The sequence below is a fragment of the Lutra lutra genome, chromosome 16 (genome assembly GCF_902655055.1).
Source record: "Lutra lutra chromosome 16, mLutLut1.2, whole genome shotgun sequence".
Classification (NCBI taxonomy): domain Eukaryota; kingdom Metazoa; phylum Chordata; class Mammalia; order Carnivora; family Mustelidae; genus Lutra; species Lutra lutra.
In genome coordinates this window covers 48,955,996-49,100,174 of record NC_062293.1, presented here as the reverse complement: position 1 = coordinate 49,100,174, position 144,179 = coordinate 48,955,996, and the positions used below count along the sequence as shown (strand labels likewise).

At 46.0% G+C, this 144,179-nt stretch overlaps 2 protein-coding genes across 4 annotated transcripts; one reads left to right on the top strand and one right to left on the bottom strand.

Moving 5' to 3' along the window:
* Positions 1–56,935: 56,935 nt before the first annotated feature.
* Positions 56,936–96,192, bottom strand: NT5M (5',3'-nucleotidase, mitochondrial). 2 transcript variants are annotated; one of them, XM_047708837.1, is made up of 5 exons: positions 95,697–96,192; positions 92,380–92,480; positions 80,111–80,171; positions 59,329–59,461; positions 56,936–57,762 (listed from the first exon to the last, which is right to left on the bottom strand). In XM_047708837.1, exons 1-5 carry the CDS (start codon positions 95,964–95,966, stop codon positions 57,620–57,622), a joined length of 708 nt encoding a protein of 235 aa, XP_047564793.1. In that variant the 5' UTR covers positions 95,967–96,192; the 3' UTR covers positions 56,936–57,619. The 2 variants fall into 2 exon arrangements, with proteins under 2 accessions (XP_047564793.1, XP_047564794.1); XM_047708838.1 differs by having other exon boundaries at positions 59,347–59,461; positions 95,697–96,184.
* Positions 96,193–120,059: 23,867 nt separating this feature from the next.
* On the top strand, positions 120,060–143,878 carry COPS3 (COP9 signalosome subunit 3). 2 transcript variants are annotated; one of them, XM_047706979.1, is made up of 12 exons: positions 120,060–120,217; positions 123,557–123,686; positions 125,755–125,867; positions 125,958–126,007; positions 127,767–127,859; positions 129,166–129,345; positions 131,715–131,855; positions 133,820–133,993; positions 135,915–136,001; positions 142,050–142,163; positions 143,143–143,223; positions 143,556–143,878. In XM_047706979.1, the coding sequence occupies exons 1-12, from the start codon at positions 120,163–120,165 to the stop codon at positions 143,607–143,609; spliced, it is 1,272 nt and encodes a 423-aa protein (XP_047562935.1). In that variant the 5' UTR covers positions 120,060–120,162; the 3' UTR covers positions 143,610–143,878. The 2 variants fall into 2 exon arrangements, with proteins under 2 accessions (XP_047562935.1, XP_047562936.1); XM_047706980.1 differs by lacking the exon at positions 123,557–123,686 and having other exon boundaries at positions 120,080–120,217.
* Positions 143,879–144,179: the final 301 nt, after the last annotated feature.

The following is a 144,179-nucleotide window of genomic DNA, read 5'->3' as shown; positions in this document are numbered from 1 at the left end:
CTTTGGTCCTCACAAAAGCCTTACCGAAGGAGGAGTTGCTCCTGCCCCATTTTACGGAAGAAGAAACTGAAAGCCAGAGAGTTCCAGAGGTCACAAGTTACAGAGCCAAGACCCAACCCCAGTGGCCTGACCCCAGGCCTTGGACTCTTAACCATGATGCTCCCTTGCCTCACCAAAGAAAAATGAGAGGTGATCCCACTTTGGTTGTTAGGACCAGAACCCCTTTCTCCAAATAAATCCCTGATTGGAAGCTCGGTTTGTCAAACAGATGAGAGGGAACTGCTCTGGTAAAGAAGCGAGGCTGAGAAGCCATTCTGTTCTCTCTGGCCCCTTCCTTCACCACACATCCCCTCCCCAGGACTTGGGGGGTTCCTAGGACCCCAGTTTGAAAATCGTTAAGCTAGGTGACTGGGAAGCCCCTTCTCTTTTTTCGACATGACGCGGGAATTCTAATAATACTGTTTCCACTGAAAGGGATTGAAAGGGAAGATAGAAATGTGTTACCAGGTCATTTGAAATCAGGTGAAGAGCCATCGTGCTTTAAATAAAGAATTGTCAAGTTGCCTGTGATTTAGCTACAACACAAATACAACACAAATAGATGAAAACGTTGCCCTCCGCAGAAAGCTTTTATGTGGGCGACACTCTTAGCTTGGCGAATGCTGTTTTGATTAAAAATCAAAACAAAACAAAACAAACCAGACCCTCACCATTACCAGCCTGAAATAGCACCTCCCACCACCCACCCCTCCCCCCACGCCACACACACTTAATTTTTTGTCTTTTCTCAGAACAGGCGGTAATTTTTGTCTTGTTATGTTCACAGTTAGGTGCCGGCACAGAGCAGATGTACAGTAAATGCATCTTGAATGAATGAATGAACAAACAAATGAACACAGGTTTGATTTTCATACAAGCGGGCACCGACCGACAGTACTTAGCCACACCAGCTCTGAGACTTGAGCAACAAATCAATAGTAGCATTGGGCTTTAACTCATTGAATAGAATAAATATCCATGAGTCCATACCAATATACATGGATGATGGCATAAGGAAACCGGGGAGAAGGGACAATTTTTCCTTTCAGAAGAGTTCCACTTAGTAAATGTAGAAGGAATGAAGGAAATAGCGGGTCACCGTGGGAACATCGCAGTATTAATGGCCAAGGAGGAGATCCACTCATGGATCTAAAAATTGGTGGGAGAATGTTTAAGGAGAAACAAGATTTGCACGGTTGTAAAGGATGTCCCCTTCAAATATTTACTAATTACAAAGGAAAAGGATAATAACTCTACAGTGGGAGAGACCTGGCAGGAACCGCTTTAACCGAGTGGTCAAGGTTAACGGCCTTAGCGATGAGACACCCCCATAAGGCATCAAGAAGGATACATCATCACGTCTGTGACACTTTTCCCAATAATGCATATCCTCAATCTAATCATGAGAAAACATTAGACAACATGAGTGCCATTTTACAAAATACCTGACCAGTACTCTTCAAGAATGTCAAGGGCATGAAAGACAAGGAAAGACTGAGGAAATTTTACAGATTGGAGGAGATCGAGAAGCCTCGACATCTAAAGGCAGTGTGAGATCTGGAAGAGAAAAAGAACATGGTATATAGGGCTCAGGAAACACAGTCTATGCGCCAAATGTAGCCCTCTGCCTGCTCATGTAAATAAAGTTTTATTAGCACACATCCAATCCCATCCATCTCCGTAGGGTCTATGACCATGTCTATGCTACAACAGTAGTGTTGAGTGATCGCAGCAAAGACCACAGGGCTCACAAAGCTGAAAAAATTATCTGGTCCTTACAGAAAGTGTTTGCTGACTCTTGCATTAGAGGAAAAGCTGATGACATCCAAGTAACATCTATGGTTAATAGTATTTTAACAATGTTGATTTCTCAGTTTTGAGAATTGTGTGTTAGGCAAAACTGGGTCAAGGATATAGGGAAACTCTATCTCTGAAACTCTTCTATAAATCTAAAATTATTTCAAGGGATGCCTGGGCAGCTTAGTCGCTTAAGTGTTGGCTTTTGGCTCAGCTCCTGATTTCAGAGTCCTGGGATCAAGCCCCACATGGGGCTCCCTGCTCAGCAGGAAGCCTGCTTCTCCATCTCCACCCCGCTTGTGCTCTCTCTTGCTATCTCTTTCTCTCTCTCAAATAAATAAACGAGAATATTTTTTAAAATAAAATAAAATAATCTCAAAAATTTAAAAATTGTTATGAAAAATAAATAGCCCAGATGCTTGGGCAGGATAGATGATATGTGGGCAAAGGAGGCCAGGCTCAAAGCAGGCCCTGGGGAGCCACTGTGGGTGTTGGAAGAGGGACTTACCTCATTGGCTTGGGTTGCAAGACACAGAAACCCTTCCCAGATTACTTGGGGCATAGAAGTTCCAAGCCTGGAACCAGGACCTTGAAACCAGGACAGCCACTGTGTAAGTGTGTGTAAGTGTGTGTGTGTGTGTGTGTGTGTGTGTGTGTGTGCGTGCGCGCGCGCGTGGGCATGGGTGCATGCACATACCTCTGAGTATCTTTCTCTGTATCTCTGTATCCCGAGGTCTCTCTTGTTCTCTGTATGTCTCTTTCACTCTTACCTCTGCTGGTTGTCTGGGTCTCTCCTTGTCTCTTCCTGCTCCTTCCCACTTCTCTGGTCTCTTTGTGTCTCTCAATGTCTTTCTCCTGGCCTTCCTTTGTGTCCCAGTTTCTCTGTGTCTCTCAGTTTTTGCTTTCCAGTGTATCTCCCTATGCCCCTCTCTCTCCCTGTCCTCTGTCTGCCTGAACGTCTTCTTGTTTGTCCGTGTTTTTTCCTATTGTTGTTCCATTCCTCCCCAGTCTGTTTTCCAGTGTCTGGTATGTCACTCTTTTCTCATGAGGCTCCTCATTTCTCTGCCTCCATCTGGACACTCCCAGCATCCCTCTCTCCACAGATTGTGCATGGCACCCAGTGGGGCGGAGCCACAGATATGAGACCCCAGTGGGACTCTTTCCCAGAGACGCGATCTGGCTGCCTATCCCAGACCGGAGTTCATCCCTGGCCCAGTCGTGGGGCACAGCCTGACCACTGGGGCTGCACCTGGAATGGGGATTATTAAAGCAGAGAGTACCCCAGGGCTGGCCCAGCCAACACTGTGGTGTGGAAATGATCAAGCCAGCAACAGGTAATGGATCCATCAGAGGGAGGGGAGAAGAAAACAGATGTTTAATGATCACATAGTCTCTGCAACAAATGACGCGCTTAGTGGCTTATGACAACAAACATTTATTCTCTTACATTCTGGAGGTCAGAGCCCCAACACAAATAGGCAAGTTTATGTTCCTTCCAGAAGCTCTAAGGGGAATCCACCTCCCGACATCTTCCAGCTCATAGATGCTGCCTGCATCTTGGCTTGGGGACCCTCTCTCCATCTCCAGAGCCAGCAGTGACGCACCTTCGAATCTCTCTCAGAGCTCTGCATCCATCCTCACCCCTCCTCTCTCTCTCTCTGACCCTCTGTCTTATAAGGACCTTTGTGATGATGTTGGGCCCACCTGGATAATCCAAGGTACTCTTCTCATCCCCAGCCCTTAATCGCACCTGCAAAATCCCCATGTAAGGCAACATATTCCCAGGTCCCAGGGATTAGAACGTGGACATGTTTCAGGAAGAGAGTCCGTGGTTCGGCCCCCCACACTGATCATCCACTAAGGTCAGACATTTTGCCTACAGGATGCCTACCCTGCCTCTGGCCTCATGTGACCATTCCAGGAAGGAAGAGGAAGAAGAAGGAGGGAGAGGCAGCTTTGTTAGATAAGGAAACCTTTCCCACGAATCATTAGAAGGTTTCCACTTGGGTCTGACTGGCCAGAATCTGCCCATGGGCATTAAATTTGGTCAATACTTTTTCTGTATCAATTGAGATGAACATTTGATTCCCCTACCCCCCACTTCATTCTACTAATGTATATTTCACTGATTAATTTTTCACATCTTGAACTGTCTTTGCATTCTGTGAATAAATCCCACTTGGTTATGGTGTATAATCTTTGTTTTTTAAAGATTTATTTATTTATTTGAGAGATGGGGAGGACAGAGGGAGAGAGAGAGAATCCTAAGCAGACTCCCCACTGAGCACAGGGCCCAACCTGGGGCTCCTCATGACTCTGAGATCATGACCTGAGCCAAAATCAAGAGCCAGATGCTTAACCAACTGAGCCACCCAGGCGCCCTTATAATCCTTTTAATATAGCCGCAAGCTCGTTTGCTAGAGGATTTTGTTGAGGGGTTTTGCACCCAAGTTCATGGGAGAGGTTGATCTGGAAGTTTCTTTACTTGTGGTGTCTTTGCTTGGCTTTGGTGTCAGAATAAGACTGGCCTCTTAGAATAAGTAAGGAAATTTTCTCTCCTCTTCAATTTTTTGGAAGAGTTTGAGAAGGATTGGTGTTCTTTGAGTGTTGGGTGGAATTCACCAGTAAAGCCATCGGACCCAGGCTTCTTCTTGTTGTCAGAAGAGTTTTGATTACTCATTAGATCTTCTTGCTAAAGATGTATTGTACCAGAATTTGAACCCAGATTTATGTACTTCCACAGTCTTTGGCTTTATGACTCTGCTTACTCTGTGTGTGTGTGTGTGTGTGTGTGTGTGCACGCAACTCACATGTGCAGCCCCACATAACAAGATGTGAGGAGCTATTTTCTGCTTTAGAAAAAAGCCCCACTAGGAATGTGTGTGACTTAAGGGTACAGGCTATCTTATTCACAGATTTACCCCCAGTAATTAGCGTTCAGGAACTATTTGCCTGGAAAGGAAGCCATTTTCCCCAACACCTTGTACGAAATGACATGTAGTCCTCCAACATTTATGGGACTTCCTTTACCACATTTTAGGTTAGGTTTCACTGAAAGCAGAGCGGGGAACAGGGCCCTGGATACAAGGAGTTTATCCGAAAGAAAGGGATCCCAAGAAGGAAGCGGGGAAGTGGGAGAAGCCCACTGTGTTCATGAGTGCACAGTAGCATGAACAGATGGGGAGCATTTCTGCTAAGAACACTCAGGGACTGTGTCTCTGCACAGTGAGGAGTCTGGGACACTCGTTCACCAACTCCTGATTCCTGATGGTGGCCCCCGGAGGCATTATCTGTCCTGATTTTCAGAATTGTGCCTGTTGGGGCGTGGGGTGAAGGAGAGGTGACTAAGATAAAGAAAAGAGACTCAAGCACTTGCCTTAAGGTTCTAGCTTTCTACTGCTGCCAACAAAGCACTCCCCAAATAGTGCCTACAATGGCAAAGGTTGTTTTGCTATAATCTCTTGTAACTCTAAAGATTGTCTGGGCTCAGCGGGGTGGTTCTCACTCAAGGAGTTTCCGGGGGTGACAGTCAGGTGGAGGCTGGGGCTGGAAGTGTCTTGAAGGCTTCCTTACTAACACATCTGGTGGCAGGTGCTGGCTCTTAGCTGAGGTGTCCGAGGAGGCTGTCGGCCAGAACACTTTGTGTGGCCTCTCCAGGTGGCTTGGGTTCCAGCAGTGGGCATCCCAGGAGAGCCAGCAGAGCTGCCTCGTGACCTGGCCCCGGAAGTCACATTGCATCCCTTCTGCTCAGCTCCCAGAGCCTGCAGATTCAAGGGAGGAAACAGAGCCCACCTCTTTGTGGCGTAAGGGGTGAGGATGTCTTGTGAGGAGAGCATGTCAAGTGGGAAATCGTGCGCAGCCATTTTGGAGTCGCCATCTTGGAAGGCTCCATTACCACAGGCAGAGAGCTGACCACCTCATCTACTGCCCCTCATGTGGGGTCTCGCGTATTTTCGTCCCTGAGCAGCTCTGCCGTCCATGGATGCAGTGTATCTTTGTGTCACTAATAGTTGCCGAACATGTGGATGAACACGGGTGTGGCTAGGTCATCCCTTTAATTGGCATGGTGAAGCAGCAGCGGCACCTGGAGGGGAAGGGGTGGTTGTTATGTTCCGGACATTTCTCCAGAACATGACAGGTGCGTGCAAACGAGGAGCTGGGAGATCTGGATTCAAGGTGACATGAGGGAAGGACCCAGCGAGCAGGAGACCTAGTTCTCACTCCAGTTCTGACCGTGGATTTGGCCTTGGCCATTCTGCACTTCCTGGCCAGACTTGAGGCCTGAAGCCCCTTCTAACCTCTTATACACTCGATACTGCATTAGCGACTGAGAGCTACTTGGCCCCAGAAATTCTGATGAGCTCACAGTGGGGTTGGGTTATTTTGGGGGGCTTGGTGGCCACAGAGCCTGAAGCTCTAATTAAGGATGAGGAAACTGAGGCTCACTGAGACCCTTGCTTGTGATAACCCCTACAGGAGGGAGAAAGGAGATGTTCGGGCATTCGTTCATGTGTCAGACCCCAAGCTTGGAGAGTCCGTATACCAACTGTTCAGTCCTCACTGAACTCTGTGAGTCAGATCATGTGTCCATTTTACAGATGGAGAAATTGAGTCTCAGCCCATTGAAGTGCTATTGCCCAAAGTCAGGCAGGAAGTAAGGGATGGAGCTGATGTTCGCTGACCTTCAGGCTAATTTCATGACTGTGTGTCCGGGTTGGCTAACTCCCTCGAGCTTTCCTCCGTACGCAAGTCCCTCCCAATTCCCAGAGGAGCAGGCCATCCCCTGCCAAGTTGGTTCTTTCCCCATGTGCCCACAGAGAGCTGGGGTGGGCGTGGAGGCAGGGAGGGCATTTCCTTCCCGGAAGACCGGTAAGCGGGTCCCCCTCACACCTTGGGGATTTTCCACCGGAACCTGGGACCCGGCTATTTCGGGAAAGCGCTCTACATCAGAGCAGTGGGGAGTGAGCGCAGCTCTGTTTGTTTTGCTTTTTGTCTCCTTTTTCCCAAGATGTGTTTGGCAACAGCATATGAGCCCCGTAATCCTCAGCACAGCATGTCCCTAAGGACACCAAAGGTCGCCAGACAGACGTGGGGTGGGGTTAGCTCTGGGCTGGCGGGGCATAGGGCCTCCGATGACGCTGTCTGGAGTTACATCACGGGGACAGGCAGGTGCCTACAGACAGCACCGGGCCCGGGAGGAACTCAGGAAATCCACCTCTGCCAGGGTCGGCGACACCCCCGGGAGCCCCGGATGCCCCAGAGGGGAGGCCATGGCTCTGCGTACCCCAGCTCTGCCTCCAGAAGGCTTCTCTGCCTTCTCAGCTCTTACGAGCATCTGTGTATGTTGTGTTCGAAGACAGAGTTCAGGGGTGTGTGTGGTGGGGTGGGGGGGTGAAACCCATCCAGTCATCATTCATCAAATCGCTCCCCTGGACAGGATAGGAAGGGGCCCAGAGAGGGGACAGTCTTGCCCAAGGTCACGGGGAAGTAGGCTCTGCCTGCCACACCCATTCGCCCACCCACCGGGAGCAGACCCACGTCAGGGAAGACTCACCAAGCTCATCCTATTCCTGACTTGTCAGAACTGACTCTGGTTTATAGCAATTTGTACTTTGTGGACCGTCTCTCATTGAGAAGCAAAGCTAGGTCACAGGGAGGGTCGACGGAAATGTTTCGAGTCTACAGGAGCCCACTAGTGCTTCTTGGGGCAACCCTGCAGGAGACCCATCTTCCTCTTCCACCGCATCGCGCGGTCTCCTGGTTCCCTATTCACCCCTCCCTGCGTGTTCTGGAGAAATATCCAGAACAGAGGAAGCACTCTCACTTCTGCTGCCTCAGCTCTCCTTGCCATGAGGGTAAGAGGGGTCACGCAGCCGCACCTATAGGCCTTCCAGTGCTGGGCCTTAATCTCCCATCTTGGAGTCGGGGACTTGGACACGAGTCATTAAAATGCTTCCCATTTCCTGGATGCTGCCAGCTGAGTCCAGGACTCCTTTCCCCATCCACAGTGTCGTGGATCCTCAAAACAAGCAGGGCGTGGGAGGGAGGTGAGGGAGGGGGATGGGAACAGTCCCTCACCGAATGCTCACTTGTTCCCTGACCCTCAACTCTGCACCAGCCACCTCCTTTTTACCCTCATAACAATCCCTGAGGGGGGCTACATGCCCTATTTTCTGGCTGGGGATCCAAGGCCCACAGTCACCATGCTGCCATGGACTCGCAGGACAGAGTTTGGACGATGCCCAACCAACCTCTCTGCCTCATTGTCCTGACTCTGGATTTCCTCAGGGGCAGCTGGAAGGACAACCAGAGGGGTTTGGGATTAGGAGATGGAGATGTGGCTCCAAACCCAACTCTGACACTGCCTACCTTTCAGATCTTGGGCCAGTTCTACAGCCTCTCAGACCCTCAGTCTCTTCATCTAGAAAATGGGAATGACAGTGCCCTTTTCTCGGGGGGTCAGGCAGATTAAGCCCAAATATATAACATGTTATGTGGACAGACTTCAGCCCTGGCCCGTGGTGTTGGATGAGTTAGTGTCACTGGTCACTGGTGACTGTCTGGTGAGGGGCTGGCTAGGCACAGCCCCGTAGACCCTGGCGACAAGACCCAGAGGCAGCCACTCTCCTTCAGGAGCCACTCCTTACCCACCATGGCACTCACGGGGCTAGCAGGCAGGGTCCTGGCGGGAAAGAGGGAGCTCACACTTGCAACGGGTGATCGTGGAGAGTCCGATAGGACTGTACCAGTAAGCACCACCAGAGGAAACCAGTGTGCCCGAGGGCCAGCAAAAGTGGGGGCTGCCACCGGCACCCCTGAAGAGCAGCAGTCTTCAACCGAGGACGCAGCCCCCAGTGGCCCTCGGCCTGGCAGGGAGAGGGTGGATAAGCACCCCAAACTCTGCGCATCCCACACTCATCCTTCCCCTGCACAGACCCCACGGGCTGCCAGCGTGCAGGGGCGTCTGGGGAGGCCAGCCTCCTGGGGCACATGGACGGGCGCAGGAGGGGTGAGGTGGGGACAGGGCCAATGTGCCCCCACCCACCCCTGACCCTGGGGTCCTTTCATTTCGCTGCCCCGGGAAGCAGGTGGCTTCGCCTGGCTGCCAATGTGCGGCTTGTTTTTCCTCTCTCTCTGCCCGCCTCTTTCCCCTAAACCCCTATTTCGAATCTGCAGTGTTAATTGAAAAGCAGCAGCTGCCAAATTGCCCTCAGAGTGCAGAGAGAGGGAGGAAATTTGCCTGCTGCTGTGGTGGGGGCTGGGGCGAGGGAGCGGAGCGTGCAGAGAGGCGAGGCGCCCCGCAGCCACTTAGCACAGAGTGGGCGGGAGACTGGGGCTCTGGGGCGGCCACCAGCGGGGCCAGCTGCAAACATCCTCCAGGCCCCCCAGCCCAGGCTTTTGAGGTTTCCCCGTGAACACACCTGAGGTTGAATGTGGACACAAGGAAGTTGATTTTTCCCGGGCATATTTAAAACCTCTATTTGGATGGCCCGTTGCTATTCTGGGCATAGGAGCCCCTTTTCCAGCTGCTTCTGATAAACAATCAGAGGCCCGCAGACCAGCTGGACACCTGCCATCTGAGGCCTGCCTCTCAAGACCCAGGTTCTTCACGGTTTTCTCATTTCACCCTGTGCTGGGTGGGAAGCCTTGGCTCTCTTTGGCCACTGGGGAAGCGGAGGTTCGGGAACCTTGGGAGACTGGTCCACACGGCCAGAAGGTAAAACAGCTGAGCCTGAATCCCCAGCCTGGCTGGAAACCATGACTTGTCATGAATCCAGTCCCCCTCACTTGCTGGTTCAATCTGCAGCATCCTGAGGCTCCTCAGTCCTTCCTCCTGCCCAGAGCCCCTGCCCAGGAGCCTGCCTGCAGGGAGTAAACACCGGAATATGTTCTTACTTAGGATTTCATAGCCCAAACCTGAAACCAGAGCCCCAGGGTTTCCTGCTTCCCTTCAGGGGCAGCGCTCCTGGGGTACTAGCTGGTAAATCATTCGAACACCGCCCCTGCCCCGGTCAGTGACTAGCTCTGCAGAGTGCAGGGGTCCCTGGTCATTTGCTTTCTTGATCGGTTTTTAAAAATGAGATAAAATTCACACAACATGAAATCAGCCATTGGAAGGTGCACAACTCAGCGACATTTCAGGCATTCACCCCCGTGATGGGCGACCAGTAACCCCGTCTAGGTTGTTGGGCGTTCCCTGTTAGGAACATCTCACAGCCACAGAATCACACGATATTTGGTCTTTTATGACTTTGTTCTTGTCTCTCACTTAGCAGAACGTCTTCAAGGTTCGTCCTCATGATCCGTCTTCCCGGATCAGGGTGCAGACCCTAGGCTCCTGAGCTGTGTTGTCCCCACAGGAGTGTGTGGCCCTCAGCCCCAGGTGCGGGGGTGGGGGTCAGTCTGTAGCCTTGCCAGGCATGTGTGACCACTGGGACGAACCGGGCTACATGTCTCCAGGCCGCTCCAAGATGCACCCGGGTCCCTCCAACTCCCACATCCACACCAGAGCTGATCTTGGTCCACGTGTCTCCATGAGCCCGGCACCCACAGGGAGGTCATGTCCATCTGTGTGGGTTGTGTCCTGCCCAATGGCATCCTTCCAAGGCGGTGATGGCGGTGGAAATCTAGCTCACACTCCCTTCCAAGCCCCGCCTCCTGGGGACAGCATCCCATCTTCAGGGGATGAATTTTCTACTTCAACTCGTGGCACGAGTTGAAGGGCAACTCGTGGGCTAACGGCAACTTTTAGCACTGGCGGGCTGTGGCCCTCTCTCACCCCCCTGGTCCCTAGGCACGCTCTGCCATTCTTCCACATTCACTTGTGACCTTCCTTTTCCCCTGTGGACCTTTACCAGGCCCCAAAAGTTATGAACGCCGCCCATGGCCATGAGGTCAACCCCCTGCCTGCTGGTGCACCTGTCAGTCCTCCACCACCCACCACGCAGCTTCTGGCCTTGTTCACCCTGCCCCCACCCTCAGGAGTTCTAGCCTCAAGCTTTCCTGGAGGATGAGTACCTTCCAGCGGCTTCTGAGAACCCCCTTCTGCCCTCCAGACCCAGGATTTGGAGCTCAGACGCACGATCGGGCTCCTTCCCACTTCCTCCCCTGCTCCACCCAGGACACTGTTTACCTGGGACGGACCCCTGCGGCCTCTTGATCACGCTCAGTACACACACGTGTGCCCTGTCATGGAGCGGAGGTTCCTGTGTAAACCCTCTCCATCTGGACCTCACATACACACACACACACACAGTCTCACATGCTCACAGTGCATAGATTACGCATGCACACATGGGCCTGGTCTCTCCTTCCCTTCACACTCGCTTGGGGTGTTAAATCTGTTAAATCTGATGGCGAGACAGAGCCCACGAGCATAAGCACACCTCTCGGCCGAGCTGGGAGGCCCCGCGATCCAGGTGCGTTGGCCTTGTGGACATAGCGATCTGGAAATTGTGAGCCTCTTAAAGCCCACTCGAGGATGACAGTTTGGGCCTGGGAACTTAGCAACTCTGGGTCCTGGGGAAGGAGGGGAAGCCCGAGGATGGGTCAGGAGTCTGGGGAAGCAAGAAAAACCTGGGCATGAGAGGTCTTAGAAGCTCCTCTGGCCGGATTTCCTCAGAAAGGCATGCCCACCTCTGCGTGCTATGGTGTTCAGGGTCTCCCATGAGGAGCTGATTCTGGCTGGTCTTCCGGGGGCTGCAGACCCTTGGAGAGATGCCCTCACTGTGCACAGGGGATGAGAACAGGGCAGGCCTGTTGATGGCAGTCCCCATGCTGGCTGCCTCTCTTCCTATGGGAGGTGAGAGACAAGCTCTGTGGATGTCTCATGGAAAAGCATGGCAGAGTAGGGAACAGCCGATGCAAAAGCCCTGAGGCAGGACCATGAGCTCTTGGGCTGGAGCAATGTGCTGGCAGAACAGGTGTGCAAGCAGCCTGTCTGGCCGGATTGAGGACTCCGGCAATCCCGAGGGAGGTAGGACTCTGGGAGGGGTTTGTGCAGGGGAGGAAGGACTCTGCTTTTAACTGGACCCTTCCCTCTTCTGGCATGGGGGCAGGCTACAAGGATAGGGCAGGGGTGTGAGCAGAGAGACCACATAGGGGTGTGAGGAGAGGGACATCAGCAGCTTTAAGATCCAGAGCCCACAGGTTCAGGACCCAGAGTCAGGCTCCTGGGAGAGTGTGTGCAGCACCGAGGGGTTGCTGGGAGGGCGGGGTAGAACAGTGATGAGGGACACGAGTCCAGCCTCAGGCCACCTGGGTTCAAGTGCCCCAGAGTCCGCTAGCCAGCTGTGGGACCTGTCGGCCAGCTTGTGTGTCTTTCTGCATCTCCGTCTTCCCATTCCCCCCAAAAGTAAGCAGTGGTAGATAAGACATGGTATCAACCCCCCAGAAGCTGGTGGGTGGACATCTGGGGGTCTGAGTCTGGTATTGTCCCCAGCTTTATAGAGCTATAACTGACAAATAAAATTGTAAGATATTGAAAATGTACATCAAGATGATTTCATATGCATAGGTTTGATTCTGATTTCAGGTGAACATGTTACGGGTGAGGGGGGTCAGGGACAGACCTGGGGGGACAAGGAGATGCTCACTCTCGAGGTTGTGCAGATCCAGGGTGGGTAGAGGCTCTGGTTTTCTCTGCTCCTCCTCACAAGCCTTTGAGCTCTTAATTCCTCTAGATTGTCCTTCAAGCGCTCAGGCATTTTCATTGTTCTTCATGATGAGCCCCCCTCTCCTGCAGCTGTGGGGAATATAGTAAGAATAGCTTTGTTTGTCCCCAAACATTATGTTTCCAGCTGGAGACCTGCCTACTTGTTTTTCTTAAAGGCAGCATTATCTGGCTGACTTGAATTTATCTTGTGGTCCGCTGTGACACTCAGATTTTTTTCTGCTTCTAATTGCAGCCTGGGTTTACAACTTCTAATGTGCTTTTTGGAAAATGAGTCTTACGTTCCCATTTCTATGGGCTGCTCACTCCTGCAGCAGGTGAGCTGTGCCTGGCAGCCTCCCCAGAACCATGCAGAGGGACAGGGGAGACAGAGCCTGGAAGGGAAGTTGATACGTGGTGCTTATGCCAGAACCTGGGCAGAGAGGAATGACACCGGCTCACGCAATGGTTGAGCAGAACTTGCCCCCTACCAGAAGCCCACCTCACGTTCTGTTGATGGATGATGAGAGTGGGGGGTAAGGGAGGCCTCCCTCTCTGAAGTGTACTGGATGCCCTCCCCGCACCCCACCCCCAGAAGTCCAGGGTGACCTTGGGGCAGGATGGGGAATTCAATTATCCTCTTCGAACCTTCGATCCTTCTAGAAAACTGGAACTAGTAAGTGGAATGCCAAACCCCAGCTTCTCTGAACAGCTTCATTCCAACACGGCCTGTCAAGTGTCCAAGCAGTTCGGAGAATAGCGGAACACTAAATGCCAACCTGTGGCCCACAATCATTATTATTATTGTTATTTCCCCTAAAAGGGGATAATCACTGTGACCTACTTAGGGGGCTATTGTAACTAATGGCTTTGGAGGGCTGCAGAAATAGCAAATGTTGAGTGGGAGGCAGTAGACTCTGGGCAGAGTGATGGCCTATGTATGTGGAAACCTCTCGTCTCCCTTCCTGTGTCTTGGTCAGAGGCCTGGGGAGCGTTTCTGGGCACCGTGGCCCCAGTGCGTCAGGCCCCTTCTGGGCACTGCTCTGCACTGGGCCGGGGGGTGAGCCACTCACTGTGGCTGGAGCCCAGCGGGACATTTTCAGATAGGAGAGGTCTTGTGGTTCTGAACACGAGGGCACAGATGAGGTCAGGCCTCCCTCTGGAAGGCCCCGGAACCAGGGCCTCAAATGGCAGCAGAAAGCCCCAGTCCCCTCTGTAGGTTACAACAATCATTTATTTTTATCGTTACATACAACAAACACACAGCTCAGAGTGGGAAAAAACACAACGAATACCCACCCACTCACTGACGAGTTTTATCTTCCTATTTTCTTCAGGTTTTCTTTTTTAAAGATTTTATTTATTTAATTGAAAGAGAGAGAGAGAGACAGAGGTAGAGAGAGCGCACATAGACGGGTAGGAGAGGGAAAAGCAGGCTCCCCGCTCAATCCCAGGACCCAGGGACCATGACCTGAGCCGAAGGCAGATGCTTAACCAACTGAGATGCCCAGGTGCCCCTTTGCTTCAGTTTTTTGTAAAGAAATTAAATCCAGCGGCGGCCCTTCTGTGCCCCTCCCAGTCCCAGCCCTCATCCCTCTGAACCTGGATGTGACCACTGCTGGGTTTTTAGCATTTGTTATTCTCCTGAGTGCCTTCGTGCTTCTACGTTGAGCACATACATGTCCGCAAATGTTCCCTCATGTTCCTCTGTGTGTTCCATACACCTTATAAAGAGCTTTGCACTTGATTTATCCTGCTGTAGCTTCTTTTCTTTCCACATCTGGTGTGGGGGATCTCTCCAAGCTGGTCGAGGTGGTCGTAATTCTTCATGTTCATGACTGTATTGGACTCGGTGGAGTGACCGTGCCGCTATGTTGCCAGGCCTCTGTTGAGGGACATCAGGTCATCCCCACGTTCTCATTGACCAACCTGTCTGGGCTGGAGCTTCCTCTGAAGGTGGAGGGGAGGGGTTGGGAGGGCTTGGGTGCAGGCGGCTAACTTGGGAGGTGCCCTTGGGAAGCCCACGTGAGGGTGTGAGGACCTGGGAAGAGTGAAATACTCAGTTTCACGATGATCCCCTGCTGTGTCACAAATTACCTCAACGTTGGTGGCTTAGAACAATTACCAGCAGCTTAGAGAGCCCAGATAATAGACCCTCAAAAATACAGAGTCATTCCAGATTGACCGGTTCAAGGTTACGTTCATGGTTTAGGCAGAAACTACATTTAAGTTAGATTTTAAGTCACGTTTCTCTGACATGGGGCTGAGCATGATGGCTCTGTTTTGAGTCTGTTGCTTCTTTGTTAATAATATGTGTATAGTTAATATGTGTATAAACCACGGGCTTACATGGAAGCCTTCATTTCCAAGTGTAGGGGAGGAAAAATTTAATTCTTTTCCCCCCTCTACCTTTCCAGGTTTCCCAGCTGGGGCCCTGTAAATTAGACTGGCAAAAGACAGATTAACAAGAGAAAAACAAAAAGACCAAAAAAACCCCAGGAGTTTGTTTATTTATTTAAAAATTTTTTTAAAGATTTTATTTATTTGACAGAGAAAGAGACAGCCAGAGAGGGAACAAAAGCAGGGGAAGTGGGAAAGTGGGAGAGCAGGCTTCCCTGAGCAGAGAGCCTGATGGGGGCCTTGATCCCAGGACTCTGGGATCATGAGCTGAGCTGAAGGCAGATGCTTGATAACTGAGACCCCCAGGTGCTCCCAAAACTGGAGTTTATCAGCAGGTGCATCCAGCCATCAGGCAGAGCATCTAGAGATGAATAACAAAGAGGGTGGACCGGGGCTAGGGAGGCATGTTAACAAAAGGACAATAAATTTTCAAAGAAGTGACAAGACAAAGGAAAAGGACTTTGAACTTCAAGGGCAGGGAATTGTGGGAGGGTAAATATATGGGGGAACAGGTAGAAGATAAGGCCTAGTTAGTGAGGTTTATTACGTGATTCCTCTGGTGGCTTCTCTGGACTGAGAAGGGTCTGGAGTTGTCTCTGGTGATGAACTTCTCATAGAGAGGGGAGACGGGCACCTTAACAAATTTGTGTGCTACTTTCAAGCAAGGAGGGGGATGGCAGAGTGCTTTTTGGTTTCTGCCTCTTCTCCGTTGTCTTCAGGTCTAAATAATCCTTCTCCCCAAGTGGCATATTTGGGGTGTCTTGTTGTGCGACCCCTCACAAGCCAGCATCTCAGGGTTTGTGGGGGTATCTCCCATTGCATATTTCTAACTCTGTCCTCCAACAACGAGGCACCCGACTCCCAAAACCCTCCCACGCTTACGTATCATCACGTCCCCAAGTGGAACCAGGTCCCAGCTCAGCCTCTGCCCCCCTGACTCTGCTGTCACTTAGACACCTGTGCGGGCCTCCCCTCCACCTGCCGCCACATCCTTGGGCTAGAAACTGGTCCCGTGTCCAGGACGCCACGAGGCCCTTGGCCAAGATCCCCGAGGAGCCGGCAATGTTCCTTTCCTCCGGCTGCCATGAGCTCTGGGAACAAAGATCCCTTGGGGAAGCTAGCTTGGGGGCACTGAGTGTTTGAGGCAGACAGAGGGTTGGAATACATTCTCCCCACCTTCCTGAGCAAACAAGAGTGTTCACTAGGGAGAAGTATGTTTAGGCAACTGGTTCTGTGCTTCCCCCACACAGAATGTGCTAGACACCCTGCTAGTCGGATTCTAAACTCTACCCTCAGAGAACCCTTTGGGTTCCCTATTAAAATGCAAATGGGCCTAAAGAGAGGCGGTTTTTGAACCCAGTGGAGGCAGTGGAGGAGAGTGGCAGTGCAACTCAGCCCCCCACTATGAGCTCTTCAGAAAAGGGTTGATAGTTAACTCCTGAATTGAGTCCTGCTCAGAGCTGGGGCGGAGATGCAGGGGTGTGGAGGGAGGTGGGAGGCGGTCTGGAACCCCCTGAGGCTTCTGCTTCTGGGGTCAAGAGGTGCCCCCTTGCCAGCTCAGCCACCACCACTGTGGGCCCCACACCACGTGGCCTTATCCAGCTGTAAAATGGGGACGGTAGACCCCTTTGAGCCCCTGTGTGGTTCTGCTTCTATTGCCTGGGACCCAAACCTCAGGGCGAAAGCCCTTTCTCTGAATCAGTCGGGCCACTGGGCAGGGCTCTTGGGACACTGTCCCGCCAGGCCTGTGGGAGGTCACGGTGTGCCATGCGTGGTGGGTGGCGTGTGGCCCGGGCACCGCACCCTTGCGAGGGAATTCCCTTCAGCGGAGAATCTCTCAACCATGATCCGGCATCTATGGTCTGTGTGGAGCAAATAAGCAAAGGGAGGGAGGGGATTGAGGGAGAAAGAAGGATGGCTGTAAACCACCCCACTGTCAGGGATAAGGTGGGTGGGGAGGCAGAGTCATTAGCAAGCCTTTGATTTATTTTCTCAACAGTAGCATCAGGATATCATTCGCATACCATACAATTCACCCACCTAACGTGTACGATTTGATAATTTGTAGGGTATCTACAGAGTTGTGCAACCCTCACCAGTTTTATAACATTTTCATCACCCCAAAAAGAAATCCCACTCACAGTAGCTCCTCCCATCCCCCTCCCCCAGGAACGGCTAATGGACTTTCTGTCTCTGTGGATTTGCCTGTTCTGCATGTTTCGTATGAATGGAGTCATGCACTACGTGGGTTTCTATGGCTGACTTCTTTCACTGGGTGAACTCGAGTTTCATCCTGGGTAGCACGTGGCAGGAGTTCCTTCCTTTCTGAGGGTATCCCACTGGATAGACCCCCTTTTGTTTATCCATTCACACGTTGATGGACATTCTGGTTCTTTCCACCAACATTTGGCTCTTTTATTGCAAATAATGCTGCTATGAGCATTCGTGTATGGATTTCTGTGTGGTCTTTCTTTTAAAATAGTTAACTGTTAAATAGATCCTACATGAGCTTGGACAGAATCTAAGTGTCTGCGTATGGGAGGTCCCGGCCCAGGGTGACAGAGCCCTGTCCTTACCCCATTCCCTCCCTCCTCTCCAGGAACCAGATCCTGAGTCTCTCGGGCTCACATCCTCAGACAGGACTTCACTGCACAGCGGACGGTGTACCTTGACCACACCTTGCTGGGGGTGTTCCACATGGGCTCCTCATCCCTGAGGGACTAATGGCTTCATCTGTCTATTCCGTGTGGACAGGGCCTTGAGCTGAGCCAGAATGGAGACCCTTGTATTGTGTGATGATGAGACACCCATCAGGACAGGACGTCCCTCGGCCCACATCCTCACGTCTCACAGAGCCTTGGGTCCCACAAGGACCTGAGCAGCACCAGGGGGAGGATTCTTGGCCCCATTTTGTAGCCAAAGAAGTTGGCAATGGCTTTGCATGTTCATCCCACGCTCTTACCTGCCTTGAGTTCTGAAGAGTGGGACGGCGTCCTGGAGGGTGGACTTCAGAGGGGGCAGACCTGGCTCTCTGTGACGAGTCTCCGACGCCCTTCCCTCTCCCTTTGTGACATGCGCCCGTCATGGCGGCCATCGTGAGGATGAAACGAGACAGTGTGGGTGGACATTCTCAGTGCACGTTGGCAGTACAATTCCTCAACACATGGAAGCCGGGGTCACTGGAAACCCAGCCAGATATGGAAGGAACCCATGCGTACAAAGTATCTGAAACAGGCAGCTCCATGGGGACAGGGGCTGGGGGATGGGGATGGGGAGGCTGCTAATGGGGACAGGGTTTGCTTTTGGGGTTGTGAGGACGTTGGAGAGCTAGGCACAGGGTGCTGAGTACCTAAGAGTGGTTCACCGTGCAATAGTCTAAGTGGTACCTTTCATGTCATGTGCATTTTACCTCCATTTTTAAAAAAGAAATCCAAACCAGAGACAGAACTGCGTGCTCCCAAGGAATCCATCTTTGTGCGCTTGGAAGCCACGGACAGGTCTGACTGTCAGTTCCAGAAGCTGTTTTGAAGCATGTGAAGCAAATCGTGGGGCCGCTGTTGGAGCCCCGAGGACCCGTGTCATCTGTTTCTCATGTTACTGGCAGGACTGACCAGTCTTGCTGGTTTCTTCACAGTATAGTTCCATTCAGGGGCAGAGGATCGCACTGGGCCCCGCTCACACCCCTACCACGAGCCTCCTACAAGAAGTCATGGCCCCGCACAGCCCCCCAGGGCAGGTTTAAGGCCCCCCTCTGTCCACCACCGTCTCTCCATCTCTCGAGTGGGAATGGGACCTATTCTTCCAAGTCTCTTGTTGCCTCACATTCTTGCTGCCATTTCCACAGGCAGACCTCACGCCCCTGCTCCCCGAGCACCAGGTATCACTGGGGCTCTAGAAAGGCACGCACTGGGGGGGTAGGGACCAGCGCCCACCTTCAGGGCCCGTGAACTGCATCCGGTCAGAAAGGTCTCTGCTGTCCCCATCTTGAGCAAGGGGCCCCAAGGGCTCATTTCTCACTGGACCCCAAAGATGACGCAGGGACTGAGCCTGTTTTGCCCAACATTGTCTCCCTGACATGCGGGACACTTGCATGCGGTAAACATGGCCGGTTGCTTGAGTGAATGACTGAACTTCCCCCGCCTGAGGCATCCCTGGCCTTCTTCCCCTAGTTCCGCTCAGTGCGGTCTGGTCGACGGGCCTTCGGCTGCATTCCCAGGGGAAGGGAGGTTGGGTGGGCATGGACCATGCGGGGAGGTTCAGCAGTACCCCTTGTCTGCTTCCAGTCAGCCCGACCCGGCTGTATGTGGGGTAGGGGTACCTCGTCCTCACCACATCTCTGGCGGGGACCCCCGATGGGCCAGAGGATGGCCCTGCTGGGAGGAAGTTGTGCCCTGGGGTTCAGAGGTGGAAGGGGAAGGAGGCTTGGTTTCCCAAGTTGGCTCTGCCAAGATGCCCGGCGTGTGAAGGGACTTGGCAAGGCACAGAGATGATTGTTGAAAGTTCAGCGACACTGTTTCACTGTGTCCCATTCAATAAGGTGCCCCAGGCATTGCAAAACCATTCTCCGTTCCATCATCTGTGTCCTCAGCTACAACCCAAGAGTGCCCAATGACAGCTCCTTCCTCAAGAAGTTAGACACCGAATTACGACATGACCAGCCGTTCCACTCCTAGGGAGACATCCAGAAGAATTCAGACCAGGTGTTCAGAGAGAAGCGTGTCCACAGATCTTCCTAGCGGCGCTGATTGCCAGAGCCAGAAGGCGGGAACAAGCCAGATGTGCTTGGTAGATGCACGGACGGACAGAATGAGGTCCATCCATCCACGTGATGGATGGTTATCCACCCACGAGAAGGGAAGAAGCACACACCCAGTCACTGCAGTTTATACGGACTTTCTGGAAAGGCTTCAAGGAGAAGATGCCGGATCTTGAAAGACAAATGGAATTAAACAGGTGAGGAGAATGGGCCCGCTGGGTGGCTCAGTGGGTTAAGTGTCCCACTCTTGGTTTAGGCTCAGGTCATGATCTCAGGGATGTGATACTGAGCCCCTCATCTGGCTCCGCGCTCAGTTTAGAGCCTGCTTAGGATTCTCTCTTTCCCTCTGCCCCTCCCCAACCCGGGCGGTCCCCCTTCCCCCCGTAGGCATGTGCTCTCTCTCTCTCTCTCAAGAAAGGAAAAAAGAAGCTGAGCATTTTACATCTCTTCTCTTGGGGACATAGGGCTCCCCGACATTCCTCTAGCTGCTGCTATCCTGTACTAGTTTACAGAGGAAACCAAGGGCAGCTTCTTTGACAGGCGGATGGTGATCAAGGGAAGTTTCTGCAATCCGGTTATCCACACTCTTTTTTTTTTTTTTTAATTTGATTGCATGAAAGACAGAAGATCAGTAATTCTACTCGTATTTCCTCGAGAGAAATGCAAACATATGTCCACACGAAGGCTCGTGCACAAATGTTCACGGCAGTTTCATTCAGACTCGCCCCAAACTGAGAACATCTCAGAGGAACGACAGATGAGTGGGTAAGCAAAGGGAGGCTATGGCGCTGTGGCCTACTATTTAGCGATAAAAAGAATGCCCCCTGAATCCACGCGGTGACACGCCTGGATCTCAAAATAAACCCGCTCAGCAGAAGCAGTCAGCTCCCTCCGCCACCGCAGCAACAAAACACACACACGCAGCACAACTCCACGCACATGAGGTCCTGGAACAGGAAACAGCAAGCAGCGGTGGGAGAGATCAGAGCAGGGGCTGTTTTCTAAGCGGGGAGCAAAAGGGGAGGAAGGAGGGCAAACCTTTCTGGCAATGCTAATGCCCTATGTCTTGAAGGAGCTCGAGCTACACGGGTGTGTGCATTTGTCAAGACTCACTGATTGTTATCTTTTCAGGGTAGATTTTTAGCTTTGTCCATTTCACTGCTTGTAAACACTTTTACAAGAGGACTGTTGCGGGTGGCTGGGTGGGCTGAGCCGTTGCTGGTCTGCCTTCAGCTCAGGCCTAGATCCCGGGGTCCTGGGATTGGGGTCCTGGGATCGAGCCCTGCGTCTTCTCAACAAAGTCTTCTTTGCCCCCTGCTCATGCTCTCTCTCGCACTCTCTATAATAAATAAATAAAATCTTTTAAAAAATACAAAAGAATCATTAGCAAATACGGACCTCCAGTTAATGACTGGTATATAAAGTGTCAGGGGGTAGAGTGTCCTGACATCTGCAACTTCCTTTGAAATATATCAAAAAATAAGATGGGTGGCTGGAGGGATGGAAAGACGCACGGGTGTGTAATAAAATGAGGGCAGTAGAGCATCGACGATGACAGCTAGTGAGGGTATGGCTGTTCTCTGAAATTCTTCCAGCTTTTTATATGTTTGAAATATAATACAGTGTTGGGAGAAGGAAGGGTGGGTGACCTGTGTCTGCGTTCCTCCCTGGGGTCCCCAACCCTTTCCTCAAAACCACATGTAGGACCCCCTCCGTGTTCCGGGGACTCATGGGGCCGACGGCCCCAGGTGGGACTGACTTTACCTCTCTGATCGGCACAGAGGCCCTGAGGAAGGGACCCCGCAGGCTTTTCTGGGGGGAAGAAAACACTGCTGGCCTTTCCGTTTCTGTCCCCGTCTCCAACGGTCTCTTCCCTGTCTTTCCAAATGTGACCCTTTTGGGTCTGGCCTCGGCTTTGCTGGAATCACCATGCCTACACACAGGGCTGACACCCGCTCTGAGCAGCATACGGCTGGCGTCACCTGTGACAGTGAGTGGCAGCCCCCAGTGAGCATGGTCCCCCACCTCCACATTCCGACCCCCGGGCTCCCAGTGTGGGGAAGAGGTTCCCACTCCAGCCTGGCTTCCCTGCCTGTCATGGGCCTTCCCTCCCCTTCTCCTCCCCATCAGCCAGGGCGGTGTTGTAGCTGGGAGCCCAGACACTGGTCTTCCTCCATCCCTGGGTGTCACGCAGGATGGGACCCAAGTGTGTCAGCTGACTTTGGAAAAAGCCTTCCTTCAACCTCCCACTGTCCTGCCCGAAGCCCAGGATTTCTGCCCCCATCTTCAGGACAATCAAAGATTGTGGGGCCTGACAGCGCCGGCTGAGGTCTCCTCTTCTAGCCAAACATCCACATTCTGCAGATGGGAAACTGAGGCCCACGATGGGACCTCATCTCTCTGTCCTCTTCTGATACATGGAGATAATAGAAGTCTCCCTCATAGTGTTGCTGGAGGATAAAATAGGGCCTGGCCTTGGGAAATGCTCACAAACACTTGTTTGAGCCTGTGTTGCTGTTACACCCATTTTGCAGATGCAACTCTGAGAGGTTGAGACACACACTTGCCCAAGGGCACATACGAAGCAATAGAACCAGGGTGAACCCTGTGCTGATGGGACCTGAAGAGCAGAGGGGGTGGTGGGTGAGGTGGTGGGTAAGGTATGGGGCGTGCAGTAGCCCAAGCAGCTGCTGGGGCCTGGCCCGGCCTGGCCCCAAAATGCAGAGAAGGGGTGGGACAGGCGGGCAGCTAGGAGCCTGTGCCCTCCAGCTTGGGCCTTTGTCAGCGGCTGACATTTATAACTGTGCCTAATGTTCCTGCTCAACCCGAGGGAGCCTTTCCCTCCCTAATCTGCCTAGCATTACCCAGCCTTGAAATGATGGCAATTACCCCTGGGGCTGGGTAAATGGCTGTGGGAGGAGGTGAAAAGCTTCATTGTTCTGAATCAGGCAGCCCGCCTCACCCCGCCCCACCAGGCACCCCTGCTGCCTGCCTCTCTGTCTCTTTCTTTCTCTGTCTCTCTCTCCCTGGATCCGACATTACAGGCTTCAGTAAGGGGCATTAGAGGCCCTTCTGGCCCCCGATCTAAAAACTCCAGCCCGGTCAACACTGCAGAGGGCCTCATCCACACCAAGAACACTTTTCCCATCCTCATCCCCTCCTCTGTCCATGCTTCGTAGCAGACTCATTATTTGTCTTCTGGGGAGACTGAGGCTCAGACTTAAACAAGTTGCCCAAGGTTCCCTGGGAAGGACTCAAACCAAGACACAGATCCAGGAGCCCTGGCTCTGAGCCCCCCACTCCTTCTCCAGAAACAAACACCACCCCCCCACCCTCCACTTGAACGGTGGTATCACCTGGGCCTCTGAGACAGCTGGCAAGGAGGCAGAGAGTGCCCTCCCCGCCAAATGTCAGTGACAATGCCCAGGTTGCGTGGCTATCAACCTCAGTGTCTTCATCTGTAAAATGGAACTGCTTGTGTATCAGTGTCCACAGTGACACCAACCGTGATCCCCACACCCCACAATGCAAACAACCCAAGTGTTCACCAACAGTCCAATAGATCTGCAAAATGGGGTCTATCCAACAATGGAAAGGCATTCTCACCCAGAGAACGGCATGAAGGGCTGACATACGATGTCACGTGGACCAACCTTGAAAACACGATGCTGACTGAAAGGAGCTGGTCACTAAAGGTTACATGTTGGATGGATCCTTTTAAGCGAAATGTCCGAGATGTTGGCGAGGATGTGGAGAAAGGGGAACCCTCTTACCCTGTTGGTGGGAATGCAAATTCTGAGTGCAGCCACTCTGGAAAACAGCATGGAGTTTCCTCAAAAAGTTGAAAATAGAGCCAACCAATGACCCAGCAATTGCACTACTGGGTATTTACCCCAAAGATACAAATGTAGTGATCTGAAGGGGCACGTGCACTCCAATGTTTATAGCAGCAAATGTCCACAATAGCCAAACGATGGAAAGAACCTAGATGTCCATTAACACATGTATGGATGAAGAAGACGTGGGGAATAGATAGATCAGTATATAGATAGATATAATCTATATCTTTATCTCTATCTATATCTGAATCTATCTATCTATACCTATCTATCATGAAATAATACTCAGCCATCAAAAAAAAAAAATAAATCTTACCATTTACCATGACATGGAAGGAAATAGAGGAAACTAGAAGGAACTAGTGAAATAAGTCAATTGGAGAAAGACAATTATCATATGATCTCACTGATGACATGGAATTTAAGAAACAAAACAGGATCATAGGGGAAGGAAGGAAAAATACAACAAAATGAATTCAGAAAGGGAGACAACCCATAAGAGACTCTTAATCACAGGAAACAAACTAAGGGCTGCTGGAGGGGAGGGGGGTGGGAGGGATGGTGTGGCCGGGTGACGGGCATTTAGGAGGGCATGTGATGTAATGAGCACTGGGTGTTATATAAGACTGGCGAATCACCTGCCTCTACCTCTTAAACTAATAATACACCCTATGTTAAGTAATTTAATTTAAATAAAAGGATTTCAAAAAAATGAAATGTCCAGAAGGGGCACATCTAGAGAGAAGGTCGGTTGCCTACAGAAGGACCAGTGATGGCTAAGAGGAGCCGCGTCTCCTTCGAGAAGGACAAGAATGTTCTAAAACTGACTGTGGTGATGGGGGTGCGACTCTGAATATATGAAAAGCCTTTGTATATTTCCAGGGCACGAATTCTATGGAATGTGAATTATGTCTCAATAAAGCTGTTCAGAAATAACAACGTCTACATCTTGGTGCTTCTGGGAAGACGAAATAAGACACAAACACGGGGCATAGCAAGCGCCTGGCCCACCGCGAGCTCTCAGTCAACGTATTTACAACCTTGCTGCTTGGCGTGGTCTGCGGACCAGTGGCAGCCCCGGGGACCGTGTCCAAAACACAGATCCTTGGCCCTCCCCCGGCTGCATCAGAATTCACCTTTTAATTTGAGTCCGGTGCACGGTGAAGTTTGAAGAGCACTGAACTACAAGGATAATTCTATCATTATTCTAGGGCAGGGATTCTCGGATATGAGAGCACATCAGAATCCCCTGGAGGGCTTGTTAAAGCATATATTGCTGGGCCCTGCCCAGGAATTTGATTCCGGAGCTCCAGGGTTGGGCCTGAGAATGTGAATTTCTAACGCATTGCCAAGGGATGCTGAGGCTGCTGGTCCAGAAAATCCACCTGCAAAACACAGCTCCGGGGGTTAGGGAGCTGTACCTATATGTCTCCCAGCTGCATACAGGAGGCTAACCGTGCGAGAGAGCAGGTCTAGGACAGGCCTTAGGGACTAGTGGATCTCAAGCCTGCATATGGAGGCACCACACTAAGTGCCCACACTAAGGCACCGCTGCAGACAGACAGCAGATTTTCCAGGTGCAGCCTGGACATAAGCATTCGGAAAACTTGCCTCCTGATTCCTGAGAGGTGCCTTGCTCAGGTTCTGCCTGGAGGGGAGGCCTCATTAACAGTTCTCTCTCCTCACGGGGGAGGGGGAGCAAGGGGAAAGGGACGCAACACAGGGGTGTGACCGGGGTCTCACACTCATGCTCCATCCAGGACCTGGACCCTGGGCCTCCTGCAATGAGGGATGAGCAGGCCTGACTCCCTGTGCACAGGCAGAGATGCTGCTCAGCGCATAGTTCAGCCTTTCTCGTTCCGAATATGAAAGAGACGGGGGCCAGGCAGAGGCCCTGGCACAGAGGGAAACAGAACAGGCTGAACTGAAAGCTGATGGCCTCCCCTGGCCTACCTGCAGAGCTTTTCAATGGCCCTGCTTCTCCAACCCACTTATTAGAAACTCCCACTAAGACTGTTCTCTTGCCTGGATCGGTGGGATTTTTTTCCCCCCTCTTTATGGAACAATTTATATTAAGTTGCCTCTAAATAGAGCTCTTTAAGGCAGGATTTGGTTGAAGTCACCCTGTGTTTAATGGGCTGCGGGTTGGATGGGGACCCTCTGGCGCTAATTGCCTATTAGTCCAGTTGGAGGCCAAGGCCATTATTTCCGCAGCCGCCCACAACTGGTTTCTCCTGGGCCTGACCACTCACTTGCTGTTGTCTGCCCCATCTATCAGGAAGATCAGTGGCTCTGGTGCTCAGGCTTACCAGAAACTTTCCTGGAAGCCCTGTCCTGGCTAGTTTCTGCAGGTCTCTCTTAAGCTCGGGGACTTACCTGTGGAGCTACTGGCTTCCTGGAAGGCAGAGAGGAACTAATGAAAAGGGAGGTAGGTACTCAGGGAGCTGGGAGGCAGGACATAGGCAGGAGCATGGAGTCTCCTGTGTGAATGAATAAAACCTAGGTTTAGAGGTAGAAACCCAAGGAACCACTAATTTAGGTAGCCCCTTTGAGCAAATTAGGAAAAACACCTCTCTCTGTTAGACCAAGCATGATGGGAGAGCACAGGCTGATCGGAGCCTTGTTTCCTGAGCCAGGCAACTTTTGCAGTCCACACCCTGAACAACTGCAGAAGGGAACCCATGGGTACTCCTACCTCTTCTCTTCCTGGCAGCAGGACAGTACTGCCCACTGGCAAATGGGACCATTAACTCATCAAATCCTCACCAAATGTGTTGAGCTCTGTGCTAAGCTCTGGGGATACAGCTAAGAAAGGTTTTTGCATATCAGATCCAGTCTATTGACAGAAACAGACTAAAAAATCATCCCTTGTGAAATAAGGTGATGGTGCATGCTTGGGAAAAGTAATGAGTTAAAATGAGGCCAGTCAGGCGCTGTGCTAAGGGTATTATCATGAGTATGCTCATTTAATCCTCTCAACAGCTCTGGGCTGTAGAAACAGAATTCACCCATGGCTCCAAGGAGACATATTAACAAGGTGACTATGGTGCTTTAGAGTTAAGGCAAAATCAAGAGGCCCCCAAAGGACAGCCAGTGAGAGGCTGTTACTACCCCTAGAACTGCTCCTCTGTAAGATACATGGCTCAAGCCAAAAAAGAGGAAGGAGCCAAAAAGCAAGTCCCTGACTGCTCTCTGCCTCTGATCTCTGATGGCACCTGCCACTGAAGCCAGAGGACACAGCAATGCAGCCTGAAGCATGAATGTCCGGGACCGCAGTCAGAACAGAGAAGAATAGAAGCTGAACCTGGAGCAGTATACATCATTAACCTTATTTTGCAGATGAAGAAACAGAAACTAAGGCCCAGATAGATTCAGTAACTTGCCTGGGGTCACACAGCTCATAAGTGGCAAGGACTGAATAGGTAAGCACAATGCTGAGCTTCCAGAAGAACAGGGAGCTGTAAAGGTCCAAGAAAGAGAGGGTCTCCCTAAGAGGAAAGATCAAAAATGATTTCTCCAGGATCTGAGAACTAAAGGCAAATTAGGGGTGGGGGGAAGAAAAGGGTGTAATAAAACTACAGGCAGAAGTGCATGAGCAAGAACCCTAGGGCAGGACAAATGATCATTGTTCAGATAAGAAGAGGGGTGGGGCCAGCAGGGGCTTGGGAGAGCACGGGGATGCCACACAGGAAAGGCTTCCCCAGCAAAATTCATCAACTAGGGGACAGGCAGTGGAGAGCCTCAGTGAGGGGCTACCTGAACTAGTCTGCATTCTAGGAAGATCACTCCAGAGTGAGGGTGGGAGCTTAAGGAATAGTCTACAGGTGAGGTGGTGGTGGCATGGGCTTGAAGGCTGGCCACAGAAATGGTGAACTGGACAGACTCAAGCTATGCAGGAAGTGGAATTATCAGTAAGACCCAGGCCCTGGGATGGAGAGGGAGGGAGGAGACCAGGGTGGCTGTTGAATTCAAGGCATGGGCAAGTGGAGAGAACCTGTTGCCTTCTACTGAAAAGGGGGGATGGTGGGGAGCAAGCTTGGGGAGGGGTGCATATCAGGCAAGGCTCTTAGTTGCAAACAATAAAATCCATGCCGAGCAATTTATTCAAGATTATACAGGGATAGATTTATTTAAGTGTAAAACCAGTTCGCAGGCTCTTCAGGAGAACCAGAAGCTCTGTCCAGATTGTGGACCCTGAAGAACACAGCGCCAGTGCCCAGGGCCAGATACTGAGCTGCATTGGACATTACAGCTGGTACAACTAGACCCTAGGCATCCTGGTGGCCACCATCACTAAAGTGGCTCCTGGATCCACTGCAGCACCTCACACAGGGTTGTGTGACTGGCCAAACCCAGATCACATGTAGATGCTTGTTTGCAAGGAACTCTGAGAAACGCATTTCTCTCTTACCACATGGGATATTCTCCCAACCTAAGAAGGATGTCAAAAGTGCTGGTCAGCCAAAAAGTATGACCAGTGTTGACCAGACACAGGCAGATGTGAGTTCTGTTTGGGTCATGTGAGACACATAGTGGAGGTATCAGTAATTCTGGCTACAAACTCTGGCTGGAGCTCATGGGGAGGTCTGGGCCATGTCATTTAAACCACTTTCCCCTCAGAGATGTTAAGCAAACTTGAAGTGTTATTTACAAATTGCATGATGAGTTTTAACCCTTGCTCAAGTTATGGTTAAAAAATGTTGCTGATACTCAGGATCTATGGATTTAAGAAATCGTGTTTTCAGTTGTAGCCTAATTGATATATTGATATGTTTACTTTAAAAAATGTCAAGATTCACTAATATCTGCATTTAGGTTGGGCTGGACAAATTTGAATCTTGAATTTGAATTTGGGAGTCACAGAATTTTTCATCTGGAAAGATCTTCGTAGGGTTACACCCATAGGCACAGGTTTGCCCCCATCAGGTCTGGATCAATGCAGAAGGGAGCACAGCTCAGTCCTTAGTCAGCCCCTACCTCAGACCTGGCTCCACCTTTGAGGTTCAGTGTAAAATGGGGAAAAGAGTCATGTGTCCAAGGGCTGCTGAGGAATAAATGGGAAAATATGGACAGTACTTGGCTTGGGGCCTACCTGCACATACCAGGGAAAAATCAGTGACCAGCTCTCTGCTGCACATAAAAACTCTTCAGGTATTTGCAGGGAAGTATCCAATGGAAAAAAAAACTATATCATTTATAACAGCATCAAAAACAACAACAAAAAAATCCTGTATGACTAAATCTAAGACCTCTACACTAAAATTTATGAAACATTATTGAGAGAAATGTTTTTTTTATAAAGATTTTTATTTATTTATTTGACAGAGAGAAATCACAAGTAGGCAGAGAGGCAGGCAGAGAGAGAGGAGGAAGCAGGCTCCCTGCTGAGCAGAAAGCCCGATGTGGGGCTCGAACCCAGGACCTGGGATCATGACCTGAGCTGAAGGCAGTGGCTTAACCCACTGAGCCACCCAGGCGCCCCGAGAGAAATGTTTTTAAATAAATAGGGAAATATACTATATTGTTGGAATGGAAGAGTCACTGTTGTAAAGATGTCAGATCTACTCAAATTGATCTGTAAACTCAACACAAACCCAATCAAAACCTAAACAGGTCTTTTTTTTTTTTTCTTTTAGAAACTGAAAAGCAATTATAAATTTTTATAAAAATACAAGGAGCCAAGAACAATCAAAGCAATATTTAAAAAGAAGAACAGAACAGGAGCACTTAGATAAACTGATATCAATCAAGACTTGCTGTAGAGACTGAGTCCAAGATGGTGGAGGAATAGGAGACCTTAGTTTCATCTGGTCCCAGGAATTCAGCTAGATCGCTATCAAATTATTCTGAACACCAGCGAACTCAACCAGAGAACTAAGAAAAGAATAGATACAACTCAACAAAGAGAAAAATGACTACTTTCTGCAAGAATGACAAGACAGAAAAACTCACCTCAAGAAAGAGAACAAGAGGCAATACAGACTGCCAGGGACCTAATCAGTATGGATATAAGTAAGATGTCATAACTAGAGTTCAGAATAACAATTATGAAGATACTAGCTGGGCTTAAAAAAAAAAAACGTAGAAGACACTAAAGAATCCCTTTCTGGAGAAATAGAAGAACTAAAATCCAATCAAATCAAAATAAAAAAGGCTATTAGTGAGATGCAATTAAAAATGGAGTCTCTGACTGCTAGGATAAATGAGTCAGAAGAGAGAATTAGTGATATAGAAGACACAATGTGGTGAATAAAGAAGCTGAGAAAAAGAGAGATAAACAACTAATGGCTCATGAGGGGAGAATTCTAAAGAGAGGTGATACTATAAAGTGAAACAATATTAGAATAATTGGGATCCCAGAAGAAGAGGAAAGAGAGAGGGGGCAGAAGGTATATTGGAGCAAATTATAGTAGACAACTTCCCTAATCTGGGGAAGGAAACAGACATTCAAGTCCAGGAGGCACAGAGACTAACCCCCTCAAAATCAATAAAAATAGGTCAACACCCTGACATATAATGTGAAACTTGCAAACCTCAGAGACAAAGAGAAAATCCTGAAAGCAGCTTGGGACAAGAGGTCTGTAACCTAGTAGAAACATTAGACTGGCAGCAGATCTATGCACAGAGACCTAGCAGGCCAGAAAGGACTGGCATGATATATTCAGGGCTATATTATAAAAATACGCAGTCAAGAATACTTTATCCAGCTAAGCTATCATTCAAAATAGAAGGAGCAATAAAAATCTTCTAGGATAAATCGAAACTAAAATAATCTGTGTCCACTAAACCAGGTCTGCAAGAAATATTAAAACGGATCCATTAAGTGAAGAGAGAGCCCAAAAGTAACATAAGCCAGAAAGGAACAGAGACAATATATACAAACAGTGACTTTATAGATAATACAATGACACTAACTTCATATCTTTCAACAGTTACTCTGAATGTAAATGGGCTACATGTCCCAATCAAAAGACACAGGGTATCAGATCAGATAATAAAGCAAGACCCATCAATATGTTGTCTGCAAGAGACTCATTTTAGACCCAAAAACACCTCCAGATTGAAAGTGAAGGGGTGGAAAACCATTTATCATGCTAATGGACATCAAAAGAAAGCTGGGTCATGATCCTTATATTAAACAAATTAGATTTAACCCAAAATCTGCACTAAGAGATGAGAAAGGACACTATATCATAATTAAAAGTTCTATCCAACAAGAAGATCTTACAAGGGGTGCCTGGGTGGCTCAGTGGGTTAAAGCCTCTGCCTTCGGCTCAGGTCATGATCTCAGGGTCCTGGGATCGAGCCCCGCATTGGGCTCTCTGCTCAGTGGGGAGCTTGCTTCCTCCTCTCTCTGCCTGCCTGCCTCTCTGCCTACTTGTGATCTCTCTGTGTCAAATAAATAAATAAAATCTTTAAAAGAAAAAAAAGGAAGATCTTACAATTGTAAATATTTATGTCCTTAACATGGGAGCAACCAATTATATAAACCAATTAATAACAAAATTAAAGAAACACATTGATAATACTACAATAATTGTAGGGGATCTTAACACCCCACTCACCACAATGGACAGATTGTCTAAGCAGAAGATCAACAAGCAAACAAGGGCTTTGAATGACACACTGGACCAGATGCACTTCACAGATATATTCAGAACATTCCATCCTAAAACAATAGAATACACATTCTTCTCTAGTGTACATGGCATATTCTCCAGAATAGATTGGATACTTGGTTGCAAATCAGGTCTTAACTGATACCAAAAAACTGGGATCATTCCCTGCATATTTTCAGGCCACAATGCTTTGAAACTAGAACTCAACCACAAGAAGAAAGTTGGAAAGAACTCAAATACATGGAGGCTAAAAGCATCCTACTAAAGAATGAATGGGTCAACCAGGAAATTAAAGAAGAATTTTTAAAAAATTATGAACACAAATGAAAATGAAAGCACAATTGTTCAAAACTTTTGGGATGCAGCAAAGGCAGTCCTAAGAGGGAAGTGTATAGCAACACAAGTCTTTCTCAAGAAACAAGAAAGGTCTCAAATACACAACCTAACATTATACCTAAAGGAGCTGGAGAAAGAACAGCAAATAAAGCCTAAACCTAGCAGGAGAAGAGAATTAATAAAGATTAGAGCAGAAATCAATGAACTAGAAACCAAAAGAACAGAACACATCAACAAAACTAGGAGCTGGTTCTTTGAAAGAATTAATAAGATTGATAAACCCCCTGGCCAGACTTATCAAAAAGAAAGGAGAAAGGACCCAAATAAATAAAATCATGAATGAAAGAGGAGAGATCACAACCAACACTGAAGAAATACAAACAATTATAAGAACATATTATGAGCAACAATATGCCAACAAATTAGACAATCTGAAAGAAATGGATGTATTCCTAGAGACAGATAAACTACCAAAATTGAACCAGGAAGAAATAGAAAACCTGAACAGATCCATAACCAGCAAGGAAAGTGAAGCAGTCATCAAAAATCTCCAACAAACAAGAACCAGGGCCAGATGGCTTCCCAGGGGCATTTTACCAAACTTTTTTAAAAAAGATTTTATTTATTTATTTGACAGAGAGAGACAGCGAGAGAGGGAATACAAGCAGGAGGAGTGTGAGAGGGAGAAGCAGGCTTCCCTTGGAGCAGGGAGCCTGATGCGGGGCTCGATCCCAGGACCCCAGGATCATGACCTGAGTCGAAGGCAGATGCTTAATGACTGAGCCGCCCAGGCACCCCTCTACCAAACATTTAAAGAAAAATTAATAACTATTCTTCTGAAACTGTTTCAAAAAATAAAAATGGAAGGAAAACTTCCAAACTCTTTCTATGAGGCCAGCATTACCTTGATCCCAAAACCAGACAAAGACCCTACCAAAAAGGAGAATTACAGACCAATATCCCTGATGAACATGGATGCAAAAATTCTCACCAAGATACTAGCCAATAGGATCCAACAGTACATTAAAAAGATTATTCTCCACAACCAAATGGGATTTATTCCTAGGCTGCAAGTGTGGTTCAACATTCAAAAAATCAATCAATGTGATATACTACATAAATAAAAGAAAGAACAAGAACCCTATGATCCTTATATAGGGATAAAGGGTACATACCTCAACATCATAAAATCCATATATGAAAAGCCCACAGCAAATATCATTCACAATGTTGAAAAACTGAGACCTTATTCCCTAAGGTCAGGAATACAGCAGGAATGTCCACTATCACCACTGTTGTTCAATATAATACTAGAAGTCCTAACGTCAGTAATCAGACAACAAAAAGAGATAAAATGCGTCTGAATTGGCAAAGAAGTAAAGATGAAGTTGCAAGAAGTCACAGATGATGTGATACTCTGTGGAAAACCCAAAAGACTCCACCCCAAAATTGCTAGAACTCATATAGGAATTCAGGAAAGTGGCAGGATATAAAAGCAATGCACAGAAATCAGTTGCATTTCTATATATGAACAATGAGACAGGAAAAAGAGAAATTAAGGAGTTGATCCCATTTACAATTGCACCAAAACCCATAAGAAACCTATGAATAAACCTTACCAAAGAGGCAATAGATCTATACCTAGAAAACTATAAAACACTCATGAAAGAAATTGAAAAAGACACAAAGAAATGGAAAAACATCCCATGCTCTTGGTTTAAAATAACAAATATTGTGAAAATGTCTATGCTACCTAGAACAATCTACATAGTCAATGCAATCCCTATCAAAATACCATCAACTTTTTTCACAGAGCTGGAACAAACAATCCTAAAATTTGTATGGAACCAGAAAAGACCTCAAATAGCCAAAGGAATGTTGAAAAAGAAAACCAAAGCTTGTGGCATCATAATTCTGGACTTTAAGCTCTATCACAAAGCTGTAATCATCAAGACAGTATAGTACTGGCATAAAAACAGATGCATATAATGGAAGAGAATAGAGAACACAGAAATGGACCCTCAACTCTACGGTCAACTAATCTTTGACAAAACAGGAAAACACCTGGAAGGCTCAGTCAACTAAACGTCCAATTCTTGATCTCAAGGTCATGAGTTCAAGGCCTGCATTGAGCTCCACACTGGGCATGGAGCCTACTTTAAAAAAAAAAAAAAAGCAAGAAAGACTATCCAATGGAAAAAAGACAGTCCCTTCAACAAATGGCACTGGGAAAATTGGACAGTCACATGAAGAAGAATGAAACCAGACTATTTCCCTACACCATACCTACACACAAAAATAGACAAAAATAGACTCAAAATGAATGAAAGACCTAAATGGGGGACACGAATTCTTCTAAATCCTGGAGGAGAATACAGGCAACAATCTCTGTGAGCTTGGCCGCAGCAACTTCTTGCCAGACATGTCCCCAACGGCAAGGAAAACAAAGGCAAAAATGAACACTAGGACTTCATAAAGATAAAAAGATTTTGCACAGCAAAGGAAACAGTCGACAAAACCAAAAGACATGAGATGCTTGGGTGGCTCAGTCAGTTAAGCATCTGCCTTTGGCTTAAGTCATGGTCCCAGGGTTCTGGGATTGAGTCCTTCATTGAGCTCCTTACTCAGCAGGAAGCCTGCTTCTCCCTCTGCCTCTGCCTGCCACTCTCCTGCTTGTTCTCTCTCTCTCTCTCTGACAAATAAATAAATAAAACTTTATTTTAAAAAAAGACAATGGACAGAATGGGAAAAGATATATTCAAATGACAAATCAGATAAAATGATGGTATCCAAAATCTATTAAGAACTTATCAAACTCAAAACCCAAAGAACAAATAATCCAATCAAGAAATGGGCAGAAGACATGAACAGACATTTCTCAAAAGAAGACATACAAATGACACATGAAAAAACGTTCAACATCACTTGGTATCAGGGAAATGCAGATCAAAACCACAATGAGATAGCATCTCACACAGGTCAGAATGGCTAAAATTAACAAGTCAGAAAATGACAGATATTGGCAAAGATGCAGAGAAAGGGGAATCCTCTTACACTGTTGGTGGGAATGCAAGCTGGTGCAGTCACTCTGGAAAACAGTATGGCGGTTCCTCAAGAAGTTGGAAATAGAGATACCCTATGACCCAGCAATTGCACTACTAGGTATCTACCCCAAAGGTACAAATGTAGTGATCTGAAGGGGCACCTGCACCCCAATGTTTATAGCAGCAATGTCCACAATAGCCAAACTGTGGAAAGAGCCTAGATGTCCATGAGCAGATGAATAGATAAAGAGGATGTGGTATGTATACACATTGGAACACTACTCAGCTATAAAAAAGAAATCTTGCTACTTGCAAGGATGTGGCTGGAACTAGAGGTTATTATCCTAAGTGAAATAAGTCAATCAGAGAAAGACAAATGTCATATGATCTCACTCACTCACTTAAATGTGGAATTTAAGAAACAAAACAGAGGATCATAGGGGAAGAGAGGAAAAAATAAAACAAGACAAAATCAGAAAGGGAGACAAACCATTAGAGACTCTTAATCATAGGAAACAAACGGGATGGGTAACTGGGTAATGGACATTAAGGAGGGTACATGATGTAATGAGCACTGGGTATTATATAAGACTGATGAATCACTGACCTCTACCTCTGAAACTAATAATGCAGTATATGTTAATTAATTGAATTTAAATTAAAAATAAAAAAAAGACTTGCTGTAAATTTCTATTCAGTGAGATGGTGTGGGCTTGACACAAGGATGGCCAAAAACACTGAAAGAATAGAATTGAGTCCAAAAACCGAAACAAACAACAATAACAAAAAAGAATTGAGCCAGAAACAAGTACACATACAGGTTCCCTAAATTGTGATGAAGTGTGATGGGAAAAGGTGGTCTTTTCAGTAAATGGTGCTAAGTCAATCGGATATCCTTATAGAAGAAATATTATCTTGACTCTGACCTCATACCAGATTCAAAAGACAGGCTCCAGATGGGCTACAGATACAGACAGAAAGTAAAACATTAAACCTTTAAAAAGAAACCATGGGAAACATATGCCCATGCAGGAATTTTTACATAAATGTTCAAACCAGCACTATTTATAGTAGACAAAATGTGAAAGCAACCCAAGTGTCCATCGAAGGATGAATGGGTAAACAAAATGTGGCATACGCATGCAATGGAATATTATTTGGCAACAAAAACGAATGAAATTCTGACTCGCGTTACCACATGGATGAAACACTGAAGACATTATATGAAGTGAAAGAAGCCAGATACAAAAGCTCACATATTGTATGATTCCATTTACATGAATCATGCAAAATAGGGAAATCTATTGAGACAGGAAGTAGAACGGCCACTTAGGCCTGAGAGTGAGGGAGGGATGAGGTGTGATAGTTTAAGGATTTAGGATTTCTTTTTCAGGTAATGCAAATCTTAAATGGACTGTGATGATGGTTGCATTACTCTGTGAATATCTTACAAGTCACTGAATTATACACTTTAGATAGATGGATTGTATGGTATGTGAACTATTTCTCAATAAAGCCAACTTTTTTAGGGGTACCTGGGTGGCTCAGTTGCTTAAGCATTCTGCCCTTGCCTCAGGTCATGGTCTCAGTGTGCTGGGATCAAGCCCCACATCGAGCTTCTTGCTCAACGGGAAGTCTGCTTCTCCCTTTCACTCTCCTTCTGTGTTCTCCCCACCCTCTCTCTCTCTCTCAAATAAATAAAATCTTAAAAAAGTAAAAATAAAAATTTTTTTAAATGGAGAGTATTTTCATGATCTTGGAGAAGGTAGTGGTTTCTTAGGACACCAAAACTGCTAACCATAAAGAGAAAGTGATAAATTGAACTAAGCTAAATTAAGAATGTTTGTTGATCAAAGGCACTATTCTGAGAATAAACTGGCGACCCATAGCCTGGAAGAATATACTGCAACTCATATCCAGAATATATAACATCTCCCATTTTTAGGCTAATTTTTTAAAGGATTGTATTTATTTATTTGAGAGAGAGATAGAGAGAGAGAGAGAGAGTGAGAGAGAGCATGAGAGGGAAGAAGGTCAGAGGGAGAAGACGACTCCCCAAGGAGCTTGGAGCCTGATGTGGGATTTGGTCCTGGGACTCCAGGATCATGACCTGAGTTGAAAGCAGTCGCCCAACCAACTGAGCCACCCAGGCACCCCTAGGCTAATTTTTAAATCCCTTTGCCTATTCTGTGTATGTCTTGATTTTGAATCCCTTCACCAACCTGGTTGTGTAGACACTGCTGATGGCTATGCTAAAACCTACCAGCAGTCCTTCTTTCTTTGCAACTTCTTACAATAGAGCCTGGGAAGCCCCCAATTCACTTCCCCAGTCTTCCTTCCAGTTAGTGTGATCATCTTATCTCATTTTCCCAGGACTTGTCCAGTCTTAGCACCAAAAGTCCCTGGATCTCCCTCAGTCCCAGGCATATCGAGATGGTTTGACAACCTACCTACAAGTTCAAGTACCCATATAACCCAGTTCTGGACCAAGACCTAAATGAAATCCCTTCAGAAGCATCTGGAAAGGCTCCTGCACCCAATAAGAAGGATGATGTGGGAAGGGAGCCTGTAGGTTTGATCTGTTCCCCATCCCCATGCTTGAACATAGGTATTATTTCTGAGGCTATGGCAGTCATCAAGCAATGAAAGAATAAAGGTGACCACACCAAGAGTGGAGACGCAAGCGTACAGATGGAGCCCGGCTCCTTGGGGGAACATTGCTGGACAGTTCAATTGTGCTAGCCACTGGGAGATCCTAGGCTTCTATCTATTTTATTCACTGTTGGTTGCATTTGCTGTGACTTGCAGCCAAAAGCATTTCTAACATCTATACCAATTTTTTTTTTCATTTGTTGTGTTATCTCTTAAAATTCAGCACTCAGAATTGATCTCAACATCCATTTCCCTCCCCTTCCTCTCCAATAATCTCCGGTTGCAATTGGGATACATATGGTTCTGGCTCCACACCTGGATCCTAGGGTAAAACTAATTATAGGACTCAGTCTATGCTAATTAGAACATTCCATCCCCAGCCAGTGTCAAGCTGGTCCACCTGGAATCACTTCTTCCTGGGAACAGTCCTTCTGAAACTGAGCGTGGGAACTGCCAGCACCCATCATAGGGCCAGGAGGAGCTCCTCCTCCTCCCTAGGACAGGTCTCCACACAGAAAGGAGGGCAGAGAGACAGGGAGTAGGACCTCGGAGACCTCACTGAGCTTGGAGCATGCCCTACCTGAAACAATCTCTTTTTTGTTACTTGAAAGTAACATAACAGACACAGCAGCCCCACCAATCTCTTTAATAGAGGTAAAATACCTAGAATACCTAGCTATGGTCATGTTAGACTTTTAGCAGTTGTGTCCTTATTGAATTATCTCCTAGAACTTCACCCACTTGGGACTCCCATTTCCTCCCATGTGAAGTTAAGAAGCCTGGATTAATCCTTCCCCTCCAGGGGTGGGTCACCAGGGCCCCAAGCCCCACGAGTGATCAGGGAAGCCTACTTTCCTCTGGATTGCCCCTCTCCTAGGTCCTGCTACCAGTCATAGCACATCACCCCAGGACAGCCCTCACTCCCCTCCAGGCTTTATCTCTGCAGTGCCACTGCCTGTAAACCCCTCTCCACCCTGCCCTCCTGGGAGGTCCAGCTCAAAAGAAGCCTTCAGTCCCTCTGTGTGCAAGTATTTACTCCCCACTCTGGCTTCCTATGACATTTTGTTTAACCTCTCCTAAGACCACATTCATCAATACATTATATTATAAATGTGTCACAGGTGTAAGTTTTTCCACAACACCATGGGCTCATATGTCACCTTGTTATTCTTGTCTTGTGAATTTTACATATACATTTTCACTATGGTAAAATACACATAAATATTTTACTATTTTAACCATTTTTCACCTGTTCCATTTCTGACCTGGGTAGATTCAGCTCTCCTTGCACAACCTATGGCTTCTGGACTCAAGTGACCCTCCTGCCCCAGCCTCTCGGATTGCTGGGAATACAGGTATGCAGCACTGGGCCTGGCTTAACTAATTTTAAGTGTGTAGTTCAGTAGAGTTAAGCACATTCACATTTTTGTGCAACCATCTTTATCACCCATCACCAGAAGTTTTTTTATCTTCCCAAACTGAAACTCTGTCTCCATTAAAAACTAACTCTTCATCCCCTTTTCTCTAGCCCCTGGCCACCACTATTTTACTTTTTGTCTCAGATATCTCAGGTAAGTGGAATCACACAGTATTTGTTTCTTTCTTTCTTTCTTTTTTTTTTTTTTACTCAGTATAATGTCTTCAAGGTTCAGTCATGTTGTAGCAGGTGTTAGAATTTCTTCCTTTTTTAAGGCTGAATAATATACCATTGGATTGTAGACCCTATTTTGTTTATTCATTTCTCTATCAATGGACACTTGCATCATTCCCACATTTTGGCTATTGTGAATAATGCCTCTGTGTACAAAAACCTGTCTGAGGGCCTGCATGTAATTCTTGTGGGTTTTTTCCCCTTTGTTCTGTGAATGTGGTATATTATTTTGATAGATGTTTGTATATTGAACCATCCTTGTATTCCTGGGATAAATCCCATTTGGTCATGGTATATAATCCTTTCAATATGCTGCTGAATTTGGTTTGTTAGTATTTTTCTAAGGATTCTTGCATCAATATTCATAAAGGATATTGGTCTGTAGCTTTCTTTTCTTGTAACTTTTCTTTTCTTTCCTTGTAGTTTCTTTGCCTGGCTTTGGTTTCAGGGTAATGCTGGCCTCACAGAATGAGTTAGAAAGTGTTCCCTTCTCTCCAATTTTTTGGAAATATTCAAGGAAGGTTGGTGCTGGTTCTTTAAATGTTTGGTATAATTCACCAGTGAGGCCATCAGGTTCAGGGCTTCTCTTTGACAGGAGGGTTTTGGGTTTTTTTTTTTTTTAAGATTTTATTTATTTATTTGACAGAGAGAGACACAGCGAGAAGGAACACAAGCAGGGAGCCCGAGGCAGGGCTTGAACCCAGGACCCTGCGATCATGACCTGAGCCAAAGGCAGACACTTAATGACTCAGCCACCCAGGCGCCTCTGACAGGAGGTTTTTGAGTACTGATTCAATCACCTATTCAGATTTTCTATCTCTTTGTGATTCAGTATTAATAGGTTGCATGTTTCTAGAAATTTATCCATTTCATCTGGGTTATCCAATTCATTGTTGTAAAGTTTTTCATGGTTCACAGTACTCTCTTATAATCAGTTTTATTTCCCTAGAATCAGTCCTAATGTCCTCACTTTCATTTCTGATTTTAATAACTTGAGTCCCCCCACTCGGTCTCTCTCAGTCCACTCAGCTATTGTCTTGTCAATTTTTAAAATTTTCTTATGTTTTAAAGAACCCAGTTTGGTTTTACTTATTTTCTCCCTTTTTTCTTATTTCTTATTTCTATTTTATTTATCTATTTCTATTTCTATTTATCTATTTCTATTTTATTTTCTATTTTATTTATTCTATTTCTATTTCTATTTATTCTATTTCTTTCTATTTCTATTTTATTTATTTATTCTATTTCTATTTATTTATTTATTTCTATCTGTTTTATTTATTTATATCTAATCATGTTTCCTTCTTTCTGCTAGCTTTGGGCTTAGTTTATTCTTTTTCTAGTTCCTTAAGTTGTGAAGTTCGGTTGATGATTTGAGATCTTCCTTCTTTTTTAAGGTAGTCATTTACAGCTATAAACTTCCCAATTAGTCCTGCTTTTGCTGCATCTCACAAGTTTTGGTCCGTTGTGGTTTTGTTTACATGCATACCTCTTCAAAGTCGTTTTAAATCCTATTTCAGCAGTCAGTTGCCCATAGATGAGAGGAAGTCAGAACCAATTAATGTTGGGATCTCTTCACTCCCAGATGTGGAGAACAAACAAGAACTTGGCTGCTCCAGGACCATGGGCAGGTCCTGACTCTCAGGTGAAGGGTTCCCCAGGCAGCATCACCCCATGCTCAGGCCATACTGAATGTCTGGTGTCCTCCAGTTCTCCCACTTTCCAAGTGCCCAACGGCCCAGTCTGGTTCATCAGGTGCCCGTGGGCGACGGGCAGCAGAGAGGCAGAAAGATGAAAGGCGTCATGGGTGCTGGCACCGGGCAGGAGTGAGGCTTGGCGACTGGGGCCCAGCCGATGTGCAAGGGGCTCACTCGCATGGCACATGGTCACAGTCACTCTGGCAGGTGCATGCCAGACAGTCCTTTCCCACCCGGCTCTCCGTGTTGGACCCAGGGCCTGTCCTGGTGTGCACTTCTCCCACCTGGGGGGCCGGCGATCCAGGCCAGTCCAGAAGTTAGGGGGTCGGGGTTGAGCTCCAGTCTGCGGCAGATGCCAGGAGCCCCACCTCCTGGCTGTGAAGGCAGATGCTTCCCCTGCACCCGCATCCTACTTCTCCACCCTAGCCCCTGGGCCCTACGCCCCCCACCACCCAGAAGCGCTCAGCTAAAGAACAATGAGCGCTGAGGGGCGAATTCCCAGCTCCCTCGCTTCAGGGTTGGACAACTTGATGCACACTGAGCGGTCTCCCAGAGGTCCCGGGAAGAACTGAACCCCAACTGCACACAGCAGTAACTGGCTAGTGCCTACACACTATAATTGAACCCCCCCTTTCTTCCCCATCTCATTTCCACTCCCCTATCCATGCTCCTTGGAATCACTTTCCAGATACACTTCTTGCATTCAGATCTTTGCCCAGCATGTGCTTTGGGGAAATCCACCCAAGATAGGCAACTGGTATTTTAGTAAGAGCTAGCATTTAATTGAATGCCCACAATGACTCAGACTCTCAACAATACCGTGAGAAACCTTTATTATTGTTGGTTTTTATCAGTGCATCAGTCAAGATAGTTACTTCATGCTTCAGTAACAGACCACCCCCACATCTCAATGGCTTCATACCACAAAGGTTGGGCTTAGTGGGAAGGGTCTCTCTCCTTATAGAACTTCACAGAGTAAGAGGTGTTTGGTGTCTTGTGACACCAACATCGTAACATGAGTCCAAGTCAGAGACCATGGAGGACCACACGTGGGCTTTCCTCGAGGATGTGTCAGCTGTCGCTTTTGCTTTGGTTTCCCTGGTCAAGTCACGTGGCCATACCTCCTCCAGGGAGCGAGGTGGGGGAGGGATGGAAGTTCGGGTGAGCACCAGTAACGCTGATCACAACCATCATTTTGCCATCACTCCCTTGACTGAAGAGGTTCCCGGAGCCCCAGAGAAGCCAGCTCAGCAAGGGGTCCACAGCTACCTAATGTCAAAGCCACCAAGGAATTGGAAACCTCATTGCCTTTTTTGTCCTAAGCTTCAGGTTGCTTTGCATATTCTATTGCCCCTAAGCAAGTTCATGTTCACCCAGATTCAAGGGGAAAGTTGAGGTCACTTTGCAGAGAAATGTGGGAGAGAGATATTGCTGTGGCCACCACATCCTGCAAAGGAAGACGTCATCGGGGTGAGCCCTCACCCCATCCTGGCGACTCCACCCCCACAAGGGGAACTGAGAGGAACCACTCCTCCTCACCAGGATGACCTCAGAAATCACCTTGCCCAGGTAGCTGCCCCCACCCTGAGTGTCAACTCTCACGAATTTTTCAGTACCTGAAGTGCTCCATTGGTATCTGGACTAGAGTACATGAAATTTGGTGGCATTGAAGGGACCCTCAGTCTCATCAACTACATACATTTTTTGTGACACTGGAGTCCCACCACTACTATGTAAGGTAAGCAGGGTAGGCACTGTTATTCCCCCCTTTTATGACAGATATGGAAACAGACCCAAAAGTTTACAAGGTCAATACTAGGACTTGGGAGTGCGATCTCTGTCCCCCAGCGTCCCAACCCACCACAAGGGTCTTGGCGGGACCTCTCTACCAGGGTAAAAAGTGAAGCTTTTTTAGGGGAATTAGTCAATGGGATGGAGAAGGACGGGATCTTGAAACAGAGAAAGGAAGCTGCCTCCCCATCACATCTGTCTCCTGCAGGGAAAAATTTCTTAAATCACCCAAATTTAAACAAGAATCAACTTGTCCAAACTTCTTTTTATTACATAATGGAAACTGAGGTACAGGACAAGAAGGGGTTTGGCTAAGGTCACACAGAGGGTGCGTGGCAAAGTAGGTGTTTGAACCAGGTTTCTGAAGCCCCTGGGCCCTTAGGGTGGGGGGTTGGGGGCAGGGATAGCGTCCCCTTCCATGAGACAGAACACAGATGTCTTCCTGCTTTCCAAACAGAACAGCTGGCAACCTGATTTCTAAATTTTTAAATTTTTGTGTCTTTTTAAATGTTTTTGTCAGCCATCCCCTGGACTATAGAAATAGAGCTGCACAGACGCAGGCAGGGCTGAGCCAGGAGCCAGCCTGAATATTCAACTGAGGGGTGCAGAGCTTCAGAAAGCAGCAAAGCCCGATGAATTAACCAGTGTCCCTGAGCAAGGCGACTGCCTTGTTCCCACTTCCTGTTGCTCCCTCCCAGGCACAGACCAGAGGAGAGGAGCCCCTGCCAGAAAGCGAATGGGCTGGGTCTCTGGGTTGAAGGGAGAGTGGGTCAGAAGCCCAGTGGGGCAAGAGGAGCCAGCTACATTGGGATCGTCTCCTCCAGGGACCCTCCAAGTTTTCAAGAAGGTGTTTCCTGTGAAACCTGATTTCTCTTTCTCCCTATCTGGCTCATTCATTCATTCATTCATCTTTAAAGATTTTATGTACTTATTTATTTGGGAAAGAGAGAGAGAGAGAGAGAGTGAGAGAGCATGAGAGGGGAGGTCAGAGGGGGAAGCAGACTCCCCATGGAGCTGGGAGCTCAATGTGGGACTTGATCCCAGGACTCTGGGATCATGACCTGAGCCGAAGGCAGTTGTTTAACCAACAGAGCCACCCAGGCACCCCCTGTCTGGCTCCTTTAAACACTCTCTTTGGCGTCTGGAAGCTCCACCCAGGGGGCTGCCCTATCCATTCCAGGAATTCAGGGTTATAGCAGGGACACGGGTCCCTCAACCTCACCTAATCCTGGTTTTTATCTCTCTGTGAGATTGGATGGTTCATTTGAACATCTATTTATTTATGGGTCCTGTAGACAATCACCAGGCGCCAACCAGTCCCTGTGTCAGGTACAGATGAGGCTAAGAAGGACAGGCTGACCTGGAAGACACTTACAGTCACCCAGGGGCATAGGGTGTGGGCAGGTCACTGTACTAAGCTGGCTGATAGCTAAAGGTGCCATAACAAGCTAGGGACCAGGTAGGGACACAGCGGAGGCTCTGCCTACCCCTGCCTCTTCCCCCACCTGTTTCCTGTCCCTGTCTATACTAGTCGCTATACGGGCCTTGTTTCAGTGCCCCACCCACCAAGGTCATGTCCCTCCTGCCCTGGCGTCTTCACACATCATCCCTTTCCCATCCCTGCGACCACCTCCTCTGCCGAGATAACTCCTTCTCCTCCTTCTTGTCCCAGTTCATATGTCTGTCCCTCCCTCCCTTTGGCCCTCATTCCCTCTCATGGAACCCAGAAAGCAGTGGGTGACCATCAAGGTCTCCACCATCAGGAACTTGATCTTCAGGTTCCTGGATCCAGAAACCATTTTCCAGAGGCTCCAGTGGGGAGGAGTTTCCGGGGCCTGGAACCTGGGAGATCACTGTATCCACAGGAGAGCTGAGGTCCCCCAGCCAACTGGATGGCTCAGGTTCAAGGTCCTGGTGTCCACTCAGTGCTGGCATATTTGCTCTGGGGTTCTGGGGCCTCTTGAGCATCCTCGATGGCCACCCCTACTTGGAATCCATACAGGGGAGAGAATGGGGTTCCTCATGACCCACCACCACCTTCTCCTTTGCTTGTGTGGCCTATGCCCAGGAAGGCAGGGTTGGGGTCTGTCTTCCTCCACACGATCCTGCACCTAGGACAGGGCTCAGCATACTGAAGACCTCTTTTTTGCCTTCCGCCTACAGGGATCAGCTGGAACCTGAACCAGAGCCCAGGCTGAGAAGAGAGCATGAGTCCTGGCTCAAGTCTAATGCAGCCACAGACGAACGCCAAGCCTTCCTACCAAGAAAGAGGAGGAGGCCCACCAAGAGGCCAGTCACTGCCCCAGGAGGCTGGTTCTTCATCTGGAGGAAGGGCTTGTGGAATGGCCACCAGCTGGGTGTTTGTGTTGTGTTCAGGCCCTAGCACATGGACACGTAGGTACGTAGGTACCCTCTCCCACCTCCATGCACCACCTGGGTCCTTGATGGGGCTGTTGGGGTGTATCCTTTCACTCGCAGCCTGCCAGTAGGGATACAAACCATCTCACCAAGAAATCGCATGTTGTGTACCAGTCACACTGGAGCAAAATCATAATCTCAGCTATCTATCAACTCCCCCCAGGCTCAGCAGACCCTTGAGGGCCACAGTAGCCAGGAAATATGGGATCTGATGACAGCCGGCCTGAGAGGACCCTCACTCTGACCTCACCACCCCCCATCCACCCAGAGAGAGACACTTCTCTCAAAAGCCACCATCTCTCCAGTATCTGTCTGCTCTGGAGCCCAGGTCCTAATCTCTGACCTTTTTTTCTGAAAGTCAGAGGGATTTTCTGTTGTTCCCAGGAGCTCTGTGATCTGTCTTAATCCCTGAGGAGACAGACTGCCTGTTTCAAGCCCACACTCCACCCCTTACTATCTGTGTGGTCTTGGGCAAGTGGCTGAACCTCTTTGAGCCTTGGTTTCCACATTCACAAATGGGGACAATACTAGTACCTGCATCAGGCCTTGCTGTGACGACAAGTGGGACAATATGCATAGTTAGACCAGCAGCACACAGTAGGTTACCATCCTTACCCTCATGACCTGTGGCCCAGGGGCCAGCCTGAGGCGGGGGCTTGTCACCTGCTGGGACCCATGCTGCAGCAACACTGAATGTCAGAGAAAAGAGGCAAGCACAGTTGGAGAAGATTTGAGAAAGACAATATATTTGGGAGGTCCGAGGGGTCATGCAGGCCCCAGAGGTGGGTCTGGAGCCCAGGAGAGCAGGTGGGGCTGCTGGGGGCAGGAGGGGGAGCTGTCCAGGAAGAGGGTGCTGAACGCAGAGAGGAAGGGCCAGGAAAAATCTGGTCTGTTGTGGACTTCAGTTTGGTGGTTCCTCAACAAGTTAAGCATAGAGTTACCATATGACTCAGGAATTTTGCTCCCAGGCATATGCCCAAAAAAACTGAGAGCAGGTGTTCAAACAAAATCTTGTACATCAGTGTTCATAACAGCACTAGTCACCATCGCCAGAAGATGGAAACAACCCAGGTGTCCTTCAACAGAAGAATGGTAAACATTAAAATGTAATCTATCCACACAATGGAATATTATTAGGTCATAAAACAGAATGAAGTCCTGGTGCGTGGCATAGCATGGATGAACCTTGGAAATATGCTAAGTGAAAGAAGACAGACATGGAAGGCCATTGTTGGATTCTATTCACATGAAATCTCCAGAATAGGCAAATGAGCATACAGAAAATAGGTTGGTGGTTTCCAGGGGCTGAGGGAGGGAAGCATGAAAAGTGACAGCAAATGGGTTTGGAACAATGAGAAAGTTCTGGAACTAGATGGTGGTGCTGGCTGCACAGCATGGCAAATGTACTTAATGCTACAGAATTGTGCGTTTTTTAATGGTTAAAATGGTAAATTTTATGTTATATGTATTTTACCACAATTTTTAAAAATCAACCCATTTGGCCACAAGATGACCTATTCTTCTGGTCCCTTTGCTGCCTCACAGGTTCCCTGTAGAACTGGATTCTTCCTTCAGCCCTGGATATCACATCATGGGAGGAGAGGCTGGACCATCGAGATCATGGCAGTGAGATGGGAGGGTGCTGACCACTCAGCTGTTGTGACCATCAGCCACCAACCAGCTGTAGGACCATGGGTGACTGGGGCACCTTCTCTGAGCTTCAGAGGCCTTACCTGTGATGGCAGGGTTGGACTAGAGAGAGACTCTCAGAGAGTCTGTCTCTCCTTTCTCTTAGAGCTTAAATGGAACCATATGTTCTGTCCTGACCCGTGAGAGCATGAGAACGGGCAGCACAGACTATCCCAGGACCTCTTGCCAGGCTTACAGTGGCCCCAAGGGCTGTGAGGCCAACACCCTCCCCCTGCCAGGCTCTCAGAGTTCCTCCTTTCAAATTCTGGAAAGTAGCCCAACATGGGAATCGGGGATTCTTAATATTTCCTGGATCATAGACTTCTTTGAAAGTCGGATAAACCCAACAGACACTCTCCCTAGAAGGGTACACAGAGCAGGGTTAAAAGCACCTGTTTATGGTGCTTATATTCTTCATATGGTTTAGAGATTAAGAGCAGTGTTGGTATAAGATGGACCGAGTCCAAATCCCAACCCTGCTATGATTCACTATCCCTGTGTACATCCTGGGGTTTCCATCTGCAAAATGGGTGTATTAATAGTACCCACCCAAAGATTAGATAATTCATATATACCACTTGGGAGATGCTTGGCACTCACTAACCATTGGCAAGCCCAGATTCATCTGCTCTGCGCCTTCCCTCCACTTAGGAGACAATCCCTCCCAGCTCTCACCTCCTCAGCCAGAAAAGGCTTCCCTTTGTCCTCTTGTCCTCACCCTCCCAGCCCCCTTTCCCTGCTTTCCAAATGTCATCTCTCATAATCGTCCTGCTTTTTCTCTTTCCCACTGCCAGGGAATCAGTGGTTCTCGCATGTGGTCTTACAATCCAACAACTCTGCCATTGGCTCTTTTTCCCTTTTCTAAGGAGAAATATTGTCTAAAAAATATTGTCTAAAAAATAATTTGCTTTATGTCTTCTTTTTCAAGACTTCAATTTCATGCCCAGTCATTCCATGTATATTTGAAAATAGTGTAATTTCTTTTTTCAATTCTCTATATAAATATATGTATAATATACATGTTCCTTATTTTTGCCTCTTTGATCTGTCAGTTTCTGAGAAAAATGTATTCAGGTTTCCTGCTCTGATTGTGAAATTTCCAATTTCTGGTAGATTGTCTCTTTAGCAACATGAATCCAACTTTGTCCCCTTTTAATGTTCTTCTTTGGATTTTGTTTCATCTGATATTGATGTAAACTCACTGATAACCCTTTGTTAGGACTCATGTAGTATGTCTATTATCCTATACAGAAACTTCCTGAGTCATTACCATTTATATGTGTCTCTTGAAGGGAGGATTGTATTTTTTTAGAGTTAAAAAAAAAAGAGTTTTATTAACATGTAATGTATTATTAGCCCCAGGGGTACAGCTCTGTGAATTGTCAGGCTTACACACTTCACAGGACTCACCATAGCACATACCCTCCCCAATGTCCATAACCCAACCACCCTCTCCCTACCCAGGATTGTATTTTTTATGTGGAGATTCTTCTTCAAATGTTAATCCATTCACATTTATTGCAAATATTGAAATGTTTGAAATTATTCCTGATATTTTTTTCTAGTTATGTTTTCGTTTTTTTTTTTCCTCTTGGTTGGTAATATTGTGATCTTAGCTCCAGATTGTGATTAATTCCTACACAATCAACACTTACTTAAATTTAATAACTTTTATTGGTTCTTGGTTAATCATTGTTTCTTATACTTAATTGCTTGGATTAATTTTTCTTCTTGCTAGAGCACATCAATTCGCATTCTTTTTAAAAGGGAGTTTTTTCTTACATTTAGCTGGGTATAGAATTCTGAGTTTGAAATTATTTTCCCTTAGATTTTGAAGATAATTACTTCATTTTCTTCTTTTTTCTAACATTATGTTGCTTACAAGTAGCCTGGTTTTTATCCATAAATATTTAGAATTTGTTATCCTCAGCGTTCTAAAATTTCAATACTCTGTCCAATAGTCAATCTTGTTTCATTCATCCTGCCTGGCACTGGTGACCTATTTTAGTCAGAATTCTAGGACACTGTCAAGCCTCAACCCTGGACAATTTCTCCCCCACATTCTTGTCTCCTTTTGGACTAGGAAACAAAATCTCATTCTTTGTATCTCCTTTTATTTTGTACCTTCCTTCTCTTTGTCCTTTTAGTGTTGCATTGTAAGAGTCCTCAGCTTAATCTTCCAACTCACTATTTGCTATTCGGCTATGTTCACTCTGCTATTCAACCTATTCATTGAGGTTTTTTCCCATGACTAGATTTTAGTTTTCTAAATTCATTAATTGATCTTTTTGAGGGTCCAGTATTCTACAACATCTCTCTAAGGACATTGACCACACCTGTTCCAAATTGTTGTTCTGGCTACATAACTCCCCTTCCTTGGGTCTCAATTCTCTTGTTGAGGAGTGTGATGCCATCATTCATGGACTCATCTTTGTATCTGAATTTCACTCTAGCTGGAGGCACCACATCGACTTCCCACAGCCTGCCTTCACTCATTTGGGGGGAACAGAATGTACCATTATGCAATCCCTAGTGTTCTGTGTTGGGAGGGTCTCCATTCTCCCTGGGTGTCACCAGCTTTCTGGGACACGCCTAACTCTTCAGCTACAGCACCACACTTGCCCCTCCTCACTTCCCCAAAACACAGGTACTGGAGTTCTCTGTTTGGCCCAGTTGTGTGCATGTGTGCATGTGTGCATGTGTGTGTGCATGTGTGCGTGTGTGTGAGAGAGAGAGAGAGACAAGCATGTGGGTAGTAGGCAAGAGGGTTCAACTCACCTGGTGGCTCCCGCTGAGGTACCCTAAACAGTTAAATAGTTATTCTGCCAGGAGCACAGGGCCCTCTTGATTCCCCAGATCCCCCCTCCAGGACCTCTGGCCACCCCTCTCCCAAGGCTCCTTCCTTCCACAACGCCCAGCCACCTTCCACCTTTGAGGTGTTAGGCATGTCTGTTTCACCAGCAGCACCATTCTTGTTTTTCACATTGTTGGGATTTGGGACCGTGCTGGGAGGCTTCAGTGTGAGTCAGCTGCCACTTGACTCTCCACTTGTGTGTGCCTGTGGGTGTTTTCCTTTCTACTCAGAGCAGCGGCTCTGGATAGCAGGAATGGTATGGCCTTCGGAGTTGGACAGAACCCAGGCTCCACTTTCACAGCTTCAATTTTCACAAAATTAAAACCAGATTATCCTGGTCTGACTTCGTAGTCATGTGGGAAGATTAATGACGCGATAAAGCATCTGGAGTACACTCAGTAAATGTGGGGTCCTTTCCCTCCTCCCGACTCTCTCATCCGCTAGACAGGAAACGCCTCCCTAGAGCTTAAGTTTGAAGCTAGTGGTTTAGGCGGTTAGTGCTGAGGGGGTCAGAAGAGGGAGATGTCCCTGCGGGGCTAGGGCAGAGGCAAGCAGGGGTGAACTGAGTGGAGAGGAAAAGGGGGGAGTTGTAGGCTGTGGGGGTTGTGGGGAACAGGACAAGGTCAAGAGTGGGAATGTTGGGCAAACAATGGTAAGCCTTGTTTAGGGTCAGAGGCCAGGGGCTCAACTGCCACCAGGGGCCAGGAGATGACTTAAATGTGTGGACAGGCCTGGGTCATGGAGGGAGTGGAGACAAATCCTCCAGGGCACACAGGCGTGAGCCCGTTCATCCAGCATCTCTGCCCAGCACTGCCCAACCAGGACAGTCGCCAGCTGTCCCCGGCCAGGCTCCGGGCACTTGAGTGGGAGGGTATAAAAGCTCCCCTGAAAAAACACCGTTAGCCAATAACACGTGCCTCAAGACTCCAGCTTGTGCCTCAGGTTTGTGTGAGGCACCTTGTGAAGGAGAGAATGCAGCAAGCTAGAATGGGATCCCGCAGCAATGCCATCTCCGCGGGAAGAGGGGCCCATAAGGGTCTCTCAGCGCCTGCATTCTCCCCTAGCCAGGCCTGCCCAGGACTACAGTCTCCCACCTGCTCTCTCCCTGGAGCTTGAACTGCTCCCACCGACTCTGCTCTCTTAGGTCAAGGTTACAGCAGATGCCATTGACCCATCTACTCAGTAATCAGTAGCTGAGGTCCCCTCCGTGCACAGCCCAGGCTCAGCCCACAGGAGTTTCCAGAGCGTACAGGGGGTCAGAAAGAGAGGCTGGTGGCTGGGAATACCAGTATGGGACCAGAATATGGGAAAGTCTGGTCCAGGAGGCCAATGTCTCTCTTGGGACTCCAGGGAGGCACAGAGCTGTCGGAGCTGGTCCTCTGGCTCCATCCTGTGGCCATCTGTGTGAACTGCAGCTCCCGCTCTCCAGCGGGTCTGAGCCCAAGAGGACCCAGCCAGGGAGGACGCTGCAGAACCTGGTAGAACACTGAACGCATCACAGGCTTGGTCTCCTCAGCCCCACTTCTCCCCTGGCCTCTAAATTTTAAGTACCCTGATGATGTCTGCCGTTTTTTAGACTCCAGCCTATGCTTCTGAACCAGCTTCGTGGAATCTAACCCAGGATTTTATTTTTATTTTTATTTTTTTTTAATTTTTAAAAGATTTTATTTATTTATTTGACAGAGAGAGATCACAAGCAGGCAGAGAGGCAGGTAGAGAGAGAGGAGGAAGCAGGCTCCCTGCCGAGCAGAGAGCCCGATGCAGGCCTCGATCCCAGGACCCTGAGATCATGACCTGAGCCGAAGGCAGCGGCTTAACCCACTGAGCCACCCAGGCACCCTCTAACCCAGGATTTTAAAAAATGTATCCAAATTGCCAACAGGGCTGAGGTGTTCGCTGGACAGGTGATTTGGTTCCTATTTCCATGAATTTCTATCCTAAAGAGTCATTTTGTCACAGTCCCAACCTCATCCTTGGAGGGCTGCCACTCTGGGGCTTGGGCTGACACCTTCGTCTCAGGCCTGGCCCCTGGGCCTGGGCAGCTTTGGGTAAAGACCTGCAAATGTGGGGGTTCCTGGGTGGCTCAGTCAGTTAAGCATCTGACTCTTGATTTCAGCTCAGGTCATGATCTCAGGCTCATGAGATCGAGCCCCGCTTTGGGCTCCGCAATGAGCATGGAGCCTGCTTAACATTCTCGCTCTCCCTCGCCCTCTGCCCACTGCTCACAGTCCCCTCTCTATCTCTCTCTCTCACACACACACACCCTGCAACTGCAGCCACCAGCTCAATCCAACCCTTCATTCCCGCAGATGGTGCAGGGCCGGGAGAGATGGCAGCCTGCCTCCCCACCATGAGGTGGGAGGTCAGGGTTGGCCCAGAAACCCTCCAGCAAAGGGCAGCAAACAGCATGTGTGAAGACACAGATAAGATGCATTCCAGGAGCTGCAGGGGTCCAGATATCTGAGAGATGCAGGCAGAGGTAGGTGGGGAAGGGTCTTCCTTGAGCTCTGAGGAGTCTCCCCCGTACCCTCAGGGAGCTGAAGCTGACTTGGGATCTGCACAAGCTCCTGACTCGGAAGTAAGATGACTTTTCTCTTTGGGCCCCCTGAAGTTCTTGAGGGTGGCTAGTGTTTGAGGTTTGTGACCTGAGGGTATCCTGCCCACCAGGCAGGCTGGACAAGGGTCCTCAGCCTGACACCCAGGGCTCCACCTTGTCCACAACAGCCCAGGAGGAAAGGGCAAGAAGAGATGGTCCAGGAGGGATCAGGGAGTTTAGGGAATCTGGCCCTTCCTTCTTTCCCCGCAATGGCCTGTGTACTCACTAACCGCTAGCGACCCGACCCCGTCCCGCCACCAAACCCCCAACAATTCCAAGAGTGGGCTGTGCTGCCACCTGGTGGTCAAGCCAGGATACGCGCCCCTGGATCCCATCAGTGTCCAGAGCCCACCCCTCCACCCCAAGGTGCGCTCCCCGCTACACACTACCTTGTTTCACCGAGCAAGTCAGTTTCCTCCAGGGAGCAGAAGCATCATGGAATAAACGTCTCTATTTCCTGCAACCCTTTCTCATGCAATCATGGAAGTTGACCAACTCTGGAACAGGCTGAGAGAGATGTGGCTTTGCAGAGCTCCCACAGCAAGTGAGTGGCAAACCCACACTCCAGATTCCCTGTTCCCAGGCCCTCCCGCTGCCAGGCTGCCCTCTGGCTCTTTCCTGCAGGCTCTGGGAGCTGCCTTCAGAGCCCATCTCTGCCCACTGGGTGGCCCAGGGCTTATCAATTAACCTCTCTGAGCCCTGCTTCCTGGGCAGGTTGTGGGAAAAACCAAATAAACATAGGCTAAAACCCTATAGATAAGCAGACACATATTTGTTATTAACTATAACTGATAACCATTTTTTTAATTGCCAACTAGAACTAATCAGCCTCTTTCCACCTTAAATGGCCTTCTTTGGTGTCAACTTTAAAAAGTCCTCATTCCTCGGAGGGGCTGATATCCCTCCGGTTTTTCAGAGGGTCTCCCTTGTTTCTGTCCTGGCCAAGAGGACGTCTGGATCCAGAACCTGGCTTCTGTGTGGGGCACAGGTGAGGTCTCACGTCTGGTTTCAGGTCGTGAGCCTCACCCTACCTTTTGGCCCTCCTGAGTCCCTCCTTCAGGGGTAATGAGGGTCTGCTCTTGGCCCCAGCCAGATTGCCGGGGTCCCCCTGCAGCCCTCAGCCCCAGGGCCACTTGGTCCCTCCTTGGTGGCTGCCTAATGAGCTCCCAGCCAGGGTCTTCCTCCATCTTCTGTATAGGCATGCGGGGACCCTGAATTCATTCCTTTCTGGGCCACAGGGAGAGCCAGGATCTTGGGAGCCACCTTGGCCTCACCAGCTCAATGGCTCCCCTGCTTGTGAGACTATCCTCCTCAACCAGCTGGGTTGGCTGCTGGAATTGCTAACATGTCTCTCCCACACCTGACACACACTTGCTAGAGGTTGGTGGGCCCCTTTCCAGGAACCCTGCTCATTCTTGCTCTAGCTGTGGTCACTTTCTCCAGCAGGTCACTTTCTCTCTAGTGGGGCTGACCCAGGCCATCTCCTCCTTCTTGCTCACATCATGCATTTTCTGATCTAGACAACCCGTGCCTGACTTCCCTTGGGACAGTGGGACTCCAGGCATTGCCTGAATGCCAGGAGTTAGGGGATGACCATGGGCAAATCGGGCCCACAGGTCATGTACCAAGCGTCATGCATGCTATGTTATATTTGTCCTTCTACCTGGCTTGCAGGGGAATCAGTGAGCTTCCCCCCCATCAACCCTCCCCTTCCTCTTCCTCCTTTTCTTTCTACCTCTTCCTCTTCTCCCCTCCCCAGCACCCCTTTCCTTGGGCTTGTGACTGAGGGCCAACTTGGCCAACTCTTCTGACTTCTAGGCAATGCACAGGTCTGGCCTGATCCTTTCCCACCTGCCATCATCAGGTCTACTCACCTTCAGATAGAGGCCCATCCCTGGGCCATGGACACAGCTTTCCCATGGACACCTGAGCCCTTAGAGAATTCTGGAGTATGGTGTTATGTAGAGGTCACAAGCCCCAGAGCACAGTCACCTGGGCTACAATCCTGGCGGCACAAGTGACTCGGCACAGCCTCGGTCAGGACCCTGGACTCTGCTGAGACCACAGCCCATCAGTTAAGTGGGAGTGACCCCAAGGCTTATGAGGCCACAGAACATGCCCATCAGCTTCTGAACAGGGTCAGTGCTGAGGAAATGATCGTTACAACAGTTATGATAGTGGAATGTGTCCCAGTGGGGATAGTGTGACCCAGAAGAGTGAAGGAGCTGTACTGAGTTTTTTTGCCTAAAACCCCTGGCTGACCCAGAGGTCGTCACTCCTTCCAGGGGCTCTGGTCCTAGGACCCAGACCATTTTCAATATTTTCAAAAGGGTAAATCTCCACTTCTGACCAGGGCCACCTCAACTCAGGGCAGGACAAGCTGGCTTTCCTACTGGGAGGGCGGACTTCCTTCCTTGTAGGCCATGCAATGGTTCAAAAGCAAAACATATGCCTCTCAGGCTTTGAAGAAAGTCACCTTCATTCCAGTTGTGTCTCCCCGCTCGGCAGCAAGAACAAAATCACGACGCCGTGCAGTCCTGGTGTCTGTCATTGGCTGTTGCAGGTGTCCCCCGCCCCTCCTAGCATCGTGAGGGCAGCGGCCGGCGCCATGGCAGAATGAGTGCCACCGGGTGGGCAGCCGTCCACGCTGGTTTCAGCCCAGGTTCCACCTCCCACCGCCCCTTTCTCTTCTCCAGCTCCCCGTTCTGGGGATTCCTCCCTCCTATACTCACTCCTGCTCTTTGGCCACACTCTCTAGCCCCAGGACCTCTGCACGGCCTTCCCTCAGGCCAGAGGGCTCTAACCTCGGCTACCCAGACCCCAGCAGTGCCCCCTGCCGGAAGGGGCCTCTCCGGGACGTCAGGCAGACCAGGGCCCCACTCTGCTTGACCCTGCACAATGCCCAGGCCTCTCTCCTGGAGCGCTGGCTCTAATTACAGTGAGTTCTGGATGGCCTGGGGGTGGGGGGCACATTCCCAAGCACTGACTACAGCAACTTTGCCCCACAATTATTTTTTCTTCTTTAAACGAACGAGGCATCTGAAGTGGTGAGTGTTACCCCAGGGCGAGTGAGCCTCGAGGAGCAAAGAATGGATTCAGCCGTGTGTAGCTCTGGAGTTTTTAGACTGGCCTTTAAAGCTTCTGGTGCCCATCAGCTGAAGAGGGAAGGCTCTGGAAGACTCGGAGCACTGCGCCCTTGCCGTAGCTCCATGAGGAGCAGACGTAGAATCAGGCCCCCCACAGGCTGGGAGCGGACAGCAGGGGCTGGCAGGTGCAGGGGAGGGAGACCCTGAGAGGGGGCTCTGTGACCTGGACTCCCACCCCACCCCACCCCTCCTCAAGCCCATGGCCCTAGATCTCTCTCTAGGAGCCAGGAGCAGGGGGAGGAAAAGCTGCAGGAGGTGAGCAGGCAAAGGGGTCTCCCTGCCCCCAGCAGGGTACAGTCGGGGCAACTGTCTCCCTGTGACCGAGGTGGCCCATCCCCCAGACACGGGGCCCTAAAGCTGACTTTGGGGAGACAGGCGATGCCAGCAGCGCCAGCACCCATGGGTCCATTGACACCAGAACGAGGATGAGGAGGGGGTTCCCTTCACCACTGCCATCACTACACCGAGAAAAGTGCCCCCACATCCAAACACACCCACCACTCTATGCTGGGGCCACTCCCCGGAGAATCTCAGATGTGCTTGAGAAAAGCCTGATGGGATTACATTTCCGTCCGTTCAGCAGAACGAGGCCCCAGGACAGAAATGAGCAAGTGGCTTTTTTGTTTTGAGGGCACTGGGCTGGCTGGGTCTGGTCCACTGCAGTGGCCTTGAGCTAGCCCAACGCCACGAGCAGCAGGTGCTCTGCGGGTCCTCCTCCCAGCCAGAAGGTCAAGTCCAGGGACACGGTGCTTCTTGCCAAGCCAGCAGCTGTGATGCCCTGCCAGTCCCGGGCCGCAGAATCCCAGGGGGTCTCTGCCCGACCACCAAGCAGGGGAGAATCTTAGGAGAGGGCATGAAGGCTCAGCGGGCAGGCCTCTGCCCTCGACTGAGGCTGGAGGCCACAAGCCACAGGCACAGGCTGAAAGTACATCATGCAGGTGACACCGTCTCTCAGCTCTTAGACAGTGGTCTGGTCCCCGAGTGAGCAGCAACGGAGGGTCTTCGGGGAGCAGCTGGGAGCCAGCCCTCCAGGTCTAAGCTCTTCCCAGAGCCTCAGGCTGGCCAAGACCCCCCGACCCGCCCCAGACGCTGCCCAGCTTGGTCAGATGACGCAACCCCAAATACACTCCTCGTAGGTGGGGACCTGTAGAGCCCCTCGCCACCACCGGAGGGATACAGCCCACGTGGGACCAAGGTGGGGCCACGCCATGGAAGACTGCTTTTGACCCAGCAGACGGTGCTTCCTCCCCATCAGGATGGCCAGGCTGGCCCGAGAGCCACAGAGCCAAGACGGTCAGCCAGCCCGAGCCTCGGAGACTTTCTCTTGACGTCACCAGAGATGCCACTTGCTGGGGCAGCCCAAGAGTGCCCGTGATGGGACAGTTAGGGGTTCTCTGCAGGGCAGTGATGGGGAGGATAGCAAGGGAGCAGCAGGGGGGTGGCAGGGCGAAGGCCTGAAAGCCTGGGGAGGTGAGGATGGGTTCGAGTTGCCACTTCCCAGTGGGCCGAGAAGAGAGGCCGGAAAGAACAAAAGGAAGAGAATAACATCACCCGGCCCCCTCCCCACACAGCTCCTGGGATCTCAGGAGGAACTTGGTGTAGGAGGGGAGCAGAGAGTGGGGGCCCTGCTCTGAACCAGGCAGGGCAGGAGGGGCTGGAGGCTGGAGGGCGGGGCATGCATGGGAAGGAGGCATGTTGGGGTGGGGGGGGGACAGGTCAGCGTGGTGGGGGGCCTACCCAGGGGACCACCATGGCCACCAGCTCCTCCTTCAGCCGCTTCCTCCTCGGTCCCCGGCAGCACCCGTGGCGAAGCGGGCGAAGCGGTGAGGCCGCACCTTGCTTAGCCCCCTCAGGGGTGCAGGGGGCCACCCAAGTACTTACAAGATGTGCAGCGCAGTGCCCGGGGGCCAGATGCCAGAGGATGTCAGGGTAGGGACTAGAGGGGGCCACGTTATGGGGCAACACTTGAAACCCATTTATTTTGCCAGCTTTTGACAAATGTTCAAGGCTGCTGACTGCTGGGCCCAGAGCAGGGCCCCCGGGACACGGGTACGAGGAACTTCTGAGCGGGTCCAAGGCCGGGCAGCCTATGGTGCCAGCACAGAGCCTGGCATGCCCTAGAACTCAGGGAGTGTTTGCTGAATCCATGGTGGGCCCCCGGGGGGAACGGAGACCGGGTGGGAGGGCAGGGAGGAAGGGGCTGCGGCCCAGAATGTGAGGGCTCGTCCCATCTGCTCCTGCTTGTAACCCTCTCACTCCGGAAGCACCTCACTGCTGGCTCCCTGGCCGAGGGGCCACAGACGGGGGGACTTCCCTGAGGGACGGGGGAGGCCTGCCGGCCCTCCGCTCCTTGAGGTCTGGAGCCCCTAGTCCCAGCCTGGCCATGGCCTGAGGTCGGCCTGAGCTGCCTGGCTGGATGTGTCTTGTCCAGGGCCTTTGGGCGAGCCAGCCCTGCCCCGAGATCAGTTTAAGGCCTGGCAGGGCTGGGGAGAGCAGGGAGACATGCAGTGGGCCTGGGCCATGTGAAAGGGAGCCCCCCGCCACCCCGGGGCCAGAGTCCTAGGTGCCCCCCACCTCCACTGGGGCCCTGAGCTGGGAGCCCTGAGGTGCAGGGCCCCCTGGAGAAGCCAGAGCACAGTCCAGCTCAGCGGGGCCGCTTGCTGTCCAGAATGGCCTTCCAGTCGTCTGCCCACGAGTGCAGCCTGCGGCCGGGGGGCTGCAGCTGCACGTGCCGGTTGTGGCAGGCCGTGAAGAGGATGTGCTCCCAGCTGGGGTTTGGCTCGGCCCCTGTGGGTGAGAAAGCAGCGCTTCAGTCCCCCGAGTACCAAATGTGTCCTCTTCCCCATCACGAAAGTGGTGACTGAGCTGGCACCTGTCTTGTGGCAGGTGTCCCGGAGTATGGGAGCTGGCCCATGGGAAGCACGGGGGGTGGGGGAGGGCTGTACCCAGCAGAGGCACGGCGCACGGGGACCTCTGTGCCGGCCACCACGGTGGCCGTGGTGGCCGGCACAGAGGCTGAGCCCCGCTGACGTCTGGCCCGTCCCCTCTGGCGGGCTCAGCCTTCCCGCCCCAGCCAGGGCCAGCTCCCGCAGCTTCCCGGCTCTTGGCCATGAGCCCCACAAGCCCCGCTAAGCTCCCATCCCTCATGTCCACCTGTCTACACTGGCAAGCCGGTGCTGCTCCTGCACCTCTTGTTCTGGCCTGACCCCCCGCCCCCATCCCCGCCCCCAGCCCACTCCCTGTGGCTGGACATGGAAGCGGCTCAGGGCCCTGTGCCCCCCATGTGCTCTGACTCTCCTTGTGAAACCACATGGTTTGGGAGGTCACAAGTGGGCACACCCCTCTGGACACTGTGACTAGTGCAGAGATGGACACACTTCCAAAAGCCATTAGGGAAGCAATATTCTGGAATCTTCCACTGAGGTGTCCAAAAGAATAGGATTTACCCCCAAAACTGCTGATGGCTGCCGAGAGGAGAGAGCTGGCCTGCGTACAAAGAAACCAGAGCAGAGTTGGGAGACAAAGAAACTGAATTTGGACTGATGTTGTTTGAGCCCCAGATTCATCGTGCCCAAAGCCTTCCTACCTCACCTTGCTAGGTAGGTGTGCTGATAAATTTCCCCTCTCCTTTCTAAGTCAGTTTAAGTTTTGTTTGTTTGTTTGTTTGTTTGTTTGTTTGGAAGGAGTCACCTATAAGCAAAAGGGATAAATACAATTCCAAAACCACCTTCAACTAAAGAAATGATGCTTTGGGGGCGCCTGGGTGGCTCAGTGGGTTAAGCCTCTGCCTTCAGCTCAGGTCATTAGCCCAGGTCCTGGGATCGAGCCCCACATCAGGCTCTCTGCTCAGCGGGGAGCCTGCTTCCCTTTCTCTCTCTCTGCCTGCCTCTCTGCCTACTTGTGATCTCTGTCAAATAAATAAATAAAATCTTTTAAAAATTTTTTTAAAAAATTATGCTTTGCATTTCCATTTTATATAGTAGGTTCACTCCAAGTTGCTCTTGGGGGGAAAATGGCTTTGAGGCTAAAACCAAACGTTTGGAAGCCAGTCTGGCCCTCATTTTACATAAGAAGGGCAAGGCTAGAGATATAAAGGGACTCATCCCAGGCCACCCAATGAGTTACCCCAGGAGCTAGGACCTGCTTCTCCTGACTCCTAGGAGCACCACTTCCAAGGCTGGATGCTGAGAACAGCCTTGTCTTCCTGGTAGGGAAGGTGGTCAGTGCTGGGCTGGAGGCTGGAGGCCCACTACGCTGCTGGTAACCAAGTGGGGACCACCCAGGACGGGGCCATGAGGCCAGCCCCATGTGCTGTTTGTCCCGGCGACTCTCATCTCCACGCTCGCTCCTCACCTGCCGCAGGCCACTTGCCTGTGATGTCTGGCCGGTCGTCTATGAGAAGGTCGGCAGAGACCACGGTCTTGTCTGCGGCCAGCACGATGTGATCCAGAAAGTCAGGGCCAAAGTGCTTCTCCACCCAGGCATACTGGAACACAAACAGGTAGGGGGAGAAGAGAGTGCCATCAGACCTGGACGCAGAGGGAGCGGGGGCCCAACCAGGCTTTCTCCAGGAAGAAGGGCCGCTGTCTAGGATCTGTGATGATCCCACTGGCAGCAGAGCAAACGGACACTCTGGAGATGCTGTGACTTGTCCATGTCCCCACAGCTCCAGTCCTACATGGCACCATCTGCCCAGGCCTGGTATACACAATCCAACACTCATGCCAGGAGTGCCTCCTCCATTCCCCATGTGTATGCACTCTGTTGGGCTCCAGGGACAGAGGCAAGGGGGGACAGAGCTCGAAGACGCATTGAAGCAGTTCATCAGATGACACAAAGGAGACTGCCGCCCAGCAGCATGGGACAGCGTGGTGGGAGGCAGTCATGGCTTGGGGTCCGTGTTTCCAGCATACCTACTCCGCAAACACTCACCACCCATCACCGTATCTAAGTGTCACACAGCCAACACAGCAGGCAGCGCTCTCTGCATTCCATCCTTATGCACTAGTGCCTACTGGGCATCCACTTGGACATGGGAGCCCATGGTGTGTGGGAGAGATGCTCTCACACAGTACGCACTCTAAATGCAGGAGACACGGCACAGAAACAGGCAACCAAGTTCAGGTGGGATGAGGGCTCCGAAGGAATACAGCCAGGAGCTCTGACAGAGGGAGGTGACAGGAGACCTCTCTAAGAAGGGACACCTGCCATTGACTGGGCATGACACGGCGGAGACTGGGTATTAAAGGTCTAGAAAGTTCCACAAAGAGAGAACAACAAATGCAAACGGTGCAGGGCAGGAACACACTTTGGTGTTTATCTGAGTGGCTGGAGTGCAGAGAACAGAGGAGCAGGAGGAAAGAGAGAGGTGGGGGGCAGGCCAGGTCCCGTGGGGCCTCGCAGGCCTTGTGGAGAGAGACCCCTTGTTCTAAGTCAGCCAGGTTATCTATTAGAGCTCCGTTTCACAAACTGCCTATGGCCAAGGACTGGCTGTTTTCTTAATTCCCAATTTCTTGTGGACCCCTTTGTCTGTGAGATATGAAACCCATGTCTTCTGCTCATTTCTTGATTGGATTTTTTGGTTTTTTGGGTGCTGACTTTGATAAGGTCTTTTCTTCAAAGAAGACACACAAATGGTCAACAAACACATGAGAAAATGTTCCACATCACTCGATCAGGGAAATACAAATCAAAACCACAATGAGATACCAATTCACACCAGTCAGAATGGCTAAAATTAACAAGTCGGGAAACAAGAGATACTGGCGAGGATGCAGAGAAAGGGGAACCCCCCCTAACACTGCTGGTGGGAATGCAAGCTGGTGCAGCCACTCTGGAAAACCATATGAAGGAGGTTCCTCAAAAGGTTAAAAATAGAGCTACCCTACGACCCAGAAATTGCACAACTAGGTATTTATCCAAAGGATTCAAACATAGTGATCCGAGGGGGCACTTGCTCCCCAACGTTTATAGCAGTGATGTCCACAAGAGCTAAAATATGGAAAGAGTCCTGATGTCAATCGACAGATGAATGGAAAAAGAAGATATAGGGTGTGTGTGTGTGTGTGTGTGTGTGTGTGGCTGGATACAATGTCAACACACAATAACCACTTATATTTCTATGCATTTGGATATAGAGATGAAGGAAATAATACCTTTTATAATAGCACCAAAAATATGAAATAGGATGATTACATACTTAGAAATAGTTCAGATGATACATTCCATGTTATATGCACTTCGCCGCAATCATTATTTATTTTTTTTGGAGATTTTATTTATTTATTATAGAGAGAAAGAGAGTGTGAGCGGGGGAGGAGCAGAGGGAGAGGGAGAGGGAGATAATTTCCTGCACATTCTGTGGTGAGCGCTGAGACCGATGTGGAGCTGGAGCCCCTGACCCTGAGATCATGATCGGAGCTGAAACCAAGAGTTGGATGCTTAACCGACTTAGGTGCCCTGACAATTTTTTAAATTAGAATAAAGCTGGAGAGGGGCGCCTGGGTGGCTCAGTGGGTTGAGCCGCTGCCTTCGGCTCAGGTCATGATCCCAGGTCCTGGGTTCGAGCCCCGCATCGGGCTTTCTGCTCAGCAGGGAGCCTGCTTCCTCCTCTCTCTCTCTGCCTGCCTCTCTGCTTACTTGTGATTTCTCTCTGTCAAATAAATAAATGAAATCTTAAAAAAAAAAAAAAGAATAAAGCTGGAGAATTCACACTGTTTTCAAGAGTCGCTATAAAGGGGCACCTGGGTGGCTCAGACGGGTAAGTGTCTGCCTTTGGCTCAGGTTAGGTCCTGGAGTCCCAGGATCAAGCTCGGGAATCTGGCGCTCTGCTCAGCGGGGAGTCTGTTTCTCCATCTTCCCCTGCTCCTCCCCCCACTGCCCCGCTTCTGCTGTCTATCACTCTCTCTCAAATAAAAAGGTAAAATCTTTTTAGAAAGTCACTATAAAACTACAGTAACCGAGAAAGAGTGGTTCTCACAAAAGGATAGGCATTTAGATCAAAGGAACAGAATATATTTAAGAAACAGACCCAAAGATGTCAAGATAATTCAACAGAGAAAGGGAAGGCTTTCCAACAGAAGAACAGTTGGGTATCCTTGGGCCAAAAAAATAAAAAAACAAAACATAAAACCACACACATTAAAACGTCTATTTTTAACTCCTGCCATGTATAAAAATTAACTCAAAATGGACCATAACCTAAATACAAAACCAAAAATTATAAATGCTGCTCTTCAAAGGCCATGGTTAAGAAAATGAAAAGACAAACCACAAAAAAACCATCATCTGACAAAGGACTTGTATCTAGAATAAAGATTTCCCCCCACTGAAATTAAGACAAACAGCCCAGTGAAAAATCAGTAAAAAATGTGAACCCTTTGGGGCGCCTCTGCCTCTGCCTTCAGCTCAGGTCATGATCCCAGGGTCCTGGTATCAAGCCCCACATCGGGCTCTCTGCTCAGTGGGGAGCCTGCTTCCCCCTCTCTCTTTGCCTGCCTCTCTGCCTACTTGTGATCTCTCTCTCTCTCACTCTGTCAAATAAATAAATAAAATCTTTTTTTAAAAATGTGAACCCTTTATCAAAAAGGACAAATAAGCCCATAAGAGATGATCAACATCGCTAGTCGTTAGGGAAACACAAATCAAAACCACAGTGAAATATCATGAGGAACCCACTAAAACAGCTGCAGTAAAGAAGACTAATACTAAGTGCACATAAGAATGAGAAGCAGCAGGTGCCTGGGTGGCTCAGTCAGTTAAGCTGCTGAGGTCATGGTCATGATCCCAGGGTCAGGGATCAAGTCCCGCATCAGGCTCCCTTCTCGGCAGAGAGCCTGCTTCTCCCTCTCCCTCTGCCTGCTGCTCTACCTACTTGTGCTATCTCTGTCAAAAAAATAAATAAAATCTTTTTAAAAAATGTGAAGCAGCTAGACATCCCATGCTCTGCTGGTGGGCATGCAAGATGGGACAGTTTCTTTTAACAACAGCTTGACAGTTACTTTAAAAACTAAACACACATCTATCATCTATCATCTATCAAGCCAGCCAATCCCACTCTATCTGACCTAAAGAAATGAAAGCATACATCCACCCAAAGACGTGGACCTGAATGTTTATAGGAACTTTATTCATAAAAGCCAAAAGCAGGGAACACCCCCAAATGTCCATCCACTAGCAGATAAACAAATGATGATATGGTCATACAGTAGAATTATATTCAGCAATAAAAAGGAATGTGCTACTGATATTTGCAGCAACAATGAATGAATCTCAAAAATATTATGTCTTTAAATGAAAGCCAGAGACAGACTGTATGAGTCCATACTATATGACACTGTGTAAAAGGCAAAACTATAGCAATGGAGAACACATCAGTAGCTCACTCATACCAACAATACCCAGAAAGGGAAGGTACAGGGAAAAAGACTGATTGAAAAAGACACAAACACACATTATTTTTTAAATTTTATTTTTTAGAGCGGTTTCAGGTTCATAGCAACTGAGCACAAAGTACAGAGAGTTCCCATATAATTTTTATCCCCAAATATATACAACTTCCCCCTTACTGACATCCAACAACAGGGTGGGGCATTTGTTACACTCAAGGAACCTACACTGACACATTGTTATCACACAAAGTCCATAATTCATATGAGGGTTCCCTCTCAGTGTTGTACATTCTTTGGGTTTGGACAGAGGTAAAAGGACATGCATCTGCCATGAATAATTTCACTATTTGGAAAATCCTCTGCTCTCCATTTATTCATCCCTCCCTCCCCACTAGTCTCTGGCAACCACTGATCTTTTTACTGCCTCCATAGTTTTGCATTTTCCAGAATGTCATATAACTGGAATCATACAGTATTATAGCTTCTTCAGATGGGCTTCTTTCATTTAGTAATATACATTTAGGTTCCTCCATGTCTTTTAATGGCTTGAGGGTGCATTTCTTTTTAGTGTTGAAAATAGTTCACTACCTGGGCGTACCACAGTTAATTTACCCATGCCGGATATCTTGGCTGCTTCCAAGTCTTGGCTATCATGGATAAAGCTTCTATACACATCTGTATACAGGGTTTTGAGTGGACACACATTTTCAACTTAACTGGATAAATACCAAGGAGTGTGATTAGCAGATCATACAGTTAAGAGCAGGTTTAGTCTTGCAAGGATGTGCCAAACTATCTTCCCAAGTGGCTCCACCATTTTGCATTCCCGCCAGCAATGAGGGACAGTTCCTGTTGTTCCACATCCTCTCCAGCATTTGGTGTTGTCAGTGTCCTGGATTTTGGCCATTCTAATAAGTGCATAGTAGCATCTCACTGTTGTTTTAATTTGCAATTACCTAAGACATAGGATATTGAACACTGTTATGTGTGCTTCTTTACCATCTGTAAATCCTCTTTGATAAGGTGACTGTTTAGGTCTTAAGACCACTTTTTCATTAGGGGTCTTAAGACCACTTTTTCATCAGGCTGTCCATTGCCTTGTCATTTGCAGAACGCTTTGTATATCTTAGGTAACAGGTGCCTGTCAGTTGTCTCTTGCCAATGTTTTCTCCCAGTCTGTGACCTGTCTTCTCATTCTCTTGACATTATATTTGGCAAAGCAGAGGTTTTTCATTTTAATGAAGCTCAGCTTATCGATGATTTATTTCATAACTTGTTCCTTTGGTGTTGGATCTAAAAAGCCATCATCATGTCCAAGGTCATCCAGACTTTGCTATACATTGTCCACTAAGCACTGCTTTCACTGCACCCCACGAACTTTGATAAGTTGTTTTCATTTTCACTTAGTTCTAGATACTTGTCTTATTTTCTTTCTTTCTTTTTTTTTTTAAGATTTTATTTATTTATTTGACAGAGAGATCACAAGTAGGCAGAGAGGCAGGCAGAGAGAGAGGAGGAAGCAGGTTCCCTGCCGAGCAGAGAGCCCGAGGCGGGGCTCGATCCCAGGACTCTGAGATCATGACCTGAGCCGAAGGCAGTGGCTTAACCCACTGAGCCACCCAGGCGCCCCCTTGTCTTATTTTCTATTGAGCTCCTTCTTTGAACCATGTGTGGTTTTTTTTAAGATTTTATTTATTTATTTGAGAGAGAGAATGAGAGAGAGAGCATGAGAAGAGGGAGGGTCAGAGGGAGAAGCAGACTCCCTGCCGAGCAGGAAGCCCGATTCGGGGCTGGATCCTGGGACTCCAGGATCATGACCTGAACTGAAGGCAGTCACTTAACCAACTGAGCCACCCAGGTGCCCCGAACCATGTGTTTTTTTTTTTTTTCTTATTTTTTTTTTAATTTTTTCAGCATAACAGTATTCATTATTTTTGCACCACACCCAGTGCTCCATGCAATCCGTGCCCTCTACAATACCCACCACCTGGTGCCCCCAACCTCCCACCCCCCATCCCTTCAAAATTCTCAGATCGTTTTTCAGAGTCCATAGTCTCTCATGGTTCACCTCCCCTTCCAATTTCCCTCAACTCCCTTCTCCTCTCCATCTCCCCTTGTCCTCCATGTTATTTGTTATGCTCCACAAATAAGTGAAACCATATGATAATTGACCCTCTCTGCTTGACTTATTTCACTCAGCATAATCTCTTCCAGTCCCGTCCATGTTGCTACAAAACTTGGGTATTCATCCTTTCTTTTTTCTTTTTCTTTTTTTTTTTTTTTTACAGCTTTATAAACATATATTTTTATCCCCAGGGGTACAGGTCTGCGAATCGCCAGGTTTACACACTTCACAGCACTCACCATAGCACATACCCTCCCCAATATCCATAACCCCACCCCCCTCTCCCAACCCCCTCCCCCCATCAACCCTCAGTTTGTTTTGTGAGATTAAGAGTCACTTATGGTTTGTCTCCCTCCCAATCCCATCTTGTTTCATTTACTCTTCTCCTACCCCATGTGTTATTTTTAAGTGTGTTGTTTAATCTCCAGGAATTTTTGGATTTTCCAGCTATCTTTCTATTACTGGTGTCTCATTTGAGAACACATGTATGATTTCTATTATTTAAATTTGTAAGGTGTGTTTTGTGGCTCAGAATGTGGTCAACCTTGATGGATGATGGTGCCATGTGAGCTTGAGAAGACAATGTGTTCTGCTGTTGTTAGATAAAGTAGTCTATAAATGTCAATCATATCTAGTTTATTGATGGCATTATTGAATCCAACCATATCTTTACTGATTTTCTACCTTCTGGATCTGTCCATTTCTGATAAAGGGATGTTGAAGTCTACAACTGTAATAGTAAATTCATCGAATTCTCCTGAAGTTCTATCAGTTTTTGCCTCACCTATTTTGACACTGTTGTTAAATGGATACACTTTACACTTTAAGGATTAGCATGTCTTCTTGGAGAAGTAACACCTTTATCATTATATAATGCCTTTATTTATCCATGATAATTTTCTTTGGCCTGAACTCTGTTCTGTCTCAAGTTCATATAGCTACTCTCACTTTCTTTTGACAGTGTTAGCATGATATCTCTTTCTCTATCTATATAATTTCAATCTGTCTATGTCTATATATTTAAACTGTGTTTCTTGCAGACAGCATAAATGTGGGTCTTGGTTTTTTGATCCACTATCAAAGTCTTTTAATTTAGACCATTTAGACCATGGATGTTTAAAATGATTATTGATATAGTTGGATTAATATCTGCTGTATTTGTTACCATTTTTGACTCTGCCCTTCTGTCTCCCAGTCTTTTCTGCCTTTTATGATTTTAATTGAGTATTTTATATGATTCCACTTTCTACCCTTTCTTTGCATATCAAGAATCATGTACTGTTTCTTTTTTTACTTTTCTGAGTGGTTGGCCCAGAGTTTGCAGTATACATTTACAACTAACCCAAGGCCATTTTCAAAAACACAGTGTGCTGCTTCACAGACAGTGAAAGTACATTAAAATAGCAACAGATTCCTAGTTTCTCCCTCCCATCCCATGTATAGATCATTGCTGCAATTAATTTCACTTGCACAGAAGTTATAATCATCAAATACATTGTTGCTAATGCTATTCTGAAAAAACTGTTAGATGAACTAAAAATGAAAATGTTTATTTTACCTTCATTTATTCTCTACTGCTCTTTCCTCCTTGATGTAGATTTGAGTTTTTGACATATCATTTCTCTTCTCTCTGAAGAATTTCTTTTAAATGTCATGCAAGACAGGTCTATGGACAATAATTTATTTTTGAAAGTCCAAGAACATCTTTATTTCTCCTTCACTTAAAAAAAATTTTTTATTTATTTATTTAACAGATACACAGCAAGAGAAGGAACACAAGCAGGGGGAGTGGGAGAGGGAGAAGCAGACTCCCCGCTGAGCAGGGAGCCCCTGGGCTCAATCCCAGGACCCCAGGATCATGAGGTGAGCTGAAGGCAGACGCTCAATGACTGAGCCACCCAGGTGCCCCTCTATTTCACTTTTGGAAGAGGATTTTCCTGGAGAAAGAACTATAGGTTGGTTGGGTTTTTTCCTCTCAATGCTTTAAATATTTCACTCTACTCTCTTCTTGTTTGCATGATTTCTGAGCAGAACTCAGATAAAATTCTTATATTTGTTCCTCTACAACTAAGGATTTTTATTCCTCTGGCTTCTTCCAAGGTTTTGTCTTCATCTTTGATTTCTGTAGTTTGAATATGATATGCTTAGGTATGGGTTGTTTTGTTTTGCTTTTCCTATTCATCCTGCTGGGTGTTCTCTAAGTTTTCTGGGTCTGTGCTTTGGTATCTGATACTCATTTGGTGAAAAATTCTGTCTTATTGCTTCAAGTATTCTGTTCCTGTGTCTTTTTCTTCTCCTTCTGGTATTCCTATTACATGTATGTTATACCTTCCCATGGTTCTTGGAATCTCTGGAGTTTTAGTTTTGGTTTCTTATACTCCTTTCCCCATTTGCTTTTCAGTTACAAAGTTTCTACCAGGATATCCTCCAGCTCAGAGATTCTTTCCTCAGCTGTGTCCAGTCTATTTAACAAGAACATCAAAGGCATTCTTCATTTCTGTTACAGTGTTTCCATCTCCAGCATTTCTTTTTTATTCTTTCTTAGACTTGTTTGCTCTCTCTACAAACTCTGTTCTTTGCCTTTTAGTATGCCTTGTAACTTTTCCTGAAAACCACACAGGATGTACTACGTAGAAGGAACTGTAGTGAACAGGCCTTTAGCAATGTGGTGGTGAGGGGTGGGGGAAGGGGCAGTGTTCTCCAATCGTGTGAGGAGGCCTCAGTCTGTCCATGAGCCCATGCCCCTGGATTCTGAGGTTCACCTGTGTTTCACAGTACTTCCCTCTTAAGTGGGATAGGATAGCTAAATGGGGTGGATGAAAGGTCAGGTAAATTCTGATGAAATTGCAGCAATTTAGACTTTTTAAAAAGTTTTTCTTGCAGGCAGGCCTTGTTAAGAAGAACAGAATATCCTGGCATATTGCAAAATAGTTACTTTTTCTTCCCCCTGCCAGAAGCACAAGGGAATTTCTTTTTCTCTGAGCTTTACTGTGAGAACCTGGCAAACCTCCTAAAAGCAAAACTCACAACAGTGTGGGTCCCCCTATGACTGGGGCCCGAGAGGAAGCATTTTGGTGTGCTGGGCGTTTTCTCTATCTTGACTGTGGTGGTGATTACCCTTTAAGGAAGTAAATTTGTTTAGTTTCAATTATATCTTAATAAACAATGCAAAAAATACAGCAATAAAGGCAAATGTTAAGGCATTTGAGATCTCTGCTAAATTGCCACCCAGAAAGGTTTTATATTTACTTCCATCAGCCATATCTGAAAATGCAAACATTTACCTAATACTAATTATTATAATTTTTAAACAATTATCCCTAATAGCAAAGAAAAAAAAAGCACTTGAAGTGTAATTTCTTTCTTAATAAAGTTAAAGGCTCTATGTATGTGTAAGTTCACTGTAGGTTTTTGCTTTCAGGGAGCTTTCTATTCACCTCCACAGCCCATTTGTCTCTAGGGTGTTCACTGTTTCCCATGGGTGTAAGAAGCCTCTCAAGTCATCCCCACGGTAACAGTTAAGTCTGTGTGGGTCATTGTCACTGTCTTGGCTTGGGTCCTCCTTATAGCCCATCTGGGTCACCGCAGCAAGTTCTATGTGGCTTCACCGATGAACCCCCTATACCACTGCAGTGAGTGTTCAAAGACACCCATTACAACAGCTTTGCATAAATATCCTTCAAAAGCCTCTCAGATCCTGTGGCCTGAAGTACAAACTCTTGATTACCAAAGGCCCTGACTCTTAGTCTCATTTCTAGCCTCTCCCCTCTCAACCCAACTGCCCACCCCCACCAACACCATCTCCTTCCCATCCCTCTCTGTCCTTACCCCTGCACACCCCATACCCACACCAAGATCCCTGGAATTCCTCTTTGCCTTTGTGCATGCTGTTCCCACCACTCAGAGCTCACTCTCCCACTTCTTTGTCTTCTCATCTCCATGACTCAACTTAATTCTTCTTTTCCCCAAGAAGCTGACCCTAGCCTCCTCCTCTCGGGTGACCACAGAACCTGTGAAGCAGTGATAACCACCTATATTCCTAAAGCAGAGATGGGGCATTTTGTAAGCACTGTAGTAGATTGCTCAGTAAATGTTTGCTGAATGAATGCCAACCAAAAAAGCATTTACATTTTTATTGCAAAAGTAATGGCTTATCAAAAAAATTGGGAAAATCAAGAAACGTTAGAGAGAGAAACATCTATAGCTGGCTGTACTTCCTTCCTTCTTATTATTTATTATTTTAAAAACACAGTTGTAATCAAACTGTATAGACAACTGTATAGACAACAGGTAACTATATACAGAACTTGGATCCAAGAATGCAGAAAAACTAATCAACCATAAAATTGTCCAGACTTTCTGGTTTGAGAGATGTGTGTTGAAGTGCATTCTTTCTTTACTGCTGGGCAGGGGCATTTGGGGACAGACAGAAACAAGGGGATGACACCTATTGCTATAAAGCATAGTGCTAGGTGGTTTGTGCAAATTTCTTCTTCAGCTTTGTTTTTTAAATTTACATTTATTGAGATATGATTGGCATGTAACACTGTACAAGTGTAAAGTGTATAATGTATTGACTTGATATATTTATATAATGCAATTTGATTTCCAGTCAATTTTCTTTAATAATGCCCATGAAGATATTACTACAACTGTGCTGACAAAGAAGCCAAGTCCCAGAGAGGTGAGTTGAGCAGCTCACAGGTAGGTCCACAGACCCAAAAGTGAAAGTGTCATGCTCAGGTTCAGCCAGGGTTCAGCAGGGTCAGGTGTCTGAGGGACACCTCTAAGGACAAGTCAAGGCTTGGGCAAGCATCTTTCATTACGTTTATTAGCTGCTGTTTTGGAAGAGAGGCATTGTTCATTATTCACCTGATTACAACTTCAGTTCCTAAAAATACTTGGGGGATAAAATAGTTCAGCCCAGATGAATGTAGAGCTATCCAAGTATAAAATAGTGTTGCCATTCCTAAATCAGAATCTGTCAAAATGACTGAAACTGAATCCAAACTACATGTTAGCAAAAGAATCACCAGAAGGACTCTCAAGGGAGATGATCTCTCAAGACATAGGTTATGAGCAGCAAGTTCATAAAACTGGCCACTGCAGGAGTGAAGAATTCAGTGTGAAGATGATAAAGGGGGGTGCATGGGTGGTGATGAGGCTGGTGCTGAGAAAGGACAGGGGGCAGAACATCCAGGGCAGTGACAGGGCCTGGAACAGCTCCCTGACACCTCCTCAAAGCTCTCTCAGAGCCATGTGGGTCCCCATGGCTCAGAAATGAAGATATGAAAGTAAGACATGGTCCTTGCTCTTCAAATGTTGGGTGGACTTCTCCCAAAGTCCTCCTCTGCTCAGATGAGCAGATCCCAAAACGAGCCTCAAATAAGGGAAGGGATGCAAATCCTGGGAGATGGTGGGGACATGCCATTTCCCAATGACAGGTGTCATCATTAACAGTCTACTTCATTTAGTGGAAGATGTGGAAAATGGTGCCATTAAGCCCAAGATTTTCAGGGTAATTGGCTTGACCCAGGATCCTGCACAGGTTATCACGCACTTCTGTCCACAAACCCAATTAAGATGATAAAATAACCACATTGAAGCAGAAGAATAGAGTTGGTTTTGGAACTATCAGCCATTTGAATGGCCAAATTTCTTTAGATATAATTCATATACCATAAAATCTACTTATTTAAAGTATACAATTCAAGGGCTTTTCGCATATCCATTATACCGAAACATGGCTTATCTTGCTAAAGGTTCTGTGTGCACTGGACTAGAACAGGTATCTACTGTTGTTGTGTGAGGTGTTATATAAATGCCAACTTGGTCAAGCTGGTTGCCAATGCTTGTTCAAGGCTTCTACATCCCGACTGATTTTTTGGGGTGGGGGATGTCTGCGTACTCTATCACCTATTAAAACAGGCATATTAGGGCGCCTGGGTGGCTCAGTTGGTTAAGCAACTGCCTTCGGCTCAGGTCATGATCCTGGAGTCCTGGGATCGAGTCCCGCATCGGGCTCCCTGCTTGGCAGGGAGTCTGCTTCTCCCTCTGACCCTCCTCCTTCTCATACTCTCTCTTAAATAAATAAATAAAATCTTTAAAAAAAACCAGGCATATTAAAGTCTTTGTAAGAATTATGAATTTATCTATTTCCCTTTGCAGTTCTATTATATTTTTAAATTTTTATTTAATTAAAATAAAACAAACAGTTCACCCATTTCTCCCACCCCTCACCTCCAACCTCCAACAACTGCCAATCTGTTCTCTGCATTTATAAGTTTGGGGTTTTTTTTCCTTTTGTTTTATTGTTTGTTTTTATTATCTTTTTTTTTAAAGATTTTATTTGTTCATTTGAGAGAGAGACAGAGAGAGCACAGGCCGGAGAGAGACAGAAGGAGTGGGAGAAGCAGACTCCCCACTGAGCGGAGAGCCCAGCATGAGGCTTCATCCTAGGACCTGGAGATCATGACCTGAGCTGAAGGCAGATGTTTGACCCTCTGAGCCACCCAGGAACCCGTTTATTTGTTTGTTTTCAGATTCCACATATAAGACATCATACAGTATTTGTCTTTCTCCGTTTGTCATTTCACTCAGCATAATACCCTCGAGGTCCATCCATGTTGTCACAAATGGCAAGATTCCATTCTTTTTTATGGATGAAATCACATTCCTCTGCAGATAATAACAAAATTTCTTTTTTCGTTCATCCATCTTAGGTTGTTTCCATAGCTTGGCTATTGTAGATAATGCTGCAGTACACATAGAGGTGCATATATCTTTTCAAATTAGTGTTTTTGTTTTCTTTGAATAAATACCCAGAAGCAAAATTGCAGGATCATATGGTAGTTTTATTTTTAATAAGTTGAGGAACCTTCATTCTGTTTTCCACAGTGGCTACATCAACTTATATTCCCACCAACAGTGCACAATAGTTCCTTTTCCTCCTTATCCTCACCAACACTTGTTACTGCTTGCCTTTCTGATAACAGCCAAACTAACAGGCGTGAGGTGGCACCTCATTGTGGTTTTGATTTGCATTCCCCTGATAATTAGTGATGTTGAGCTTCTTTTCATGTACCTGTTGGCCTCTGTATACCTTCTTTGGAAAATGTCTATTCAGATCCTTTGCCCAGGTTTTACTCAGATTGTTTGGTTTTGGGGTTGTGTGGTTTTTGCTATTGAGTTGTATGAGTTCTTTATATATTTTGGATATAAGCCCCTTATCAGATATAGGATATGTAATTATTTTCTCTCATTGAGGAGGTTGCCTTTTCATTTTGTTGATGGTTTCCTTTGCTGTGCAGAAGATGTTTAGTTTGATGTGGTCCCATTAGTTTGTTTTTGCTTTTGTTGCTTTTGTTTTGGTGTCAGGTTCAAACCACTGCCAAGAGCTATGTCAAGGAGCTTACCACCTATTCTTCTTCTAGGAGTTTTATGGTTTCAGGTCTTATATTGAAGTCTTTAATCCATTTCAAGTTAATTTTGCACATGGTATAAGATAGAGGTTTCATTCTTTTGCACGTGGCTGTCCAATTTTCCCATCATCATTTCTTGAAGAGAATGTCCATTCTCCATTGTATATTCTGGCTCCTTTGTCATAAACTGACCATATACATGGGTTTATTTCTGGACTCTCTATTAGTTCCATTATCTATGTGACTGTTTTATTCCAATACTATACTGTTTTGATTACCATAGCTTTGTAATATAGTTTGACATCAGGGAGTGTGACACCTCCAGCTTTATACTTCTTTCTCAAAATTACTTTGGCTATTGGGATCTTTTGTGCTTCCAAATTTTAGGGTTGCTTGCTCTAGGTCTGTAAAAGTTACTACTGAAATTTTCATAGTGATTGCACTGAATCTGTGGATTGTTTTTGGGTAGTATGAATATTTTAACAAATGAATCCATGAGCACAAAATGTTTTATGTTTATTTCTGTCTTCTTTAATTTCTTTCATTAATGTCTTATAATTTTTAATATACAGGTCTTTCACCTCCTGGGATAAATTTATTCCTCAATATCTTATCCTTTTTGATGCAATTGTGAATGCAATTATTTTCTTGACTTCTCTCACAGTTCATTATTAATATAAATAAATACAACAGATATTTGTGTATGGTTTTGTATCCTGTAACTGTACTGAATTTATTAGTTCTAACAGTTTTTTGATGGAGTCATTAGATTTTTCTATATATAATATTATGTCATCTACAAATAGTGCTAGCTTTACTTCTTCCTTGCCAATTTGGATGCTTTTTATTTTTTTTCTTGCCTAATTGCTGTGGCTAGGACATCCAATATTATATTGAATAAAAGTGGCAAGAGTGGACATCCTTGTCTTGTTCCTGATCTTAGAGGAAAAGCTTTCAGCTGTTCACCATTAAATATAATATTAGTTGTGCATTTATCATGTATGACCTTTATTAAGTTGAGGTACGTTCCCTCTGTATCTGCTTTGTTGAGAGTTTTTTAATTAAAATGGATGTTCAGGGGCACCTGGGTGGCTCAACTGCTTGAGCGACTGACTCTTGGTTTCGGATCAGGTCATGATCTCAAGATTGTGGGACTGACCTCCATGTCAGATTCTGAACTCAATCTGGAGCCTGCTCGAGGTTCTCTCTCCATCTGCTTTTGCTTGCCCCCTGCTCACACTCTCTCTCTCTCCAAAAAAAAAATCTTTTAAAATAAACAAACAAATAAATAATAAAATGGATGTTGAACTTTGTCAAATGCTTTTTCTGCACCTATTGAAATAATCATATAATTTTATCTGTTTTGTTAATGTAATTTATCACATTAATTGATTTGCAGGGGTTGAACCATCCTTGCATTCCTGGAACAAATCCCACTGATTATGGTGTATGATCCTTTTAAAGTATTGTTGAATTCATTTTGCTAATATTTTGTTCAGGAATTTTGCATCTTTGTTTATCAGGGATATTGGCCTTGAATTATCTTTTTTGTGGCATTCTTGTCTGGTTTGGGTATCATGGTAATGCTTCATATATGTGTTTGGAAGAGTCCCTCCAGCCCCCTTCTATTTTTTGGAAGAGTTTGAGGAAGAAAGGGATTAATTCTTCTTTGAATGTTTGGCAGGATTCGCCAGTGAAGTAATCTGGTCATGGATTTTTATTCGTTGGGAAGTTTTTGATTCCTGACTCCATATCCTAGGTAGTAACTGGTCTGTTCAGATCTTCTATTTCACCATGATTCAGTCCTAGAAGGTTGTGTTTCTAGGATGTATCCACTTCTTCTACAATGTCCAATTTGTTGGCATATAATTATTCTTAGTAGCCTCTTATGATCCTTTGTATTTCTGTGGTATCAACCACAGTTGCATTAACTCTCTCATTTCTGGTTTTATTTGAGACCTCTTTTTTTTTTTTTTTTTAGTGTATCACTTTTCTATACTATAAAAGGCTGTTTCCTTTTATTTCACTTTATAGTCATTTTTTTTAAAGATTTTTTTTTAATTTATTTGACAGAGAGAAATCACAAGTAGGCAGAGAGGCAGGCAGAGAGAGAGGAGGAAGCAGGCTCCCTGCTGAGCAGAAAGCCCGATGTGGGGCTCGAACCCAGGACCTGGGATCATGACCTGAGCCGAAGGCAGCGGCTTAACCCACTGAGCCACCCAGGTGCCCCACTTTATAGTCATTTTTATATATAATTTATATACCATAAAATTCAGCAATTTAGAGTTCACATTTCAGTGTTTTTTTTTTAAGTAATCCCCTATGTTGTACAACGATTGCCTATCTAATCCCCAGAAGTTTCCATCATCTTACAAAAAAACCCTATGCCAATTACCATGAACTGCCAATTATTTTATAAATAGTAGTTTGAGCCAAAACATAGCATGACCCCCAGTTTTAGACACTGGGTAGCACACAAAGTGGGAGGTACCACCAGAGGAAGTTCCTGGAAGGCTGGAGTGTGGCTCTCACTGCTCCTAAAAGTATCTATGGTTTCTGCTGGTGGCAAGAGAAAGTGATGCATCTTTTAGTGTACGTCTTAAAAGAGGTTCAAGTTCTGGGAGCAGTTGGACAAGTTGGTGTGAAAGGTGTGATGAAATTTAATTCATTATCTACATTTTTTTACTTGAGTTTAAGTGAAGAGGCTTGATGATGTGGTGGAAATGTTTAACATTTATTCTTCAATCCAAACACAGCATCTGGAAGACATCATCAGGAGACCAGACTTCAAATGAAAAGAACATGTCCCACTGTTACATCCAAGCATCTTGCTTAATCCCACTTGTGATCACTCACCTTGTGGAATGAGGGAAAGGAACAGTAAAATGTCATGCTCAAGTATGGAGAATTTAACATGGATTTTTAAAAAAAATCTCTTGGGGGGATAAACTAGTAATATTGTGCTAAGTTCTGAGTGAGGTGGAATCAGAAAAGGGGGTCAGCATAGCACAGAGGTGCAGAGCACAAGCTCTGGAGCCAGACTGCCCAACCCTGACTCACCATGTCTTGCTGCCAACCTTAGGTAAGTGACTTAACTTCTCTGTGCCTCAGTTCCCTCATCTGTAGAATGGGGATAATAATAGCACCTACTTCAAAGGGCTATTATGAAGGCTAATGGATCACTACAGGTGAAGCCCTTGCATATATTACTAACTCATGAGTTAGCTACTACTGAGCCAGATTGGCTTTAAAATGTCAGCAAGCTCCAGCCAGAAAGAAGGTTCTGATAAACTGAATAGCACTTAAGTCTGACTCCTTAGGTATAATAAAGAAGCTGAACTCTTAGCAATTAGGCTTCCCTCCTTTGACTGGGTCTCGAGAGGAATCAACTAAGGAGAAAAACTCCCACTTCAGCTGCCCGAAGCTGATGCTGCTCTGGGGGGCAGGAGCGGAGGGAAGAACTCTGTGAGAGGTCTGGTCTTGTGCCCCCACTGAGACCACCATGAGAGCAAAACATCCATCTTCAGTTGATGTCCTGAGAACCAGCCCCAATTCTCCCCCACCACAGGTACCAGGCAAAACAATCATCAGCCCCCATCTACGTCCAGCCCCAACTAGCCAAGGACACGATGTCTACTAGGGATGGGAGGGTGCGTGGATGGTGGGAGAGGAGGTGGCTGGGGCTATTTTCATCTCTTCACAAGACACCCTCCGTCTGTCTTCTCCACTGACTTAGTTCCAATGTATGTGGGTCGGGGGAGGTGAAAACATGGCTGGGAGAGACACTTGCAACCCAACCTGATCCCAACTCCAGAGGCTCTAGGGCCACCAGCCAACACAATTCACCCAAAGTTCCTCAAACATACTCTGCATTTTGCTGTCTTCATGTCTTTGTTCAATGTCCCACTTCCTCCACTGACTGACCTGGTGGCCGGTCTGGGCCCTGGGTGGGGAGGGTGCTCGGCCGGCCACCAGCACAGTGACAACAGTATATGCCCCTCCCTGCAGAGTGTCACGATGTGCCTTCCTTGTGGGAGCCAGGAATTCTATCTCCTGGAATCTGTCCTATGGACATAATCGCACGAAGATGTTGGTACAAGATGACTTCAGCTCTTAGCAATCGAGTTTTTGAAGAATATTTGGGGACAGAAAAAAGACTAAAACTCCATTAAGGAGAAAATGGGTGCTAAGCTACATGAGTTTCAAGTTTTGTTAAAATATATGTATTATATTTAATATGCATCAAAGAAAAACTAGAAAGAAACACCTCAAAATGCCAACAGCGTTTCTAATGCTAAGTGGTAGGTCTGTAGCTGGGGTTTTGTTGTTTTTTCCCCCCGCCTTCGGTCAGGGCATCCACCATCCACTATCACTGCGCCCCTTCCTCTGATTTCAGCCCCTTGATTTTTCTCTGCAAAGATCCCTGTCCTTAATAGGACGTCAGTCAGGATGCCCACCCTCCCCTGGCCAAGGGCTGGGAGTGTGACCTGAGCTCAGCTGGTAAGCCTCCCTCCTGGGAACATGAATCCCAGGCAGAGACACCTGAAGATGGAGAATGAACTAGGCTGTGGTCTTCTGCGAGCACGTATGCTTGGGGAGACCGCCTACCAGCTCTGGCTCCCAACCTCCTTGTCAAGAGGCTGCTCCCTCAGATTCTCCTGTGATTCTCTGAGCAAGCCAACAGCGTCCTCATAAACTCTACTTTTGTTCAAGTTGGCGGGATGCCATTCCTGTTGCTGCATCTTAGGGGTCCCAAGTGATATCCTCTTCCCACGTGTTCACTGGACTCCAAACCCTTGGCAGTGAGCATGCGCGGCTCGTGGGAGGGGCACAGGGCGCAGGCTCGGGGATGCATGGGTCAGGACGAAGCCCCACCACCTGTAGATCACTAGACCCAGGAGACCAGCTGCCTTGCCCTTCACAGCCTCCTTCCTCCTCCATCAGACCAGAGGGGTACTGTTTCACAGGGAACTGCTGTACTGATTAGAAAAGTATAAAGCTTGACACATCAAAGGCATTGGATAAATGGCAAACATTCTTACTAAGGTATGTTTGATAAGTCTCTGTTGAGCTAATTAATCTATTCATTTGACAGCATGCCCGGCACCGGGACCAACAAGACAGACATGCTCGCTGCCTTCGTGGGGGTTGCAGTCCACTGGGGAGACAGACAGATAGCAGGACAGAGACAGAGATGCAAACCCATTTCAAGTGTTTATACAGGAAACGAGGGCTGATGGATGGATCAGCAAGGCTGTAAGCTTTAAGATATGGTCAGGAAATGGGGCTGGGGCAGCTGAGTGAGGCCCGAGGGATGAGGAGGAAGGAGGTACACAGAGGGCCCCACAGGTTTAGGGGTACAAAGCATGTTCAAGAAACGGGAACATGGAACATCATGAAGGCTGAATCAGGAACTCCGATGATGCGAGAGGTGGCTGGGAGGGGCTTTGCAGGTTTTGGTGAGGAGTTTGTGTGTGTGTATGTATATGTTTTAAAATTCCATTTTAAGTGCAATGGGGAACTGTTAAAAGGTTTTCTAGTAGGGGGCTGACATGATCTACTTTAGGAAAGACTTTCACTGGCTCTGGGGGGAAATGAAATGAACAGACAGTGTAGAAGGCTCTCTTAGTGTTCTGGGAAGAAACTCAAAGGTGGTGTGATGGAGAGAAAGTAGGCAGATACCAGGTACTCGAGCAGGGCACACAACTTGCTGATGCACTGGGTGTGAGGGGTAGGAAGGGTGTCACCAGGGTGGCTCCCTGGCTTTCAGCCTCAGAGGCTGGTGGACAATGCCAGTCTACCAAGAGGGGAGGGACGGACATGGGACCGGGATGTCAGGAGCCCAGTGACAGACGCATCGGGTTCAAGTTGTCCGGAGCTCAGAGAGCAGCCCCGTGCTGAACTGCACATGTGGGATTGTGGGCAGAAAGATGGAACCTGGATCCTCAGAAATGCATGGATGACAACCAGCGTATCCCTCTTCCCCCCAACAAGCACTGGCCCCACTACAACCACAGCAGAAGCAGGTGCTCCAGCTCGACAATCACTCACACTCAAGGGTGCACCTGCGGGACTTGTTAAAACACACCGGGCAGCTCACACGTTCTCAGGAGGGTTTAGAGAACGTCCATTTCTATCAAGTGTCTGGGGGACATGGATCCCACTGGTCTGGGGACCTGAGTTCAGATCACTGCTCTAGTAGAAACCTAGGACCAGGGAGGACCAAGCCTCAGTCCTCACTCCACACTTACTGATGGTAAGTCGTTAACTCCCCTGAGTTTAGCTAACTCCCGTGACAAGACACAGGAAATGGGCGCGGGAGCATGCAATGACTCAGAAGCCGCCAAGCACCTCTCCAAACTCTGCTTTTAACTACTGAGTAAGGGGGAGTCCCTGTTCCAGTCAACGCACACCAAAGGCGTTAAACGTTGGCAGACTGTGCATTTTGTGGAGTTGGAGAGAGAGAGATCATGTGAACACACTTGAGAAAACTCATGCCTAGAGGTCTATGCTGAGAGAGCTCTGCCCAACCCACCCCCAGCCCAGAGCAGAGGGGTTGTGGGGCCCCCGGTCCTGCCTTCCTGGACTGAGAAGGCTGCTCCCACTTCCCTTGAACGCACCTCTGGTGCAAATGCCCATCTCCTGGATAACACACCTTTCCTGTGGGCTTGGCAACCAAGGAATTTATGGAATTGGTTCCCAATTTCTATAAAAGCCTCAGTTTTATGTAATTCTATTTCTTTTCAATGAAGATGAGGGCATGAGTGTGGAGCCAAATGCAATGTAACCATTACACCTTTGTTAAGACTTTTGCATAAATAAATTCACACATAACGTCTGGGTTTGGCTTTGGGTGGCTTCCGGCGCCTCCTGCCACACGTTTTCTCCTTGCCTCGCCCTTTGCAGATGATCGCTCACTACCGTGGCCATGGTCACCTTCCAGAGAACCTGGCATCCTCACCAGGCTCCCTGCAGAGAACATGCTGGAATGTCAGACTGGTGCTAGCGAAGGTCTTTGGGAGAGGAGAGTCGGGCACAGACAGGAGGGACGGACAGGAGAAGAGGCAGCAATGAAGCCACCCCAGCTGCCGCAGGCGGTGCTGTGAGGGTCCGCACCCCTCCCCCCAGGGTGTGCTGAGCGCCAGCACCCCTTACCCGCAACACATGGGGTCAAGGTGAGAGGAGGCTGTACATCTTACCTTTTCGTAGGGACAATACTTGTATGTCCTCATGGGGCTCGTGCAGATGAAGACATCGGTGCTGTGAGAGAGAGGAAGGAGAGTCAGACTGAGTCCCCACATCTGCTCAGCCTTCGCCACCCTTGCTCCCCTGCCCTCCTGCCCCCCTGCTCTGCGGGCATCAGGCCCTCCGGGTGTGTGCCCATTACTGGAACAGGAAAACTCACTGCCCCACACTGCTCTCCCAGCCAGACACATCCTGTCCCCCAGCCCTGAGCAGCCGCCTGTGACCTCTCCTCTGGCCCAGTGAGCAGCTCAGGGACAGGCATCCATGCATGGCAATTTTGCATGGCCGGAGCCCGAGCTTAGCTGGGCGAAGCACCCGCGCTCTCTGGAATCTGAATGGGGAAATATGGAGAGAAAGGAGCATCTGCCATAAGAGAGGCATGAAAGGGGTGCACAGCAAGTCACTTGTGGACCTCGTGCATTGCAAAGCAAAGAACCCCATGAGGGACAGTCTTCTGGTCAAGTGTGCCTGCTAAGCCCTCTGGCAGAGGGGGATGGAGGAGGAGCCCCCTCCTCTCGGCCAGGCTCAGCTCCCTCACAACAGGCAAGGGCTCTGCTGAGGACCGCCCCCTCCCACAGTCTGGCGACAGTGGGGGAACTGACTGCGAGGGCCCCCAGGCCCCAGAACCTCACCAACAGAGCCCTCTGGTCCCCAACACCCGCAGAAAGCCACCATGGACGGCTCCGCGCACTCGGCCTGTGGAAGGCTAGATTTTCCAGGCTTCTTTGCTCTTTGGCAAATTAGTCCCCTGAGAGTCCTGCCTACGTCAGACTGCCAGGTCCCTCGGCGGAGAGCACGGGCCTCCTAGTTACCCCGAGTCTCGGCTCTCTGGGCCTCTGCCAACTCACTGTCCCCTCCCGCGGCCAGTCCCCTAGGTTCTCAGCCTCTCCTCCCTGTTCTCTTGCCTCCTGCCCGCGCTGAAAGCTGGCCCCACACGAGGAAGCCGCCTCCCCTGTGCGCCTTGGAGACGAAGCTGTGTTTCCCCCACGCCCCACCTGCTGCAGACACACAAGGTGTGGAGGGTCTCCCTCGCCCTCCCTTGTCACTTCCAGACCATTCCTCCCATTAGAGTGGGTGGTCAGTTAGGACTTAATGGGATGCCTGGAGGCCGGCCGAGAGGACGTCATGGTCAACTAGGAGGAAGGTCAGAGGCCTGTCCAGGAAGCACTCCAAAACAAAACCACGAGAAACTGGATCCAACCAGACAGGCTCCAGACGGCTGACAAAGCATCATTCCTTCATCATGCTACATAAACATAGCCTATGAAGCCTTTCTCCAGAGGAGACCAAGAGCCTCCAACGACATTGTTTGGTCGGGCCACCTTGGCCCCCCAGTCCATCCAGCAAGTCCTTCAAAATCCCTGACTCGGTGAAGCCCGTGCCCCGTGACCACCTGCATGTGGCCATTCCCCCTGCTGTCACCACCCTGCCACCTGCCGTCATCCCGCCAAGGCTCAGCATGCCTCCGTCCTCCCTGGGGCCCCTGGGGCCCTGCTGTCATCCCCCTGCTGGTTTTCCTCTCCCTCCCCTGGGAACAGAAAGAACCTGACTCTCCAGCTTCTTCAACCTGCACCCAAACAACCAAAAATGTTGCTGGAGGAAAAAAACAAAAACAAAACCAAACCAAAAAAAAACCCCTCACATCAACAGTTTGGCCATTTTCACCTTAAATTCATAACCACAACCCCAAGGCAAGGGTGCTATCACCAGGCAGCCTGTCCCCAGGGCCCTGGGGTGTGATCGCCTCACTCGTCTCCAGCACAGCCGCCACGCACCACACTCGTGACCGCCACCTTCTCGGCTCTGAGACTCCCTGGCTTCTCATGGTGGAATCTAGAACCACGTCCGTGTCTGATCTTCCTTCTCCCTTTCCGCTGCACGGAGGAATAGCCATCCCTCTCAGCTGTCAAGGCAAACCCTTCATTCGTGCGCTGGAGTCCATCCCCCCATCTTCACAAGGAGGAGTTACCCTGCTGCATTCCCTTTTCTGGGACTGCTCTTCCCTGCAACTCATTCAAACGTGTGCTGCTGTCTTGCATCTCAGAACATACACACACACACACACACACACACACACACACGACCTTGACTTCATACCCGCTCCTGTGACCTCCCATCTCTCTGCTCCCAAGACATCTACCAAGTGCCCTGCACCTGCTGACCCCACTTCCTCACCTCCTATGTGTGCTTCGATCCACCCCAACCTGGGGTCCATCCCCTCCACTCCCCAGAAAGTGCCTGTTGTCACCAAGGACCCTTATGTCACTGTAGCCAGTGCATACCGCCCTCTCCTTCTCTGGCTCACCAGCACTCAAGTCGCCTGCCCTCTGTGCGAGCTCCTGTCCTGGCACGCCTGCCCGTCGTCTGCCACCCCAGCATGATCTCCTGGCCTTCCTGGTGATTCTTAAGAACCACTCAGGGGTTCTTCATCTACACTCCCTACTCCGTGGTGTCATCCAAGGCTTTACACAAGGCTCCCCCCCAACTTTACCTTCACCATTCAGCCTTATACCATAGGGCCAGCCTTACGTCCTTAATATCCTGCCGAATATCTCTGCGAGGGCATTTCACCAACCCTTGGTTTTTCCAAAATGGCACACGACGTTCTCCCTACTCCCCAAACCTGCTCCTTCCCCTGTTGATGGCACTATTACATAGAGCCAGCTGCTCAAGCAAAAAACCTAAAGATCACCGCTTTTCTTACCCTTCCCCCAACTCCCAGTATCCATCCCCAGATCTATGGGTTCTTCCTCAATGTGTGTTTCAATGTTTCATTCCATCAACTTCCCTCCATGGTTGCCACCCCAATCTTAAGGACCACCACCTTTCATGGTTCCTCTCCTTCCAATTCTGCCCCCGCCAAGCCTTTCTCCACCCAGCATCCAGACTGATGATTTTTTTTTTTGAGATTTTCTTTTTATTTATTCAAGAGAGAGCGAGAGAGAGACCTTGTGAGCAGGGAGAGAAGGAGGCAGAGCGGGGAGAGGAGGAGGCAGAAAGAGAGAGAATCTGAAGTAGACTCAGTGCTGAGCAGAGTCCGAAGCAGGGCTTGATCTCACAACCCTGAGACCATGCCCTGAGCCAAAACCCAAGAGTCAGACGCTCAACTGACTGAGCCACTGGGGCCCCTGGACAGATTATTTTTAAACAGCTTCTCTGAGGTGTGATTGACATGCAGTAAACTACACAGGTAGAATGTGATAAGTTGCATAGGAAACAGGGATCTCCACAATCAAGATAATAAATAGCTCCCTACATTTTCCAGGCCCCCTCCTGTCTTCTTTCCACCTGCCCCTCCTTGTCCCTACCCCATGCCCAGGCCACAGGGAACCACTGATCTGCTCTCTGTCACCACAGATCAGACTGTATTTCCTAGAATCTTACATAAATGGAAACACAGAGTACGTGCTCTTTTTGTCTGGCTTCCTCCATCCAGTAAAGGTATTTCTGGGAGTCACTCATGTTATTAAATGCATCCATAATTGGTTGTTTTTGTTTTCTTTCATTTTTGAGCAGACCCATTAAAAAAAAAAAAACAGCTTCATAGGGGCACTTGGGTGGCTCAATCAGTTAAATGGCTGCCTTCAGCTCAGGTCGTGGTCCCAGGATCCTGGGATCGAGCCCCGAGTCAGGCTCCTTGCTCAGTGGGGAGCCTGCTTCTCCCTTGCCTGCAGCTCCCCCTGCTTGTGCACGCTGTCTGTCTGTGTCTCTCTCATTTTTTCTGTGTCAAATAAATAAATAAAATCTTAAAAAAATAAATAAAAAGTGAAAAACAGGGGCGCCTGGGTGGCTCAGTGGGTTAAGCCTCTGCTTTTGGCTCGGGTCATGATATCAGGGTCCTGGGATCGAGCCCTGCATTGGACTTTCTGCTCAGTGGGGAGCCTGCTTCCCCCTCTCTCTCTGCCTGCTTTCTGCCTACTTGTAATCTCTCTCTATCAAATAAATAAATAAAAATCTTTTTTAAAAAAGTTGAGGGGCACCTGGGTGGCTCAGTGGGTTAAAGCCTCTGCCTTCGGCTCAGGTGGTGATCCCGGGGTCCTGGGATGGAGCCCCGCATCGGGCTCTCTGCTTGGCAGGGAGTCTGCTTCCTCCTCTCTCTGCCTGCCTCTCCTGCCTACCTATGACCTCTGTCTGTCCAATAAATCAATAAAATCTTTAAATAAATAAATAAATAAATAAGTTGGGGGGAAAAAAAGTAAAAATCAGCTTCATGGAGATTTAATTCCTAAACCGTAAGAGCCGCCCATTTTCAGTTTGTAATCCAATGGATATTACATTTGCAGACTTGACAACAATGACCAGAACATTTTCACAGCCCCAAAAGGAACCTTGCGTCCATTAGCAGTTACTCTGCGTTCTGCCCTTGGCCTTAGGAGAACACGAACCTACTTCCTATCTCCGTTCCGGTTATTTCACCTACATGGAATCCGATAGTGCACGGTCTTTGCTGCTGGCCTCCTTCATTCAGGAAAAGGTTTCCAAGGGTGACCCACGCTGTAGAATGTACCTGGGCTTCACCCCTTTTAATTGCTGAGTAATATCCCAGTGCATGTGAATGGATGGACCTCATTTGTTCACACACGTATCAGCTGATGGGCACGTGGGTTGTTTTCACCTTTTGGCTATTACGAACAATGCTGCTAGCAACATTCATGCACAAGTTTTTGTGTGGACGCGTGTTTTCATTTCTCTCAAGCATACGCCCAGCAGTGTGACTGCGGGCTCATATGGTAACTCTGTATTTACCATTTGGAGGAAATGTTTTCCCAAGTGTTTGCCACAGCAGCCGCACCATTTTTCCAATCCCACCAGTGATGATAAGGAGTCCAAATGTTCTCCATCCTTGGTAACACAATTGTCCTTTTTTTTTTTTAAGATTTTATTTATTTTTTTGACACAGAGAGAGAGACAGTGAGAGAGGGAACACAAGCAGGGGGAGTGGGAGAGGGAGAAGCAGGCTTCCCGTGGAGCTGGGAGCCCAGGTTGTGGTCCCAGGGGGGCTTGATCCCAGGACCCCGGGATCATGACCTGAGCCAAAGGCAGACTGTTAACGACTGAGCCACCCAAGTGCCTACCCACCCCGCTTAAAGATTTTATTTATTTATTACAGAGAGAGAAAGAGAAAGTATGAGGGGGGGAGGGTCGTGAGCAGGGAGCCCGATGTGGGACTGGATCCCAGGACCCCAGGATCATGGCCTGAGCCAAAAGCAGATGCCTAATTGACTGAGCCACCCAGGTGCCCCCCCCCTTTTTTTCATTATTGTCATTCTAGTGGGTGTGAAGTGGTATCTCATTGTGGTTTTGATTTGCATTTCACAACAGACTAATGATGTTCGGGCCAATTTTCATGCATTCATTGGCCATTTGGTTATCTTTTTTGGAGAAATACCTGTCCAAACTTATCACCCCAAGCCCATATTGTTTTTAAAACCTAAGTTAGGGGGCACCTGGGTGGCTCAGTCATTAAGTGTCTGCCTTCAGCTCAGGTCATGATCCCAGGCTCCTGGGATTGAGACCCACATTGGGCTCCCTGCTCAGTGGGAAGCCTGCTTCTCCCTCTCCCACATTCCCTGCTTGTGTTCCCTCTCTCGCTGTGCCTCTGTCAAATGAATAAATAAAATCTTAAAAAAAAAAAAACTAAGTTAAATCACATCATTGTCTCTTCAGTCCACCAGGGCACTGTCCCTCCCATCCCTGTCAAGCTCACTGAATTCTAGCCATACTGGTCTCCTCCAAAATATTACTCAAGTAAGCAAAATCCTTGCCCATCTGAGGACCTCTGCACCCTCACTTCTTACTAACTAGGTCATCTTAACATTAATTTCTGAAGTCCCCTGTCACCTCCTCAGAGACACCTTTCCACCCCACCCAAAGTAGCCCTTTCCCCCATTTAATTTCAAACACATCGCCTATCTATTTCTTTCTTACTTGCCATCCCCCGCTACTTTAACGAAAACTCCTCAAGACCTGAGACCTTAGGTTGGGTGTCTTATTTACAAATAGATCCCCAGGACTAGCATAGTGGCAGGGACATAGTAAGTGACACAAAACAGATCTGTCTAGTGGGTGAATGAATACATCGCCTCCTATGCCAGGCTCCTCAACTGTAGGCGGGTTGACAACACTGACTCCATTTTGTTCCTGTCCACATAATGACCTCCCTTGGGGGTACGTGTTCCAGGCCTCTGGGAGGTTAACATGTGCCCTGACTGGAATGTGGGAAGGCTTTTTCTGATCTCCCTGAAGTTGTTTAGATAACTAGAAGAGGTAACATAGTTTCTTCCCCACCCTCTTTTGGCACACAGATGGCACCACGAGATCTATTAAGTGTTTGACCTCACGATCCCCTCTGTACATCCCCTTGCTCTATAAAATCTGTGGCTTAAGATCAGGACTTTGCAGAGAACAGCTACGCAGCCCAGGATCCTCAGCCACCTGATCCCCCGTCAGTGTTACCCTGAATGAAACTAGTAAACTGTATGGAGTCCCCAGTGTCAAAGTACTTGCTCAGGGCACCCAGGGGGCTCAGTCAGTTAAGCATCCACCTCTCGCTTTCCGCTGTCATGATCTCAGGGTCGTGAGATCAACACCCTCATCAGGCTCTGATCAGCTGGAAGTCTGCTTGGGGAGTCTCTCCCTTGGTCCCTTCCCCCACTCGTGTGCACGTGCTCGCTCACTCTCAAATAAATAAATATTTAAAATAAAAGACTACACTTATGGGAATGAGCCTGAGTAACTTATACAATTGTGGACTATATGGCCCACCTGAAACTAAGAGAACTCATGTGTTAATTATACCTTGACAAAAATTATTTTTAAATGCATAGGCCTTTGATTCGGCTAGCCCACTGTTGCACAGAAACACTTGCACACATACGTCCATGCTCCCTGCAGCTCTGATGCACAGGAAGGAGTAAGAACCGACTTCAACGTCTCTGCGGAAATCATTACCTTACACGGTACACAGTATACAATAAGATGCTACGCAGTAGATACAAAGAATAAAATAATTTGCTGGTGTTGTTATGGAAGGATAGCAAACACATATTGTTAAGTAAAAGAGAGAAAGCAGTGTCATCCTATAGATGAGAGCAATCCTATTTTATAAGCAACAACTATGATGCCGTGATGTGAATGTCTCTTCAGCAGATGCCTGAGTGTGTGCCACGTGCCAGGCAGCACTCTAGGGACCAAGATAATCCCTCAGGGAGCAGACATTTGACAGAGGAAGGGACAAACACACACACACACAACTTTGGCTTAGCCGGGGCGGGGGGATGTTGAGGAGGGCACGGCAGAATGACTAGCTGGGGACAGCAGCGCCTTTAGCTACAGCAGGATGGCCTCTCTGAGATGGTGACACACAAGGTGTTCAGAACGGAAGTATTAAAAACAATGTGGCCACGTGCCAAATACTCGCAGAGAAACATTCCAAGAGGGTGTGTCAGGAACAAAGGCTGTGAGATCAGAAACGAGCATGGCACATCCACAGGCAGAAACTCAGCCAGCGTGGCTGGAACAGGTGCAAAGAGGTCAGAGGGTAGCACAGCCAGGTCACAGACCACCTTGCAAGCCTGGCTGAGTTTGGGTTTTATTGGAGTGTAAAAAAGAAGCCAAGAGAGAGTTTTTATTTTTTGTTTTTTGTTTTTTTCGAGAGAGAGTTTTAAGAGGGGACACACACATCAGCAGAATTCCGTTTAGAAATACCGCTCTGGCTGCCGGGTAGACTGGATAAGTTTACAAACCTACATACAAATATCTACGTAAATGCATTTGAGAAGGTCTGGAAGCACGCACCCCGCATTGTTCACCAGGACAGGAAGAGCAGGATGGGGGGAGATGTGCATGGGGAGAGAGGGACAAAATGGGCAACTCACATTTTTTTCACGTATGTTCCTACTGTTGGAGTGTTTCGTATGAATACACTCATATATCCTGAATAAAGGGTAGTCGTCCCTGAAGATGTTCCAAGGAAGCTCTTGAACATGCGATGACTCCCAGGGAGGCACAGCCTTGCACTCAGTGCTCCCAGAGCCGGTCCACAGCCTGCCAGGGAGGCGGTTCTAGGACAGCGGGCAGGTAAGGTGTTTGCTCACTGTTCCCCTCCTACCAGAAACCCCTTTGCCTTCTCCACCTGGCAGATCTCTTTTCATTGTTCAGCACAAGGGCTCCAGGGTCCCTGCCTGCCCACCCTGGGGAGCTGCCCTGCCTATCTCCATCCGCATACATCTACCACATCTCTTTCGGATCTATGTTCTAGTCCTTGGTTTCCTAGAGAACTCCTCGAAGGCCAGAACTGTCTCTTACCTACTTCTGTATCTGCGGCATCTGGTAGAGGGTCCCGCCCATAGCAGCTGCCTTACAAATACGCCTTCAGTAACATTTTAAATCTTGGTTTCTGGCTACGTCAGCACCAGACACAAAGCTATCCACTTAGTTACGGACTAGACCACTGTCTCTATCCACACTTTGGGTGTGAACTGACCTTGGGAAGCTACCCTGTTAAGAGCCAAAATGGAGGTAACAGACCGCTGGTATGGTCTAGACTTGCATTTTCACAAAAGGCTTCACAGGGAAGCTGTGGGAAAGAGAGCTCTGGACTAGAATACATGTGAATAAAAGCTTCATCCTCCACTTGTGAAGAATCACAAAGCATACTAGCAAACCTGAAGCCCTTTGAAGTCCTATGGTAAAGAAACCTTCTAATCCAATGTCCCCCACACTGTTATACTTAAAGAATGCTTTTTTGTTCCATACCTACTAAATCTTGCAGAATACTAACAACTGCGGCTAATGTTTACTGAGCACCTACTATGTGCCAGGCGCTATAGTGAGGCTTTTTTCATTCCCCTCATTTCACAATTGGAGAAACTGAGGCCCGGAAAACTTAATAATGTGCCCAACGTCTGAGGATTAGGTTCTAGAAAAGCCCGGGCTTGAGCCTGGACAGTCTCACTCCAGTTGGGACATAACCTCAACCGCTATGCCATCTAGCACCCCAGGATACAGTTGGCTGAATGTGGTCCGGGAAATGCTAATCCAGACACAAACAGGGTTTGAAAAGCTTCAGTACAAATACACTGCTTTGCCTCTCTGGGCTCTTCCTGCGGCTGTAAAAAGTTATACAAAAATACTCCACTATAAATCAAGGTCAAATCCTAAACCAGAATGAAACAGACTACTCTGCACGGCCTGACTCAAGTCTAAAAATAAATTACTGAATGAGTCCACAATTCAACTCAAACTTTAAGCATTTTGTGTCCCTCTGATGCCAATTTATCAGGTCAGAACTTTGAACGCTGATGATTTTTGGAGGCATTTATATGACACAGTAAAGACCAAGCCATACCTTTTGTTTCATTGGTGTTTCAGGTTGGTAAATTCAAGCAAAACTGTGACCAATAAAAGTATATACAGGCCTAGAAATAAATTCTAACATTGATGGTCAGTCCATGTTTGCCAAGGAAACCAAAACAATTCAGTGGGTGGGGTGGGGGTGGGGAAGAGTCTTTTCAAGAAATGGTACTGAAAAGTGGGTCTCTACATGCAAAAGAATGAGGTAGGATGCCCTTCCTCACACCATATTAAAAAATTAACTCAAAACGGATCAAAGACCTGAATGTAAGAGCTAAAACCATAAAATTTGTACAAGAAAACATAGGAGCAAGTCTTTGTAACTTTGGATTAGGCAAACAATCCTTAGATATGAAACCAAAAATACAAATGACCCAAGGAAAAAAAACAAACAGGGGCACCTGGGTGGCTCAGTCAGTTCAGGGTCTGCCTTTGGCTCAGGTCATGATCCCAAGGTCCTGGAATCATGCCCCGTGTCAGGCTCCCTGCTCAGTGGGGAGTCTGTTTCTCCCTCTCCCTCTGCCTCTGCCCCGCTCATGCTCTCTTTCTCAAATAAATAAATAAATAAAATGTTTAAGAAAAGAAAGAAAGAAAGAAAAAAAGAGAGAGAGAGAATGCCTGCGTGGCTCAGTTGGTTAAGCATCTGCCTTCTGCTCAGGTCATGACCCCAGGGTCCTAGGATTGAATCCCGCATCGGGCTCCCTGCTCAACAGGGAGTCTGCTTCTCCCTCTGACACTCCCCCCACTCATGTTCTTTCTCTCTATGTAATAAATAAATAAAATCTTCAAAAAAGAAAAAAACACGTAAATTTAACATCCACATAAAAACTTTGGTTTTCAAAGGACACCACAAAGAGGTTAAAACAACAATCCACAGAATGAGAGAATATATTTGCAAGTCATATATCTGATAAGGGACTTATCATCTAAAATATGTAAAGAATTCTTTGTGTGCCTGGGTGGCTCAGTCAGTTAGGTGTCTGCCTTCAGTTCAGGTCATGACCCGGGGGTCCTGGGATCAAGTACTTCATCAGGCTCCCTGCTCCCCAAAGAGTCTGCTTTTCCCTCTGTCCCTCCCCCTACTCATTCTCTCTCTCTCTCTCAAATAAACAAACCTTCTTAAAAAATAAAATATATAAAGAACTCTTAAAAATTAGCAATAAAAATATAAATAAACCTATTGAAAAAAATAGCAAAAAAAGATAATTCTCCAAAAAACAAAAACAAATGGCCAAAAACACAGAAGAAGATGCTCAAATCATTAGCCATCAGAGAAATGCAGATCAAAACCATGATGAGATACCCCTTCACACCCACTAGGATGACTAGAATAAAAAAGACCACAAGTGTTGGCAAGGGTGTGAAGTTGGAACCCTCACACATTGCTAATGAGAATGTCAGATGGTACTGTCACTTTGGAAAACAGCTTGGCAGTCCCCAAAATGTTAAACAGGAATTTACTGCACGACCCAGTGATTCTTCTCCTAGGTTTATACAACCTATACATGAAAACGGACATTCATAAAAAAAAAAAAAAACTCATACATGAGTGCTCACAGCAGTATTATTCTTAATACCTAAGAAGCAGAAACAAACGAAGTGTCTACCAACTGATGAACAGATAGACAAAAATGTGTCATGTGCATACAGCAGAATATTACTCAGCCATGAAAGGGAATGAAGTACTGATTTGTGCTATAAAAGAGATGACCCAGAAAACACAATGTTGCATAAAAGAAGCCAATCACAAAAGACCACATAGAGTACTATGTGAAATGTACGTGAAATATACACAAAATGTTCAGCACAGGCAAATCTACAGAGCTCTAAAGAAGACAGCAGTTGGGGTGCCTGGGTGGCTCAGTGGGTTAAAGCCTCTGCCTTTGGTTCTGGTCATGATCCCAGGGTCCTGGGATCGAGCCCCACATCGGGCTCTCTGCTCAGCGGGGAGCCTGCTTCCTCCCCTCTCTCTCTCTGCCTGCCTCTCTGCCTACTTGTGATCTCTATCTGTCGAATAAATAAATAAATAAAAGAAGACAGCAGCTGCCTACAGGCAGCAGGGGAAGGAGAGAGAAGGGGTAATGACTGCTCATGGGTACAGGGTTTCTTTTGGGGCTGTTGAAAGGTTTTGGAAATTGACTACAACTCTGGGCACAGACTTAAAAACCACTGAATTGTACACTTTAAATGGGTGGAGGGTATGTGAATTACATCTCAATATGGCTGTTGTTTTTTACATCGTCCTCGGGGAAGCACATCATCTGTAACTGCTAATGGGTTTTAGTGAACGGTTATGGAACTGGGGCTTCAGCTCCCAGAAGCAGCGACTTCACTAGAACGAAACAGAAATACCTCACACACTGCTCCTTTGGCTGCGTTCTCACCACGTGTTGTTAGGTCTTCTGTTAGACCTCATTGTACTCCTTCCTCTGTTCCTTTTCAGCACTTATAACAATCCGTGCTTATCTTTGCTTGTGAGATTCTTTGTTTAATGTCTACTCTGTGAGCTCCATGAGGGCAGGACCACTTTGGTCATCTCTGTATCACTTATGTCCTGTAGCATCTAATAGTCGGTTCTCAGTTATTTGCTGAATAAATGCATGTCTGGCACCCAGTCAACCAGGTCCAGTTAGACTCAATATTTTCTCCTGTTACCAGGAGACTCATTGTGTGATGCCTCACTAGCTTACCAGCTGAGTCTGTTTCACTCGGGGTTTTACCAGGTTGAGCACCAAAGGAACAAGCATGGACCTGTGCAGGGGTGAAGAGAGAGGAGGGAGGGATGTGGTGTGGGGGGCCAGAAGCAGAAGAGTAGGGTAGGCGCTGACAAGAGGAAGGCACAAATGCACAGGCAGGAAGACAAACTTACTTTTCTAGGTTGACCATCTGCTTCACAGCTTCCACAGCCCCTGGGAGAGGCTCCAGGTCAAGAAAAAAATTTTCTGATTCCCATATGCTAATGGCTTTCTCCTAAGAAGATGAGAGAGAAGTGGGTGACCTCAGGGGATTCAGCACATTGCCTCACCACAGAGACGATGGCACAGCTGGGAAGAGCTGTTGACAAGAAGAGTGTGAGCCTTCCACATTTCCGCCCCTGCAGACACACACACACACCCAAGGTCATATCCTGGGGGGAGCACATGTGTGTTCCAGCCCCTCTCCAGGGGGTCTGACTTCTGCAAGGATCCAGCAGAGAGACCAGCTAAGGGATCAGGAGCTATGGATTCCAAAGCCTGTTCCTTGAGGCACAGCTAGAGCTGTCTGGGACCAAAAGCAAGTCATCGTGAATCATGTGCTTGCTTGATTCTCATGGCCAGAGGCATCTCAGGGCCTCTGAGGTGGACCAGGTCTTGCCATGGCACTAGAGTCCTTAAGTTCAAGAGCTGGAGAAACTCAGAGATTCTTAAGAGCCCCGTTGTGCCATGTGGGGTAAGGGGGCCCGGGAGCCGAGTGGAAGGCCAGATGAGCAGAACTCCAGGTTCCTTCCCCACGTCAACTGGAACAGCTCTTATATCTGTTTTCCGCATTGGCATATCATCATTGGTATATCATTAAGTACTTTGTTTAAAAAGCATTCTACTTGCTTTTAAAGTCTGAAAGCCAAAAACCCAGACCCTCATTGTTCATATGAGAAAATCAAGGCTCTGAATGGGGAAGGGATTTACTCAATGGCACAGAGCAAAACATCGCTGAGAGCTGAACACCATCTCCCAGCTACAAAGCTACAAGGTTCTGCCTTATGTCACTGGGCTAAAATTGAGTTTGCAGAATGTTACACTTTTCCAGGCCCAGGACAAGGGGAGGGAAGACAGACCCCCAGACTGCGAGGAACGGTACCTAAATCCTACGTGGGCAGCTGCGGGTGTCTCTGCCAGGCCAGAAACCGCACACTCTGGAACAAGCACCACCACCATGTCCCCCTTAGAGGTGGAGCGCCCTGAGATCACACTGGCATTATGTCTGCGAGCTATGTGGGCTGAAGCAAATGAGCGGTGATTGCTAATAGACGGTCTCTCTTGTTTGGCTGTCACCTCCCACAAGGGGCAAGAATCACTATCCCAGTTTACTGATAAGGAAAGAGGCTTACAGAGGATTGTTTACAAGGCCACTTATGGGAGACACTGTCAGAACTTGACTCAGGGCTTCTGACTCACAGGAAGGCAGTGGGGCCCAGGGGAAAGCGTACATGACACAGGATTAAGTCAAGTACTGCATGGCCCCGGCTGCATGACCTTGGCCTCACTGTCTTTCCTCAATAATCAGCGTCCCAGCATCCCCTCCCTCCCTCCATCACTAACTTGGCTCTGAAACCCCGCTCAAGGCACTTCCTCCCTCTGGGCTGAGTTCCTCAACTGTCTTAACACTGCGGGATTCTAAGTCGGTTAAAATGAGCTTTGCCTTCCATCTCTGCCCTCATTACCTCTCTGAGCCCTGACAAGATCAAAGGGGATACCAATAGAGGTATTTTGTAAAGCAGAAATGCCTTCATAATTAAGGTGGGTTGGTGCATCGGTTGTTTTTAACTCTAGGTGCTGGGCCAGCTCAGCCAAGGGGATACCCAGGGATGTCTGCTGGGAGCTTTGCTGGGAACCAAGGGGATGTGTTCATCTATGAAAATCTGGCAATGTTCCCAGGAGCAGAACTGCCTCCTTCATGTCCCAGAAGAAGAACACTGCCTCCTTCGTGTCCCAGGAGCCCCTTTCCTTTGCCTCGCCCTTAGAAAATGGTAAATTGATCTTCTTAGATGTGGAGTCTGCATGTCTGTACAAAGGACTACAAAGGTTTCTGTCCTTTTCAGAGTTGGGGTGGGCTTCATGTCCTCACCTCAGTATACTCCTGGGAGGGAATGAGGTGCCTGGACTGCCAGTACTGTGTACTGTTTATACACCAACACCCACATGGAGCAGGGGAGTCTGTTACTGAGGCTACAGAAACCACGAGGGTATTCTCTCCAGCTTGAAGTTGGTAATTGGGTGTTAGAGCTGGGAGAAGCGAGCACACAGAGCTCTGGGAAAGTCACCTTCCTCAAGTACCTGGTGGTGAGGAAGAGCCGTGGCACTTGATTTTCTTTTTCACACCTGCCTCCCAATTATGGTTAAGTTACCTTTTTTAAGTCAAAAGAAATGCCACTTGTTAGAGCAGGACAGAGAAGAGGACTTTGCAGGTGGGGAAGCCTAAATGTGCTTGGGCAGGCAGGCAGACTTGGGTTGGAATCCTAGCTACGGGGCTTGGGACTAGTTTCCTCATCTGCATAATGAAGATAACAATGTCTGCCTCACACAGGAGACAATGCAGTCAACCTGTGGTACAAATTAGGCTCGAATATCATCATCAAGTTTCTGGTGGTGACCCTGGGTAGGCAAGCAAAAGATGCTGGAAAACACCCGCCTCTTTAAGTTTGTGCAAGGTGAAATCCCGTTCCTTTCCCGAAATAGTTTCAACTCAAAAACTAAGCCATCTGCTAGAAACAAGCCTGTATATTTCCCTTCCATCCATCCTGGACTCAGCAAAGCACAGCAGGAGTCAGGGGGATGTGGTGGGCTCAGGTTCAGTAGGGCCACCCAAGCAAGGGGGTAAAACCAAGGAGTTGAACCCTCCCCATCTTGACCACTGACTCATTGTGTGATGTCCAGAAAGTCACTCAACGTCTCTGGGCCTCAAATACCACTGGGAGCTATGCATTCATGGAAAAAGGACAAAAAAGAACGGCAAAGACATCAAATTCGTGAGGATGAAGAAACGGGCGTGTGACTGTGGCCGGGGTCAAAGAGGACTTTACTTGTAACGTTTATTTCATTTAAAGAATTTCAGGACTTGCGGCCAAAAATTAAAAAGTCAGCTAAAGACAGAGTTTGTATTTTACGCTTCGCATTCTCCTTACTTTTGAGAAGCCCTCGGTGACAGCCAACAGTTCCCGCGCGCGGGGCTGCGCGGGGCTGCGCGGGGCGCGGCGCCCTGAGTCCTCCCCGGACCCCTCCCCAGGCCCCCCTGTCTTACGAGAGGACCACCCCCGAGGCTCGGAGAGGTGACCCACCCAAGGTCACGCGGGCTCCCGGCCCAGGACCGGGAAGGAAGGACCGGAAGGAGGGCCGCAGTCCCGCCGGGCTCGACTGGGCTCGGGGCCCCGGAGCGAGAACGGCGGCTCCGCGGCGGGTGACGAGCGGGGCCGGGACGGGGGATGCTCACGCTCAGGCCGGGCTGCAGGCGGCCGTACTGCTCGGACAACCAGAAGCCGCGCCGGTCCTCCAGCGCGATGAAGGGCTGGTCGGGGAAGCGCGCGCGGAACTTCCTGAGGAAGCCGCCCTCGAAGTCGGCCAGCACGCCGTCCATGTCCACCAGCACCCGCAGGGCGCGGCCGCCCGCCCGGCCCGCCGGTCCGCGGGACCCCCAGCGCCGCCCCGCCGGGCACGCCGCGCCATGGGGCCGCCGCGCACACCAGCCGCCGAGACGGATCATGGCCCCTGGCGGTCGCTCGCCGCCGGCGCCGGGGCCTGGGCCGCGCCACCCCGCCGCGCGGGGCCGGGAGACATGACAGCGGTGGGGGAGGAGGGGAAGAAACCCCCGCCGGCAGGGGCGCGCGGGGAGCGCGAGGAGCGCGGGGGGCGCGGGGCGCTCGGGGAGCGAGCGCGCAGGCTCTGGCCCCAGATGGAGGCTGCGGCACGCGCCCGGGCGGAGGCGGGGCTCGGGGGCGTGGCTTTGGGGACTGTCCACAGTCCCAGACTCTCCACTAGCATCTTCTGCCTGGGCCGTGGGCCTGGGCTCCCTCCTCCCACTGCAGCAGCGAGGCTGCGGGAGCCGTGCCCGCCGATGCAGCAAGGCTGTGTCGCTGAGCACTTACCGTATGGGGCTGCGGACAAAACGGACAAGGTTCCTGCCATCCTGGAAAGTCCCTCTTAGAAGAAGAGACAGGCGAGAAGCAACCAAGCGTACAAAACAGGCAAAAAAGATGACAGTAGTATGAAGGAACGAAAACAAGGACGAGATTCACTCGGAGAGCCTCCCTGCTTTATAGTGAACATCTGGGGAGAGACTGATACGAGTAGGACAAATAAATACCTTGCAAACATCATGAAGCCCCGAAAACACTGGTGATTTTCAAATAAATCTATAAACATATATTGTTTAGTATTGATTGCTTTGAGTGCCTTCTTTTTTTTTTTTAACAGAAAAGGAAAAAAAAAAAAAAAAAAAAAAAGCAGGATGACCTGACGTTGGAGAGGTGGGGAGACAGGCAGGACGCTCAGGGAAGGCCTCTTGCAGGAGGGGATGCTGGAGCAAAGACATAAATGGTGAGAAAAGAGGATGCAAGAACCAAAGAGACCTAGGGGTCCAGACAGCTTGAGCAGCAAGCTCCAAGGCCTCAGAGAGTGGAGAGGCCAATGAAACCACAATTTTCATTCTTATATTTCTTTGGCACACACTTGCTGACAGACTTGCTGAACATCTCCTATGTGCTCGGTGGTGGGTATCAAGCCGTGAACAAAGTCCCCACCCTCACGGACAGACAGTTTTGGATCTGTCCGAAACTATGGCGAAGGAAGGGTAGGGAAGTGCACTCTCAGGCCAGAGAGATAATGAAGGCCACACGAAGCAGTGTGGCACAGTTTGAGAAGTATTTGGGGGCGCCTGGGTGGCTCAGTGGGTTAAGCCTCTGCCTTCGGCTCAGGTCATGATTCCAGGGTCCTGGGATCGAGCCCCGCGTCGGGCTCTCCGCTCAGCGGGGGGCCTGCTTCCTCCTCTCTCTGCCTGCCTCTCTGCCTACTTGTGATCTCTGTCTGTCAAATAAATAAATAAAATCTTAAAAAAAAAAAAGAAAATGTATTTGGGCTGTGGTGTCCCACGGACCCGTGCTCCAGCTGAAGCACACAGTAGGTCTTCAGCACCCTCGCACAATGGTTACTCTCATGGAACCAACTGGATTCAAGGGAAGAGACCAAGTGTGATTCATCCCTGCATCCTGAATGAATGAATGAATGAATGTGATTCCAGAAGGAACCTTTTCTGGTTATTCTCTGACCACCTAGCTAAGACTCCCCACTGTATTTCTCCATCTTGATTTTATTCTTTAATTATGTCACCTTGTTTTTCTTCTTAATTGTATTATGAAAGTTTTCACACAGATGAGTTGAAAGACTTGTATGAGGAAGATATGTGTACCCACCACCTGGATTCTGCGGTGAACACTTTGCTGTATTTGCTTTACCATACATCAGTGCGTCTCCCGATCCCTCCATCAGTCCATCTTACTCCTGGAGGCATTTCAAAGTAAGCTGTAGACATCAGCATACTTTACCCCTAAGCGCATCAGCCTCTATAGCTTAAAGCGAGTTCAATGTATTTCTTTAAAGATTTTTTTTAAAAGATTTTATTTATTTATTTGACAGACAGAGATCACAAGTAGGCAGAGAGGCAGGCAGAGAGAGAGGAGGAAGCAGGTTCCCCGCTGAGCTGAGAGCCCGACGTGGGGCTCGATCCCAGGACCCTGGGACCATGACCTGAGCCGAAGGCAGAGGCTTTAACCCACTGAGCCACCCAGGCGCCCGAGTTCTATGTATTTAAACATAAATTTTACAAGTGAAATGCACAAACCTTAACTTTGCCATTCTGTGACTTTTGACAACCATCTCCCGAGGGATGTATCCTGAGGAAGATGTGGAACAACGCTATCCAGATACAGTAGCCACTGGCCGTATGTGGCGGTTGAGTAATTAAAAGGTGCCTACTGCAGCTATGGGACCAAGTTTTCCATTTTAGTTAACTTTAAATAATTTAAATAATCCACATGTCTGGTCAGCATGTCAAACAGTGAAGCTGTAGAACATCTCCGTCTTCCCAGAAAGTTCCATCCCACTTCTTATCCTTCAACCCCATCTCCCACTGTTCTAATTTTTTTCACTGTGGATGAGTTTTGCCTCTTACTATGAGTGGCATCCTATGCTGTGTACTTTTTTGTGACTGACTTCTCCCACTCAGCATGTTTTTGAGTCACTCATGTTATTGTATCAGAAGTTTCTTTTATTGCTGAGTTCTATTTAAATGCGTGAATATATGTCAGCTTGCCCATTCTCCCATTGATGGGCATTGAGCCGTTCCTAGTTTTGGACTATCATGGATATAGAAGCTATGAATCACACAAGTCTTGGTGTGGATTTTTTTCTCTCTTGAGTAAATACCTAAAAGTGAGATCATTGAGTCCTAGAAAAAGGTATGTGTTTAGTTTTTATAAGAAACTGCCAGAGGGGCATCTGGCTGGCTCAGTCAGTGAAGGATACAACTCTTGATCTCGAGGTTGCAAGCTCGAGCCCCACATTGGGTATAGAGATTACTCAAAAATAAAATCTTAAAACAAACCTGCCAGATATTTTTCAAACCGGTTGCACCATTTTACACACCCACAAGGAATGTATGAGAGTTCTGTTTGTCCCATATACTCGCCAACATTTGATGCTGTCAGTCTTTTTAGTCATTCTGGTGGGTGTGTTGGTGGTATCCCATTCCATTCTATTTTGCATACATCGCCATGTTTTTTATTTCTAAAGTGGTTTGCTTTAGGGGTGCCTGGGTGGCTCAGATTGTTAAGCGATTGCCTTCAGCTCAGGTCATGATCTCCAGATCCTGGGATCAAGCCCCACATTGGGCTTCTGGATCAGCAGGGAGTCTGCTTCTCCGTCTCTCCCTGCTCCTGCTCCCTCCCTCCCTCTCTCTCTCTCTCTCTGTTTCAAATGAATAAATAAAATCTTTTAAAAAATAAAATGATTTGCTTTATTGTTTACTTATGGGTTTTTATTTTTTGTCTCTCCTTTAGAATGTATGTTGCATGGGGATAATGTGTGTTGCATGGTGTGTTTGGTTATATGTCCCTAGTGCTTAGAAAAGGGCCTGGCATACAGTATGTGTTCAATAAATTCATTTGTGTAAGTATTCAACAAATAGTTTTTGTGTGCCTTGAATACAGCAGATATTGCTGATCTCATTTGATAGGTGACAACGCTGGGACTAAGGGACAAGAGATACAGCCATGTTCGAATAGCTGATAATAAATGGTAATCAGAGCTAACATACAAATGCCTACCTACTCTTGCGTCAGGCACCATCTAGGCTCTTTGTGTGAATTGTCCGACTTAATCCCACCAAGTTGCCATGAAGAATACTAATATTAACCCATTTTAAAGGATAAAAGCGCTGAAGAACTGAGAGATTAATAATTGCCCCTTGGTGTGGTCATTTGAAAAAAAATGATTTCAATATTTATTCCTTCAAGAAATGGAGCCGAATTCCTGTGCCCTTAGATGTGGGCTGGATTTACTTCAGATCAATACTATGGTGGAAATGATGGTTTGTGACTTCCAAAAATAGTCATATAAGACATTGTGACCTCTCTCTCTCCCATTTCCCTCCCTGCCATGCTTGTGGACACTCAAGCAGGCCCATGGAGAGGTCTTCATGTTAAGGAACTTGGACCACCTGCCAACATCCAGAGAGGAACGGAAGTTCCCCTGATGGTCATGTGAGCAAGCCATCTTAGAAACAGACCCTTCCGGCCCAGTCAAGCTTTCAGATGATGCAGCTTCAACTGGTATCTTGACTATACTCTCATGAGAGACCCTGAACCACCCACTTCATCTGCTCTCACTTTTGTAACTCAGAAATGGTGAGATAGCAAATGTTCATTGTTTCAAGCTTCTAAGTTTGGGGGTAATTTTTAATCAATAGCTTGCAGATACACTAGGTCACCAGCAAGCATTAGAGCTGGGATTCAGTTCAGTCCAGTCAGACTCCAATTGACACAGTGGACATAATGACGTCTACCTTTAAATGAGTGTCTCTCATGCACCAGGTTCCATGCAATGGTCTCTCTCTATTAGTGACTTTGATTGGAGCTTGGTGCCTGATGTTTGCACTGCAGTGCAGTGACTGGGGACTGCAGGCTCTGGACTTGAACCACCTGGGTTTTAATCATGATTCTGGCACTTACCAGTTATGACACTTTGACATGTCTTTAAACAGATTTCCTCATTTGCAAAACGGGAATAATAGTAGCACCTGTCTCCTAGGGTTCTTGTGGAATCACATGACTTTTTAAGCTTACAGCATTCATAACAGAGTCCTGTACAAAGTAGATACTCGGTGTCTATCAGTTGTGTTACCTTGAGAGTTGTTGATCTTGTGTTACCTGATACTTGATTTCTATCAAACGTGATGACCTACACACAGTGTACAAGCACTTTATTTTGTTGTATCTTCACAATGACCCTATGAGGTAGGCATCATCATTTCACAGGGTAGACATAGCCTCAGAGAGGTGATGTAACTTTTCCCAGGTCACACAGCTAGGAACTAACACATTTGACATGTGATTCAAGCCTGTATGACTTCAAACCAATCCTTCCCATCACATGATCTTCCAATCTCTGCATTAACCTAGATTTTCTGCTAACTGGTTAGGGTGGAACAGAGAACTGCCAAGGGTGCCCGGGGGGTGCAGTCAGTTAAGCATCTGACTCTTGATTTCAGCTCAGGTCATGATCTCAGGGTCATGGGATTGAGCCCAACACGGGGTTCCGCCCTCAGGAGAGAGTATGCTCGAGATCTCTCTCTCTCTCCCTTGGCCCCTTCCCCCTTCTCTCTTTCTAAAATAAACAAACCTTTCAAGAAAAAAAAAAAAGAACTCACATTTATTGAGGGCTTGCTGTGTACCAAAGGCTTTCCATATGTTCTCTCTTTCACTCACAGGCCAAAGCTGTGATTCACTACATACTTCCCCAGGTTCCTTCCTATGCTTGGCACACAAAAGGCATGCAAAAAGTTCTTCTTGAATTAAAAATAGCCCAGAGTGTACAAGAGCTGATTTTTATGATAAAAAGGATTATTTCGCCCTATGGGTTGAGGACAAAACATTGTCTTTGGATAAAATAGATAAGGATCTCCTGACTGCCACCCCTACCCTTGAGCCTGTTCTTCTTCCACTGTCCAGGCTACTGTTTACTAGGGATCCCACCCTGCCAACATGGTGTCCACAAGAAGAAAGCTTAACGTCTCCTTGGTGGTAGCAGGGCAGAAGCTTGGATCTGCCCACTGTTCTTGCTCTCTCCACAGGGTATAGCTTCTTGTACTTGCCCCGATGCCTAAGTTGGTCTACTCTGAGGTGCATGTGACCCCTTTAGCCTTTTGGGGTGGTCTGCTTGCCCCAGCTCCTGAAGATTGTGGTCCTGGCCTTTTGATTCTTCACAAAGTCCCCACATTGCAACCTCCATGTTCTAGCCACTCTGCTTGCAGCACTGGGCATGTGTGAGTCACAGCATAACCTGTGCAAGACACTATCTCAGGTCCACTTAATGCTAGAGACACCTCCCACAGATGTTGCAGGCCTGCCAGTGAGGGGCTACATTGACCCAGGCCTCAGTTTACATGATCTGTCTCAGAGAAGGCTTAACTTCTTCCCTGTTGATGCCAGGGGAGCTCTGGGAACACTGTGGTTTCTAACCAACCTGCCCCTTGAGACTTCTGACTCAGGGTGAGAAGAAGCCAGGGCCAACATCTGACTGCTTCCCTATCTAATTTTCCTCTCAAGCTCCTGGTTCTGGAAGATTTTCCCATAGCTCCCTAGGTATCTAGAAACTCCCTTTGCATGGAGTTCTCTCCAAGGCATAGAATATCATGCTTTTCATTTGATATAGAGAGAGAAATTTTAGAATTTAGAAATCTTAACCTGGGTTAAGAGGGAGAAGCTAGTTGACTGAAAAGGAAAGCGGTGTCAGGGTATATTTCAAATATGCCCTGCCCAAGAAAAAATAAAGGACTTCATCACAATTTTAAAGCTTTTGTGCTTCAAAAGGGTCTACCAAGAAAGTAAAAAAATAACCCACAGAATGAGAGAAAATATTTGCAAATCATATATCTGGAATAGGACTATTCAGAACACGTGAAGAACTCTTACAACTTCAGAGTAAAAAGACAAATAACTCAATCATAAAATGAGCAACATGAATAAATAGACATTTCTCCAAAGAAGGTATGGCCAGGAAGCACAGAAAAGACACTCCACATCATTGCTCATTAAGGAAATGCCAATCCAAACCACAGTGAGATACCACTACACGCCTACCAGAACAGCAAAAATTGAGAAGACTGGAAATTCTGAAAGCAGCAAGCACATAAAGCAACAAGAAATCTCACACATTACTGGTAGGCTTGTAAAATGGTACAACAGCTTTGGAAAACAGTTTGGCACTTCCTTGAAAAGTTAAACTTAGTTATCATTTGACCCAGAACTTTCCATTCCTTTGTATAAATCCAAGAATATGCAAAAACCATATTCACACCAAAACTTACACATGGATGACCATAAGAGCATTATGCACAATAACCAAAAGGTAGTAACAACCCAAATGCCTATCAACTGATGAACAGATAAACAAAATGTGGTATATCCATGCAATGGAATAGTATTCAGCCTTGAAAAGGAAGGAAATTGTGACACGTGCTACAGCATGAATGAACCAAGAAGACGTGATAAGTAAAAGAAGCCAAACATTAAAGGTCACAAATTGCATAATTTCAATTATATAATGTCCAGATTAAGCAAATCCATAGAGATTGAAAGTAAATTAGTTGTTGCCAGGAGATAGGAGGATGTAGGAGGGAATGGCGAGTGACTACTAATGGGAAATCAATGTCTTTTTAGCGTGAAGAAAATGTTCTGGAATTAAGTAGTGATGATGGTTGCACAGCCTTGTAATATACAAAAAACAGCTGAATTATACAACTAAATTGTGAAAGGGTGAAAGATTATGGCATGTGTGTTATATGTCAAAAACTGAGAAAAAAATATACTATGTACTGAGTATGTATGTTTCATAGTTTCCTGAGATATGAAATAAGTAGAAGATACCATGACATTCATTGTCCAGTTGCTTCTTACATAAAAATTGAAGGCTCAAGATTTTATTTTTTTTAAAGATTTTATTTATTTATTTGACAGACAGAGATCACTAGCAGGCAGAGAAGCAGGCAGAGAGAGGAGGAAGCAGGCTCCCCGCTGAGCAGAGAGCCAGACGCGGGGCTCCATCTCAGGAACCTGAGATCATGACCTGAGCCGAAGGCAGAGGCTTTAACCCACCTACACCCAGGAGCCCCAAGGCTCAAGGATTTTAAATACTAAGATATTTGGGGGTTGATTAGCTGTTTTGTTTTAGAATTTTAAAAATTATTTTTGCCTTTTTCCTCATCTTGGAAGAAAATTCATTTTTTCACCATTAAGAATCACGTTAGCTATGAGCTTTTTGTAGACACTTTAAAAAAATCTGATTAAGCAGTTCCTTTTTCTATGCCTAGTCTTCTGAGAGTTTTTTTTTTTAAATCATGAATGCATGTTGAATATTGACAAATGCTTTCTCTGCATGCATCAGTTTATATGATCATATAGTTTCTCTCCTTCAGGCTGTTAATATGATGGGTTACGTTGATTTTCAAACAATGTACAACTCATGCATTCCTGAGATAAACCCGTTAGTCATTGTATGACTTTTTATCTATTGCTGAATTCAATTTGCTAATATTCTGTTGAGATCTTATGTGCCTATGTTCATGAATGATATTATTCTGTAGTTTTCTTGGAAGTTTAAGTTGTTGATTTAAGAACTTGTTTTATAATACAATGTGTAATGCCATACTATTTTCTCTAAGCCCTGCTTTAGCTGCATCTCAGAAATTTTGATATATTATATTTTAATTTTCATCCAGTTCAAAATATTTTCTGGTTTCCCTTGAGACTTCAACTTCAACCCATAAACTGTTTAGAAGTGTATTCTTCCGTGTCCAGGTACTTAAAAGTATCCATTCTTGATTTCTTCTTTAATTCCATTATTTAAAGAACATACTTCGTATGATTCCAATTTGTTTAAATTTGTTAAGACCTGTGTTATGACCCACTATATGGTACGTCTTGTGGAATGTTGCATGTGCATTTGAAAAGAATGTGTATTGTGCTGTTATCAGATAAAGTGTTGTATGAAATATCAATTAGATACAGTTGTTTGATGGTGTTGTTCAGTTTTTCTGTTTCTTTTTTTTTAAGATGTTATTTATTTATTTGTCCAAGAGAGAGAGCACAAGCAGGGGGAGCAGTAGGCAGAGAGAGAGGCAGGATCCCCATCGAGCAGGGAGCCCGATGTGGGACACAATCCCAGGACCCTGGGATCATGACCTGAGCTGAAGGCAGAGGCTTAACCCACTGAGCCACCCAGGCACCCCCAGTTTTTCTATTTCCTTGCTTATTTTCTGTCTACTTGTTCTATCAATTACTTACAGAGCAATGTTAAAATCTCCAACTATAACTATGGGTTTGTCCGTTTCAACTTTTTAAAATCAATCTTGTTCATATAGTTTGAGGTTAAGTTTATACACATTTGAGATTGTTATGTCCTCTTGATGAATTGACTCTTTCAGCATTATCTTTATCTTTGTTAATTTTCCTTGTAAAATATATCACTACAGAATCTACAAATACTGTAAGGGTAATAAGAGAATACTATGCACAACTCTCTTTACACAATTTTACTGTTTAACAGTAATACAACCACCTCCAACTTTCTTTTGACTAGTGTTTCAAGGCATATCTTTTCCTACCCTTTTACTTTTTTTCTTTGCATTATCTTTTAGGTGAGTTTCTTGCAGGTAAATTATATTTGGATCAACTTTTTTTTTTAAGAATTTTTTTTAATTTAACAGAGAGAGAGATGACAAGTAGGTGGAGAGGCAGGCAAAGAGAGGGAGGGGGAAGCAAGCTCCCTGCTGAGCAGAGAGCCCGCCGCGGCGCTCGATCCCAGGACCCTGGGATCATGACCTGAGGCAGAGGCTTAACCCACTGAGCCACCCAAGCGCCCCTTGGATCAGCTTTTTAATCCATTTGGACAATCTCAATTCTGTAATATGTGTGTTTAAAACATTTATATTTAATGTAATCGTGCATGTGATTGGATTTAGACCTACCATTTCATTACTTGTTCTCTGTTTGTTTCTTCTGTTTTTCAATTCTCTGTTGTTTTATTTCCCGCCTTCTTTTGGATTATTTGACATTTTTATTATTTTTCATGTTTCTATTGAGTTTTTTTTTAGTGGTTACAATATATACTCCAGGATTACAATACTTATTTAACTTTTCATATACTACTAGGAATAAATATTTTACCACTTCAAGTAAAATATACAAATCTTATCACGATTTGGTCCATTTACCCTCCCCTTTTCTGTTGTGGTTGTCACATTTTACATCTACAAACACTGGAAACCCCATCAGATCTTACTATACATTTTCTCCATCATGGTAAGTACACTATTTAGTCCCCATCACCTATTTCCCCCATCCTGCAACGAACCTCCCTTCAGCTAAGAGTCTATTTCTTGGTTTCTCTCTTTTTCCCCTGCTCATTTGTTTCTTAAATTCCACATATAATTGAGCTGATATTGTATTTGTCTTTCTCTGGCTGACTTCCATAGCTCAGCATTATACTCTCTAGCTCTATCCATGTTGTTTTAAGTGGCAAGATTTCATTATTTTTATGGCTGAGTAATATTCCATTGTATAAAATATACCACAACTTCTTTACCCATTCATCTATCAGTGGGTACCTGGGCTGCTTCCAGAGTTTGGCTATTGTAAATAATGTTTCAATAAGCATAGGGGTGCACAAAGCCCTTTGAATTAGTGTTTCTGCATTTTGAGGGTAAATACCCAATAGTGAGATTATTGGATCAAAGGTTAGTTTTATTTATTTTTTAAGATTTTATTTATTTATTTGACAGAGATCTCAAGTAGGCAGAGAGGCAGGCAGAGAGAGAGGAAGGGAAGCAGGCTCCCTGCTGAGCAGAGAGCCTGTCGCGGGGCTCAATCCCAGGACCCTGGGATCATGACCTGAGCTGAAGGCAGAGGCTTTAACCCACTGAGCCACCCAGGCACCCCTTATTTTTATTTTTTTTGAGGAATACCCATACTGTTTTCCACAGTGATTGCACCAGTTTGCATTTAACCAACTGTGGAAGAGGGTTTCTTCTCCTCCACATTCTTGCCTACACTTGTTTCTTGTGTTGTTGATTTTAGGAATTCTAACAAGTGTGCAGTGATATTTCACTGGAGTTTGGATTTGCATTTCCCTGGTGATGAGTGATGTTGAGCATCTTTTCATGTGTATGTTGGCCATTTAGATGTCTTATTTGGAGAAATATCTGTTCGTGTCTTCTGCCCGTTTTTAAATTGGAGTATTTATTTTTTAGGAGTTGAGTTGTTTCAGTTCTTTATATATTTTGGATACTAGTTCTTTATCAGATATGTCATTTGCAAATGCCTTCTCCCTTTAAGTAAGATGCCTTTTAGTTTGGTTGATTGTTTCCTTCATTGGGCAGAGCTTTTTATTTTGATGTAGTACCAATAGTTTGGTTTCGCTTTTATTTCTCTTGCCTCAGGAGATATATATAGAAAAATGTTGCTATGGCCAATGTCAGAGAAATTACTGAGTGTTCTCTCTTCTAGGATTTTTATGGCTTCAGGTCTCACATTTAGGTCTCTAATCCATTTTGAATTTATTTTTGTATATGGTGGAAGAAAGTGGTCCAGTTTCATTATTTTGCATGTAGCTGTCTAGTTTTCCCAATACAATTTTCTGAAGAGACTGTCTTTTTCCCATTGTATATTCATTCCCCCTTTGTCAAAGACTAACTAACCATATAGTTGTTCGTTTATTTCTGACTTTTCCATTCTATTCCATTGATATAGGTGTCTACTTTTATGCCGATACCATACTGTTTTAATTACTACAGCTTTGTAACTTGAAGTCTGGAATTGTCCAGTCCAGTTTTGTTTTGGTTTTTCCAAGTTGTTTTGGCTATTCACAGACCATATTATAAATTTGGTTTTCAAACATTATATATATTTTAAAGAATCTAAGAAGAAAAAATTTAAAGCATTTAAGAAAAAACAAAAAGGCTTTACCTAGATAGTCACCATTTCTGTTATTCTTCTTCATTCCTACCTTTTCAGGTTTCCCTCTGGTATCCCTCCCTCCCCTTCCATCTGAAGAACTCTTTTCAGATTTCTTTTTTTTTTTTTTTCAAAGATTTTACTTATTTATTTGACAGAAAGACAGCGAGTGTGGGATCACAAGCAGGGGGAGTGAGAGAGGGAGAAGCGGGCTTCCCACCAATCAGGGAACCCGATGTGGGGTCGATCCTAGGACCCTGGAATCATGATCTGAGCCAAAGGCAGACACTTAACAACTGAGCCACCCAGATACCCCTCAGATTTCTTTTATATCAGGTCTATATGTGATAAATTCTTCATTTTCTTTCTTCCAAGAATGTCTTTAGTCTGTCTTAATTCTTGAAAGGTATTTTTGTGGGATGTAGAATTAGATGTTTGCAGTTCTTTTCTTTCAGCACTTGAAAAATGTCCCACATCTTCTGACCCCCATGTTTTCTGATGAGAAATTGGAAATTATTTTAATCATTCTTTCCCTATATGTAGTTCTTTGTTACTCTTTGGCTGCTTAGAATATTGATTTTGTCTTTTATTTTCAGTTGTTTAATTGTGATGTGCCTGCGGATGGATCTGTTCATCCTGTTTGGATTTTGGTGAGTTTCTTCAATCTGTAATTTCAATCTGTTGCCAAATTTGGAATGTTTCAGACCACTATTTCTTCAAATACTTTTTACACATAGTGCTTTTCCTACTGTCTTTCTGGAATTCAAATGACATAAACGTTAGACCTTCTGGGTATTGTTCTACAGGTCCTTGTGACTTTTTTTGTTTTTAGTTTAGTTTTTTTTTTTCTCTCTCTCTGTTGTTCAGCTTAAACTGTCTTCATATTAACCAACCCTTTCCCCCTTATCTCCATTCTATTAGTCATCCAATCTAGCTGTTTTTTTTTTTTCTTTCAGTTATTGTGTTCTTCAACTCTGTAATTTCTTTTTGGTTCTTTTTGAAATCTTCTATTTCTCTGCAAACCCGTCTATCTTTCCATTTGTTTCAAGTGTGCTCATCCTTTTTCTTGGAGCATGGTTATAATGAACTTAAAGTCTGTCTGATAATCCCAACGTCTGTGTCACCTCTGAGCTACATGATGACTGTCTCTCCTCTTGTTAGAATTTGACATTTCCGGGGTGCTTCGGTGGCTCAGTCAGTTAAGCATCTGCCTTCAGCTCAGGTCATGATCTCTAGGTCCTGGGATGAAGTCCTGCATCATGGCAGGGAGACTGCTTCTCCCTCTTGCTCTACCCCTCCCTCCCTCTCTCTCTTTCTCTCTTTCAAATAAGTAAATAAAATCTCTTTTTAAATAATTTGATATTTTCATGGTTCTTAATATGCATGCAATTTTGCATTGTATCCTGAACATTTTGAATATTGTGTTATGAGACCCTGGGTCTTATATAAATCCTATGGAAAATGTTGATTTTGTTTATTTGTTTGTTTGTTTTACTTTGCTTTGTTTTAGCAGGCCATTGACGTGCTCTACACGTTAGCTCTAATTCTCTATTTTCTACCAACTTTTTGGGAACTACAACTTCATTAGCTCAGTTTTCAAAGCTGCTACAGTGCTGTTCAGATCTTCCTGTATGTGCACCACCTAGTTGTCAGTCTCAGACCTGGGAGGTTCTCTACCCCATAGTTCAATTTCCAAAATTTTGGTGTACAGTTTAGGGTGGAATTCACACATGCATTACTTGGAGGTGAGATCATGAATTCATACACAGCTTTATGGGATCACTTTTTTGGTGTCTATGATTTCCTTAATACCTTCCAGTCTCAGGGGGATATCCCTTGGTGTAGTTTGCTTCATCTATTTTGGGTTTGGGGTTCATTGAGATTCTTGAATCAGTAGGATTATAGTTTTTATCAAATTCAGAAAGTTTCCAGCCATTATTTTTTCAAATGTTTTTCTGCTTCCTGACCACAAGGACCCTAACCCTATGTTGTCAATTCTATTGTTATCTCTATGTTATGCATTATTGGAGTCCCTCTGGTTGGGGAAACAAAGACACATCATAACCAAATTGCTCAAAACTAGTAATAAAGAGAATATCTTAAAAGCCTCCAGAAAAATAAAGACACATTATTTACAGAGGAACAAAGATAAAGTTGACAGCAAGCTTTTTGTCAGAAACATTGCAAGTGACATTTAAGAATGGGAAAATGATATGAATAGACATTTCTCCAAAGAATATATACTGATAGCCAAAAAGGATATGAAAAGATACTCAGTATCACTGATCATTACATAAATGCAGATCAAAACCACAATGAGATACCATGTGAGAGCCATTAGGATGGCTATCACAAAATTTATTTTTAAAATAGAAAATAAAAAGTGTTGGAGAGGATATGAAGAAATCAAATTTCTGTGCACTGCTAGTGGGAAATGGTAGGGTAGTACCTCAAAAAATTAAAAATAAAATTACTGTATAATCCAGCAATTCCACTTCTGGGAATATATCCCAAAGAATTGAAAGCAAGGACTTGAACAAGTATTTGTACACCCATGTTTAAAGAACATTACTAATAATAGCCCGAAGGCGGAAGCGATCCAAGTGTCCATTAATGAATGAGTAAATAAACAAAAGGTGGTATATCCATACAATGGAGTATTATTCAGCCTTTAAAAGGAGGAAATTCTGACACCTGCTACAACATGGATGAACCTTGAAGACATTATGCTGAGGGAAATAGCCAATCACAAAAGGCCACTCAGTATAGGATTGGGTTTACAGCAGAAAATCGGCAAACCTACAGAGATGGAATGTAGATTACTGGGTGCCAGGGGTTGCGGGGAGGGTAGAATTAGGACTAACTGTTAATACATATGTGGTTTCCTTTGGGGGTGATAGAAACACTCTGAACTTAAATAATGGTGATTGGTTGCACGACCAGTGAATATACTAAAACCCACTGACTACACTAAATACACTAAAATAGTGAATTCCATTAAATGAATTATATATTTGTCTTTAAATGACTATAAAACAGATAAAAGAAAACAGCCTCTTATAATGTATAAAGCTTCAAGGAAAAATTAACAATTATTGTCAGAGATTTTTAAATATCTATCAAAAACTGATAGAACAAGTAGACAGAAAACCACAAAGGATATGAAAGCCTTGAACAGTGTTGTCAACCAATTTGACCTAATTAACATTTTTATAACACTCCACATAAACAACAGTAATGTATGCATTCTTGTTCAGTGCGCATGGGACGTTTATCAGGATAGGCCATATTCTGGACTATAAAAGGATCCTCAACACATTTAAAAGGAACCAAGTCATACAAAGTGTGTTTTCTGAACACAGTGGAATTAAATTAGAGCTCTGAAAAATCTCCAGGCATTTGTAAACTAAAAACACACTTCTAAATGTCCATGGAGCAAAGAATAAATCAAAAGAAAAATTAGAAAGTATTCTGACCCGAATGAAAATTGAAATACAACATATCAAAATTTATAGAGTGCCATTAAAGCAGTGGTGATTACTAAAACAGATATTTCATTCAAGAAGATCTATAGATGCCAATATGCACACAAAAAGAGGCTCACCCTCCTTTGTCATCAGGAAAATGGAAACTAAATCCACAATTAGATATCACTCCATATCCATTAAAATGGCTAAAATTAAAAAGACTGGCTATAGCAAACATTGACAAAGGTGTGGAAGAACTGGAACTCTCATACACTGCTGGTAGAGAAGAAAAATTGTACAAACACTTTAGAAAACCTTTTGGCAGTTTCTTAAAAAGTTAAACGTACAACTATCTTACTATCCATCTATTCCACTCCTGGCTTTGGACCCAAGAGGAAAAAAATATGTTCATATGAAATTTTGCACATGGATATTCATAAAAGCTTTATATGTAATAGCCCCAAAATGGAAATAACCCAAATGTGTCCATCAACATGTGACTACATTGTGCTACATAAAATGTCACATATCTATATAATAGAATATTATTTAGCACTTAAAAAGGAGCAAACTAATGACAAATGTAAAACATGGGTAAGTCTTAAAGTAATTATGATGAATAAAATAAACCTGACAAAAAGAATATATACGGCATGATTGCATTGATATAAAATTCTAGGAAATGCAAACCAATCTATAGTTATTGAAGCCAATTAATGGTGGGGAAGAGAGAGATTACAAAAGGTCACTTTTGGGGGTGATGGATATATTTACTCTCTTCATTGAGGAGATAGTTTTGTAGGTGGGTACATAAGTCAAAATGTTTTATCAATTTTTTTTGTTTTATCAGATTTTTATCAAACTTTAAATGTGTGGAATTTTTTGTAACGTATACCTCAATTTAAAAACAAACGTTTAAAAAAAAAACAAAAGTTTTATCCAAGAAATGGAAAGAAAGAAAATGTAAGTGAAATGGAAACAATATTCAGATTGTTATTCAACATTGCTAAGTCTTGTTGTTGTTGTTTTTGTTGTTATTGTTGTTGAGTCTTCAATTAGTTCATCCCTTGAAGTTCCCAGGGACATGGGTTGGTAAATTCCCTTCTAAAATTAAAACAGCTTAAATTCTGCTTTCTGTCACTTGCGACTCAAGAGTGCTAAGTAGTACAATCCTAACCTCTGAAAGAATAAGATGCAGCCTAGAGAAATTAAGAAAAAAATCCCATGTACAATTGCACCCAAAATAATAAGATACCTAGGAATAAACCTAACCAACAAGGTGGGAGACCTGTCTTCTGAGAACTATAACACATTGATGAAAGATATTCAAGACAACACAAAGAAATGGAAAGACGTTCTATGTTCATGCATTGGAAGAATAAATATTATTAAAATGTCTATACTACTCAGAGCAATCTACACATTTAATGCAATCAGTATCAAAATACCAACAGAATTTTTAAAAAAAATATTTTATTTATTTATTTATTTGTCAGAAAGAGAGAGAAAGCACACAAGCAGGCAGAGAGGCAAGCAGAGGCGGAGAGAGAGGCAGGCTCCCCACCAAGCAAGGAGTCCGACGCGGGACTTGATTCCAGAACCCCAGGATCACAACCCGAGCCAAAGGCAGTGGCCCAACCCACTGAGCCACTCAGGCATCCCCCAAATGAATTTTTCACAGAACTAGAACAAACCATCCTAAAGTTTGTATGGAACGACAACAGACCCCAAATAGCCAAAGCAATCTTGAAAAACAAAGCTGGAGACACCTCAAACCTGGACTTCAAGTTATATTTCAAAGCTGTAGTAATCAAAAAGCATGATACTGGCAGAAAAATAGACACATATATCAACAGAACAGAATAGGAAACCCAGAAATGGACCCACAACTGTATGGTCAATTAATCTCTGACAAAGGAGGAATGAATATCCAATGGGAAAAACACAGACTCTCCAACAAATGATGCTGGGAAAATTGGACAGCAATATACAAAAGAATGAAAGTGGACCATCTTCTTGCATCATACACAAAAATAAATTCAAAATGGATTAAAGACCTAACTGTGAGACCTGAAACCATAAAAATTCTAGAAGGGAACACAGGCAATAACTTCTTTGACATCAGCAAATTCTTTCAAGATATGTCTCCTGAGGCAAGGGAAATAAAAGCAAAAATACACTATTGATATTACACCAAAGTAAAAAGCTCTGCACAACAAGGAAACAATCAACAAAACTAAAAGACAACCTACTGAATGGGAGAAGATATTTGAGAATGATGTATCCAATAAAGGGCTAGTATCCAAAATATATAAAGAGCTGATATAACTTGGGACCCTGGGTGGTGCAGGGCTTTGGGCTTCTGGCTCTTTGTTTCTGCTCAGGTCATGATCTCAGGTAGTAGGATGGGGCCCAGGATGGGCTCCAAGCTCAGGAAGGAGTCTGCTGGGGTTTCTCCTTCCCATTTCCTCTGCCCCTCCCCATTCTCTCTCTCTCTCTCAAATAAATAAATTATTAAAAGAAAAAAACAACAACTCATACAGCTCAACACCTAAACAAATAATACAATTTAAAAATGGGCAGAGAACATGAACAGACATTTCTCCCCAGAAGACATCTAGAAAGCCGACAGACACATGAAAAGATGCTTTTCATCACTTATCGTCAGGGAAATGGAAATCAAAACTCCAATGAGATATTATCATGCCTGTCAGAATGACTAAAATCAACAACGCAAGAAGCAACAGGTGTTGGCGAGGATGCGGAGGAAAAGGAACACTTGTGTCCTGTTGGTGGGAATGCAAAATGGTGCAGCCACTGTGGAAGACAGTATGGAGCTTCCTCAAAAAGTTCAAAATAAAATTACCTTACAATCCAGCAATCACACTGGATATTTACCCAAATAATTCAAAGGTATACAGGCCCCCTGATGCTCATAGCAACATTATTTACAATAGCCAAGATATGGAAGCAGCCCAAGTGTCCATTGATTGATGAATGATGAAGAAGATAAAAATGAATACTATTCAATTATTAAAAAAGTAAAATAAAATTTTGTTGTTTGTAATGACCTGGGTGGAGCTAAGTGAAATAAGTCAGCAGAGGAAAACAAATACCGTATGATTTCACTCATGTGTGGAATTTTTTATCAATTTGTGGATTGGATGTATGGAACTGTTGAATTACTATATTGTACACTTGAAGCTAATATAACACTGTATATAACTAACTGAAATTAAGGGGGGAAAAGACTGGGATGCAGCCTAGAATGGAAACAGAATGTGGGTGCGAGGAATTAGAGGTATCAGTTACCTTTTGGAACTTTAAAAGTAGAAGTGGAAGGAAAGGAGAGTAGGTCCTCCAGAAGATAGCTAGGAAAGCTCTTGACTGACCTAGCTGTATACAATGCACAGCTTGTTTGGATGAGCTTGTACTGTTAACATACAAAGGTCATCCTGCTTTGTAGGATCTCTGTGATGTTGGCATGTGCCATCATGAAAAGGAGCCTGGACTGGGATTCCGGCAATGGCGGTCATCTCTGCCACAAAAGTGTGCTGTGTCACCTTGGGCAAGTTACAGCTCCTCTCTGGCCTTCATTGACTCATCAGTAATAGGAAGGGGTTGATGAAATGATCTAGACGAATCATCTTCAATTCTGTCCATCTTTCAAACAAACAACCAAACATATCAATTCTGCATTTGGCGGTGGGTAGAAACTTGGGCCTGCTGAAGTGATGGAAGAAGGATGGTGAACCTGGGAATATAAGGTGTGTTGGAGCCAGTAACTTAGATCACTATATCGTAGGAAATGAAGAACTGTTGGAAAGCAGATTACAAGGTAGTAGGGCATGTTTTTGTTTGGGTTCTTTCTTTTCACCCTCTCACCCCCCATGCTCAGTATACTCCAGCTGCTGTGGAGGGTTGCTACTGTCCCACTGATGGAAACTGAAGGCCTCTTCTATCCCCACATTTCCAACTTGCTTAATGTGCACAGTGAATGGAAGTTCAGGCTCTGGAGTCAGACGGATATAAAGTCTAGTTCTGCCAGTAACAAACTGTGTATCTTGGCCAAGCCCCTACATCTCTCTGAATATCAGTTTCCTCTTCTGAACAATGGAGAATAAAAGTTGTATCAAATGATGATAGGCTAGGTTAAGTTGCAGCAAAAGTCAACCCCCAAATCTCAGGAGCCTAGTCAAAGTTTATTTCTCACTCATTGTGATAGGCAGCCTCTAAAATTGTTCCCAGCAAGTGCTCCCTTCTGGGAGTCATCCTTTTGAAAAATCCCTGCTCATGGGTATGGGCTGGACCTAGGTTACAAAAAAAAGGTAGGACTTCAGTATTGCTGCTGCTTCTACTTCTTCTTTCTCTCTCTCTCTCTTTCTTTCTTTCTCTCTCAATCCACTTGCCATGGTATAAGTGGCCTTATGAAGAGGCCCAAATGGTAAGGAACTGAGGGAGATCTCCAGCCAATAATCAGAAAGCAGCTGAAGTCCTGAAGCCTGTGAGTAGCTGAGTCTTTCCAATAACCACATGATGACATTGGAAGACAACGATCTCCCTGCCAAGCTTTCAGATGAGACCACAGTCCAGGACAACACCTTGATTGCAGTCTTGTGAGAGACTTGAGGTAGAGGTACCCAAAAACTTACCCAAGAGGTAAGCTGTGACAAAATTTTTGATCCACAGAAATTGTGAGATAATATATGTTTCTGAAACACTCCATGTCAATCCTCTGAGTTATGAGATCATTTGTTACATAGCTACATGTCCACAGTGGTCTGAAAAGGAGTGCTTAACCTACTTTAGTCAAGGACCCATCCTGTTGGAGGCTCCATCTCAACCCCCTCTTCCATGATCACCCCGACAGAGGAGGAATTGCACACCAACTCTCAAAACTCCCACCCCAAAAGCATCACATACCACTTCTATGTGTGTTTCATTGGCCAATGAAGTTACACAGTCACACCTAACTTCAAAGGAGAGTGGAAGGAAAATAAATACAATATTTGTGAATAGCCCCTATGTCTCCCACAATAAAATCTGCCTTGAAGGATTTTTGCGGGGACCATTAAAGTGCTGTATCAGGATGCTTGTGGCTACACATAAGAGAAAACGCCATGGGAACTTAAATAATAAAAGTTTAAACAATCAAGGGAATTTTTTGACTCATACTTTTTGGCAAAATATCTAGAGGCAGGATTATTGCAGGTAAGACATCCAGTTACTCAAAGATGCAGAGGACTGATTTCTTTGCCTCTCTTCCCCATATTTTGAGATATTAGTTCCATCCTAAACCTTGCTCCCCTCAGAGCTCCATAGTGGTTGCCAGAAGCCAGAAGATTCCCTACTCAGTCAAGCAGGGAGAGCAGTCACAGGAGTCCTAAGCTTTCCACTGACTGGATCAGCCTAAGTTATATGTCCAAGGTGCCTTAAAGCAAATGGTGATGGCATGTAAGGATTGTTTCCCCGGGTCATTTGCTCAGATCTCCAAGTCAGTTTCCCCAGAAACACATGGATCTCCGAGTAGAAGTGGAGTATGTGGATAGTGCTTACACAAGTGCCTGATATTGTTTTTTCTCCGTATTATCTGCTATTCCTTTCCTATTTATTTATTTATTTATTTATTTATTTATTTTACTATTCCCTTCTTTGTGATTTTTTTTTAATTTTTTAATTTTTTTTTCAGCGTAACAGTATTCATTATTTTTGCACCACACCCAGTGCTCCATGCAATCCGTGCCCTCTACAATACCCACCACCTGGTGCCCCCAACCTCCCACCCCCCACCCCTTCAAAATTCTCAGATCGTTTTTCAGAGTCCATAGTCTCTCATGGTTCACCTCCCCTTCCAATTTCCCTCAACTCCCTTCTCCTCTCCATCTTCCCTTGTCCTCCATGCTATTTGTTATGCTCCACAAATAAGTGAAACCATATGATAATTGACTCTCTCTGCTTGACTTATTTCACTCAGCATAATCTCTTCCAGTCCCGTCCATGTTGCTACAAAACTTGGGGATTCATCCTTTCTTTCTTTCTTTTTTTTTTTTTTTACAGCTTTATAAACATATATTTTTATCCCCAGGGGTACAGGTCTGCGAATCGCCAGGTTTACACACTTCACAACACTCACCATAGACTATTCCCTTCTTTGAAGTTTCTTCACTTGATAAAGCTATTTTCAGTGAAGGGCATGTGGCTGGCTCAGCTGGTGAGTGACTGATCAAGTGACTCTTGATCTTTGGGTTGTGGGTTCAAGCCCCACATTTGGTGTAGAGATTACATTAAAAAATTAAATAATTTAAAAAGCCATTTCAGTAATGAATTTGCAAATATCTACTGGATTTGAAAATGCTTTGCAAATTGAAAACACTAGACAAATCTCAGAGATTATTACTATTGTTATAGACAAGCAGTATTCAACTGAGATACACCAGCATCTTCCTCATTCACCGTATTTTAGTCACAGTGGCATTTTTTTTTTCTTTTCCAGAAACACACCAAGCTTATTTAGGTATTAAGATCTTTGTATACCATGTTTGTTTCTCTTTCTTTTGAATTCTATTCCCCTGGATTTCTTATAACTGGCTCCTCTCATCCTTCAGACTTCAGAATATTTCCTGACCTTCCTATATTCAATCACTATGTGACTTTCTTCATAGCATGTATCAATTACCTGAAATTATTTTGTTCATTTGCTTGTTTAGTGTCTTAATCTTCAAACCAGAACTTTGGGTAGGCAAGGACTTTCTGTCTTGTTCAGGACACATCCCCAGCATCTAGCACAGGACTTGACACATATTAACCACAAAGGAGATGTGTGTTCAAAGAAAAAAGGAACAAATGATTAAATGTAACATCTCTACCAACTACTGGGCCTCTGTTTGTTGTAAGGTGTGTCTCAAGTAATTGCCAGATTTTACAAAAGACTAGCTTTAAAAAAGACACAAAGAACATATTCATGGCTATCCTTGTAAGCACATCTCTTTTAGTCACTTCATTCTGGAGAGGAAGAGAGATGGGTAGAAAGTCTTAGGCGTTTTGAAATGAGTGTAATTTGTCTTGTGGCTCCTCTGTTTCAATTTAGCATACATCAGAATTATCTGTTTATTTACCACCTCAGAGTTTCTGGTGCGTAAATCTTGAGTGGGGGTTCAAGAATTTGCATTTCTAAGAAGTTCTCAGATAGTGCTGATGCTACTGGTTGCAGAACTACGCGGGGGAACAGCTACCACAATCTAAATGGACAACACATTTGAAAGTAGGATTAGTATCTGCGGCTGTTTTAAATTACTGTAGTGCTGTACTCCTCTGCAACATTTTTTGACTTTCACTAAAATCCATGTACATCCACAGACGTGTGTCCTAAAAGTCAAAATATCTGTCTTGTGTGTTGCAAGATCAAAGATTCAGGGCCAAATGCTGCCATAGAACATTCAGGGTCATTTCCATCTTAGAGTGCATGTGTTAAAACCATTCATCTAAATATGTCCCAAATTCACCAATTTATTTCAATCCATACTTTCAAGATAAAATTATTATTATTATATTTCACGTTGACTACTGCAATATCTTCCTAAATGGCTCTCCAGCATCATCCATGTGAAGCCAGACAACCTTTTCTAAATACAAATCCAATGATTCTACTTGTTTATATTAAACTCTAATTTCCTGATCTTCTCAAGGAGAAGTCCAGTATCTTTAAGACAGCCGACTTAATGTGGTCACTGTCTACCGTGTAGCCCCATCTCATACCACTCCCCTTCAACTCTCAGTTCGTTGATGTCAGATAGCAAACTGCTTCCCACCACAAGGTCTGACCATATGCTGTTTTGTCAGGAAAATTCTATTTCCCTTACATTACTAACTCCTAGTCTTTTTTCAGAGCTCAGCTGGTATCATTTCTTCAAGAAAGCCTTTCCTATTGTTCCCAGGCTAGGTCAGTTTCTTCTGTTGCCTGATCCTATGGAACTTTGTTCCATTCTTTCAGAGCACTACCCTCTTTTTTTTAGGTCTTTATTTGTTCATTATCTTCAGGGAAGAAGGATCATGGCTGTTTTTACTCACCAGTGTATCCCTAGCACCTAGCACAGCACATTGCTTATGCTCAATAAATGTTGGATGAAATTTATTTATTTTTAAAGATTTTATTTATTTATTTGACAGAGAGAGATCACAAGTAGGCACAGAGGCAGGCAGAGAGAGAGGAGGAAGCAGGGTCCCTGCCAAGGAGAGAGCCCTATGTGGGACTCTATCCTAGGACCCTGAGATCATGACCCCAGCCGAAGGCAGAGGCTTAACCCACTGAGCCACCCAGGCGCCCGATGTTGGATGAAATTTAAAATGTATGCTTATGTGCTCAGTCCCTACTATGTACGAAACGCTATGGTAGGCCCGTAGAGGATACAGAGATGAGTAAGACAGATGCTCGAATTTAAGGAACTCCATGACAGTTAAGAGCAATTGATATGGTGTGGACTTTGGAAACAATTTTCTGCTACAGACTGGATGTGCCTATATGAGAGGAACAAAGTGCTTTGGGAGTCAACTGGAGGAAGGATAGATCAATTCCAGACGGGGAACTCATTCATTCAACATATACCTTAAATGAAAACGCAGTTCTCACTCTGTGCTGTGCACCGTTCTAGGTGTTTTCCGTGGCTGAGGTCATTGTAAGAATCTTACAGATGAGGAAAACAGGCAGAGGACGGCCAAGTTACTTGTCCAAAAGCACACAGCCGGTAAGTAGTAGGAAAGGGATTTGAATCCAGGCTACCTGCCTGGTTCCAGTCTTCATGACAGGAAGAGCCTCATGGAAGAGGTGGGAGTTAAGCCAGGCTTGAAGGATTTGGCCGAATGGAAAACGGGACGGCCATTCCGAGCAAAATCCGAGAAATATGAGCCTAATTACAAGTTTAATTTCTTCCTTTGCCCATTGCCCCATTAAATACCAGGAGGAATTTCACAAGCACACGGGATAAAAAAGAAAAGAAAAAGAAAGCGAACTTCCGGCTAAGGGGAGAAGCGGAACTGTTTCCATGGGAACAGTAACTGGTTCCCAGGTAGGTGTGCTCTCGCGGTGCTTGAGCCGGCGGAAGTGACGTCCGGCCGCTGTTGAGGCCCTCTGGATGATCGGCGCGGCCCCTCCTCCCAGAGCGGCCGCCTTTTCCCGCGTGAACTGCCTCTGCTGCTCCGGCCGCCGGGGGGAAACATGGCGTCTGCCCTAGAGCAGTTCGTGAACAGTGTCCGACAGCTCTCAGCTCAAGGTGAGGCCCTGGGCCGCCGGGCTGGGCCTGGGCGGGCCCTCCGGTCTGCGGGGACGGACTTGCAACCTCAGCCGCCAGCGCGGACGGCTGGGACCTCCCTGTTCGTCCCGAGCCTCGTCTCCGGGGCCGGGCTGGGGGTTGCGGCGCTCAGACCACGAAGGGGTCGGGCGCGCTCTCGGTCTCCGTTGCTCTCTCGTCTGCCGCTCCGTGCGCTCGGCGACCTGGCCGCCTCCCATCCCTGGGGCTGGCTGGACCCTCCTCCCCCCGGCCCGGGCCCCTTCCACTCGGGCGCTTCTCTTGACAGTTTTGGGGGCGTGACTTCCGCTGGCGCCTTCCCGAGCGCCGGTTGGCCGTTCGGCCTCCCTTCCCTGTGGTGATTGGTGCACAGCCTCGTCTGTCACGGTGGCGCCTGGTCGCCTCTGGACTAGGCCTCGGGCAGCGGGCGCGAGACGAATCCTTTCTGGGTGCCTTGGCTCGGAGGCTTGCCTTGGCCGGCCCCTCAGCTGCCCGCCCGCGCGCCCTCGGGAAGCCTCCGCGCCTGTTTTAGTCCGGCAGAGTGCCGAGCGAGCTCTCGCTTGTAGGGCTCCATTTCCAGGGGTGGAATGGTGACCAGTATTACTTAAATGTTCATGCCCTTTGGTTCATTCATCTCATCACCTGAATAGAGAATGCTGGACTCAGAATTAATCAGCTGCAGGCTGTGAAGGGCCCTTTAACCACACCTTTTCTTCGTCTCTAAAATAAAAATATGTCCCTACTTCAAAGAGGTGTTGGGATTGAATGAGAGGATGCCTGTACAAGCATTTGAAACAGTACCTATTATATGCGGTGCAGTAGATGCAGTTATAAGTTATGGCTAGCAGCTGTTAACTGTAAAGTTCTAGGAGCTACATGACCTTGGACATGTCACCTTTAATCTCTTGAGTCTCTGTTTCCCTTTGTAAAAACGGGGGAGTGCTCTCACTGTTACTGCAAGATAACTGATCGGGTATGAAGCCATGCTTAACGAAATATTTCTGCTTTCCCTTCTTATTGATAGAAACGAGGTTCACAGGGAAGGCACAGACTTGCAGTCTCTGGGAATGAAGAAACCGTTCTTTCATTCATTCATTTATGCCACCAACTATTTGGCTTCTGCTTCCTGGGATGTACTATAGCTACTTAGATTTGGGTTGGAATCGTGTCAGTCACTTCCTATGTGAGCCACTTAATTTCCCTGGGCCAGTTTTCTCACTTACAAAGTGGAAGTACTTAGCGTCAAGTGAGATTTCTCTGAAAGCTTTGTATGCTTGCTGTGCAAGTCACTGCTTTAGGCACAGTCTGCCAGACAGAGATGAACATGATACTTCCACTGCCTGTGGCTTCTGTGCTTCATGCTCACTGCATAGTAAATGTTTATGAGGTTTCTGTTTTTTCTGTTCTTACTCAGAATTTTCTAATGTGGACCTTAAGCAAAGGGAATTTCATAATATCCAGCTTTCTTTGAGTAGAGGAAATCTCATTGGCCACATCTCTGATTGGGCTCATGTCAGAAGCATCCTGAGGCAACATTCTGTTGCCTCTCTCCTTGGCCCACACTAGTTAACTCTCTTGGGATTTCATAGTGACCCAGCTGTTCTTTTAAGTCTCAACTCTGCATTGGTTACTTAATTGGGGGAAAATAATGGACTGAAATGCTTATTTCTGTGTGTTTCATATCATCGCAAGTTTATTTAGAGTAGTGAGTAAAAAAAGGGAGGCAGATTATTTGACTAGAAGAAGCTATTTCACATTTACCAGTGAGATTTGTGATAAAATGATGGCATTTCCCCCATTCAACTTGTGTTATCTTGAAAGATGATAATTAATTAGATCACAGATTTTTTTTTTTAATTTTGCAGTGCATGTGATATAGTATATTTCTTTATTTTTGGTGAAAATGTTAAATTATAGTAGGGAAGCCACAGAAACAAAATTACCAAAGTTCCTAGCTATAGTCACTTGGATTTTAAGTATTATACTATTTAAGTGCTTTTGGGGTTTTTGATAAGGAAAAAAAGTCCCTTGGCTACTAAGTACAAATAGCTGATGTATATAGCTTCAAGTTCAAAATGCAAAAGAGAACTATAAAGGAGGAGACAAGAGGTTGTTGCCTGTGGACTTATATAAACCCCATACATGCCAACCCCCCCCCCGAAAGACAGCTAGTAGCGTTTGGAAGTATAGAGTGTGGCCGTGGTGTCTGTTATCCATATAACCCATCGAAATCAGTGAGTCTCCCGCAGAGTACCAACTCAGGCCTAATTAGATTCTATACCTTTTGTTAAAACATAACATTTTGGGGTGTGAGAAAAATTAGTGGATCAATTAGGAGAATAATTAACAGGTTGTTGATTGACAGGCTAGTAAGCACTGTACTCTGAAACTGGAGAAATGACACGGCCCATCGGCCTGACTTTATGTTAAATTACTTCACCACCACAACCCCAGGTGATGCAGAGAGGACACAGAGAGAACACATTTTCAAGTTAGCTGGGGGAGAGGGAATGAGATGAGGGTCCAGAGAAGGCCCAGACTGATTGTTGAATGAAGTGTATGAGTTGGTAGAGGAAGACCCAGGGGAAGAGTGAAGGAGGGAAGACTAAGCATGGAGAATAGGATGTGTAGAGGCATAAAGGTTAGAGAACATGACATGTTGTGTGAATTTTCTGAGCTTGGTGTGACCAGAGTAGGTGTGTGTGTTGAAAGGGGGAGAGCAGCAGGGGGTAAGGCTGGGGAGGCTCAGGGCCCTGTTAGCCAGCTGAGGGATTATACTTCTTAAAGCATTTGGACTTATTTGATTGAATTTTACATTTTGGAAAGATCCCACAGGTACCAGTATAGAGAATGGGTTGGAGGAGAGAAAGAGAGAAGCAGGGGGACTGTTTCAAAGATTTATGATATAGTCCAGGCAAGAAATGATAAGGGTCTGAATTAAGGCAGGGGAGAGAAAAAGGAATGGAGCTAAGAGACTTAGGAAGTAAAATTAAAAGTAAAATTGTATTTGGTGACGTTTTGGATACAGAGAGGGAGATGAGAGTAGTGGTGATAGTAATGTGTACATTTCTGACTTGGGGAATGGAAGAGAGAACGGACAGAACGGGCAAACTTTCAGGGGCCAGAGGGAAATCGGAGGTCTAGTTTTGAGGTCATAGTCAAGGCCATTTCACGTTTCTGGCCTTTCTGAGTCCTCATCGGAAATGAGGGAGCTACAAGAAATCATCATTAAGTTATTTCTTGCTGGGGTATGAAGTCTGTGGTTAGAGTTTCTGTAGTTTCTTAGTGCCGTAACTGAATGATAGTGTTATTCCTGTTTTCCAGGGCAAATGACTCAGCTTTGTGAACTGATCAACAAGAGTGGGGAACTCCTTGCAAAGAACTTATCCCATCTGGACACTGTGCTCGGGGCTCTGGATGTACAAGAGCACTCCTTAGGCGTCCTTGCTGTTTTGTAAGGGGCATCTTCTTTTACAGTTCTGTGCTTGCTAAACCTGAGCGCTCTGCACTTTCTGGCTGTCATTTTTTTGGTGTAGAAAAGTAAACCGTGTAAACAACATTGCGCTCTTTTGCACAAGTATGCATTTAAGTCACTGTAGTTAACATTTTCCTCATCCCAGCTAATCATGGTGTGTTGTATTTTCAGTTTTATAATTTTTCAATTGTTGTTTATGTTTATACACATTTTGAAATTTATTTTTAAAAATCAAACGGCTATCTCAATTGTGGGCTCTATGGTTTGCATGTGTCTGAATACTTTTCTTCACGTAATCTGTCAAATTGTCCACATTTTCTACCTCAAAAAGCAAATAGGGAAGAGTGATGGCACAGGGCACGGTGGGACGTGTTGAGTGAAATTACCAATGATCCAAAGCAACATTGCTTCCAATTCCCTTCAAACAAGGTCAGGCTGGTCAAGACCAAATTAAATAGATCTTACTTCATTTAGGGTTCCTTGTAACTCTGTGTGCTTGACAGAATTCTTTTTCTCTTGATGTTTTAGTATTACAGATTGGGATGTTATGGTTGTTGTGAAAGTTGAAAACACTGTAAATAAACCCAGAGGAAATGGACTTCAAGCAGGGGTCTGGCTCCACTGGCCCAGCAACTCTTAGGCAAAGATGTGTTAGAATAGAGTTTAGAGAGGAGACCATCAGAATAAGTCTGGAGCTGTGGGCTACAATATGGTAGCCATTAGCCGCATGTGGCTCTTGAAATGTAAATTCATGAATGTGAACCCTTCGGTTCCACTGGCCACTTGTCAAGTACCTAGTAGCCATATGTAGCTGCTGTGTTGGACAGCACAGGTAAAAGAATATTTCTACCATTGCAGAAGGTTCTTTTGGGATGGTGCTGGCAGGTAAAGATTTCTACTGTGTGTGTTTGCTGGTTAAAACCAGATAGCACGCGTGTTTTATGCACACACACACTTCCATGTTGATGCGTATCAAGGGAAGTCAAGTACAGGAAAGCATTTCTAAGCTCGAAGGTATATCTTAAAAGAAAACCTGGAGAGAACCCTGAACTTGTTTCTGAGTACCCTGGATTTGAATTATGAGCTTTCAGTTACAAAGTGTGGGGCCCTGGGCTTCATATTTGTACTTAATAAAATGGAAATCACAGGGCCATACGGGCCAATTTTGGAGCCCAAATGAGATTGTTTGAGATACATTTTGACGAGACATTCGGTTACAGATGCGTGGTGACACTGTTAAGTCGGGTAATAAACACATAGACAGGAGGACAAATGGAAACATGTAGAAGCAAGTGTGTTCAGGCAGTAATATCCATTTCATTTTTCTTGAAGTTAGTTTCAGCAATTCATTTATTTGCAAAAAAGAAGAGCTTGTAGTTTACTTGTATGCAGTGCGGGAGCAGTAATAGTGTATCTGATTTCCTCCCCAAACCTGTCTCTGACCCCCTCAGAGTGTCGTTGAAAGGTCCCATCTGCCAAGTGACTCAGGGTGGATCATCCGTGTCCTCCCTCCCCCCTGCCCTTTCTGGTCGTCCCTTCGTCCCATCAGCTGGTTCTTTGTTCCAGATGGACCACAGCACCCCGTGACCCAAGGCCGCAGCCTCCAGCCAGTCTGGCGCTCTTAGTCCTTGTCCCCCTTTGGTCTGTCCTCAGAGCAAGAACAACAACAACAACTGCTTTTCAAATGAGTAAATAGCCCTAAGCGCCTTGGAGCTCCAAAGAAAAATGGTTTTGAAAATTTGGGGGTAGAAATTTATATTCAGTTCCCTCGTGAATATTAGACCACATGGTATTTGGCCTCATTTGAGGGAGTTTTCTATTTTCAAAGTTCTTTTTTAAGCATATTTTTCTCAACCTTTATTTGTGCCTATGTTCTGTGTCTTGATTGTGCCAAGAATTAGGTCAGTGCATTTCTTAGTTTTTTAAAAGATTGTGGCTCATTTACCTTCACCGAGCACTGGAGATAGGCTCGCCTTTTGACCTCAGTTGCTTCTTCGTTTCCCCATTGAAATATCAGGTTGGATTGATGCTTTTCTCTTTCTTCCAGATTTGTGAAGTTTTCCATGCCTAGTGTTCCTGACTTCGAAACGCTATTCTCACAGGTTCAGCTTTTCATCAGCACCTGTAATGGGGAGCATATTCGATACGCAACAGACACTTGTAAGCTCACTAACACTTTGTTTACTTCCCACCAAATGCATTTTGCCTGACTAGCCACTGATGTCAACATTTTGTCATTGCTCTCTCTAGTTGCTGGGCTTTGCCATCAGCTGACAAACGCACTTGTGGAAAGGAAACAGGTAAGCAATGTTATTCAAGTATTTCTGGTTACATTTTTTTTTTAAGATTTTATTTATTTATTTATTTGACAGACAGAGATCACAAGCAAGCAGAGAGGCAGGCAGAGAGAGAGGAAGGGAAGCAGGTTCCCTGCTGAGCAGAGAGCCCAATGCAGGGCTCAATCCCAGGACTCTGGGATCACGACCTGAGCTGAAGGCAGAGGCTTAACCCACTGAGCCACCCAGGTGCCCTCTGGTTACATTTTAAGATCTAACTTACACAGTGAGCTGAATTGTTAAAGTTCCAGCTTAGTACTGAGCACCCTGGCAAATGTGTGTAGTAGCCAAGCATTGGCTATGGGGACAGCTAGCTCCTCCATCGGGTGAGGCTCTGAGACCCAGGGAGGAGGAGTGCCTCAGGGCAGCCTGCTGCTGCAGGTAGATGTTTCTGGAATTACTATCCTAGCGCCCGTTTCGTTGTAATATACTAGGGTTTTGTTTGTGCACCCGTTTTGTTTTAATATGTTTTAATATACTGGGGCTTTGTTTGTTTGCTAGAACTCTTAACTTTTGGTTATGACATTTTAGCTTTACAAAAAGTGGCAGGAATAATATGAAGAATCCCCATGTACCTTTCACCCAGATTCTCCAGATGTTAGTATTATTTTACCGCACTTACTTACCTTTTCTCTCTCTGGTTTTTTGGGGGGTTTTTTTGTGCTATTGGAAAGAAAATTGCAGATAACGTTGCCGCTTACTCTAAATACTTCAGTGACTGTTTCCTAAAAAGTAGGACATTCTCTTATATAACCAGAATACAGTGATCAGTATCAGGATCCTTCAAACAAATCTACTGATCTTATTCAGATTTTGCTGCTGGTTTCCCTGATGTCCTTTACAACAAAAGAAAATCTCAGATCATGAATTGCATTGGGTTGTCCTGTCTCTTTCATCTGCTTTAATCTGAAACAGGTCTTTGGTCCTTATTTAACTTTCATGATACTCACAAGTTTTCATTTGGGTTTTTTTTTTTGTTTTCTTTTAAATTATTATTTGAAATTGAACTTTCAGATAGTGCTTGGAAGGAGATCAGACAGAAAGAACCATTTGGTGTTTTGTCAGAATATTAAATTGTGGTTTGAAAGAAATGGTTAAAAAAAAGTCTTTATTGAAAAACCCACATAAGTTATTTAGTGATTTTAGTCACATCTCTTGTCCAGAAACTGACTACCTCACTTGAAACTTGGTCTTGTTATTTATAATCCAGGCAGGAAACGGTCTGTTTATAAGTTATGGTATCAGTTTCAATAGGAATTTATTATCAGGTAAGAGATGGTGGTGTTGGGCTGATCACTAGACTGCCCTGTGGGAAGATGCCAACATCTTTCTCCACAGCTAAGTTTACTAAGCCATAGGCTCTTTATTATAAATAACTTGGAATTTTTTGTTTGTTTCAGTATAAATATAATGAACTGTTGATAAAGTAATACTCCTTTTTTTTTTGGTAATACTGCTTTTGATTATTGATCTGCATTGACAAAAAAAGCTTTATGATTTAAAAAATGGTGCCGAATTACTCTAAAATAGCATAAGAAACAGCTTAAGAAAACGTTTACTGATTGACTAAGGACAGAAATTTCCTGAAAGAGTATGGAAACCTCATATTGCTATTTAAAGGAACCTATCAATTAGTGTTATTTTTTATTTGTAAGTGACAACATAAGATCCAATGTGCTGCCATCTTTGAGAACTTATCTGAAAGAGATGTCATTTCTGACAGCCCCTGCGAGGAATTGGCATCCTAAAGCAAGCCATAGACAAGATGCAGATGAATACAAACCAGCTGACCTCAATACACGCCGATCTCTGCCAGGTGAGCCACCGAGGAGTGCGAGTCACCCTGAGGCAGAGGTGGGAGGTTGGTCACGGGGCATTATTGGTAGAGACTGATAGGTTCTAGAAGTTGAAAAATATACTCACTAATGTTGTTAGGAAGGGAATTTTCAGCTGGTGGCTGCTGAACACACACTGTAGAGTGGGGCTCAGCCAGTAGGTTTGTGATGTGAGGAAACTGAGTCATTATTGGGTTTGATGTTAAGAATGTCCCAAGTCATTTTCTTTTTAAGGCATAATGGACCCTGAGAACAAATACAGGTAACTTCGTGCACCTCGAAGTGTCACTCATTTTATTTTGTGTGGTTACAAGCCCAGAAGGCAAAAGGGAAGATGTGGAATGAAGTCTTCCTGCCACCCTGCTCGCTAGCCACCCATCTCTTCTCTGCAGAGGAAATCCGTGTTAGTTTTTTGTGTATCCTTCCAAAGATATTTTGTGCACATATAAGCAAATGCGTGCACTTTTTCTCTCTCTCTTTTTTTTAACTCAAATAGCAATGACCTGTATGAACTCTTGTCTTTTTTCTACTCACTGTGTCTTAGAGAGGACTCCACTTCAATGCTTTATAGCTCTAGAGTATTCCATAAGACCGGGGTGGGGGGGTTTCAACCAGCCACATGGGTTGTAGATTGTGTCTCTAATAACATGGCACCCAGATTATTCCAAACACATGGTCTAGTATCACATCAAGGTGCTTTCCTTTCCTTTACTTTTTAGCTTTTAAAAGCCTGTGGTGATTGAGGTATCACGTACACACAGTAAAGTGCACTGGTCCTAAACGCACAGCTCTGTGTCTACACCTAGATCCGCCCCTGTGCCAGCATCGTGCAGTCACAGGACGTTGCTGTGTGCTCGCCTTCTTGAGTTCGAGTTGAACTATTCCCTCTAGTTACATACAGGATTCAGCAATTGAAAAGAAATAATTGAAGAGAAACTTCCATTTTTATCATCCCATACTGATCTCTTTCTCTTCTCTTCAAAGAGAAAAAGGACTCACTTGTCTGGGCATCTGTGAACAGAATGGGTGCTAGGTGGGCTCTGAATAGGTGCTTCCATTCATCTGTGGAGTACTTTATCTCATAGCTGCTTTGTCCTTGTATAAAGAAGTGCTATTTTATCCTGAATGCTTAAGAAAATGGGGTACTGTGTCAACAGTTAGAACATTTTTAATCAGTAAACTGGTTTAAAATATTTTCTTGACCTTTCTGGAATCATGAATTTGCTCCTTCTGCTACAGCCTGCCAAGTACAATTAAAATGATGATGTAATATAAAATTTGTCACAGCTTTGTTTGCTGGCAAAATGCTTTAAGCCTGCCCTTCCATACCTTGATGTGGACATGATGGATATCTGTAAAGAGAATGGAGCCTATGATGCAAAGCACTTTTTATGTTACTATTATTACGGAGGGATGATCTACACCGGGCTGAAGAACTTCGAAAGAGCACTGTACTTTTATGAACAGGTAATCATCTCTCTAAATGCCCCGAAGTTGTGTTGAACTTGTGTGATCAGAGATGTGTACAGCTGCAGTGGATTGACCTTGGGCCTCTGAGTTTCGGGTGGAGGTCCTTTCAGACACTGTTTCTCTGTCTTCAAGTAAACAGTGGTAAACTGTTCCTTAAGTTGAAGGGCAGTGGCAGTGGAGGGAGGAGCTCTGCTGCATGGGGTCTGATCGAGGCTTGCCGTTCACACCCTGTCTGATTCGGGTTAAGTTCTGTACATCACCTGACCTTTATAGCTTTGCAGAAAGGGGAGAGAGTAAACTGAATGATCTCCGAAGTGTCTTTTTGTTCTAAAACCATGTGTGGTGTTCTGTTGAGTTTTATTTATTTTCATAAGTAAAACATACTCTTTTTTTTTTTAAGGTTTTATTTATTTATTTGACAGAGATCACAAGTAGACAGGCAGGCAGAGAGAGAGGGAGAAGCAGGCTCCCCGCTGAGCAGAGAGCCAGATGCTGGGATCGATCCCAGGACCCTGGGATCATGACCCGAGCCCAAGGCAGAGGCTTTAACCCACTGAGCCACCCAGCTACCCCATAAGTAAAACATTCTTATGTGGAAAACCCTTTCCTGCTTTGTGTCTTTGTAATGGCCACTGGTGTGTGCAATGAGATACATTACAGAATTTGGTAGAATTTTTTAGATTCTGAGAAAGAGACACAACATTGGCTAATACTAGTATTTTTTTTTTTAAGATTTTATTTATTTATTTGAGAGAGAGACAGTGAGAGAGAGCATGAGTGAGGAGAAGGTCAGAGGGAGAAGCAGACTCCCCATGGAGCTGGGAGCCCGATGCGGGACTCGATCCCGGGACTCCGGGATCATGACCTGAGCCGAAGGCAGTCGTCCAACCAACTGAGCCACCCAGGCGTCCCTAATACTAGTATTTTAAGAAATTTGTCAGAAGTTTATATTTCTTATTATATTCATAGCACATATTAAGGTAAGAAAGGATAAAGGAACTCAAAATTTAGTTGAAATGTTAACACATAAATAGGCGCGCGTGGCATGCGTCTCTAATGGAACACTGCCTCAGTGAGTGGGGGTTTGATTAATACTTAAGGGGACTGAGGGAAGAGTCACCAGAAGGTGCTGTTGGGCCTAGATGGTGTCATTAAAAGATGTGTGTTGTCAGGGGCAGCTGGCTGGCTCAGTCAGTAGGACGTGCCACTCTTAATCTCGGGGTCTTGTGTTCAAGCTCCATGTTGGATATAGAGCTTACTCAAAAAAATGACGTCTGGTCAGGTAAAATCTTCAAGGTAGGGGTGGCTGGGTGGCTCAGTGGGTTAAAGCCTCTGCCTTCAGCTCAGGTCATGATCCCAGGGTCCTGGGATCGAGCCCCACATTGGGCTCTCTGTTCAGCAGGGAACCTGCTTCCTCCTCTCTGCCTGCCTCTCTGCCTACTTGTGATCTCTGTCTGTCAAATAAATAAATAAAATCTTTAAAAAAAAAAAAAAAAAGATACTCACCATGGCTAGTGGTCAAGGAAATGCAGATCAAATCCACAGTATGGTATCAGTTCACACCCAGTAGGACGGCTAGAATGAAAAAGAGACAGCCAAGAAGAACTAGCGTTGACCAGCAGGTGGGGAATTTGGGATCCTCATAACTGCCCATGAGAGTGTAGAATGGTGTGGCCACTGTGGAAAACAGTCCGGAGTTTCTCAAAATGTTCAACCTAGAGTTACCACCTCGACCCAGCAATTGCACTCTTGGGAATATACCTGAGGGAAGCGAAGACAAAGGGCTCCAGCAGAATCTGTACACTGATGTTCACAGCTGCCTTATTCTCAGTGGCCAGGCGGTGACACAACCCAAATGCCCATCAGCTGAGGAGAGTAAACAAAATGTGGTCCAGCCATGCAGTGGCATATGATTCTGCCACCAAGTAACCGCTACAACATGGACGAGCCTTGACAACAAGTAAAAGAAGCCGGTCCAGTCACAAAAGCCCCCATATTTATTATGATCCCCTTTCTACGAAATGTCCAGAATGGCAACTCCATAGAGACAAAGTAGAATGATGGTTGCCGGGGGCTGGAGAAAGGAGGGAATAGGGAATGACTGCTGAGGAGCGTGGGGTTTCTTTTTAGAGAGATGGAAGTGTTCTGAAATTACGTAACAGTCATAAATCGTCGGACAGCACGGTGAATATACCGAAAGCCACAAATAGTATACCCGAGAAGGGTCATTTTACAGCATAAGAATCGTACCTCAAGAAAGATGCTATTTAAAAATACAGGACATGGAAGAATTGTTATTTAATTCAAGTGATACATGTGGCTGATTGCCCTTTCTGCTGTGTTGTGCTCTCTCTCCTGTTGCTCAGGCTATAACTACTCCTGCCATGGCGGTCAGTCACATCATGTTGGAATCCTATAAAAAGTATATTCTAGTTTCTTTGATATTACTTGGAAAAGTACAACAGCTACCAAAGTATACGTCTCAGATTGTGGGTAGATTCATTAAGGTGAGTTTTTTGAGTTTATGTCTTAGGTGGCTTGTCTATAAGGAGATTAAGTCCTTAAGTCTATAAGGAGATTAAGTCCTTAAGTCTATAAGGAGATTATAATGATACCTAATTCTGTAATTTTCTTTCATAATGACGTAGCTCTCCCAGCAACTTCAAGTTAGCAGACTTTTGATAAACTTAATAGCAGACACCTACTGTCTGGAGCCATACGCCCTCTGATCACCTGATTGGGGTGGAATGTTTCTTAGAAATTTGTTTTCAGACTTTAGCTTTGAGTGATTATTGCCATAGATGTTTAGGCTTCTATAAAGGTTGTTTAATTGTTGTCATTGTTATTCTTCATTACTGTTTAGCAGAAATGCTAAAAAGGCAGTTTTGATTTTATTGAACTCAATCTGCCCAAGCGTGGGAAATCTTTCTAGAGCCCCTATATGAAAAACCATAAGTTCTGTTGACTGAACTTTTGTTTCCACTGAGGACCCAGGTTTGGAATCACATTAAAAACAATTATTTAAAAAAATTTTTTTGAAATACATACTCATGGTTTATAATAAAATTGGGCCGTTCAAGAGGTTGTGAGGTCACAGTCATTTGGATAACAATTTTAACCCTGTTCTTTGTGGTATAGAACTCAAAATTTCAGGATATCAATTAGAAAATCTTCCCAATGATGGGGCGCCTGGGTGGCTCAGTGGGTTGGGCCGCTGCCTTCGGCTCGGGTCATGATCCCAGGTCCTGGGTTCGAGCCCCACATCGGGCTATCTGCTCAGCGGGAAGCCTGCTTCCTCCTCTCTCTCTCTGCCTGCCTCTCTGCCTACTTGTGATTTCTCTCTGTCAAATAAATAAATAAAAATCTTTAAAAAAAAAAAAAAAAAAAAGAAAATCTTCCCAATGAGAAGATTTTTATGCTGTCTTGTTGAAGATAGCCCAGTGTTCTTTGCTGAAGACCCTTATTGTGGTTCTTAGGGCTCTAGGCTGCCCAGTCACAGATTGGGGTGGGGGAAGAGGTGGTTAAGAGAGGTTCCTCGAATCCCATGGAAGAGTGATGGGCAGGGTAGGTTTAGGGTAGCCATTCTCAGATTGTTTTGGAGAACTACATGGCCCCTTCAGGTGGCCCTTGAGCTGGCCTATTTTAGTAAGAGTGCTGTTGTTCTTTAAAGATTTTATTTATTTATTTGACAGACAGAGATCACAGGTAGGCAGAGAGGCAGGCAGAGAGAGAGGGAAGCAGGCTCCCTGCTGAGCAGGGGGCCCAATGTGGGGCTCAATCCCAGGACCCTGAGATCATGACCTCAGCCAAAGACAGAGGCTTTAACCCACTGAGCCACCCAGGTGCCCCAGGAAGAGTGTTTTTATAAAGTGATGTCTTCATGACTGCAGGATGTCATTCACAGGCATTAGTAGTTTTTTTATGAGGCTGTCATCCTCGGTAAAGAGCACAGACTTCAGAGTAGAGACAGAGGTTTGAACCCAGTTTCTGCCTGTGCCCCTCATGACCACCCCACATTCTCTCAGACCTCTGCCCCGATTTCTTAATATTTCAAATAGAGCATAATGTCTGTAAAATCCCTAAGGCAGCTCAGGGTCTTAGTAGGCCCTCAGCCGCTGTTAGTTCTCTTGTTCTGTCTTCTTTTCTCTTATCAAAAAAGAACAAATGGTCCTGTTGCATCTGGTGAGGTGTGTGTGTGTGTGTGTGTGTGTGTGTGTGTGTATGAGAGAGAGAGAGAGAGAAAGTGTGCAAGAGATTTGAGAGTGCTGGAAGATTCTGCTTTCTTTTTTTCCCCCAGTGTAATCACGTATAAAAACTAGGCATTCACCTTGGGTAAATTATAAGTTGTTAGGGAACAGAAAAGGATATTGAATGTACTTGTTCAAAACATAGTAGCGTGTTTTCTTTTGCTTCCTGTATGAAGTGTATATCTCTACTGCTTTAATCCGATTTTTTTCCTTTAAACCTGTAGCCTCTTAGCAATGCGTACCATGAGTTAGCACAAGTCTATTCAACCAATAATCCTTCAGAACTCCGCAACCTGGTGAACAAGCACAGCGAGACTTTTACTCGTGACAACAACATGGGCCTGGTGAAGCAGTGCCTGTCTTCTCTTTATAAGAAGAATATTCAGAGGCTAACCAAGGTGAGGCAAGTGGCGCCCTCAGATACCCTCTCCTCTTCCCCTGGGGCCTCTCCTTCTCTCCTCCTCCTCAGGGCTGAGGAAGCAGAGACAGGGACAAAGTGTGGCAGGACGTCTCTCCTAAGCAATAGCTCACACAACTGATGACTTAGAAAGAGTATGATTTATACCTTTTGGTCTTTCCAGGGCTAGAGCAGGTGGAGGAACAGGTGACGAGGAAGACAGGTAGGAGATACGGCTCCATGGGGAGGCAGAGAGAGGTAGCCTGAGAGGTAAACAGTGCCGTGGGCGGAGGACATGGAACTAACGATGTACACACAAGTCCCCTGTGACCAGCATGGAGCCACCCTGTGTGGGCTGTGTGATCTCTGTTCCAACTTCTTACCTGGATGTGGCACTGCCCTGACATTGCCACTTAGGCACAGCTGAATGGGCTCTGCACAGAAGGTAGGCCAGTCACGCCATATTTGGTTTGAAAATGGAAGTAAGCTGATGGTTTCGGATGGTAGGAAACATGTTGATTACCAAGCGTTAAAACAGTACAAAAAAGTATAGAAGAAATACTGAATCTCAGGCGACCTCCAAAGGCCCAGGCTTACAGGTAATAGGAAACAGAGAGCAGCTTCAAGCTACAGGATTGCTCTTACCTCCCAAGGAGTCTAGTCAGACGCAGCAGTGGGATGGGGTATAGAGGCAGAGGAGCCAGAATAGGGGGTGTCTTTTGCTAGGCGACCTAGTGGTGGGAGGGCTGCTAGGCTCTGGGTGGAGGATATGACAGTGGGAGGACCTGGAGAAGCCAGAGAGTGGTAAGGAGGGACGGTCGTGGAGGCAAGTAGGCCAAGCAAGGATATAGGAAATTTAAGTCTTCACTTGGGTTAAATTGCTGTGTACTTCTTTAAAAATTAACAATAACTTCATTTTCTTGGATGCTACTCTCTGAACTAAAGTAGATGTAGATTTAAAGTAGATGTAGATTGGCTTATTACAGATTCTCAACCTTAGGGTTTTAACATGCCCCGCTCTGAAAAGGCCATTGCTATAAATATTGCCAGCTTTCCTTAAAAAAGAGCTCTCTTAATGTCTTCCCAAAAGGGGACATTTTCCAGTCCCCAATGGAGCAGAGGTAAACACTGACTTCCTCCTAATCCACCACGTGGTTTACACATTTTAGCTTTGAATTTTGAAGAATGACTGTGATATTGTCAATTACATTTAATAGGTAATACATTTACAATACAACATTCAAAGATACAAAAACCTCCATCCAGTTCCCATACCCTAGCCCACCCCTCTTCTTTCTTCAACCTGCATTACCAGTTTCTCCGGTGGCCTTCTAGAGCTTTTCTGTGCACAGAACACACACACGCACACACCGCCCTCTCTCACAGATACACACACTCTCTTTCCCTTCATTTACACAGCGCGCCTTGCACACTATTCATTCTCCTTTTTTATATTTAATGGTATACATTATCATCTGAGATTCTCTTTCAGTCCGTGAGAAGTACCCTTGCTTTTTCTTTTTCTTTTTTTTTTTTTTTTTTACAAATGTGTAGGAGTCTGTTGGTGCCATTGTACCAGACTGTACCAACCTGCCCTCTGTTAGTGGACATTTAAGTGGTTCTAGGCCTTTGCTCTCACAGACGGTGCTGCAGTAAATAACCAAATGTGTACAAGGGTGTACGTGTCTCAGGCACAGAGGGAAGTGTGTGCAGGACACATATCTGGAGGCCATGACTCCTCTAGGAAATTGATGACCACAGCCACAGGCTTCATCAACTTCAGCTCATCTTCACAACATAAAATTACTTTGCACAGTAATGGAAAGCAGGTTTTCAGTGATTAAGTAGAGCTCTGTACACATTTAGTAAAGTGTACATCCTCAGTTGTTTTACCTGTGAATAATTCTACTTCTGAATTTCAGACCTTTTTAACATTATCATTACAAGATATGGCAAGTCGTGTGCAGTTATCTGGACCTCAGGAGGCAGAGAAATATGTCCTACACATGGTGAGTGTGCTTTCACTTTTAAAAACTGAATTAGTGAATTTTTGTCCCTATAAAGGTCATAGATATTCATTATAGGAAATACTAAAAAAGAGAGAGAGGGATGCCTGCGGTTCAGTTGGTTAAGTGGCTGCCTTCCGCTCAGGTCATGATCCCTTAGCAGAGAGCCTGCTTTTTCCTCTGCCTGCCACTCCCCCTGCTTGTGTGCTCTCTCTCTGGCAAGTAAATAAATAAAATCTTTTAAAAAAAAAAAAGAAAGAAAGAGAGGGACATCCAAAAGTCAGAGTCAACCTCTGGACATTTTGGTTTACTTCCTTAAAAGCTATGGGGTTTTTTAGTCTTATGTACTCATATGATACGTGATATGATACACATGGAGTGTCCTGTTAAAATTTTAAAACACTTCTGAAATAGTTCACGTGTACCAGGAGTCATAAAGCAGTGCTGCTGAATGAGCTGATCCATGAGGAAGTCATGAACTTGTGCCCCTGTGTAGGGCGGGGCATTGCCGCCCACATCAGGGATGTCCTGTTCAGCTAGAGGGTGACAGTTGTTGACTGGGATCTGACTGGAGCCCCTCCTTGTGGGCCCTCATCCGTTCATGACCACACTTAGAGCGATGGCGGCAATAAAGGGGGCTAAAGCAGGCCCCATCTCAGTACCTGCCTTCACAAATCAGATAGTACTATTATCCCTGCTGGCAACATCCCAGTTACATCTCTCCACTCCCCAAATTCGGATAAGCATCATTTAAATGAGTACGTGGTAGGGGCGCCTGGGTGGCTCAGTTGGTTAAGTATCTGCCTTCAGATCTTGGGGTCCTGGGATTGAGCCCCAGGTTAGGCTCCCTGCTCCGTGGGGAGTCTGCTTCTCCCTCTACCCCCATCCCCGCTCATGCTCTCTCTGTCTCTCAAATAAATAAATAAAATCTTTAAAAATAAATAAGCGAGTACATGGTGACCCAGCAAGTGGATACATTGTAACCCACCTCCCTGTTCAGTTTTGAAGATACGTGGCTCTGATCTGATCCGTCAAACCAGACTGGCATCGTCCGCCCAGGTCAGGCAGATCTTGAGTGTTGCAAGGCAGCAGTTCACATTTTTCTGCTAATGGTCTCCCCTCTGATTTCAGGAGCGCTGCCGTATCAGGGTTAGGGTAATGGTCATAGTAAAACTATTTTCCATTGTGATAATGGAGTATTTTACTTCCATAGTGCGATGTACAGATGTTGAGGTATTTTTCTTCAGCCCAGTTCTCAGAGCACACACACGTGTCCCAAACAGACAAAATCTGTCTGACATGACCAACCTTGGAGTGCCTGTCAAGAACACCTTGCTAAGGAAACCCTGCAGGGCTTACACAGACTGAGTGTGCGGAGTTCCCCCAGGAAACTCACTCTTTGGTGAGTGAGAAGAAATGCACGAATGTGTATGACACCTGCACAGACTCACGAGCTAGGGACATGCTTTGAGGGATCAAAGGAGAAGGATGGGTTTTGAACCCTGTGTGACCAACCCAGACAGAGCCTCACAGGCTCTGGATCAACCAGGAGTGTTTTGTCTGCCAGCGGACATTTGCCAGTGTCTGAAGGTATTTTGGCTGTCACAGTTAGGGGTGCTAACATCTAGTGGGTAGAGACCAGAGATGCCACTTTCCATCCTGCAATGCAGAGGACCGTCACACAGCAGACAGCGATCCGGCCCAGGAGATCCATACTGCCGAACGACAGTGTGAGCCCAAGACTCGCTCTAGAGTATAAAGTCTATGAGGGCAGGGATTTTTTTATTTCAATAAGACATAATTTTTCTAAAGCAATTTGAACTTCATAGCAAAATTGAGGGGGAAGGTAGAGATTTCCCATATGCGCCCCACACGTTCTCAGCTTTCCCCGTTAGCAGCAGCCCTCACAGGAGTGGCGCGTGTGTTACAGCGGCTGGACCTCTCCGGTCGCATGGTTATTCAGAGTCTCTACGTGAGGCTCACTCTTGGAGGTGTACATTCTGTAGGTTTGGACAAGCGTATAATGACACGCATGGAGCCATCGTTGCGGTGACACACACAGCTCTGTTTACTCCCCGAGAAATCTGTGCGCTGCCTTTCCATCCCACCCCTGGCACCCACTGATCTTGTTTATTGTCTCCACAGTTTTCCTTTTTCCAGAATGTCATGTAGTTGGGATCCTACAGTATGTAGCCTTTCCACATTGGCTTATTCCATTTAGTATCAAAATTTAAGGTTCCTTGGTGTCTTTTCATGGCTTGATAGCTCACTTCCTTTTAGTGCTGAGTAATGTTCCATTGCCTGGATGTGGCACAGTTTATCCGTTCACCTCCCGAAGGACATCTCGGTTGCTCTCAAAGTTCAGCGATTATGAGTAAAGCAGCTGTAAACATCCATGTCAGGTTTTGTGTGGATGTATGTCTTCAGCTCGCTTCGGTAAATGCCAGCGAGTCTGATTGCTGGGTCATGTGGTAAGATTATGTTTAGTTTTGTAAGAAGCTGCCAAACTGTCTTCCGAAGTGGCAGCACCATATTGCGTTCCCACCAGCAAGGAAAGAGAGGGCCAGTTGGCCTCTCAGTAACATTTGATGTGCCTTCTTTGGTAAGGTATCTATCCGGGTCTTTGGCTCATTTTTTAATCTATTTGGTTTTTTTTGTTGAGTTTTAAGAGTTCTTTGTATAGGGGCGCCTGGGTGGCTCAGTGGGTTGAGCCTCTGCCTTCGGCTCGGGTCATGATCCCGGGGTCCTGGGATCGAGCCCCGCGTCTGACTCTCTGCTCAGCAGGGAGCCTTTCCCTTCCTCTCTCTCTGCCTGCCTCTCTGCCTACTTGTGATCTCTGTCAAATAAATAAATAAAATATTAAAAAAAAAAAAAGAGTTCTTTGTATATCTTTTTCTTTCTTTCTTTCTTTCTTTCTTTTTTAAAGCTAATCTCTGTGCCCAGTGGGAGGCTCGAACTCACGACCCCTGAGATCAGGAGTCACATGCTCCACTGACTGAGCCAACTACGCCAGTTCTGTGTGTATTTGTGTATAACAATTCTTTGTCAGATGTGTCTTTTGCAAATGTTTTCTCCCCGTCTGCGGTCTGTCTTCTCATCTTGACATTGTGTTTTTCAGAGAGAAGCTTTCCATGTTAATGGAGCCTAGCCAATCAATTCTTTCTTTCATGAATTGTGTCGTTAGCATTATATCTAAAAAGTTACCATCACACCCAAGATCATCTAGGTTTTCTCCTACATTTTCTTCTGGGAGTTTTGCAGTTTTGCATTTTACCTTTAGATCTATGACCCATTTGAATTAATTTTTGTTAAGGATGTAAGGTCTGTGTTTTGCACGTGGATGTCCAGTTGTACCAGTATCATTTGTGGGGAAGGCCAACTTTGCTCCATTGTCTCGCCTTTGCTCTTTGTCAGAGATCTGTTGACTATTTACGTAGGCCAATTTCTGGGCTCTCTATTCTTTTTTAAAAAGATTTTATTTATTTATATGACAGAGAGACAGAGATCACAAGTAGGCAGAGAGGCAGGCAGAGAGAAAGGGGGAAGCAGGCTCCCTGCTGAGCAGAGAACCTAATGTGGGACTCGATCCCAGGACCCTGAGATCATGACCCAAGCCAAAGGCAGATGCTTAACCCACTGAGCCACCCAGGTGCCCCTGTATGGTTCTTTTTGATGCATTGTTGGATTTGCTTTTATTTTGTTGAGGATTTTTACATGTGTGTTCATGAGAGATACTGGTCTGCAGTTTTCTTTCCTGTAATGTCTTTGTCAGGTTTTAATATTAGGATAATGCTGGCCTTATAGAATAAGTTGGGAAGTATTCCCTTTGCTTCTTTTTTTTTTTTTTTTTAAAGATTCTATCCATTTATCTGACAGACAGAGAAGCAGGCAGAGAGAGAGGGGGAAGCAGGCTCCCTGCTGAGCAGAGAGCCCGACGCGGGGCTCAATCCCAGGACTCTGGGACCATGACCTGAGCCGAAGGCAGTGGCTTTAACCCACTGAGCCACCCAGGCGCCCCTTCCCTTTGCTTCTGTTCTCTGAAACAGACTGTACAGATTGGTATAATTTCTTCCTAATCATTCGGAAGAATTCACCAGTGAGTCCTTCTGGGTCTGGTGCTTTTTGTTTTAGAAGGTTATTAATTATTGCTTAAATTTCTTTTTTTTTAAAGCTTTTATTTATTTATTTGACACAGTGAGAGAGGGTGAACAGCAGGCAGAGGGAGAGGGAGAAGCAGGCTCCCCACTGAGCAGAGAGCCCAATGGGGGGCTTGATCCCAGGACCCTGAGATCATGACCTGAGCCGAGGGCAGACACTTAACCCACTGAACACCCAGGTGCCCCAGATTCAATTTCTTTAATAGATATTGGCCTATTCAGATTGTATGTTAGGGATTTTTTTTTTTTTTTAAGATTTTTTATTTATTTATTTGACAGACAGAGATCACAATTAGGCAGAGAAGCAGAGAGAGAGAGAGAGGAGGAAGCAGGCTCCCTGCTGAGCAGAGAGCCTGATGCGGGGCTTGATCCCAGGATCCTGGAATCATGACCTGAGCCGAAGGCAGAGGCTTTAACCCACTGAGCCACCCAGGCGCCCCCACGTTTTTGTTTTTATTTTGTTTTATTTTTAATATCTAATGTATTGTTTGCTTCAGGGGTGCAGGTCTGTGACTCATCAGTCTTACGTAATTCACAGCGCTCCCCAAAGCACGTTCCCTGCCCCGTGTCCCCCACCCAGCCACCCCCTCCCTCCCACCCACTCCCCCAGCAGCCCTCTTTGTTTCCAGAGATTAAGAGTCTCTTATGGTTTGTCTCCCTCTTTAGTTTCATCTTGTTTCAGTTTTCCCTCCTTCCCCTATGATCCTCTGTCTTGTTTCTCGAAATGCTCGTATCAGTGAGATCATAGGATGATTGTCTACCTGTGTTTTAAAGAGGCCGCTGTCTGTGATCACACAGAGAGTGATGTATTCTGTTGACTACGTGGGCCTGGTTGCCGTTGCATAAGTAGCATCTGTCCTTTCCAAAGCTACAATGTGGAGTAGTGTGTTAGGAATCCTAATGTACACGAGACTTCCTGGTTTCTCACTGTCTAATTTCCTGGACAGGATTTGGCTCTAAGGGCCAGTCAAATAAATCCCCAGTCACTGAGGCAAATAAACGAACATAGACCTTGAAATTACCTTGGAATCAGCGTTAGCAGAAAAATTTTCCTGAAGGATCCAAAGAGAATTTATAGTGGGGTGAGACAAAAATGTCTTAGGGTTTTGCAGTTGAAGATGCAAGGCCCTTTACCAGCACTGTGCTGGGTGATGCGGGAAACAAAAGAAGCATATGCAGTCTGGTATGATATGTCCATGTGTCTGATACGAAATGCCCAGAGCAGGCAGAGCCACGGAGCCACAAGTAGATTGGTGGTTGTGAGTAGCGAAAGAAGATGGGAAAAGGAGACACTACTCCAACGGATACAGGGTTTTCTCTTGGGTGACGAGAATGTTTTGGAACTAGATAGAAGTGGTTGTTACACATTACAAATTACACTGTATTGTTCGCTTTCTTATTTTTTTAAAGATTTTATGTATGCATTTGAGAGAGAGCATAAGCAGGCAGGGGTGGGGGTGGCAATGAGAGAACGAGGGAGAAACAGACTCTCTGTTGAGCAGGGAGCCTGACGCAGGAGCCTGACACAGGGCTCAATCCCAGGACCCCGGGGTCATGACCTGAGCTGAAGGCAGACACTTAACCGACTGAACCACCCAGGCACCCCTGAATTGTTCACTTATAAAATGGTTAATTTTATATTATGTGAAACTTACCTCAATAAAAAAAATTGCAAGGGCATGTGTGTGTGTATGTGTGTGTGTTTTGCACCCCTTAGCATCTATAATGGTGCTTAGCACATAGTAGGTGTTCAATAAATACTGAATGAACAGATAGTGCTTAAAAATTCATACAAATTTATTGCTATTTGTCCTTTCCCCTGATTATATTTAAACACTGTAGATCTATAAAGTATCTGGGTCTAAACTACTTTCCTGATTTCTTTTTTTTACAGATAGAGGATGGTGAAATTTTTGCAAGTATTAATCAGAAGGATGGTATGGTCAGTTTCCATGATAACCCTGAAAAATATAATAACCCAGCCATGCTTCATAACATCGACCAGGAGGTAAATACAAACACCAGGTTTTGATTTGTTTGTTTGTTTTGATCGATGTTTGAGATGCTGTATTTGAAATACTGCTTCTGTGCTCCAGGACAATTTTAGTTTTAACTACAGGTAGTTCCCAACTAGTTTCTAGGAACATCTTCGTTCCTAGAAAGTTACTTTGAAAACGGGCATTGCTTCAACCTCTCCCAGATTGTATGATTATAAGTAAATGGTGGGTTGGATTCCCCGTAAGCTCACCAGAGCCTAGTTTAGCTACTAAAACACTTTAGGGTCTTACAATGGGTACAATTTTATTCACACCCAACCACCATTTATGATGTAGAGCCTCATTCCTGCAGAAAAGTGCACTGAGGTTCCTGGTCCAGGTGGGAGGCAGCAGGGCGGCTGGGAGAGGAGGGCCATGCCGCCATTCCCAGGCAGCAGCCGAGGGCTGGAGCAGGGTCCCCTTGGCGGCTCTTGAGATCGTGCTGCTCTGAGTGCCCCTCTGGGTTCAAGCCATGAGTTGGGACTGTGTGGCCAGTCTGCGTTTCTTACGTCTGACATTAAATCTCAGAAGCCTAAAAGCAAGGAAGAGTAACACAGTATACTCCCACACTCCCTTTTTTGCAGTTTAAAATCCAAAAGCCCCTGAAAACTGAAGGTTTTTGGTAACTCAGTGTGATGGCGAATTTCACCCAAAATGATGTATGGTCTTTATCCTGCTTAGTGTGCATATTTGTAGGTTTCACTGCACAAAATATTAATGTGTTTGATTTTGGGGTGCCTCCCTAGATCCTGCTGGGGTGTTAGTTAATATGTAGAATTTATATTCTGTTAACTTTCTGCATTCAAAAAATTCTGATTCCAAAACCTGTGTAGCCCCAGTGTTTCAGATCATGAGACTGTGAACCTGTAGGACTCATATTAATACTCAAGGTTAAAAAGGAGGTAAGTGGACCTAAACTCACTAACCACCTTCAAACGTGTCTCTCACCAGATGCTGAAGTGCATTGAGCTGGATGAGCGACTGAAGGCCATGGACCAGGAGATCACCGTGAACCCCCAGTTCGTACAAAAGGTGACTAGGGTTCCCGTCATTAAATCGAAGTGGCTTGGGTAGAAAAGGAGAGGTATTTCCTCATCAGGAATGTGAACTTGATTTGAGGTTAAATGTTTAATTGCCCAAAGTTCTTGAAAATCTTTGTCACTAAGTTCACAGAGAGATTCCCTGAGAGCATTTTCAAACTACGGTCTGGAAGTTTGCAAACTACAGCCTCTTCATTTGCACACAGGGTGACTGTCCCTGGGAAGGAGTGGGTGTGCTTGTTCGGGGCTGGTGGGAAACCTTTGACTAGATAAACATAATGAAACCTTTGACAAACATAAATGCATTGTCTCTCTCCTTTACAGAGCATGGGATCACAAGAAGATGATTCTGGAAACAAACCATCTAGTTACTCTTGAAACTAACATCCATCCTGAGTTAGATGAGAGAAATTTATCACCTTGGCCAGTGGCACGTGTTAGGAGGGCAGCAGGGAGGACCAAGCCTGTTTGACCTGGACATTAAGAGATTACATTTTGTTTTGACATCTTCAGTCCTATGTGCTCTAAGAAAACCATTCTCTCTGCCACGAAAGGAAAAAAAAATCCAAACTTCAAAGTCTTGTGGATTTATTTATCCTCAGATTAATGTTGTTATTGCATTAAATCTACCTTTTTGTTTTAAATTACTCGAACATTGATGTGTCTTCTGTATCACGTTTCCCCCCTCTGAAAGTTTTTAACGGATATATTCTGAAGAGTTTTTAAAGGATATATTCATTGTGAACAGAAATAGTTTAACTTCAGGGATTTTTGGAAGATTTGAATCTAAAGTTTGATATTGGTTGCCTTTAAAGAGAAAAAACAAAATCTGGGAGAGTTCATAACACAGAAGCTAATTTTTCATAAATAGAATCAACATGCATTTTGGTGACAATGAACCGAATTCAGGAGATGCTATTGCGCTCTTTCTAACCTGTGGTGTGTGCT

What these genes read in the sequence shown, in the direction of transcription:
- NT5M (XM_047708837.1), bottom strand. Translation starts at nt 95,966, where the DNA reads ATGATCCGTCTCGGCGGCTGGTGTGCGCGGCGGCCCCATGGCGCGGCG. An exon ending in CAGATGGTCAACCTAGAAAA is followed by an intron (nt 80,172 to 92,379) that starts GTAAGTTTGTCT and finishes TCTCTCTCACAG; the next exon opens with CACCGATGTCTTCATCTGCA. An exon ending in AGGCAAGTGGCCTGCGGCAG is followed by an intron (nt 57,763 to 59,328) that starts GTGAGGAGCGAG and finishes TCTCACCCACAG; the next exon opens with GGGCCGAGCCAAACCCCAGC.
- COPS3 (XM_047706979.1), top strand. Translation starts at nt 120,163, where the DNA reads ATGGCGTCTGCCCTAGAGCAGTTCGTGAACAGTGTCCGACAGCTCTCA. An exon ending in CACTTGTGGAAAGGAAACAG is followed by an intron (nt 126,008 to 127,766) that starts GTAAGCAATGTT and finishes CATTTCTGACAG; the next exon opens with CCCCTGCGAGGAATTGGCAT. An exon ending in ATATTCAGAGGCTAACCAAG is followed by an intron (nt 133,994 to 135,914) that starts GTGAGGCAAGTG and finishes TCTGAATTTCAG; the next exon opens with ACCTTTTTAACATTATCATT.